A 112671-nucleotide genomic window follows, 5' to 3' on the forward strand; every position below is an offset into this window, starting at 1 on the left:
TTTATTCTGACCGGAAAGAAGAACTTCCTTGATGATGAGATCCTTGACATAGAAAACAGAAGAGTGAAATTAAAAAAAGACAGAATTTTCATGACAAAATTGTTGAACATAAAGTAATCTTTTTTTTTTTTTTTAATTTGTGGAACATGTAATCTATTGGATAAGGTAAATACTTGTTTTGGAGTATGCAAGATATTATGTGCGATATTAGATATAACAAGTCTCTTACCATCACAAACATGTAATTGATCATTACTAAGATAGGGATTTACGTGTGTTATACCAGTAATATCTAGAGTGACATAGTGATTCGCACCTGTGTCAGGAAACCAAGTGGCAAATTTTTATATTGACACATCTCTAAGTTGAAATTAGTGAGGGAGATAGGTCTGCTAGCTGAAGCTAATTCATCAAACAAACCTTTAGCACATTGCAAGTAAAGAGTGACAATATTATCACCTTGTCGAAAATCCTGAAGAGAGTCATGCAATTGCATGATCCTAGAGTTGGGTGGGGAGGCAAGAGCATTTTCAAGAGTGCTCCAAACACTAGTAGAAGTTGGACAATCGACCACGAGATAGAAAACATCAATTGAGAGAGGACAACAAAGTGCTAAAGATGAGCTAATATTGTTGTTTCCAAGTCAAATGTTAGGGAAGGGCTAGAATTGACGCTAGCAGAGGCAACAAAAACCATACTAGATAGATCTTGCAGAGAGGGGCCTGGAGTCGAGCTGTCAACAAACAATAAGACTCATTGAGCAGTTAAATACGATTTCATCTGCATACGCCAAAACAAATAATTATTGTTGGTAAGTTTGAGATTAAACAAAAAATATTTATGATATGATATCAATCCTTATGATGTATATTAAATATTTTATAAAATCCGAGAGAAAAGAAGTAATACAAATTTCTATAAGGTGAAAAAGGTCCCTAAAATTATTTGAATAAAACACATATAATAGTGTATTTGTTAAAATTACATAATAAATATAAATAAAATCATTTTTATAACCTCATATTTTAACAAGTCTTTCATTTTTTATTTCACACAAGAAAGAGTCTTAAATTCAAAATCTCTTGACATGATTGAGCTGATTTTCTAATCTTCAGAAAACATTTTATTTCATGAGAAATATTATCTTTCTTTCCAACAGTTGGATGTCTGTGTCTAATTTTCTCATCTTGAAAACCAACTCCAAGAGGATAAGAATACATCAACAAGCTTCCATGAAAGCTATAATTAAAGAGATGTGGGTGTGAATTGTCAGTATCAAACCCTAAAGAATTCTGGCTCTTCTACTACTTTTTCAAAGCTTTTTAGTTTTTTTACACGACATTTTGTCTCCTGAGCCTCGACCCTCCCTCCCCTCTATGTCTCCTTCTTCATGATGTTGTTTCCTTTTCTATTGTTGGTAGGTGGCACTGTGTTTCGAAGAGGAGGAGAAGAAGAAGAAGAAGAAGTCTTGATTGATATATACAGGCACTTTATAATGATTTAATTTCATTTTATCTTTCGAAGTATATAAATTTCTATCTTTTTTTCTCTACAAAACTATACTCTCTATCAATCACTTCCTGATGTTAGGAAAACTAACAAAAATACCTTTATATTCTATAAATTCTAGTTTTCTGCACAAATTAAATTGTAGTTTTAATTAATTTGTTCACATTATTCGTTTTAATATACATATAAAAATTGGATTCGAAAGGAAACTCGCTTAAAATAAAAAAGCACTAAAACATAATAAACGTGAAATTTGATAAAAAAGAAAAGAAAAATACAGAACAAAAATTCGTGAAAAATATTTTAATAATACTTAATCAACAAAATCATAAAAAAAAAAGTAAATACAAAGTCACTTTAAATTGAATTAATAAAAAAAATTGAATGAAATTAAATGAACATACTATCTAACCTTTTGGCTACGAATAAGGCAGGGATCATTTAGTTGGCACCGAACATTTAATTTTATATCGAATAACGTGAGATGACATTTAATTTTTAATATCAATCCTTAATATTTTTTTAATTTTTGTTCTTGATATTTTTATAAAAAATTTTATTTATTTTTAAATTCATTATCTAATCCCAATTTTCAGAGTCTTTTTATTGAATTGATTCTTGTTTTTAATTTCACCTTTCATTTAAAAATTTAAAGTTGATCCTTAATTTATTTATTTTTATTTCAATTTTGATCTTTATTTTTTAATTATTATTTTTAGTTTTGGATCCTTTTGTTAATAATTATTTTTTTTCATTTTATTCTTCAACATTTGATTAGTTAAGAATTAGATTTCATGATTTTTCCAGATAAAATATTTATGTTCTAATAATCTGGATCACAAGTTTGAAAATTTAACGTGGGTTGATATTGTTTTTTTTTTTTTTTTTACATATTGTTTTAAGCCTTTATCATTTAACATTGTATTTTTTTATAAAAAAAGATAAGCTTTATTATTATTATTATTATTTTATTAAATTATTCTAATCTCATAATATAAATTATAAGGTTAGCTCATTATTTATTGCATAAATTACATATTTGCATGTTAAATTAAGTTAACATGGATAGAGATTATTTATTTTTTAAAAAATAAAATTATTTTATTTGATCTAGTCAGATCATATCATCGGAATTTTTTTTCAAACATGTTTTTTTTCTTAAAAAATAAAAATGACCTCACGGTGTAGACCTTATCCACAGCTAGGCTCGATGTTTCAGCTAATTTATTTTGAAAATAGCTAAGTATTTCCAACAAACATTAGTGGGCATCCCATTTTCAATAAAAAGAGATTTTGGGTCCCACTCCTTCACCTCGGGCCCTATGACAATGTCCATGTGTTACAGATCACAAGAACGGTATCGAGCACAAAATAAACAAGCCCATCTAACAGTTGCTCCTTTCATACAATATTTATTATTTTTTTAACGTAAAAACATATTTAAACTTTTATAATATGTTTTCTAATAAAAAAAATTTAATCATTAATTTAAATTATAATAAATATTAAACATCTTTTTTAAATATCAATACATCAATATATTAAATAATTTTTGTTTCTCAAATATTAAAACGACATTAAAAGCTATTAGGGTTAACATATCAATTTTATAACCCACTAACTATAATAGCCATATAAAAAATAAATCAAGATAAATTATGATGTTTAATTTCTAAGATTAAATTGAAAAAAAAATTAAATTAAAAAAAGGATATAAAAAAAACTATCCTAGTTAGCATTGGTTAACTTGCCAAACTCGAAATCCGGTCATGAGATTAGAATAACCCTATAGAAAATACATCAGGAAAAAAAAAATTATAAAGCCTCCAACCAACTGAAGGATGATATAAAAAAAAAAAAAAAACATAATTAACCTGAACTAATCTGTTAAACTTGACCTGAATTTCATGAGAATAAAATAACTTCATAAAAAAAAAAAAAAGAGAGAGAAAGAAAAGGAACAAAGCTCCATTATAAATTAGATGTAATATTGAAGGTTGAAATGGAAAGAAAAAAAAAAATACTAAATCCATGAGACCATGATAACTCCACGTGAAGGAAATTGAATATATATATATATATATATATATATATATATATATATATATATATATATATATATATATATATATATATGAAACTCAACTCTCAAACAACATAATGTTAAAGGATGTGATTGGAAAAAAAAAAATAAACTAAATAAAAAAAAGATTTGAGTTGTTGGAGGATAAAATTATATAAAAAATCAATTAAAAAGGAATCCAAAAAAAATAAACAGAGTCAACTTGTCAAACTCACGACCCGGGTCATAAGATCAATATAAAAAATGAAGCTCAATTTCTAACAAACTTAATGCTGAAAAATGAATTCAAAAAAGAAATCAATTAGATAAAGCAACAAAAAAAAAAATCTTAATTAATTCGGGTTAATTTATTAAACTCGTGATCTAGGTCATAAGATTGAAATAATTTCATGAAAAGCAAATAAAAAATTTTATTGAATCCCACTTCCAACAAATCTAATATTAAATATTGAAATAATAAAAAATTATTAAATCCATTAAACTTTGAGTTAAAAAAGAAGAATACATTTCAATTTTATAGGGACAAACAGTGACAAGCATGAACATGTATGCAAGTGGGGTGCAAAAAGGAGGCAAAACGATGTCCAAACAACTCTAGTTTTATCTGTATCTGGATGTTGCAGAATCTCACACACATCAATTTGTTCTTTCTTGGGAAAAGGGCCTAAAGTAAGTAAATAGAACTTGACAAACATAACAGCATCTTGCCCCCACCACCATGAAAGCAAAAGAGAAAAAACTTGAAAACGAATGATTTTGGAATGTTAATTTCCATGAAATAGTGCGCAACTTCAGAAGCTAGCCTCTAGAGCATGAATTTTAACAAAAAAAAAAAAAAACAGGGAGAGAAACAAAAGAAAATCGAAATGCATATTTTTCACAGTAATACACTATTTTCCCTTTTTGTGGCTTCATCAAATGGAGCTAGCAAGGAGAAAGAAATTAGCAGCTGGCGTCTTGTATTCTAGAACAGCATTATGATGAATCAAGACAAAGTAGATGACAGAGAAAGATGCTATCTCTGTAACAAATGGATTTATATATTTTCATTGAGCATTTATCTGACAACGCAGCGAGTGCATCCGAGTTTAATGCGTTCTATCTTTAATGACTTGTATGAAAATAAGCAGAGTCCTACAAGGGCAAACAATTCAGTCATGATATATGGCAATTTGTAATTTGGCAAGAGATGCAGAGAATATATTACCAGGGCTGATAATGATCGATGAAACAAGCATGCAAGAAGGTCGATCGATAGATGTCTGTCTACTTGAGGTTTACAATTTTCTCCCCTAAACTCCAGCATTAACGAGGCTTCTGGTCTGACGACCACATTGTTCTTCTGGTTAGAACTACTCAAACAGCAGTATTTTGGGAAGTCACTTCACCTAAGTCTTTTGTTTAAGAACACTGCGCAACTGAGCTTTCTGGCTTTCCATCCTGGCTTCCAAAAGCTTGGCCTTCAAACTATTCTTTTGGATGCCTCGGGACCATTTAAATCGCTTTTTTATTCCTTGAGTAACGTGTGAATCTGGCGAGCTCCACTGCTCCATGGAATCTTGGTGCCGAAGACCTTCCCACGACTTTCTTCTGGGAGAAGTCTCCTTGTTAGAAAATTTTCCATTCAAGGCCACTCCATCACTGTCATCTGCTGTTATCTCATAGCATTTGTTGTTGTATTGGGCAGATCTTGAAAGCTTGGATATGGAAGATTCCTTGTGCATCGATTCTCCTGATACCGAGTTAACACCACCACTTTGTGTGTTTGGAGAATTCTGAGCTTCATTCTCATCACATTCTCTTGCAATCTGCCAAGCATTTTTGCTTTGGCTAAGCCTGCTAACAGAGAGTTGATTCCCTTCATGGGAATAACTCGAACCTTGACCCTCAGCATGACTCACTGCATCATAGCCTCTTGCATCTTCTTCTAAATGACGGTCATCATCATTAATAATAGTCGACCCTTGCTGCAAAGAATGGTAGTTATAGGCATTCAAATCAGAACTGGCAAGATGGAGTTCGGAAGCATTGCTTGCAGGGCTGCTCTTCTTGCATTCTTCAATCTCCCTTTCACTGTCTTCAATTTGCTTGAGTTCTTCATAAATAGAGTATATATCACTTAATTTTGGTGGGGCATAAGAAAATTCCTTGATGTCTTTAACATTTACCAATTTTGCTGCTTGTCTGATCAACTCGGCTTTCCTTAACTCATTCACATCCAAGGTGCCACTTCTTGACCTTAGAAAAGTTTCAAGGTCTGTTATTAATCTATTCATTTGGCAATCCTTGTCTTCAAGGGCCAGTTTTGCATCAATCAACTTCATTTGGACACGTTCTTCACGCCATACCTCAGCCATCTGCAACATCTTCCTCTCTTCTTCCATTTCTTCCTGAATCCTGATGGACTCAGTCTTGAATGTTTCAACTTCAGCTTTATCTTCCGCAACTTTATAGGCAAGTTCATTGCAAACTTCCTCCATTATTTCTCTGGCCTTTTGTTCCTCTTCATAATCTTCCCTGAACTGCTTTGCAGAGGATTTGACATTTGATAACTCATTGACCAATTTATAATTGAGAAGTTCCAGCTTTTGACGTTTTTTTCTTTCCCTGCTTATTTTATTTTCACAATCATCTATAACTGCATGAATTTTCTGACGTTCGCTGCTCTGCCATGAGGTTCTTTCTTCTCCCAGCTTCTTCTGTAAGTTTTTGACTTTCTTCTTATAAGACTGGCACTCAGCTTCAAGCTCATGAATGCGCAATCGAGCTTGCACTAGTTCTTCTTGCATGGCAGAAGCAGACACCATAGCAACTTGATTTTCAAGAAGTTTTGTGTGGCTATAAAAGCTGCAGATGTCACTGAATTTTCTTGAGCATCTCGGTTCCCACTTCATTGCACCCTCCATGATATGCTTAGAATACAGTAATGGGGATTCAATCTAACCAAAAAAATCAAAACAAAAGAGGAAAGATAAAGCACACATACAAAACTGACTTCACCAGACTGAAAGTAAATGATAAAACCAGAAACCACATGGTAGATTCTGGTTACCAAGCAAGTCATTAATTGAAAGTACAATAAATAAATAAATAAAAACGACCTCTCTGTCTATTCTTTGGTCCAGATGTCATGAATACTATTAACAACACGAAGATGAGACGAGAAGATGGTAAGGGCATGCTAGACAAAGTTCAGTCTAATCAAACCATGGATAGATAACCTCCTATTTATCATATTAGCTAAAGTTGGACTGCATATCTGTATTCAGACATTTTTAATGGGTCCAGGCTACCCTATTGAGAAAGCTTAAGGTTGAGCAAGGAAACTGTTAAAACAGTGATGTTATTGGTAAAGAATGCACGCCTCACATAGGATCCCATGCTTTGAATTGGACACGAATTCAGGGGTCCGTAAAAGATCCATTTTTTCTGCACCATATTCACTGCTAATGTGATGGGAGGGAAACATGGTATTCACCTGCCCAACACCAGGCTGCAAGTAAAATACGGCATCATTCCAGAGTCTCAAAACTGTTATGGCAACAAAATGTGGATGGACATTCAAATAGAACATGAACCAATTCGCGCGGAACCAATAAGACCTTTACATTATTAAGCTCAATTAAACATTAAGTACTCCTGTAAGCCTGTTGATCTTTACTTTGACGGAGCAAGCCAAACATCCAAGAACAGGGCAATGAGAATGCACAACCGCAAACTATTACTAAACAAAAAGAGATTCACGAGCTCAGTCGTTGCTAGATGAGTTTTAATCAGCCCAGATGCACTTGAGAAATAATCAGACAAGTTCATCATTTTTTTTCACACTTTATCAAGGTAATAAATATGTAGAATCAGGTAGATCAAGGCCAACTCATTGTACCGGCCCCAGAATGAAAAAGAAAATCCATTTCGACATTTCTTTTGAGTACTAGGTGACTGCACAAGGATAAAAAAAAAAATTTGCAATCTTCCTCTTGCTATCATGGTAAATTTTCGTTGATGAGTAAAAAAAAACTATGATAGAAGAAATTATGGCCTCCCTTTTCTTCTGCACTCTCTTAGGAATCTAGAGACTAGACAAATCAATAACAATCCATTAAGAAAAATAAAAGTGAACAGGCAATTATAAGAAAACAAGCAAACATATGGCCCATTGCATTCGATTGGTCACCTGAATCCTCAATACAACAAAGTGCTATCTGTCAAGTCTCTATCATGAAGAGAAAGAAAATATGCCAGCCAAAAAATAAATAAATAAAAGAGAAATGCTTGGACTAATTTCCCAGAAAATAACTAAACTTTCTCAGCAACCAAACATACATTCAAGTAAAAAAATACACAATTTAATTCATTCAAAAAATGGGTCAAATTTTAAATCAAAACATTAATATAATACATACCTCTAACCCCAATTCATCAGTTTTCCTATATTTCAAGTTCAAAGCTTTATCACCTCCACCACCACCCGCCAAGCATAGGTTCCACAGCCCAGCCGCCAGCTTCCTAGCCGACACTGCAGACCTACTACCACTAACACCAACACCTCCCTGTCCGGCCGCCTTCACTCCGCTGGCAACACTGCCGGAGGCGGCGGGGTGTCTGCTCTTGTTATCATCTTGAAGAAACTTCCAATGCAAAAAAGGGGTTGGCGGGATTTTGAGCTTCCGTCGAACGGAGCCGGTGGTGTTCCTCCTGCGGCGGCGGGGAGTGGCAGTGCTGTGGGTCCCACGTGTGGAGTTCATATCTTGGTCTTAGAAAATTGTGTACTTGATTCCATTTGAAACACCAAGAAGGGGGGGGGGGGAGATTTAGTTCTAAGATTGGAAGAGATGGTGAAGATGATCAGTTGTCAGAAGGAACCGAAAACATAACAGGCTCGAGTTTCCAAGCTTCTGTTCTTGATTAGGGGGACTGCTGTTTCCTTTATATAACGTGTGCATGTGTTTTGTTTTCTGTTTTTTTGGCTACTCTTAGCATGTATTCTGCCCCGATAAAAGTATGCTGCTCCCCTAATTTTTTCCATTGTTTGCAAATCTGCTCTTGTCATATGTACTATTTTGAAAAAAGACCCACATATATGTGTGTGTTGATATGACAATTATTATATACAAAATTCTAAAGGTTGTTAGGAAAACACTATGCACATAAACGTTGTTCATAATCTCATATTTCAAAGTGGACTTATTATTTATTTATTTATAATTTTAATCTTTAAACTTTATTTTTGCATGATTGTATTTTTTTAGATTAAACAAGGAAAGAGAGAAGTGTTCAAAAAAATGGGTGAAGTAGTCTTTCTGATTTTAGCGTCCAAATAAGCTCAAGTACTTCTGAGGCATGGACCCTCGAGCTTCAGTTGCATCTTTTCACACCCTCCTGCGCACCTAATACTTCTCCATGCCATTATGGTGCGCGTTGCTCTAACTCATCTTAAAAGAATCTTTTAAACTATGAATTCTTGTTGCTCGGCCTTTCACTGTGGATTGCTAAAGTGAAAGGCTGAGCAATTTTAATATATTTCTAATTAAATGACAATTAAATCAAATTTTTCATCTAAAAAAATAAAAAACAAAGGATCAAAGTAAAAAAAATCACAAATAGACAATGATTTCACAAATCTCACAAAAAAAATTAATTTAGTCCTTAATATATTCAAGTTCTCAATATTTGGTATATAAAGTTTTTTATTTTATTTTTTAGTTATTGGTTTGAGAAAAGAGAGAGGAAGAGATTATTAAGTTCCAATAATAATAAAAAAAAAAATCAATGTTAACACCAATTCTATCTACCTAAATGGTTAATTTTGTTGTCACTAAGTTTTATTTGATGAGGAGAGTTTTACTTAGATTTTTTTTCATTTTAAAAGTATATAAAAAAACAAGATCTGAGAAGATTTTTAATTTTAAATTCAGTGATTTTTTAGGTTTTTAAAAGCAATTTTGGGTTCCATTTATGTGATTGTTTTCATTTATTTACATAGATATTTTTCAATTTATTTAATTATATATGTATGGCCATTTTAGCTTGCATTTAAAAAAAAATTTATATAAAAAAACATATCTAAAAAGTCAGTGTATTTTTTTTATTAAAAAAAAAATTCAACGCATAATAAACTGCAAGTCAATAGCCTGTGTTAATCTAGAATTGATGCGGACATGTTATGTATCTATCTCATACAATATAAAAGCAGCACTAAACGTGTAGGGATGATCATTTAGGGGCACGTAAAACAACTGATTAGTTGAAAAATTAATTAGAAATTTTTAGGAAAAAAATTGGGATTGATTAGGTTTAATTTAGTTTCAGATTTGAAAAATCTAAATAACCAAAACAAACTGATTTTAAAAAAAAAAAATTCTTGCATCCAAATTTAATTTTCACCATTTCAAAAATAGAATTCACGGAGGTATGAGACAAAATCAGCAAAATGAACACGTATTCTCTTCCGTGAATACCCCAGTGTTCCGGCCACCGTCTGCAAAGCAGTGGGATTTAAGATCTCACAGATAACTGGAGCAAAAGGGTTCATCATTAGGATCTGCAGATGCATGTCTCAGGCTATCGAATTCATGGTAGTGCTCAGATTTGTGACAGTTTGCAGCAGACAATTTTGCAACAAGCGGTCTATGAACAGATGCTGCCAACTCCAACGGGCATACCCTACAGATGTTAAGCAGGAAAACTTGATAAAATGTAGATCTAGGACCTAGTGTTTGCGGGTTCTTAATCGAATTCTTCAACTTATATCCATTGGATTTTGTTTGTGGATCGTGTCCCAGGTGAGGAAGTTGTTTTGGGAATTGGGTTTTGTGAGAAGAATTTCACCAGACAAAATCCAATGAAGAGGATAAATCAGCTTCCATGGATTTTGTTACTGATCGTGTTCCCGTGAGAAAATTGTGCAGATTTACATTTATTATATACAAGAGTAAAAATATTGTTTTTTGTCTAATTTCATTTGTCCCATTGACTATATGGAATGTTATAATTTAATTTTTGACTCCCCTGTTTTTGTATATATTTTGAAAAAAGAAAAAGAAAAATCTAAAATAATGTTTTCAGTAAATTTAGTCATTTCACTACTTTTGTATTTTTATTTAATTTTTGTGTGTTAAAAACTATGAAAATCATTAAAAAAAAACATATAAAAATACAGCTAGAGTTGAAATTGAATCAATAATTGAACGTCACAAGCAAAAACAAAGTTTGAGAACTTTCAAGTCATAAATGAGAATTTCATTGAAGAAAAATACTTGAATTTGACTTTGATCTGGCTAAGATTAGAAAAATCAAAGAGGTTGATCAAATTAAAAGGTAAGACTTATTTGAAAAGAAAAATAAAATTTTAAAATTAGATCAATAATAGAATATCGCTGGCAAAAACAAAGTTCGAGAACTTTCGAGTCATAAATGAGAATTTCATTGAAGAAAAAATAACTGAACTTGATTTTGATTTGGCTGAGATTAGAAAAATCAAAGAGCTTGACCAAATTAAAAGGTAAGACTAATTTGAAAGGAAAAATAAAATTTAGAAGTTAAATTAGCCAAAATTACATCCAGTTCCCACAACACCATCAACAACCGGCAGCAACCATCTCCGTCACACAAATCCAGCCGAGCCCCGACCAATGCCCATTTTAAGAGCTACAACCTTTCCACCCATCTGACCCATCACTATACTCAATCTCTCCATTTTTCCCCCACCACCAGTGGATCTTTTCTTCCCAGAAGATCCATAACCCGTCCTTGCTCCGACCACCCACACCAGGTTCAACCCAAAACCTCATCTTTGACCTTCCTTTCATAAACACACCAGATTAGATTCAAGATCACCCAGTAACCTCCAAACCGAAGCCACCTTCCCAAACACCAGCTGTTTTCTTTGTCACAGCCACCCCTCCCTGATCCAATCAACCGCACTTGGTTTGCTAGCCCGGTTCAAGCACAACCTTTCAACACGCCATGGACACCAAATCGGTTAGATCCAAGCACCCAAGAAATATATCTTATCCATACTGCCCAAACCATTGAAACACCACAAAGTTCATCTCCAAGCCCAGCCTTCTCTCGTACAAACTTGAAGACGATAGCCATAACTCCCAACCCCTATCTCCAGCCAAAACCCAGATTGAAACACCACTAACACCACCAAATCCATCTCCAAGGCCACCCTTCTCTCATATAAACTTGAAGACGATAGCCATTATTCCCAACACCTGTCTCCAGACAAAACCCAGACATCCTTCTCCTCCTCTGGCGAAAGCCCCACTAGAACAATCACCCACTAGACCCATATTCCCTCCTTCCACGCCAGTATCCGTGACCCATCTCCTCTTCATTTCCCAAATCATCCATGGCTAGCGACCTCCCTCTCATCAATGTCAACCCAGCGACACTACGCCACCGACGACGGCAACAGCTTCCCAGTAGCAGCTTCTCCACATCTCACCCGAAGCCCCACTCAAACGGCGGCGCCTCCCATGTCTCCCTCTCACAACAGTTCCCCAAAACAAGAAGCCCTAAACTACCACAAAGAAAAATCCCAGATCAATTTCTTCACAATCGTTTTTTTATAAAGCAATTAGAAATGAAATAAAAAAAATAAGCTAAAAATAATTAAAGGCAATAAAAAATACAGAATTAGAAAAAAAACACATAATAAACATAATCTTTTGTTAAAAAACAAAATGTGGTAAGGATAAGATTGTTCTTCTCTTGGATATAATTTACCCCTTACATAAATCTTTAAAATTATTGTATATTTTAGAATTCTTAATTTTCTTTAATTATTAGGTAATACCTTCAATTTTTCTTGATATATATCTTCCCCCTCGACTTCAAGGAGCCCAAACCAATATTACGGTATGACAGAGGAAAGCTAGAATTTCTCAAACCTAAAATTAAAAATAAAAAATGAACGAAAGTATATGAAGTTTTTTTTTTTATATAGTTATCTCTTATATGTATAAAAAAACAAATTAAGTGGTGGGGTGATTTCACTATGCATGGTTTTTATTGTGCGCCCTCTTAGAATTCAATGTGGATTCAAGAAGTGAATTTTTTTTTTCGGTCATCAAACTTTTTTCTCGTTGATAGAATTCTTTTGTGACCAAATTGATGACCAATTAATTACTTCTTATTTGTTAAGAAATGGAAAAATCTAATACAAAAGATAAAAGTTGCCATTAACTACTTTTTTATCTCCAAATTTGTTTTATAAAAAATAAATATTTTTATTCAAAAATCCAAAAAAAAATAAAAAATGCTAAAATATTTTGGGACACAAGAGGATAAAATCGCGAGCTGAAACAAATGGAAAAAATATGTTCAGGAAGGATTTATCTTAAAAAAGTTTAATGTTGAAATTAAACTTGACAAGAATTTTTTAAAAAATTAAGTTTAAAGCCTTAATGTCTAATAGGAGAGAGAGAGAAGACAAAAACTCTCCCTTGATTGATTTTCACAATATCTTACAATTCAAATGTAAAAAAATATATAACTAGTGAATGAATTTATGGCTGTCCCTTTCTTTTTTATTCCAATCATAGTTTGGATAATTTATTTTAGAATAATTTTAAAACATTAAAATTTAAAATAATATCATTTTAAATTATTTTTAAAATTAAATTATATTTATACTAAATAATAATTGAATTAATCATTTACAAGCTGACCATCAAATTAACTCTCATTCTATATAATCCAACTCTCGAATTAATGAGTCACTAACTACTTGTTCGGCTACGCATTAGAGTTTGCATTTCTTTAAAAACATACTAAGTAAACATTTGGTTAAAAAAAAAAAGTGCTTACTGTGCATGGATCCCACAATAAATTAAGTGTGAAATGCATGAAGATGGAAAGCAACAAACTGCAGCTTTCTTACGCGGCTAGAAATATAACCATGCTACATTGTTCACTGAACAATGTAACATGCCTCCACTATTCAGTGAATAGTAGAGGCAGCGTTTCATGTTTAATAAACAGTGGAGCAGTGAATAATGGAGGCAAGTGTCCACTATTTAGTGAACAGTTGAGCAGTGAGCAGTGGAGCTATGCTGCACTGTTTCAGTCGGACCGGGTCCAGTCCAACGCATAAAATGCATTGAATCGGGTCCAACCCAGTAAAATAAAAAAAAAAATATTTTTTAATTATGTTTTATTCGCTTGATGACGTAGTATTTGCAGAAGTTGATCACAATTTTAATTTGTTCCTGATTATATTTTACAAGTTATGTTGTTGCTGTTAAAGAAACTAAAAAAAATTGTCAGATGTATTTTAGACGTGATGAAATTGTAGATAGTTCAATAAATAATAAAAAAATATTTTATATAAAGTATAATTTATTTTATGATGTAATAACAATAGTTAAATTCACAATATTTAAATTAAAAATCATCAATATTAATATATATTTTTTAAAATTATTTTATAATCTTAATTTTAAAAGCATTCTTAACCAAACATATTAAACTATTTTTTCTTCAACCTCAATTTCAACCACAGTTTTAACCAAACACCTATTTTTTTAAAACCATTCTTAACTAAAAATATTTTTTATAAAATAATTTTTTTTTTCAAATCACAACCACAACAACTACCACAATACTAAAAACACTCTTAGCTTCTTAAACTAGTCCACCAAGATCTCTCCTTCTCTTCTCGCTTAACTAATGCGTTGAAATCTAAATAATGATTTGAAACACTTGATTTCATGTTCATGTTCTTCGACAGGATTGAACAAGCTTTATTTTATTTTAGAGGACGCTCAGATGAACCAGATCATACTTCTCAATAGCAAGAGAAATGAGAACAGGATGACTGCTTGATTTATTTGTAACTAATGACATGTACGTGGCAAATTAACTTCTAGCTGTCTGTTTGATATCTTTTGAGCTTCTTTGACTAAAAAAAGCTTAATACTAAATGCAGATAATTCAAATTGTAAATTAAGATGCGTAGATAATTATTATATTTTAAATTAAGATATGCACAGATAATTCTTCGACTACCAAGAGGAGGGTCAATCTCCAGATAAAAACAGTTCTTATGATTCTCAATTATGGATGCTGGCAGGCTAGTTAGCTGACTATCAAATCAATTTAATTTTTTTTTACCAGCTTGCGTATAAAAAATCTTCTTCTAGCAAGCATTCTGCTGAATGGCAATAATTTTTCATTTCTCTATATTTTCTCTACTTATAAAAGGCAGCCGCAGATACAATTAATATATATTGCCATGACATCATGTATTATAAGTTTAAAATATTTTCTTTACGTAAGTAATTAAAGAAAGCACGCCTTCAACTACCAGCTTGACGCATGGCCATATCTTGTTTAAACCATATATCTTCATAGACGTTTTTCTCTTCTTCAGCTTAATCATTTTTACCATTACAATGGGCTTGAATATTATAGATAACTTCTTGAGGTCTAGTTGAAGGAAAATATCTGCAGGTTTGACAAAAATATCACAATTCTTACAAGAAAAATGTGTTATTCTTGTATGAGGAAAGCACATACTGCGTATTGAGAATCCAAGTGGAGAAGGAATCGAAGCTAGGTCCAAGATACCATTTGCAAAAACAAGTTCACACTTGTTTTCTAACACAAAGATGCCATCTAGAATTCAATTCACACCCTCCAACTTAATCATTTAGTTTATTTTATTCATAAAATCATAATCAATTGAGTGATTTGGATCTGTAAAGGAGGATGAAACAAGTCAATACAGCGTAAAATATCAACAAGAAATAAAAGTTAGGTGATGAGGCCATGTATGATTGAGCTAAGCTGGCCTATGCCTACCCGATAATTGTCAAACATGTCACCGACATGGCTAGCTTGCTTAAGCCGTGGAAGCCGATTTGCTGATTTCATTACACGACACAGTTATTGGCACGGGTTGCTTACAATCTACATTGCTCTTTCTGGTCAACAAACAGACTCTTGCTTTGCCACCTATGACCATATCTCACCATGCCCTACATGGCCCGTGTAGCTTCTTGGAAACGAGGCTAGCTGGCTGGCTAGCTCATTTCTACTTCCCTTCTCCTATCTATAAATACCACGACCTTTCCTCGCCCAAAATCTCTCCTTTCATTCATTCATTCAAGATCTTTTACTATTCTGCAAACTTGATCAATAAACACCATGGGAAATTGTTGCAAGAGTGCGTCGTCGTCGGTCGTATGGGCCGATGACGATTGGGCGTCAGTGGCACATGATCACAAGCATCATCATGCTGCAATGTTTGATGGAGCTGACGACCATGAAGAACATGGTGCTGACATGGAAAGGCAGAGGCTACTGGACACAGGTTCTTTGTCTTCGGGTTCTACGAGGGAGGTGAAGATTAGGATTACAAAGAGGGAGCTAGAAGAGATAATGGCAAGGGTTAGTATTCAGGGACTGTCCATGGAGCAAGTCCTGGGTATGCTGGTAAACTCTACTGATCTTAAATTCGAAATGGATCTTAATCATAAGCACTGGAAGCCTGCCTTGCAAAGCATTCCTGAGGTCAATTAATGGATTGTTCATGTAGAAACCAAGTTCCTTTACCCTCCTCTATGTTTTTGTTAGGGGAAGTTCCCAAATCCTTGAGGTATATTTGTAAATTTAGGAAGGCTCGATATATGATAGTGTTCGTGTACATCTACTCCTTATTTAATTATAATTTTTTTTTTCCCTTTTTCATGGCTAAGCCAAGTAAGATATTCTAGAATTAGTGGCCGATTCTTTTTTTTTTTTTTTTTTTTTTGGGGGGGGGGGGGATGAAAAATGGTGGAAAACTTCACCATGCATGACTTTATCAACATAATTATATATACTTATTATTACAATATCTCCGGACATTATTTAAGGCTATCTCTTTTAATTTAATTAAATTGGTGATTTGTACGTATTTTCTGATTTAAAAGAGAAATGAATTTAAGACATAATAAACTCATTAACTCAAGGGTGTCTTTAAGAGCTTAAAAAGCAATAGCAAATATTCAGTCGATTTCAATTTGCAAAGGTTTGAACATAGATGTGAGCAATCAATAGATTGTTTTTTTTTTTTTAAAAAAATTTTTTTTCCTTGACTTGTTATTTGGATTTTCAAGTTTGAAAGATGAAGTTGCGTGGAAGAGAAAACCATTGCAAGAAGTACTAAACTAGCTATCGATGCGTAATCTGAAAGCATGGAAAAATGGAAGTGTATATATGATTTAATTAGCCCAATAATCTGTGTGTGGGATTTCTTGAGAAAGTATGGTCCAATACTTGAAACAAACATAAATGTTGATGCATGAGTAGGGATAGTAACATGTATACGTCGATTGAGTTTTTATTATATTATTATATTTAACTCATTATCTTGATATTTCTATTAATCAATTAAAATAATTTTGTTAAAATTGTTAACAAAATTCATTTAGGGTTTGAACTTTCTAGAGCGTTTTGGTGTCATTGAGTGTGTTTGGTAGCAGTTGGAATTAGATATCGTTTGGTTATTGCGTTCCAAAAGTGTTTTGTCCAAATTCATATTTTTTTTTTTTTTGTTAAAATTGAGTTCGGTTTGTATTTTTTGGATGAATTTAATTCGTTTTGATATTGTGAGTGAATTTAATTCAAAACTATAAAAAAAAAAAAAAATTAACACCCTACACATGTATTTCAGAAGTAAACTGCCTAATTCACATAAAAAGCAGTTCCCATGTTGCAAACATGCTCTCAAACACAGTTAGTGATGCAATAGCGGTTGCACTGTCACGCGTGTTTCCATGCATCAATGACGTGTGACGTGTGGTGGCACACGGAAGGCTTGGTTGGATGCGCGGCTCCTTCCTCTTCATTCCTATGTTAGTGGTGAGCTTCATTGCCACTTATAGGAGGAGATCGGTTGCCCAAAGTTTCGGTTTTCTCTTCTCTCTCTCTCTCTCTAGACAGAGATGTTACTGTTGTTTGCTGCTACTTTGGGATTATCGGTGATGGTTGTTGCTTCCATAAATTTGAGTGTAGTAAATTTTAAGTTTTTAGAAATTTTTGTGGTTATTAATTTTAAAATCTTAAAAAATTATTTAAATACATAAATTAATATATATATATATCTATAATTAACAAATATATATAGACACACACATGAGCATTCGAAACCAAATGAATTTAATCTTATGAAATATTACTTTAATAAAAATATTGAGTAATTTTGTTTTTGGGTCTAAACTAGTCCCTAACAATTAACAGATTTGTCCTTGTTAACCGGACTTCCTCTAACAAATAAATAAAAAAAGAATATTTTTAGAGAGTATTTGAATCAATCCATATTTTTTTCAAAAAAATTAATTTTTTATTTGTTAAAAATTAATTTTTTATATGTTTTGGATCGTAATTGATTTTAAAAATAATTTTTTTTAAAAAAATATCATTTTAATATATTTCAATAAAAAAACATTTAAAAAAACTGCCCAATCACACATCAAACAAGCCAGAATTACGTACTGGAATTTAACACAGAATACATAGACATGGAAGGCAAAGTCTAGTCTTATATTGGGCTTCTGTTGGGCTTGATTGGGCCACCTTATGTTCAGCCCATTAAAATTGAAAACCCTATATTTCAATCAATAAACACTTAGGCCTCGTAACTTTGCCTGACTTTCCTACCCCAGTCTGTAATTACAAAAATACAAACTCTATGTATATCATTTTTTATTAGGTTTTTGACATGTGAGGATGTGTATTATTCAGTTCTTAAATAATATTGTTTTTTTTATAATATTTAATATATTGTTTTTAATTATTCATAAGTAAATAGATTTAGCATTTATTAAATTAAAAATATTTGAATTTTAAAACTTGAGTAGTTTTTTTTGTAAATATCATAGTTTTATGGATAGTTTTCTTCAAAAGAGTAAAAATTAATATAAATAAAATAAAATAAAATATTTTCATAAAAAATAAGGATCAATTTAATAATTTGATGAACTTTGATGCATTTTATTATTTTTGAATTTTAATAATATTGGTTTTTAGAAGTAGGTTCATGAACACATCCTGAGTTAATCATCGAGTTAAACTGGGTTTATAATTATAATTTCACCAAGACATACGTAGTGCCTATTTTATTTTTGCAGTAGAAATCATGATTTTAAAAATTTTGATTTTTTAACTTAAATAAAAAAAACAAATTATAAAAGATGGACTATTCAGAAAAGGAGCTTCTAGTCTTGTCATAAACACCTAGAAAACAATCATCAGAAAAAACCCCACCCCACCCCACCCCCAACTAGACAACCAGAGCTACACCAACCACCTAAGTTTCACATCTATCAACAAAATTATTTACAAATAAATTTTTGAATTTAATTAAAAAATCTAACTTGTAAAAATTTCACATCAGCATAAGGTTATTTGATGAGGACTCCGTGTCATTATCAATCCTTTCATGTATTTTATGTAAGACCTACCACTTTATGGTCCAGAATATTAATGATTTAATATTTAATGATTTGTTTTGCATTTTTAAGAGGGTGCATTTCTCTCACTATTGGCTTTAAAATATTTAGGGTGTTTAGAAGTATAGTAATAAATATTTTTTAAAGTGTTTTTTATTTAAAAATATATATGAAATAATTAAAAGTAAAATTATTAATGGCATTTCCCTCACTATTAGCTTTCAAATATCATATGAGATCATTGATAGTAAAATTATTAGCTATTCATAAAAATTGACGTAAAGGTATTGTTTTGATATTATAAGGTAAGATTTTACTTTACAATTAATAACAACAATAGTGAAAATCTCAAAACATTTTATGGAATTTATGGTTGTTTGAAATTGCTTGTTTAAATCGTCTTTCAATTATTGAAAAATATTTAAAATTATAATATAAAATATATGATATAATTTATAGTTAAAAAACACTTTGAAAAAGTTTTTTTTTCCCAATAGATGATAATATTTTCAAATTAATTTATATGTCAGTCAAAATTAGATATTTTTATTTAATTTATTTTAAATGTATATATTTTTATATTGATATGAATCAGAATACTATTTTTTAAATATTAACTCAAAAAAATAAACTAATATATATATATATATATATATATATATATATGCGCACGCAAATAACAAATATACTAAAATGAATGAGTGATTCATTGTAGCCCCTCATATTTTTTTTATTCGCTGCTACAGTGTGGTAACTTTTTGTCATTCATGTGAAAATTTGTTTGCCTTTAAACCATGAATATTTTTGCCTTTTCATACTATGCCCTAGACATTATGAATTTGTTCGAGGACATCTGGGTCGATTCAATATATTTATAAATAGTAAAATAATAAAAATAACCGAAGTATAAAAAAATAAAGGGTATCGGAAGGTGTATTTTAGTACTTGTGTTTTTTATATACAATAAAATTACACATGTATTAAATCCAAGAAATTTAATTCATTTGGGTTAGGGGTATTATGGTATTTTAACCTTGGGGTTTTTTCATTGTTAGGTCAAGGGTAGTTACATAATTGACCATTAAAATAATATTTTTAATTTAAAAAAGCTTCTAGTACGTGTAGTGCATGCGCTAATTAATGCCTTGAAGCCGCTGCACATTTTGCGCGACACGTGCAGCAACTTTGGGCGTTTAAAAAATGAGTTTTTATCATCTTGTGTTATTCATCGTTGTTTCCTTTTCCATTTGGAGTGGCGTGTGGCATTCAGATGTTGCTGGTTTATCATCGATAACACTTTTTTTTTCTTTCCCTTTTATTTCTTTCTCCTTACCCGATAAATACAAATGATCCTCATTGTTTTTGATACTTCAAATTTGGTCCTTTTAGTTTTAATTTTTGTATTTTTTTTTTTAATTTTCCCTTTTGTTAACGTTTTTTTTTTTTCAATTTAACTTTGCCTTTTAATTTCTTTAGATAATGTTTTTTGATTTAGTCCTTTTACTTTTAATTTTTAATTTTTGTCCTTTGTTCTTTTGTCAAAGTTTTTATGAATTTTAATTTTATTCTTTATAGTTTTTATTTTTTCAATGATAATAATGATTCCAATTTAGGCCCTCTTCTATTATTTGTTTTTTTTTTTCTTGGTCTTTTTGTCAAAGTTTTTATAGCTTTTAATTCTATCCTTCAGATCAAGTTCATGACTTTTATTTTTTTCAACAACAAGTGATGGTGGTGGTGGTGATCGTAATAATAGTAGTAACAATAGTTTATTATGATGATAATAATAATGATAATTGTAATGATAATGATAATAATAATAATAATAATGATAGTTATGATATTAGTAGTAATAATAATAGTATTAATAATGATGATGTAAAAAATGATAATAATGATAATAGTAGTAGTAATGTTAACTAAAGTAGTATTAGTAATTATTATAATGCGAGGGAGAATAATAATAATAATAATAATAATAATAATAATAGTGGTGATAACAATGATAATAATAATAGTAACAACAACAATAATAATAAAGTGGTGATGATATTGATAATTGTTTTTTAAAAATAGTAAAATACTAATACAATTATTACTCACAATGATAATATAATAATAGTAATAATAATAGTAATAATAATAATTTTAATAATGATAGGAATAATAATAGTAGTGATAATGATGATATTTCCTATTAATATTATTAATAATAGTAATTTTGATCTCAATTATTTGAATTGTTATTTTTAAAATTTTTTTATATGATTATTATTTTTATTATTTAATATTTAATTTATTATGAATTTAACTTTATGATTTTTTTTAAATTGGATATTTAAGGTGTGATGACTTCAATCACAACTTTAAAAAATTAATATATATTTTTTAAAAAAGTTTAATAATTCTTTTGTAATTTTTATTATATTATTTTTAAAATCACGAGTTTAATAAATGTTTTATCACATTTATTGTGATAGATTTTTAATATTTGTTTTGTATTCAATTTCAATACTTGAACATCACCCCACAACAAAGGGTATATAAATTAAGAGCGTGTTTGACACTGTGGTAGTGGTTACTTTTCAAATAACTTTTCGTGTTGAAATGCATGTTAATGATGTTTTTTTTATTTTTTTAAAATTATTTTTGACATCAGCACATTAAAACAATCTAAAAAATACAAATCATATTAAATTTTAATAAAAAAAAATTTCAAATTTAATGGGAACGTGTTTATACCACATTCCCAAACACTTCCTAAACCTAATATTAAACATAAAATATATAATTTATCTTTCGTTTCACAGAAGTCATCCATGCCAGTATCTAAACTATAATGCTGGCACGCAAAGAAGTGGAGAAAGGATAAGAAAAGACAATTGATGGCATGCTAATGCCACTGCACACTAGAGTTTTAAATCTCACTTTTGTAGTTATCTCTAATGTTATGCGGGGCTTATGCGGGGCCCTATGTATTTGCTAAATAGTAAAGACCCTCTCCTTGTCTTTAGTGTAAAGTTATTGTGAAACTGCACCTGTCCCCACACACTTATGAGTTATGACATTAACAAGCTTGCATTCATGGCTTCTTCTCTCTTCAGTAGACACCCACTATTACCCTTCTCTGAGTTCCAAGTCACTTACTTATTATCACTAACACTTGCTTTTCACTTCATTTTTAGTCTCTTTTGGGCTTCTTGCTGTCCTTTTTTATTTTATTTCAGTGGAGGAATGAGTGAAGGGGTGTCTCTCAAGGTGAAGCTGAGTCTGAGTATGGTTTTTGTTGAGGTGTTTCTTTTGATTTTGAGTGAGTATTTTGACTCTTATTTTCTGTTTTATGGGTTTTGGTTATTTTTGCGTGATCCGTGAGTTTTCTCAGATGGGTTGTTTCAAGCTGATGTTTTTTGTGGAGTGAATGTAATTGGGTTTTGGTAACTTTATGGTTTCCCATGAAGGGTTTGTGCAAATGGGGTTTCTGGAATTTGTTAATTTAGTTGGTTTGTAGCCTAAAGTTTTAGACTTTGTGTAGGGTTATTGATTTGATGTTAGCTGATATGCAATATTGACTCTTTAACTTATTGCCCTTTGTTGTGTTGCTTTATCTCCTGTTGATAATATTAAAGCTATGATCGTTGTTCGAGCGTAGTGTGTCTTTTGCTTTGTTTTTGGTAATGTTTAATGTGATGCGGTTCTAGGTTCGGTGCTCATTTAGGTTTCCTTTCATATGCACATGAAAAATAAAGAAAGAAGATTTTTGTCAGGTTTGGAGTGATTTCAATTAATGTGATTTTTTGGAAAAATTTGCTTTAGTAACTTTCTGCCTGTAATATTGGGTGTAATTGTAATGTGTTTCTTTTATTTTTGATGTGATCAACTATACCTGCCATTTTGGTGAGGAGTTGGCTTTCAAGTTGTTAACATGATTTAGGTTCTGTTAAAGCATCTTTTGCTGACATGATTCTGAGAAAAGCAATGTTTTTGTTACGTATACCCAACTGATTGTGTAGTTTTATATCCTACTTCAGGAGAATCATTCGTTAACAAACGTTATGATCAGGGGAGAGGTCAGGTTTTTTTACATATCTTTGGGTATTTGTACTTAGTATGGTGATTAATGTTAAGAAAATTGGACAGGGATCTATGTGGCTGGTGCATGGCTGATCGGCCATGTAGTGCTTCATTTGTTTATAAGCTATGCTTATCTTGCTGCATTACATTTGCTCTCGGAAATATCCTTTCTAGCCTGTTTTTTCTGTATACAAAACAATAAGTATTATGCTTATCTTGCTGTATTGCATTTGCTTCAGGTATTCGGATTTTTCACTGGTTGTCTGATTGTAAATTAAGATTCAAATGATCCCTTTAAATTGCATTTGATTTTCAAGAGCGGTTGACAATGTAGTGGTGCATGGATGCTTTTATTTTTACATATGCTTCACAATGAGCCCATCCTTCTGCTACAGGTCTGAATGAATGTCACTGCAGCCCATTCAATAATCATGGAGGCTCATTGTCAACTGACAGAAGAGTGGATGGTTTTCTGCCTGAGATCTCTCCAAATTCAGCTCCTCAGCCCCTTCTTCCTCTTCTTGCACCTTCTCCTTTCGCACCTTTCACAAACATTACTATCCCAAAGTTATCAGGTTAGTCTGGTCAATTTTTATTGTTTGTGGCATTTGAGTTGAAAGGCCCAATTTTGTTCTAAATATGGTGATGTCATCTTTTTGTAGGACAATGCACGTTGAATTTCACCGCTGCTCAAAGTTTGATGAGAACGACATCAACTGATTGTTGGTCTATTTTTGCGCCATTGCTGGCTAATGTTATATGCTGTCCCCAGTTAGAAGCCACCCTTGCAATTCTTATGGGCCAATCCAGTAAAGATACCAGAACTCTTGCTTTAAATGAGACTGATTCAAAGCATTGCCTTTCAGATATCGAGCAAATTTTGGCCGGTCAGGGTGCAGAAAGTAATGTGAATAAGATATGCTCAATTCGTCTATCAAATCTCACTGGAGGGTCTTGCCCTGTTAAGGATGTCAATGAATTTGAGGGCACTGTGGATTCTTCTAAGCTTCTTGCTGCCTGTGAGAATATTGATCCCGTTAAAGAATGTTGTGATCAAGTTTGTCAAAATTCCATATTAGAAACTGCTACAAAACTTGCACTAAAAGCTTCTGAAGTATTGATCATAGCTGGATCCCATGGTTTAACTGAGCACTCAACAAAGGTTGATGATTGTAAACATATTGTACTTCGATGGCTGGCTGGTAAACTTGAGCCTTCCCGTGCAAAGGAGGTTCTCAGAGGACTATCTAATTGCAAAGTTAATAAAGGTGAGTTTTAAAATGTGGATGTTACAAACTTACTTTTCTCTTATGGCTAGAAAGGGCATTTGTTCAGTTGCGGAGAATCTTGTGATGATTGCATGTGGCACATATGTGGGTTTTCAAATAATTAGTCAAGTATTCTTCTAATAGATATCTTTTGATGCCAAAAGTGATTATGTATCTATTAGTGTGCATGCAAGCATGTAATATGCTTCAGCAAGCTGCATCTTAAATGTCTTTTGGTGTCTCTTTGGTGCTTTGTGCATTGGCAGTCTTGCCACCACAACGCACACAAAGCAGATTTTCATTGAAGGTGCTCGTAGATCCCACTTGTCCTTTTGTTGAAAGTAATAATGACATGTTTGATTCCTTACAAAAAATGCTAACTTTCCATATGAGATGTGCTACTTTATGTTTGCTCATTGTTAGTATTTTTATGGGGGTTGGCACATTGTTCTTGATTCTTGACTTTACCTAGACCACGATCCCTTCAGCAGGCCTCACCAGTAACTGTTCTTTTCTCATTTGTTTTTGTGCTTTCTGCTTCAGTTTGCCCTCTGGTTTTCCCTGACATGAGACATGTTGCAAAGGGCTGTGGGAATGAGATTAGTAACGAGACAGAATGCTGTAGTGCCATGGAGAGCTACGTGTCTCACTTGCAGAAGCAGAGTCTTATAACTAACTTGCAAGCTCTGGATTGTGCTACAACTCTAGGAATGAAGTTACAGAAGTCTAATATTACAAAAGATGTTTATAGCCTTTGTCACATAACCCTTAAGGATTTCTCCCTTCAAGGTTGATATTTTCACTGTTTTTAATAATTCATTTTTTCTTTTGTGCCCTGTCTCAAATCTCAATTTCCCTCTCTCGATACACTGTTGAGCTTTTTCTGCCAGATAAATTTAAATCAGATACTAATCTTTTCTTATTTTGCTATTTTGATACGATTCTGGTGATTGACAATGGCACACCTCAGTTGCAAAACAAGGTAATACATGTACTTTATGGAACAATTCTATGAAATTTTCTTTATGTTTGCAAACTTAGAACCCACATAAGCATGCCCAAATTATCAGTGCCCATTGAGCACCTGACAGAAAATCTGATTTCAGCCTTGGGTATCGGGCAGTTGATTCTAACCAATTCTCATGTGTTTGTTACCATGATTAGCGTTGGCAAGTGGATTATAATTGCACAGAGTATCTGTAGCCTGTGTTATTTGTATAGAATTGAATTTAATGTCTTTGCTTTATCCACTTCTTTTCCCTTTAGAGTCTGGATGCCTTCTACCAAGCTTGCCATCGGATGCAACATTTGACCATTCCTCAGGGATCAGCTTCATCTGTGATTTGAATGACAATATTCCTGCTCCATGGCCATCAAAGTCTCAGTTATCAGCACCGTGCAATAAAAGTATGTCCTAGTCATGATTGTTAGTTTGTTGGATGGTTCTTCATTTTATAGTTGAAGTTATTTTGGCTATTTAAGTTCTTATTTCATCTCTTCCATATTCTTTGATGTTTACCTGAACTTATTTGATTTACAGCCATCAAAATCCCAGCACTTCCTGCTGCTGCCAATGCTCAAAGTGGTAAGAATATACTTATGCTCATGCTTCCACTAGAATACCACTATCCAGAAAACGAAACTAATGTGTTTAACCATCAGAATTCGTAAAGCTGGCTTTGGGATGTTAAAAAAACCATCCTATCATAATGTTTGCATTATTTGACTCGAATCAATCTGTTAAAATCAGATAATATGGATATTACAGATGATAGTGGGTAAAAAAACCTAAGAAATGGCTATCATGGGTTAGGTGGTGGGTTGGGATTTTTGAAGCCTGGTCTACCCAACCCAACCCTTATACCCTATACTCTTTTGTCTTTATATTTGATAGTTTGTAGATTGAGTATTTATTTTTATTTTATTTAGAAATGTTTCGACTTCATAGTTTTTGGTAGTGGACTTTCTATTATATTTCTTTAATGAACAAAAAAAGTTTGTCTCTTTATTAAAGAGGAGAAGTGAGGTAACTAGAATTTAATGGCAGTGCTAAATATAAAAATTAGACCTAACATTGTGGGTGCAATGACACCTGCAATTCATATTGTAGGTTTGTCTCTAAATATGGACTCATAAAAATTAACAATATAAGCTCAACCCGTGGATATCTGTAATATCCATAAAAAAATCTAGCCCATCCCAATATATCCAACCAACTTGGGTCCAAATAAAATTGAATGGGTCGGGTTTACAATTTATAAAATATTAGAAGTTCGGCTGGATACAACTATGAGTCTAAACCCGACCCAACTATATCTATGAACACTTAGTATGTATGATCTTGAGTCCTGCAACTCTTTCCTTAAAGCAGTCATGAGATTGAAAAGTAGGAAGGTTGTAGTTATAAAAATAAACTGATTTAGAGTTACGTGCGCAGAGACCTCATTGATTTTTCATGTTATTTACAAGTATCTTTGATCTTCTACTTCTGGCATAGCATGTGAATTGGATGGCACATGTATTTTTGTAATTTCTTAGAAGAGTTGGAAGCTTTACGAGCTTTCATTGATATGGAAACATCCTCTTTCATTCCAAAAGGTCCACTGAAAACACTTTTCCGGGAGACCTTAACCCCTGTTATCAATACCACAAACTTCAGTGAAACAGGAAAGAGCACCCCATCTACTTGTGTGCTATTCCTCAAATGTATATTTATTTATTTTACGAGTGTTCCTCAATTGTTCAAGTTGGTTTTGCAACCTAGATACTGGATTAGAAGGAAGGCCTTTCATTTTCCTCACCAAGAACGATTTTAACTTCACAATGGCCTCTTCCCGACTAAACATCTGTTGCTTCACAGGTCTTTACAATGAAGATGTGATCTTTTATGTGCTGTTTGCTGCCTCAGCTGTTACCATGATGCTCTTGTAGTCTTTTTGTTTGAGCCATTCCTGCTTCCTCTTGGCATCGAGAATGCTAGCTTGTATGATACAAATTTTTTATTTGTTACTTTTAAAATGAGGGTAATCATATAGAAGTTAGATAGAAAGAGGTCGCGCATGCCTGACTCTCGTCCAAACCAAGTGTACCTGGAAGAGTCTCAATCTGGTATGAATCAATCAAGCTTGCTTTTCTGATTGTACTAATTCGTGATTCTTGCATGCATCTTGTAATAATATTTTTTTGTAAAGAAATGCTAGGAAAAAGTGAGAGAGATAATATTGTATGTAGCAAAATCAATATAAGATGTTGTATGGACCCCTATTTGATTGTACTTTACCATGTAAAAGAATTGGATTGCTGGTCAGCTTGAGCTTACCTTGAACCATTTATTACATTCTTAAATAGCAGAACCATATGTAGATGCTAAATTATCTCTGCACTGACAGCATTGCTTAGAATATAAATCTCATTTCAGCAAAAAACGATGTTGTATTCTGGTTGGTTTACATCTTGTAACGCTACTTATAGAGATATATTGACAGCATTGAAAACAAGCTTTTATTCCTCATGGTTTACTATCAAGTTTTGGGCCTTCGAATTTGCCTTTTGAACTGGTAAGATCATCTTGTTCTTTAAAGATGATTTCTTAAATTTTCTGCATCTCAATTTGGTCTTTGTACTCGTTCACTAGAGGTACCATGTCACAATGCTTACGCGCATGGAAACAGGCAAGGTGAGGATGCATTTTGGTTAGCAAAAGGGACTATATGCGACGAGATTATGTACTGTTTTGAGAAATGCGGTGTAAATCAAGTTTCATGTTTGGAAATGAAAATTCAAAATTTTTTTAGTTTAAATTTAAATTTTTTTTTTTTTTATAATTTCAGATAATAAAAAAAATATTATCATAATATATTAAAAAAAAAATTTTAAAATGCCACACGTATTAATATACCAAAAACAAGTCAAATGTACCTAGGGTTATGCGTGTTACCCATAAGCCTCGTCCATTAAAAAAAAAAAAAAAGAAGATGTATGATGTAAGGGATTGATATTAATCATTTTTTTATCTTTATTAGTTTTTAAATTTGTTTTTTAGAAGTTATTGATTTGAATCTTATAAAGTAATCATATAAATTTCAGGATTATTGAAAATTTACATGATTATTAAATTTAAAGTTTGTGAGATTAGTTGAGATACGTGTAAGCTAATTTAGAAATTAATATTAAAATAAAAAAGAAAAGACCACGTGTCTTCGTTTTTGAAATGCATTTCCCTCATGAGGAAATGTATGAAAGGATGGGTGGCATGCACATGGCAGTACAGGCCCTCGTCCCCTAGACCATTTGGAAATGTATAATTCTCCAAGATGATGAAGAGCAGGTGAAAAAGGACGATAAATGCGAAAGATTACCATCGATAAAGATGATGGATGTGGGGTCCCTTCTCCTAGAGAGTGATAGCCATATTCGGCCCCTTTCTCAAGGCCTCTAGAAAGAAACAATTTGTGGCAGTAGTTTTTGAATATTTCTTCAAGTAGATGGAAGCATAAATTCCAGCACATATCGCATCTAGCAAGGTCATGTTTTGGCCTCCCTAAAGTATTGATCACTAACAATGGTCCATAGTCTCCAAGGCCTTACATCGGCCGTTGGTTCTCCTTGCCTCACACTCCCAGACAAATGCTCAAATTAAAAAGGTATTTTTTTAAAAATTAATTTTTAACAAATCTCTATTTGAATCACAATGGGCTAAATTCATAAATAAAAACCTCTTGAATGGGTTTAAGAAGAAAATTGAAGGGGCAAAGGAAGAATGAGTTGACGTTCTAGATAAGATCTTACAAGCATGCAAAATGATCTTGAGAGGTGTAGCTCAATTGGCTGGATCATGTTTTTGCTTTTCAAAGATCACCAGTTCGAGCACCACAAGCTTCAGGGCCACTGAAGATTTACATGGTCGTTAACTTTAGAGTTTTGAGGAATTAATTGAGGTACGAGTAAATTGGCTCAGACACTCAATGTGGTTGCCCCAGCTCAATAGGCCTCCAATCTCTCTTCTGAGATAAGTTCCAATACCAAGCTTTATTAGAGTAATTACCCATATATGAAATAATTGCTTGCGAAGATGTAGATAAGGCAAACAACTGTGGATATTGAAGCTTTAAAGGTCCATGTTCCAGCCATGAATATGTTTAGAACTGCATCCTCATTTTGTTTCTGACTGAAAAGTGACAACAATTCTTCAATCCTGTTGAAAACATCACCTTCATCATGTATGATGGAATATATACTAGCTAGACCATGTATCTAAAAGAGAGTGCTAGAAATAAGAGAGACCATCTTCAAAACAATTCTGATACTTCTTGCAGTCCACCATTGTGTTCGTCACCCAGACGTCTACGTACAAGAAAATCCCTTGTACTGATCCGATGTTGGATTAAAAGTCATAAGATTTCAATTTTTGAGGGAGAGAATATTACTAACTCAACCTAAAAATTTAAATTTTTAGATAAGATTCTAAGATATAATTTATATTATTCTCTAACATATCATTTCTAGTAAAAATTATTGAGGCTTGAAATCTGCACAGATCCACGTTACTATGTATTTAATTTTTATCAAATAAATTGAGATAGTGAGATTTAAACTCGTGACCACTTGATTATTAAGATTTTAATACCATATCAAAAAACTAACTCAACCCAAAAACTTAAATTTTTAAATGAGATTCGAGATATAATTTACATTATTTTTTAACAACAAATCCTTTCCATAATAATTTAGTGAATGTGAATTTACTTGGGTACGCTACTTTATCAAGTAGTTTACTGTAAGAGTTGATAGTACGCTGCCCATTGCCTCAAATTTTCTTTATGTGTACTCAAGCTAACCCCATTTAATAAGACAACAAGCTGCTGAAGCTGTGATGTATCTGAAGATCTTAATCGCCGATTCCATCTAAAGTTCCAGTGTCAAGATTCTGTTCTAATATTCTCTATTTCCACCAGTGTCTCTGTTTTGGAGGTTGATATTTCATGAAGTCATGGGAAACAAGATTGAAAAGTCCCTGCTTCTAGCCGTTTATCTATCCAGAAACCTTGAAATAACACTTATTCTTTAAGATATTTGAAGCTGCCGAATCAGAGTTAATAATGGAGTATATTCCTTTCCAAGCATGAGATAATGCAACACTGAAAACTGGAAGGCCACCTTCCATCGGCAAAAGAAGGCTTATACTCCTTTTTATTTGACATGGAATTTAATCAACTCTTTAAGAAAATGCAAAAAAATAACACACACGCGCGCGCGCGCACATATATATAAATATATATCCTACACATAAAGGAACAAAATCATGTGCTAAAAACTTGGAATAAAATAATTCTTTTTGTGGTGCTTTCCATGCATAAAAGAAAACATAATTGGTGACTTTTTCTTTTTTGGTAAGCAAAGTTGTCAATGAAATCCTCTATTCTTTAGAGCTCTTACTTCATCAACATGGGTTAAACTTACCCAGCTCAAATTCAATGGCCCTTTTTTATCTCCTACTATTAATGTTGTTTTGGTTCTATCCTTCTGCAACACAATCACTTCCACAAATTACAAATAGCGTGTTAGGCACGATCATTTTCTTGTTCCAAACAAGACCTGCTAGCTGGGTGTCACAGAGGAGCCATTCCATGATCAAGAAACTGGGAAAGATTGCAAAGCAATCCCTGGCTATTCATCGATCGTCCATTTTCAGATCTATATCCAGATATCGCAAGACATATCATGCATGGTTTTCCACACATGTCCTAGAATCGAACCTTATATATGCAAAAGCGTCAATGACCCTTCAATATGGAATTTCGAAGTGATCCCTTTCTCACTAGTTGCAAGCTTTTTTTTATGTCACATTCATGGATTTCTTGCAATAGCTGAGAATATTGTGGCTTTGGAACTCTACGTCATATCAAGAAAGAAGAAGAAAACCATTTCGATAGTGGGGGATAATCTATAACTAGAATAATGGAATGGGTAGAGGAGCAAGTGCTTTCTCCTTTCACTAAAAGAAGTGTTTGTCTGCACCCTTTTTCTTTCATGACAGCAATTAGAAGCACGGGAACCCTCCATTTTCATCCCAGGGCATTTAATTTTATTCATTTTTAGTCTTTAATATATTAGACTTCAATCAATATGATTTAGAAACAGAGTGTAAACTTTTCCTCTGAATGTTATAATTCTCTTAATAAACCGAACAAAACAATGGAAAATATTTAAGGATATGATGGAAGGACTCGCTTGAAAATATTTTATACTTTATAGATCTATTGGAGATGTTTTTAAGTTTATGGATCCAATTCAAAATTAGTGAATATATAGATTGGGGACTAATCTGAGGGTTTCAAATGATTTCATTACAAATTAGGAGAATATTATGATGTTCCCAACAAATAGTAACTTGAATCTTACATGTTCGTTTCTAATGAGATACGCACTTAATGCATGGATGGAGAGATTCCTTTCTTTGATGATAGGATATAAAAGTGTGTGTGTGTGTGTGTGTATATATATATTATATTTTTTTTTTATGGCAAGGCTAAGTTTTGTTCCCCGGAAAGCATTTTTTTAGATTTTTTTAAAATATGATTATTTTTCAGTTTCGTTGAATAATGAAAAATGAGTTAAAAACTATATTTTTTAATATTGATTGTTTTGTAAAAAAATAATCTAAGAAATAATACATTTTAAATTGTTACTTTTTTTAAAATAATAGAATTTTTATTACTATCATATCTAAATTATTTTATTATTTTATTAATATTTATATATAAGAATAAAGAAGTGTCATACTATTTTAAAATTTAAAATCTTCAATGAATTTTTTTCCACTCAATCAGAAAAAAATTTACTTTATTTAATTTTAATTTTTCTGTTACCTATAAATTAAATTCCATTGACCAGTTTTTTAAAATTCAATTAAATATATATATAAAAAAAAAAACTTTCGAGGAAAATCCTTTCTAACAAACAATGAAAGACATTTTTTATTTTTACATTACAATAACAACTTGAGTATTTGATTTAATTTGTAATTGGAAATATAATATCTCAATCAAGTAATCCTCAAAAATTTATAAATTAATTTCAGTATAAAGTAAAATATAGAGGGCTAGCTAGTACCTACTCCTTTAATCACCATACTGTTAGAGCATCTCATTTCCAGTTTTGACACCAAATCACATCAAATAACCATCAAACGAATTCATTTCACACTCCCAGATAATATTACAATTTTAAAAAGTATTCAAACTCAAATCAAATAATTTTTTGTTCTGTTTTAAGATATGAAATCTAAAACGCTTTAAACACATAATTTTTATGATAATGGTTGGACACAACTATGGAATCAATGAACTTCTAGAATATACCTTTTATTCCATTACTAAAAATTAATAAATAACAACATATACATTGTTAAAAAAAAATATTTTATTGGTAATTTCTGACACAAATAAATATAGAAAACTTCCATCGATAATTGTCAATGTGAATAGCAACAGAAAATATTCCATTAGTAATTACTAATAAAATTTCAACTTGATTAGAGAAAATAAAACATAAAAAAAATATTATATCCATGATTCTGTTGAACATTTGACCCATTAGAGTTTTTTAACAGAATTACCGATGAATATTTTGTTAGAAAAATTAAATGAATTAATACATGACAGTTCTCTCTTCCCTCCATTTTCTTATTCTTCTTTCTATCAAAAGAATCAACATCCCCTCCTATTTTCTCACAAATCCAACCATCATCCTCACAAGTCTGGCCACCCCAAACCGTCAACATCGATCTACATCTATCAATAGTGTCAGTATCTCTTTTTTGGATCAATTTCTTATGAAGTTTCACTACACCTAGTGAGTAGACCCATCCGTTTTTTTGCAACCCATTAAATTATGTTCTAGATTTAAAATTTCTTTGTAGTATTTGTAGTTTGCTTATATATTCAAGTGTTTTACAGGTTTTTCTTAGAGAATTTTATTGTATTACTGTATGATTTGTATATTAGAGTTTTTTTGAGAATTGACAAAAAATTGATTTTATTTTTCATTTGATAAGATTGAGTTTGATTTTTTAACTTGTGTGTGTTATAACTGAAAAAAAAAAATAATGAGTTGTTTAATAGGTACCAATTAGATTTTGTCAATTTTATTCTCAAGTTGGAAATCTGGAGAATTTTTTGTGGAATTGATGATAATTAAGATATATTAATTTAGCTTGAATAAATTTGAAATGAAAAAATAATGGATAATTAGTTAGTTACCAAATATTTGTTGTTAATTTTATTGTTTAGTTCACATTTTTATGTAAAATTGAATTTGTGTAAAAAAGATAATTAATTATTGGATAGTGAATTTATTTTTAATAAAAAGTTGATTTTTGAATTGATAGTTACGTTAATAATAAATTTTGTCATCGATATTCTATATAGGTTTCATTGCTAATGAATTATCGTTCTTGGATATATCAAAATTCTTGTAAAAGGTTGTACAAGCTACATTATCTTAAAAGGGTTGAGGGTTTTATTAATTTCATACTTTCTAATTAAAAGAATATTAGTGAAGGTAAAATTAAATGTTCATGTATGAAGTGTGAGAATAAAAAGTTTCATCGTAGAGATATTGTGATGATACATCTACTTAAAAAGAGTTTATTGGCTCTCTAAGATTTATCCCTTTAGAACAAGGCCTATTAGATACAAGCAACACTATTCACATTGTTAAAATACTTAATCATTGTTTGACATTCATCTACTTTAAGTTTTCCATACATATATAATACATATTCTCTTTGGATCCAACTAAACTTTGACTCAAGTTGCTTGATTACCATGAAGATAAGTATCATGATTAATATATATTAAATTGATTTAGATGTGATGCTTCATTATGTAATAAAATTTAATTTGTTTTGGATAATTATTGGTGCTTTATAATGCATTATATTTACTTTTGTATAATTTTAGAGATATGTATATATTTTTAATAATTGCATAAGTAGTTTCATTTTGTTATGGTTGTGAATTTAACGTGAGAAATTGTTGCATTGAATATGCTTGGTGGTATTATTGTTGTATGTTTAGGTTGGAAATGGGATTATAAAAACTGACAAAAATTCTTTACTTTCATTTTTGTTAGAAAGTTACAAAAGGCTTTAGGTTTACCAATAAAATCAGCGAGAGACTAGTTTGTCAAATATTAAGATTTGTATATTTGAAAGAATTGATGATGAACTTGTAATTTTTATTGGAAAATTACAGAAGGTTTTGGTATTTTGCTAGAATTAGTGACAGACTAGCCCATAAAAATTAAGGCTCTTATTTCTGACAGAATCAGTGACACCATAAAAAATATTGAATGGAGAAAAAGCTTAAAGTCTAATAAAAATGTAGCTACTTCATCGAGTAGTAATGTCGGTGATCGTGAACATACCATTAATTTAGGTGTCGAATATGTAGAGATACTTGAAGAGACACCTTCTGCACACATTACCATCCAAGGCTCATTCAATATGGGTTGAAGAGCAAGAATCCCTTTTTCATAAGACTTTTATATAAGAAAACTTATTGTAGAATGGAAGACTGAACACATTTTTTTCTCACTATTAAAGTTATTTTTTGAATTATGTTATTTTAAGTTTTACATTAAATGAAAATGATTTTGATGAATTAATTTTCAGGTTTACCAATACCAAAACAGTTTGTTTGATTACAATGCAATTTTCAGCCTTGACGTCATTCAATTTTGTTATTTTCCTTTTATTTATTAGATTTCTAGTTTAATTTTGAATTTTATATTGTTTTCTATTTGATTTAGGGTTATGATTTTTCTAATTTTATAAAGATAAGTTATTTTCCATTTAAAAAGTTGTAAATCTTTTCAGATTCAAACTATATTAGAGAGATGTATTAATTAATAAAACACTAATAAGAACTCTAGTTATTGAGACCCTTTTTAGCAAAATTCTATCTTGTTCTTGATTCTTTTATCAAGTTCAGCTATGTTGTTTTCTTTGAACACACTGCATGTGTTGGTTTTCTCAAAGTTTAAATTAATGGTTTGAACTACACATTTGGGATTAAGAAAACACCAACAAATGTTTATATACCACAACAATCAACGAAAATGAAGGAACTCAACTAATGGTTTTCAAACATGAGGGACCAAGATATAACAAAGTTCAAATCCAAGGACTATAGAACAATTTATCAACATTTATTCGATATATAAGCTCAAATTAGTAGAGCAAAAGAGGAGGAGAATGGACTCTGATACTTCAAGATTAAGCTCCAAAGTCTCTCACCATGACGAGACTGTAAGCAATGAGCTTGAAGAAATACTAACAAATAATCAATCACCATACTCACCATACTCTAAGAGACTCCGTTTAGCTTCCTGGGTTGAACTGAAATTGCTTTTCCAGCTTGCAGCTCCGGCTGTGATAGTTTACTTGCTCAATAATATGATTTCCATGTCTACTCAGATCTTTTGTGGGCATCTTGGAAACCTTGAGCTTGCTGCTGTCTCTCTTGGAAACACTGGCATCCAAGTTTTTGCTTTTGGCCTTCTGGTACGTAACACCTTCTCTCGCTCTTATATGTCTCTTTTCCCTTCTAAATTTGTGTGTACTAGAGGAAGGATTTGGAAGTATCAGCTTATATGAAGTTGAAAATTATCCTCTAGTTTTGTTAAAGCTGGTTTTGTTTTGTCTTGCAGCTTGGAATGGGAAGTGCAGTGGAAACCCTATGTGGCCAAGCATATGGAGCGAATAGATATGAAATTCTAGGCATATACCTCCAAAGATCAACTATTCTCCTCATGGTAACAGCTCTCCCTCTAATGGTGATCTACATATTTTCCAAACCTATCTTGATCTTACTAGGTGAACCAGTCAACATAGCATCAGCAGCTGCGGTTTTCGTCCATGGACTCATCCCTCAAATTTTTGCTTATGCTGCAAACTTCCCCATTCAAAAGTTCTTGCAATCCCAAAGCATAATTGCACCTAGTGCATACATATCAGTAGGTGCACTTGTGGTGCATCTTTTTCTAACCTGGCTTGCAGTCTTCAAATGGGACTGGGGCTTGTTAGGTGCAGGCCTTGTGTTGAGTCTGTCTTGGTGGATCATAGTGGTGGCTCAATTTGCATACATTGCAATGAGTAAGACGTGTAGAAACACATGGAAAGGTTTTAGTTTGCAGGCCTTTGATGGTCTTTGGAGGTTCTTTAAATTGTCTGCTGCCTCAGCAGTAATGTTGTGTTTAGAGACTTGGTACTTTCAGATTTTAGTCTTGATTGCTGGATTGCTTAAAAATGCTGAGGTTGCGTTGGATTCTCTCTCAGTTTGGTAAGCCATGAGATAGACTTGATGCTTTCAGATTTTCTTTGTCTCTTGCTATGTCCTTCAAGAAAAGAAAGAAAAAGCTTAATTTGTGACATTATTTATTCATCTCTATATGCAGCACGACAATATCAGGATGGGTGTTCATGATTTCAGTTGGATTTAACACTGCTGCAAGGCCAGTTGAAATTTTCTATCTTGGCTTTTGTTATATCAAAATTGTTAAGGGTTTAGAGTTCTGGAGTATAGATTAAAACTAGATTTAATAACTATGATTGCTTTTAAATAATTTGTAGTCTCAAATCAATTCCTGCCCCATATTATAATTAAATTTTGAGCAGGTTGCAAATCATATCAATTATCATTATAATAAATCTTTATCTGAATTTTCAAAATATGAGAGGTCCTAATTTTATTATTTTTTTAAATATGATTCATGATACATATTATTTTTTAAATTAAGTACCCTTCTCATCATATTATTGATATTGTGTTTATGTATCTGATTTAATCCATAATATTTTCATCAAAAACATCAACATGGATAGTTGCATAATAAAAGATGATCATAAACACCTAACATAATTCTAAATGAATCACATTAGTTTTAAATCCTAATAAGAAGAATTATATATATATATATATATATATATATATATATATATATATATTATTGCATAGAACACAAAAATTGACAACGTTTAATTGATGTCAAACAGTGTGAGAGTGAGCAATGAGCTAGGAGCAGGACATCCAAAATCAGCATCATTTTCAGTCGTTGTGGTGACTTCATGTTCATTTATAATTTCAGTAATTGCAGCCATTGTTGTGATGATATTTCGAGACTCCATTAGCTATATCTTCACTGAAGGTGAAGTTGTTGCTAAAGCTGCCTCCGATCTCTCTCCATTCCTCGCTGCCACTCTCATACTAAACGGCGTTCAGCCTGTTCTGTCCGGTAACAATCTTTAACAAAACAAAATGCTCTTTTCCTTGACAATCTTCGCTGAAGGTGAAGTTGGTATTTCCGTTTGCCTTTCTCTGTAATTTAGTAAGCATTCAAGTGTTGATATATAGTTTTAATCAAGCAAACGATGAGAGTGAAGCAAGAAACGTTTGTATTCATAAAATATTAGCATGCAAAGCTAGCTTAAAGGCACAGGGCCAAGAACAATAGCTGAGAAAAGCTGCCAGCTTGAAGCATAGAGTTATTACATACATAAAATTCAGACAATTGAGCTGATGTCAAAACATGGTGAAGCTCAAGGTCAAAAAACCCAGCCCTATAGAAGGCAACGTTCCATAATTGAGCTAGCAAAACTTTGAGCAGCTTCACTCTCTAATCAACTCTCAAGAATCAATGCAATGGGACGTATTAATTTCCATTAGTATATACAAATTAAAGCAAGGCAGATCATATACGCATGATGGTTGCCATAAAAATGTTCTTCTGTTCAGAGATGGAACTTCATATCATCTGCATTACAGTGCTGATCACTCCTTATCCTGTGCACTGTAATGGTAGCCATAACTGTAAATAAATTTGTTTGTGTTGAAGGGGTGGCTGTTGGATGTGGATGGCAAGCATTTGTTGCATATGTGAATGTAGGGTGCTACTACCTTCTTGGTATTCCACTGGGGGTGCTTCTTGGTTTTAAATTTGACCTTGGTGCCAAGGTAATGTTATTGTCTTACTTACTTTTAATTACCTTTATTTTATTTTATGATTAATTAAACATTATTTTTGGATTATTTTTCCATTTTTTTTCCGGTCTGGTAAAATATTCAAAAGCTTCACATAAGATATTCTTTATTTTTACATATAGCTAGCCCTTTTTATTTTTCCTTTTTTGATAATATGAGTATCCTCAAATGGACTCTTTTTCATTTTCATACAAATATCCAAAGGCTTTACATGGTATATTCTTTCATTTTAATTTTACATATACCTTGTTACTTTCTTTCATTTTTTTTATATATTGTTAAACAATATCCTTTACACACACACACACACACGATAATAAAATTAAGGTATCTATAATATAACAATTTACTTTTTTTTTCTGTAGGGAATATGGTCAGGCATGCTGGGAGGCACACTTTTGCAAACTATTATTTTGTTATGGGTTACTTTGAGAACAGATTGGAATAAAGAGGTAAAAATTTTAATATTTTGTTATGATTTTGTTGATTTTATATATTTTAATCTTCCAAATATATACCCTATAATTCTTTTTATTTATTATTTTAAGCTAGTAAATTAGTTCCCTTTCAAAGGATTTGGCCATTCATCTCCACTTTCTCCTAGCAGTAGCGGAGGGTAACTAAAATTATTGGTGGCAAGAATAGGACTTGAAAGAAAAAAAAACAATATATTGTGAAGGGGCCAAATTAGAAATTAAATTATATAGGCCAATTTGAAACATATACTAAACTGTAGGGACTATAGTGATTTTCTTAAAATTTTGAGGTGCCGAATGGGAAACACCATACATAGCACAGTGATAGGCTCGTTTGGATGATTTTTATAGCTGGAACTGTTGAGCTTTATGCTTTTATTTAGGATTCTTTTTTTTTTTTTTTAGGATTCTAATAAGACATGTCGGGATTCATTAAATTGACTTGTTAATTATTAATTTTTTTTTTAATTTTCAAAGTTGTCAAAGTCGATCAAAAACTTGGTATTGATCGAAGTCTTAACTAATCCTATAATATATTTATTATGAAAAAAACATTAATTATAAAATTAATCCCACAAAATGCCAAGTAATCGGAGAAAGCCAAGTAATCGGAGAAAATCTAATTAAAACTTGATTAAAATATCATCATTTTTATTTTTAAAATAATAAAAAAATAAGTTTACTCCGTCGATTTTAAATCAGATTTAATGTACTCACATGATGCGATTAATTATATTTTTATCTTAATCTTTTCATTTCATCCTTATTTTTTCAGAAAAAGAAATAAAATTGCAGATAAAGCATTAAAAATTCCTAGTGTCAAAATTTTCAGGTGGAGAATGCAAAGAACCGGTTGAATACATGGGATGACAAAAGGCAGCCACCTCTGCAGGAGTAAAGTGTTTGGCTGGAATGTTTGGAATCAGTAAATAAGGATCTGCCCTCTATATCCAATTTTAGATTTTACTTTTTCTATACTTATTATGTTTATAAAAATCTTCCAAGAGTACACATATATTTCTTTTGATATTAATATTATATAAGAAATAGTATCTAAAAGTTTTTTAAGAGTCCATCATATTTCCATCCACACACATATATATATCAAGGGTATTTTCCTTCATTAATATATATGTCAAGAATATTCGTCATCAACATTAATACATATGTAACATCCTAATTTTTAACACATGTTGTGTCCAAATAATATACTTATATGAAACATTAGGGTCAATCTTTTTTGTATTTATAATTCATCTATATAAGTGGTTAAACAAAATCTTACAGTATTAAAGATCCTGTCAAAATTCCTTTAAGCAAGAAAGATTGAAAAATATTAAATTAATTAGAAAAAGGTCCTAATTAATTCCTTAACGTCAATCAAATTCAAGATTGAAAAGCAATTTTTATATTTGATGATGAAAGCTATGAGAGTGAAAAATGATCAAGTGTTCCATGCTATCATTAAAAAACTCAAAGATTTTTTACTTTTCTTATTATTTTAACTTGAAAGTTAAATCAACCAAATTCATTTATTTTTCTTCCTTCTTGAACCAAATCAACAATTACAGATTGAAAAATTCACAAAAAAAAAAAGTGTGTTTACCGCAAAAACCATTCAAAAAGCTTGAATTAAAACAATATATCACATACCAAATTGAGGTGAAACAAGTACTTGAATGTCTAAAAATAAAGTTGGAAATATCTCCTCATAATCTAAAAAAATAATGGAACAAAACTCCTCTAAATTAAAAGTCAAAGTTTAGTTCATAGCTACCTGAAAATTGAAAAATAGAGAAGAAAAGAATGCTCTTTGACCCCCTTGTTTCTGTCTTGATTTGCTTCCTTTATTCTCTCCTTTAGCTGCTATATTTTGTTAGGACACTTTTGCTGATTATGAGTCCTTGATGTTATTGAATTCCTTCCTCTTTATCGGGTCATTAAAGTTGGTTAAATCCCTTCAAATTTGTGTGGAAAATGAACTCTGTTATTGTCATTCAAACTATACTACAACTTAGACGTTGTTTCTAACCTGGTTTCTTGTAATACCCAACTATTCTAGCTTTATTTTTTCAATCATGACATGTTAAAGGCTTGATCTGCATTTATTTTTAATCCTAAGGCCCACCGTTACTATATCAGACTCTTAGCCTCAGTGAGATGCTTGACATGTGTGTGTGTGTGTCAATAACAAATATTTTACGAAGTTCTTAAACTTTGTCAATTGTTGAATTTAGAGATTAAAATATGGACAAAATTGAAAAATGATTGTAGGTCATGATATTTAATCTCATAAAAATAATATATATATATATATATATATATATATATTTAAAAATTTTATTTATTAAAATCAATAACAAATAATAAAAAAAAAAATATGTATAAAACTGAAAGAACAAAATTAATATATATATATATATATAATGCAAGTCCGGATAAGTTAGAATTGAAAAGGAAAAAGTGGCTGCAGTTTATAAATGTTTAAAACTGTGACTGTAGGTGAACAACATTTTTTGTTTTGTTTTTTATGCTTAAATCCTCGTGTAAACTAACTAAAATTTGTCCTTGTGTTTTTCTTTGAGAATGCTTTAAAATTGGTTTTTAAAAAATGTTAATAATTTTTAATTTTTTTTACTTTAAAATAACTTTTTATATTTTAAAATAATTTTAATATGAGAATATCAAATGACAGTAAGGTTAACATGAGTCAGAGGAGACTTAACATTATTACCCTTCAAAGAGATAGGGCCCAACATGATGCGAGGTCTGGTGGGCATGTGAGAGGCCGTAAGATTGACACCCTGGAAGACACTTATCGGGTTGGTTTACACCTGTCAAGCAACCATTCATCAAAGACTAGGCTAAAAAGTGTGGGGAAAATACTATTGCTGTGGATTACCATAATTTTTTTTTCATTTTAACTTTTTTTTTGGTTATTGATTTTTTTTCTAATTTAGTATATATTTATAAGATTTAGAGTTGATAGTTTATTTTAATTTATTTCTTATATTGTAATTGCAATATTAAAAAAAATATCTTAACATTGGGTTGATATTAGAAAAATATCTTGAGATATGGTCTATTTAAAAAAAAAAATTAGTTAAATAAAAATAATTTAAAAAAACTAGGTTGATAAATTTTATGGAGTCAATGATCCAGTTTGTGAGTTTGATGAGGTAACTCTGGTTGCCACGGTTTGTGGGTTTGGTATGGTATTTTTTTTTTTCTAATTGAAATTCATTAAGTGATTGTCTATTTTTTTTTATCATATAGTTAAAAAAAATTCATAAAAAATATGTTATTAAATTTTAGAAAGTTCATGGGCCTGTTAACGAGTATGGCAACTTTGACTTTTTTTTTATATAAATTTATTTTTTTTTCGATTTCATCTTTTAATATTGAATTGATTGAGAATCGAGTTTAATAATTTATTTCATTTTACTTTCTATGAAGTTATCATAGTTTTTTTAAAAAAGTTTCAGTATTGGTTTGATACTTAATTTTACGATCATTTATTTTTATTATCATTTAATTAAATAAATAATATTTTAAAAAACAAAACAAGTTATTAATCTTAATTTGCAGGTTTGACGTGTTAATCCGGGTTACTCAATTCACAGGTTTATTGGATTTATCCGTCAAACCTGATATGTTTTTTTTTTTTTTTTAGTTTCTGGTCCTTTAATCTTTCTAATTATTTTTTTTTATTTTACATATTCAATATTTGATTAGTTGAGAAATTAAATTCATGGTTTATTTTTTTTCACTTTCCATAAAGTTATTACAATCTTAAATAAATATTTTTTTTAGGGTTGACGCTTGATTTTGAAAAGCATCTAATGTTATTATAAAATTAAATAAAAATAATTTACAAAAACAACAAAGTTATTAAACCTATTGAAATTCACAATTCAGGTCACAGGATGACCAATATCGATCCAATCTAACATTGTCTTAATATATATAAAAAATTGTTATCTTAGATTATTATTTTAAATTTTTTTAAAAAATTATGTCATGTTTTTACTGGTCATTCAAATTATTTTTTGGACCCATTAAATTGAATAATTCATCTTAGATAAGCTCTCACGTGGTTTAATTAAAAATTCCAGTTAGATAAATAGTTAGGTTGGCAGGTTTCAAGATCAAATTGCTGGATTGAATTTAATAATACTATTAAAAAAAACCTCTATCTTTTTAATATATATTTTTTTAAAAAAATTAAAATAATTCCACACACAACTAGACTCGGGGGACAATGCTAGTACATGCTATAGGATGTTGGATTACAGAGATAGCAACTTCCAATGCCGAATTAGGTGCGGAATTGCTTGCTGATAAAACGATATGCTCCACAATTTTTTACTTTCTGGAAAAATAAATCCCACATGTTCCCAATGGGACGGTTTCACATAGCATAGGTTGTTTTTTAAGGAAAAAAGCTTATATTCCTTTTTAAGCTGCAATGGTTCCTGTAGGCACACCAGTAATAATTTGATTTGACAGGCTGACAGACAAGGATTGTCATCAGTGGTCCACCTGTAATTTGCTTACACGTTTAGTTGGATAAGAATGTGCGTTCATACTTGTGAGCTTCGAAAAACAGAATTGAAAAATGTGTATACTTTTTTTCAATTTCGGTGCTCTCGATTGTGCCGGTTGTTTTTTATATAAAAATATTTTTTTTTTAACATTTATTTCTTGAAATTAATATATAAAAACAATATACAAATATATTAAGAAAAATATGACTGAATTTAACAGCCGACGAGTTTGAATTTGGGACACCAAGCCGAGTCTTAAAAAATAGTGTTTTTTTTTTTTTTTTCCATGTACTATGATGAATCTATTATGCAACTCCCCTTCCTGTAGTCACACCAAGCCAAATCTTTTAAAAAATAAAATAACCTCAAAACCATTTTTTTTATTAAAAAACTTAGAATGATAAAATAATAATAATAAAAATAAAAACAAAATCTATAACCATATTAACTTTTTAAAAACTCGTGATTATGATTATTAGATTAGAAACATGACAAATAAAAAAAAATTAAAGCTCAATTCATAACAAATTAGATGCCAAATAAAGAAATAAGAGAAAAATCACTCACAAAACAAATTGCTTAATAATTCTGTTTATCGAAAAAAACAAAAAAATCTAAATAAGTATCCATTGACATGTTAGAGTTTAAATTGAAATGAGAAATAAATGTGTGTTGAATTTATTCATGTATTCTAAATGTGTATTTTAATCATTTTTATATATAGTTGGCTTTGATTTGTTTTGCTACATTTATAATCGTTGTGATAGAAGTTGGAGTTGTTCTTTCTCTATACCGTCACCATGTGATCAATTAGGCCATCGAAAGTGAAATTGTTGCCAATGCAGTCTTTGAACTCTGCTCGGTTAATTGTCACCCTGATTTTTAATGGAGTTTAACCAGTCTTTTCTGGTAAGTGTTTTGAACGAGTCAAATTTCATCTGAATATTTGAAACTTAACCCGAACAAGATATTGGGTTGACCCATCAAAACAAATCGAGTTATTGGTGTTAGTTAATAATAGTAGTATTAATGATGAACATTAGACAAGAGGGAATTAAATCACAAAATATTGTAAATAATTTATCACCTATTAAAAAAAGGAAAGAGTGGCTGCAGTTCATAGATGTTTTACTAACTAGGAAAGAAGGTGAACTGCATTTGTTTTTTTTTTTTTTTTTTAGCTGTTTAAATCCTTGTGTAACTAACTACAATTTGTCCTCACATTGTTCTTCAAGGAATACATCCTTAATGATCACATGAATCGGTGTCACGTGACAATGAAAAGGACAGAACTTTCCTAGCCTAAACAAGTGTTTTATATATATATATATATATATATATATATATATATATATATAGCACGAATCCCAACTAATCAAATTATCCTAAAATTATGTGATAGTAAAGTTATGCTTCTTGCATAGTTTATTCTATTATGCGATGAATGTATTTTAGTTAATTCAAAGCGTTTTTTTATGAGAAAAGAGAGATTAGTGAGTTTCAAGTTATTACTCAACAATTCCATTTGTTATGCCAAGAATATGGTTGTTTAAGGGGTGTACCGTGCAACGCGTCTCTTAAAAAAACATATATTATATGTTATGAAAAAATATATATTACATGTTTTTTTGTGAGGTCACGCAGCATTCCTTACAAATAAATACTCTATAAGATAAAGAAGTAATTGAGAATTCATTGATACGAAAGGGATTTAATTAAAATGAAAAATAAATCGGGTATCTAATCGATATTGTCCTTGTGAATTGGAGATTTTTGTTTTTACGTGGTTGGCCGAGAAAGTATAGAAGAATATTAGGTGTCATTTGACAATCACATGTGAACGTAAGGTGCAAAAGAGATGATAATGGCCTTGGATATGTGGCGCCCAATTTTTTAATGAGTGAGCGCTGATGGGTAGGTGGTTATATTTTTTTTTTTTTAAAAAAAAATTATTTAAAAATATATTAAAATAATATTTTTTTTAAAAAAAAATTATTTTTCGTATCATTGTATTAAAATAATTTAAAAATATTAAAAAATATATTAATTTAAAATAAAAAAATAAAAATTTTAAAAATATTTTTAAAACAAAAAAACAAACAAAACTGGCAAACATTACACAGGTATTTTGTAGGTTCCAGAGATCCAAAAAGATGGTCTCATATGTGTGTTTGTATATTTGATTGGAGTAATCTTTTATTTAAAATATATTAAAATAATTATTTTTTTAATATTTTTTAAAGTACAAATATTTTTATAAAGTTCTAAAAGTAAAAATTATTATATTTACAAACAAAATCCTAAAAGAATGTTTGAAAATATGATATTAATTGTTTTTTAAAGTAATTTTTTTTATCTAGAAATACATTAAATAATATTTTTTTATTTTAAAAAAATTATTTTTGATATCAGCATATTAAAATAATTTAAAAATATAAAAAAATAAATTGAAGCCAAAACAAAAATAAAATTTTATGAAACGCGATTTACATCGTGTTTCCAAATATATCTAACAAGAGTAAGCGGAGATAATTTCAAGATACAAATTTATTAATAATTTTCTCTATTTTTCTTTCCTTTTTTTTTTGTATAATTAATCAACTAACCATAGAATTGGATTTTGAGAACTCAAAAGCAATTCATAAAATTTGTATAATATTTTTTTTTAATATTTTTTTCTCTCTTAATATTCAAATTCATTAGTATTATAATCAAGCACACCCACCAAACGGCCAGACATTTCGAAAAACAGAATATGTGCAGGTGTCTCTCTCATTTACCTATAAAAATCAAAGAAAATCAACTTCTAAGCTTATGGGTTTGTACTTTCATCATAACATAATCGTACTTAGTATGACTTTCTTCTTTTAGAAACACCCTTTTCAAACCCCAAATTATTGGCCTTATACCTGCACTGATTATCTCCAAGGTCATGGGTACCTCTAATGGTTGCAGAATAGAGTATGCTGATCTGGATGAGTCGTATCAGCTAATATTACATGACAGACGTTCATTCTCCGGGGAGACGGTGAGTTCTGAACTTGAAGAAATATTATCCAACATGGAATTATCCGGCAGTCGGCGAATCCTGAGAGCCACCTTTCTTGAACTGAAAATCCTCTTTCGTCTAGCAGCACCAGCAATTGTGGTTTACTTGCTCAACTTTCTTATTTCCATATCCACCCAAATTTTCTGTGGTCATCTTGGCAATCTTCAACTTGCTGCTGCCTCTCTTGGCACTACTGGCATCCAAGTTTTTATCTTTGGCGTTATGGTATGATCTCCAAGCATAAGTTCCAGATTTAATTAAAAGAAATGGTAGCCAAATAGAACATTATATTATTGTTATATATTTATTTATTTATTTATCAATGTATGCGTGCAGTTGGGAATGGGAAGTGCAGTGGAGACACTATGTGGACAAGCCTATGGAGCACACAAATATGAAATGCTAGGCATATATATGCAAAGATCCACAGTTCTTCTCACTTTATCTGGGCTTGTGCTCATGTTCATCTACATCTTCTGCAAGCCTATCTTACTGGGACTCCACGAATCTCCTTCCATTGCTTCTGCAGCTGCACTTTTTGTCTATGGTTTAATTCCACAAATCTTTGCTTACGCCTGCAACTTCCCCATACAAAAGTTCTTACAAGCTCAAAGTGTAATTTTCCCTAGCGCGTGCATATCAGCTGGTGCTCTTGTACTGCATCTACTACTAAGTTGGGTTGTAATTTTCAAGCTCGGAGGAGGGTTGTTGGGTGCAGCATTGGTTGCAAGTCTCTCATGGTGGATCATAGTGGTGGCCCAGTTTGTGTACATTCTAGCAAGCAAGAAGTTCAAGCACACCTGGAGGGGTTTTAGCACCCAGGCCTTCTCTGGGTTATGGGATTTCTTCAAGTTGTCCCTTGCATCAGCTGTTATGCTATGCCTTGAGACTTGGTACTATCAGATACTAACGTTGATCGCAGGGCTGCTTAAAAATGCTGAAGTTTCCTTGGACGCTCTGTCCATCTGGTAAGGAGAGCTCTACAGTTTGGATTCATTTTTGGTTATCCAGATTTAGATGGAGTTGATGTGTTTTAATCAAATCAATTTCGTGATTTCTTGAACAACTTCATGTACATGATTGCAACACTTGTTTGAATGCAGCATGGCGATAAACGGGTGGTGTTTTATGATCTCTGTTGGTTTTCAAGCAGCAGCAAGGTTCGTTCTCTAATGCTTCACATTAGATGCTTCACGTTCAATCTAAAAAATAAAAAATTGGATGCGAGGTTTAAAGTAACAAGAAATTGGAAGTAACGGATTCAATATGATCAAATTATTTGTAGAGGGTTGAATTGGACTAAATTTTAATAATACAGGGATAATTTGTGATTTTTAAATCTAAGTTAATAGAAGAAACCCTACAAAAAAAAATCTAATAATAGAATGACCCCACTCTTAAAAATGAAAAATCGACCCTCGTGACTTAAAATCCAAGAGATGTTTGACCTATTTAGTCGTAATTACATTATTCATAAAAAAAAAAAAATAAGGACCTATTTGTCTGTTTTGTCATCAATTTTAATAGTGAGGTTAATTGGGAAAGGTTTGTCTGATCTGATTTGGAATTTTCTTAGTTTGGGGACTCGATTGAGAATCATCTTGTACAGACAACTCGATAATAATAATAATAATAATAATAATAATAATAATAATAATAACTATGTTTTTTTTTAATTGTTAATTACAGTGTGAGAGTGGGCAATGAGCTAGGAGCTGGACATCCCAAAGCAGCTTCTTTTGCTGTTATAATAGTAAATTTAAGCTCACTGATCATATCTGTGATCTTGGCCATTGCTGTGCTCTTGTTGAGGCATGTCATAAGCTATGCCTTCACTAGTGGTACGGTGGTTGCCGGTGCTGTTGCGGAGCTTTCTCCCTTTTTGGCAGCCTCCATCGTACTAGGTGGAGTCCAACCTGTCTTATCTGGTAAGTTACCTGGTAATAATAATGTTTCACACGTTGTAGCTCCATGCTTAAAGTTGATACAGTGCTATGGTTGTTGTGGAGGTTCCTGTGCTTGTCTTGTGAACCTCTCTATCATCATCAAAGAATAGTTAGCGGATCAGTTCATATGCTTTTTTTCAAATATATCATAGTTTAAAAAAGATATTTCGCAAAATAATACAAGTTAAATTGTTTTTGGTAAAATAACATAGTTTGATACATGTTAAAATCGAAAATAACTAACATTTTTTAAAGAAATTATTAAAATAGATAAGCATAAATCTAAAAAGAAATAAAAATAAATAAAATGAAAAAATAAATAAAACTTTAAAAGAATATTAAAACTCTATAATAACAATTATAATATTATAAAAAAATCATTAATGTTAAAAAGATTATCAGCAATAATCAAAGTAAATCACACATGTTACCGGAAAAAAAAAAAAAAAAAACAAGTAAAAAAGGATGTTATTATTGGAACTTTGACATTTCTTCAAGGTATTATTTTTTTTTCTCTCCCATCTTTTTCAAAATAATTTAAGAAAATTTATTATTCCCAACCACACTTCTTACAAAGTCAATAATATTGTCTCAAATTTGGCCCCATACCCTTATCCCAAAAGGCACCGAGAGACAGCAAAGAAAGATGAGCAATTAGAAAACAAGTTTTTTTTTTTTTCTCAATTTATAATTTCTTTGAATTAATTTTTGAAGGAGTGGCTGTTGGATGCGGATGGCAGGCATTTGTGGCATATGTTAATGTTGCATGTTACTACTTAATTGGCATTCCGCTGGGTTGCGTTCTTGGCTTTACATGCGACATGGGTGCAAAGGTAAATTAATACTTATTTATGAAGCATAAATATCCTTGATTTCTATTTTATATATATATATATATTATTATTATTATTAATGTGACCAATACTAAATATGTCTTTGTCTTTGTTACAGGGAATATGGAGTGGGATGTTAGGAGGCACAATTATGCAGACTATAGTCTTATTATGGGCAACATTTAGGACAAATTGGGAAAAAGAGGTAATTTCAATATGTAATTTACAATTAAATCATTTGACTTATCTAACTTTCCAATCAGTCTTATGTCTAAATAATAATAATAGTAGTAATAATAATAATAATAATAATTATTATTATTATTATTATTATTATTATACAGTTGATAGACAAATTTAAAATTTTATATACTTTTGAAAATCATAAGCTGTGAATTTTGGATTTTTCAGGTGGAGAAAGCTCACAGTCGATTGGATTCTTGGAATGACAATAAAGAACCACTCTTGAAGGAGTAAAATGGACATTGGTTTAGGTTCAGTGGATATTTTGTCTGCCTTTGAGACAATTTTACTAAATAAATCTCAAGAACCAAGAGGTTTCCTTTTTCATTTCTTATAGTTTCTCATATCCTCTTCCCCTTTGAATATTCAAGAGCATTGAATTTGGTACTACTTTTTAAAAACTATTTTAGTTTTATGAAAGGTTTTGCTATTATTTTAAAATTAATCTATGATTCGATTGACCTAGGGCTTTAACCGATATGAATTAAAATAAAATAAAAAAGTTAAAAAAATAAACTTAGATGACCCAATTAACATGGCCTAATCTAGTTATCAACTCATTAAAATGATAGTATTTTAATTTTCTTAAAAAGGGTTAATCCCTTTAATATATGAATCAGGTTTTATTCTGAATTAATCTCGGATTGTGTAACGTTTTCTTACTATCCTTAAACCGTCACTTCTGCACTTCCAATTTTAATTGTCAAGCCTTGTAATTTAAATTCTATCCATTTTGTATTTCAGCCACAATACCAAAAGAAAGCTTAAAATCCCAAAGCATTGTTTCTAGCCCTCCCCCATTGTATCCATAAACTCGGAATATCATCACTAGGACCATATAAGCAACTTGATAAGGTTTATTTTCGACAACATTCTGGGCCAACTCCTAGCATATTTTGTCAATTTTTTTTTTTTATTATTATTATTATATTAGATGTTCAGGTAAGCATGTATACACTTTAAATAATTTTTATAAACCCTAAAATTAATAATTAAATAAAAGGCTCAAACCTGAAATAATAAAAAAAAAACAAAACCTTTAATTCTAAATTTTTATCACTAAACCATCTATGGTGGTCAACGTCTAATTTCTTCCATGGAGATCGTGTAATTAATAGCGGTATGACTGTATGGCGCTAAGAGAATCTGTTTCATTTGTGACATTGATCGTTTTATCCAATATCTTGCCTTCCCCTTTTCTTCTCACAAGGACACACAACCTCAAATCCATTAAAAAATTGAAGGCGTATGCCCAGCATTTTTTTACAAAAGTACAGCCTATAAAAAGAAGTTTCATGCTTCCATTGTTATATAAAGCGTGCAAGAAGGCAAGGGATATTAGCTACTATTCAAGGGCAAATGCAGGATGGTGACAGGCTGCAAGACCCACGAAAATTAAGCACTTGCCATAAATTAATTTCTGTAGTCGGTTTAGAAATAAGGTAATTAATGACTAAATTAAAATCAATATCATGATCCAGGGAAAATAAAATCAATACCGGCACTCATGATCAATCCTATAAAGTAGAAAAAGGAGAGAAGCTGTCTCCGCTTCTGTAAGATAGGCAATAGGGGGCCAAGAGTGCCCCTCGAAATAATTAAGACATGAAGGAAATTTTAGTGGCGAGGGGAATTTATGCAGTGCAGGGAAATCTTGGAAACGAAAACAGCTTTTCAAAGTACCAATTGGCTTGCTGCAAAGCGAGAATTATGAAGTTTTGAATTCAGATCCCGCCATTGTGAAGCAACTGCTAATAATATCAAGAAAAGAAAATGCACTTGAGGTCGTGGCAGGGAAAGAGGCTTGTTTCCTTTTTTTTTTTTTATATCTGGGTTTGAATTTTTTTGTGTATGTTTGTTATTTTTGTAGTGCTTTAACTGCCAACTGAGCTTGTAGGGTATTCAACAGGCTTGGGAATTAGTTGTGGTACGCGTAAACTAACTCGGACACTCTAAGTTATATATATAAAAAAAAAAGTTAAGAAAAGAATATAAATAAATTAAATAGTATCGTTGGAACTTAACTGATGAAAAGCATATCGGTTTCTGTACGTGGCTCCTCTGGGAAACGTAGCTCCCCTTCTTGTATGATGACGAGTTTTGCGACCGAATTGCTTTGTAAATAGCTGCTCTTGCTATAGCTAAGCCTTCTTCAATTCTCTCAAAATCTGCCTTAATTTTCTTCCCAGAAAAACACACACACACACACACAAATCAAGAAAACAAGAAACCATATATTCGATATATGCAGTGAAAGTTAATTAACCAGGCTCACATTTTAAATGTTAAAAAAATATAAATAGTATTAAAATTGTTTCAATAGTGTAATTAAACATAACAAAGTGGGTTAATTTTTAAATCTCCGCTTAACTTTGTACCACACCCAAGCACGTTGAAACCGAAACCAATACTAAACTCAAGCATGTTAAGTCTGACAATCAAGCCAAACCCAATTGTCCACAATGCATATAACAACATCTCAAATTTTAAAAAGCATGAACCCTTTAAAAAATTATTCAATACTTGGATGGAAACATAAAATTAATATTTTCATCCACAAATACATACAAAAAAGAAAAGTTTATCTTTTGAAAACTTGAAAATAAATTACTTAGAACTCAATATTTTTTTTAAATCTTTCCTCTTCGAATATAACAAATTTATACAATAAGTTGGACAAATAAAAAAGAGTTTGCAGTTAAGTTTTACTTTATATAAATAAAAAATGCTACTTGAATGAAACAGTTTTTGTTTTTGCAGTCCAATCAAGCTTTTAAAAAATCTTAATTTTTTTTTACCTAGGCGCTTGTGTTTGGTATGGTTGTCACACTCAGACATGGGTTTGATATGATTATCAAGTCCAAGCGCTTGGGTCTAGCAATCATGTTAGACCCAAGATGCTTTAGATTGACAACCATTCCTAATTTAACAAACAAACAAAAAAAAGAGGATAATTGTGCACTGTAGTTGTTATTAGAGAGACTAGAAAAAAAAAAAAACACAAATAATCGATTACTATTGACAATCCAACCATTATTTACCTATACGCGCTACAGCATATTGAAGAAAACACGATTATGCATCTAAAGAGATGGATAACCAGATTTGACTACCATGAAACGTCATTCATGCCTCCTTAATGGCGCGGCGCTACTTATTCACTAGGAAAGAAAAAAAAAAGATAAAGAAATGTCTTGTGAAAAGATAAAAAACTAAAAATAAAACTATTATTATAATTCATAGTAAAATATCTCTTGCTATACAATAATTTTTCTACACTATTTAATTTTCGTTATAAATAATTTATCCCCTCGGAATTGGGACGTATTCAGTTTTCCTCCTTAAAGCTTCGATTATATTAATTTGTCTTCTAAGATTTCAATCACGTATCAATGTTCTTCTTTAGGTTATCTATGCTAACAAAATTGTTTTTTTTTTTTTTTTTTCCAGTTTCTAAGCTTTTAAAACTTGATAAAATAGAAACCATTGAAAAATAATTGAATAAGATCAAATCTTGTACTCTTATTAAAATATATATATATATATATATATATGATATCATGTACATCATTTATATTTAAAAATATAAGATACAAAATAAGAATTTATCTTTCTAGTGAAAACAAATAAAAAACATACAATATTTTGAAAATTAGAAAACTCAGAAAAAGATTAAAATTTTTAAAATAAAAAGCTTGATGAACAAAAGAAAATAACTCTTCATCTTTTTTATTAATACAATGGTATAATCGTAAGCTAACAAAGCAATACTATATTTAATAATATCAATAAATTATGACACTAAGATGTTTAAGACTGTAATGTTAGGTAATTTTTAAAATAGTTTTATCATTTAAAAATATATTAAAATAATTTTTTTAAGTTTTATATTTATTTTTGATATTATCAGCATATAAATAAAAAATAAATTTCAATTAAAAAACACTTTTCATACAAAAACAAACCTCCGATTACTTGTTTATCTTAATATATTCTTCAATATTTGGATGAATAAATTCCCTCGACAAAGGGCCTCCGTACAACAACCAAAGAAATTAAAATAAGGAAAGTTGGTTGATTCGCACGCTGTCTCTCTCCCAACTACCCAGAAAAACCATGGCATGTTTGCTTGTGGATTCGCACACTGTCTCTCTCTCAACTACCCGAAAAACCATGGCATGTTTGCCTTCATTTGCTTTTATTTCCATCCTTTTCCCTCAACACTTTCACACTCTTAGGAAAATAGCTTATCTTTGTGCTTCCTCGTAGGAGCAATATCCCTTTATAAGAACAACCTTTGGCCTTACATATCTGCTTTGTTTAGCTCAGGTAGAGGGAGAAGATCAAAGATCATGGCCAACTACAGTGAAGACAGCAGAATAGAGTATGCTGAAGATGAGTCTTACGAGCCTATATTGCATGACAAAAGATCATTCTCCGGGGAGCCAGTGAGTACTTCTGAACTTGAAGAAATACTATCTGTCATGGGATTACCCCGCTCTCAACGAATCCTACGAGCCACTTGGCTTGAACTGGAAATCCTGTCTCGTCTAGCAGCACCAGCAATTGTGGTTTACTTGCTCAATTTTTTAATTTCCATATCCACACATGTTTTTTGTGGTCATCTTGGCGATCTTCAACTTGCTGCTGCCTCTCTTGGGAATACTGGCGTCCAAGGCTTTGTCTATGGCATTGTGGTATAGTCTCAATAATTTGACCGTTCGTGGATTACATGCTCAGAATAAACGCCATATATGTATATGTATTTGACGAAAGAAATTTTCATGTGCAGTTTGGAATGGGAAGTGCAGTGGAGACATCATGTGGACAAGCCTATGGAGCACACGGTTTTATTACAAAAACAAGCTTATAAATTACAAAACTCACAATCTTAATACACATCCTCTCTTTTCTCTCTTGTGTTTCTTTCTACTCTTTCCCACACTTAATAATATAAACTTACTAGCTTATTTATACACAAATTGAGAGGCAGCAGGCGGTGGTGGTTAATAATAAATGCCAGCAAGTGATGATAGGTGGTTGATTGAGTTTACCACAACACTAGCAAGCAAGAAGTTCGAGCACACCTGGAGGGGTTTTAGTATCCAGGCCTTCTCTGGGTTATGGGATTTCTTCAAGTTGTCCCTTGCATCAGCTGTTATGCTATGCCTTGAGACTTGGTACTATCAGATACTAACGTTGATCGCAGGGCTGCTTAAAAATGCTGAAGTTTCCTTGGACGCTCTGTCCATCTGGTAAGCAAAGGATCTGCTACTAGTTGCTTATACCTAACTAGCCACTTGTGATCTGTTTGTGGTTCAGATTGGGTCAATCAAAAATGGTTAATTTCTGATTTTTTGTTATGCCATTTGGAGGAATTGGCCTTAAAATTCTGGTTTCAGAATAAGATAGCAAAATGCCTGAAATGATTTAAAAATTTTTATAATTACATGCCACGTGTGTAATTTGGTATTGGCCTGAGAACTATATTGAAGCCCTGAAGAACAGCTTTCTTTGGTGGTTAACCGCATTTGTCTCTTCCATTTCTAGTCTTTGCTTGAATCCGTTTGCTTACTAATTTAACAAAAACTTACCTCATACTAGTTGTCCAAAAAACTATTTTTGAAAAATCAGCCTGTTCTTTTCTTGATATAAACCCACAAACAACCAACCCCTTTTAGCAGATTACAGAAAAGATGAAGCCCGTTACAAGTTTCTTCCTGCTTTCTGCAACTCTAAGCCTCACCTTCTTCTTCCACCCATCAGTGGCCAAAGGAAGCACCAACCTAATCCAAGAAGTATGTACAAAAACTCATAACAAGGTCAATTGTGTTGCCAGCCTTGAATCTAACCCTGATAGCAAACAAGCCAATCTACAGCAACTTGGCATAATTGCATTAAACCTTGCATCAACGAACGCAACAAACACATCCTCGTACATCAAGACAACATTGCTTAGTAACAAAACTCTGGGCCCTGTCAATGAGCAAGCCCTAGAAGATTGTTCAGATCAATACTTGGATGCCATCCAGCAACTTGATGACTCATTGGCTGCTTTGTTAGCCAATGCTACTAATGATGTGCGTACCTGGGTGAGAGCAGCAGTTGCTGATGTTGAATCATGCGAGAATGGGTTCAAGAAAAAGGTTCCTGGCCAACACATGTTGCTGTCTTCGAGAAACGCAGTTTTTCGCCAACTGTGCAACAATGTCTTGGTCATCAACAAGCTCTTAAGCCGAACAAGTGCTGGAAGGAACTAAGAGCAGTCGTAAATTTTTCCCAGCCAATCCACAAGGAATTTTCTTTTTCTCATTAAAAGGCCTTCCTTGGTAATAAATAATTTTAAACGTTATTTGGCAAAACTATGGTGTGCTTTCTCTCGATTACCATTGAAGTTATGCAGAAAACTATTGTGAAGGTGAATTTTTTTTATCATATATGAGAGGTGTATTTTTTATTTTTTACATATGAATAGAAGAAAAATTACTTTATTTTTACAATAGGAAAATTCAGTAATTCACCAAGAATACCTGTCATAAAAAAAAAAAAAAAAAAAAAAGTAAACCATTTTTTTAAAATTTGTATAGGAGATGGTATTTATTTATATATGAATCTCTTTAAATGACTCCAACTAGTGCTTCATAACTTAGATTCAAGATAATAGTTATTAAACCTATTCTAATGGATTAACTCGATGGCTTAAAGATCTGGAGCTCGATATAAATCAAATTTCATTTAGAATTATTCTTTTTAAATTGAATTAATCAAATTCAAATAAACTTGAAAAGGTAACTTCTAACTCATTTCACCATACTAAACTTGACTTAAATTCGATCAAATTAAAATCAAGAAATATTTTAAAATTAAAACAACATTATTTTAGATAAAATAAAATTATACATTTAGATTGACCAAGTAACCAGATCAACAACTCAAAGATAATGGCTGTAAACCAAATCAAATTTGGACTGAATCTAACCATTATAATCTCAATTACATGATTTATTAAATTGACAAGAACCGCTTATCCTATTTTTTTCAGAAAAAGGTACCAAGGATAACAAGCTATTCGGAGATAGAACTTGAACTTAATTATTATGATCTCTTCGTATCTTAAAGCAATATTTTATTACCAATTGTGGTGAATTTTATTTTGTTTTTTGTTTTTTTTATGAATCACTTGTGGTGATTCTATGGAATAATTCATTGACAAACGATGAGGAGTATTCCTCAAGTCTCTCACCATGATTATATATCCTCCCAGCCCATTCTCAAATCATATTCTCCATTTTTCAACTCAAGTAACCAAATCAACATCACGATCTCCACAAAAATGGACAAAATGGAGTCTCGAGGTGAAGTCCATGAACCCCTTTTACGCTCAATCCCAGAACCTGAACCAATTTCTCACTATCATGAATTGGACTTCCAGGCTTGAAAATGTCGACACCAACTTGGGCTACTTCAAGCGCCTCGGTTGGCATCCTGGATTGAACTCAAGATCCTTCTCCGCTTAGCTGCACCTGCTGTTTTGGTTTGCTTGATCAACAACCCATGTCCTTGTCCACCAGAATCTTCGCTGGCCACCTCGGCGATCTTGAGCTTGCTGCTGCCTCTCTTGGCAATGTGGTGTCCAATTCTTAGCCTATGGCCTCATGGTAATATATACAACAAAATGACTTAAAATGTGATTTAACTTTTTAGGGTTTTAATCTTATTGGTTTTGTGCCTTGATCTTGCAGTTAGGGAAGGGAAGTGCTGTGGAAACTCTGTGGTCAATCTTATGGAGCTCGCCGATATGAGATGTTCGGCAAATATCTTCAAAGACCAATTTTACGTCTTCGCAAAGCCAATTTGATCTTACTTGATGAACCAACAACCGTAGCGTCAGCAGCGCAGCTGTCTTTGTTAACTGGGCTTGCAGTGTACAATTCAAGGTGGGATTGATAGGAGCATCACTGCCTGTCATGGTGGATTATAGAGGCTTCTCAATTTGTGTTTACAGTGATGAGTAGGCGGTGCAAGAGCACATGGATTGGCTTTACCTGCCAAGCTTTTACTGGGCTGTGGATTTTCTGAAATTATCTTCTGCATCAATCCATCTCAATTTGTGTTTATAGATGTTCCAATTTCAGGTGGAGAAGGCTGAGAAATCCGGATAAATGGGAAGATAATTGATTTTCTGAAACTGAACATCGATGCTGTTCAGTTTCATCTATCCCATCTGCTCGCCAAACACAGATGCAACTCTAGCTATACATGCCTAGCATCATCATCCTAGTTCAAAAAAAAAAAAAACTAAATTCATTAGTTCTACTAGAGGGAACATTATTGCAGACCTAGTGCAGGAAAAATCAGCCTATCAAGATTGTTATGAATAAAGATTTTAATATTTTTTTTTCTCCTATTTCTCTCACCGCCTCCTTATAGTTTATCGGTGATTATAGCTTGAGCACCATAGAATTTTTCAACAAGCATTACCGTCTTTACACAAAGCAAAAGCATCTATCAAAATCAAATATGTAAATTCTCATTTCATCATGCAAAAAAGGTAACACAATTGAGTTGGGTAAGACACGTAAGAATATATGCATGATGACCAAAGCATATCCTTCCTGGATATTACATTTTTGTCGAAGAAATTTTCCTCTTTTTTTTTTTTTTTTTTGTATGGATAAGTACTGAACCTACAGCCCACCTCAGTCTCAAAGCATCTTTCAACCCTACCAGAGAACCAATGTTGCATGACGGCAAAAGAATCTTAGCAAGCAACTGGATATGCAAATACAAAACTCACTTTCAAGCAAAATTAATGAACCATTCTTGTGAAATATGTCACTAGCTGATCAGCCGATAAAATGGACCTAGTTCAGAATAAATATTCTGGTTGTTTTTCTGCAGTTGCTGATTGATGACATAAAACAACAGCATATAACAGCATCAATCTAACTCCCCATCATCTGGTTTGTCTATGTGATCCGAATCATCTGTTCTTGGGAGAGATTTTGTTATATATTTGCAGGTCCTGAAACAAAAAAACCCATCAGCTTCTGTGAAGAAATTAAAAGGAGTAATAACATCTAAAAGATAAGAAGCAACAGTCAAGAAACTAAGAAAACACTACTACGATGAAGGTGAAATCCTTGGAGAATAGAATCTTATCAAATCTACATGCACTTATATTAGTGAATAAATAAAATTTTCAAATCCATCCATCAATGTGTATCGGTGTCATAAACCTATGTGTTGATATCGATCCCTTTGACAATGAGAGAGACCCAAAAACATTGTCTCCGTACAGATCCAACCTTTTTTTTTTTCATAGTATACCCAAAATCTGTTTTGCTTGAGTACTCGAAACTCAGACCATGAATTTGAGTGAAATATTGCACAGCGATTTAGCTAGAAGCTTTCAATCATCACTTGAAGCACAACATGCTGTCATATTTTTGTCCTTGTGATGATTTGACAAGATCAATCTTCAAAGCAGTGTCCACAAGAGATCAAATCAACAAGCAAAAATGTTCAGCACACTATGCTATTTAGATATTGAATATAAACTACTCTATAGCAAAGGACACTGAAAGTAAAGTAAACTAGATAATTTGGTTCTACTGCAGAGATAAATATTGCCAGTCTAAGGATGTGAGAACAGTACGCATCAAAACCCTCTGCTTTTCTCTTGATTTCGCATGACCACAGCACTGGATCAACATTTTTTGGTAATGAGTCCTGCTCTTGAGTTTTCTCTTGCAGCCATTTTTCAGCCTTGTTGCACTCATCTATAACCTGAAAAATGGGGGAAATGTCAAAAGAGTAGATTCGGTGACTGATCACCAAAATCTCTACTGCCACCCTATTACAGGACAAGGATCATACCGCATCCCTCTCAACAGCTGTAAGTGACCCAGCATTCATTCGATAATCCGCGATGCAACTTAGGAGATCCTTTCTTGCTTTTTCTCTGGCCTCGTCTTCTTTATATCGAATTTCAATAGGATCAACAAGCTATTAAATATTTAAAATTTATCAGTTGTTTCCATCAAGCAATAAATTATGGTGAATCCAAAAGATAATACTAGTCAAAGTACCTTTCTAAGATCCTCTAACTTTTGATTATAAATATTTTCTGATTCATCATCAGGTTCATCTTCGTAAAGCCACTCCTCTGTCTTTTGAAGATTTATAGAGATCTCATTCCTTTCTGACTCGGTGGCAAAGCTCTGGTACTTACTGAAAATCTATTCATATGACCGAGTTATTCCATCATGCAACTCATGAGGGGAAAAAGGGTGAAGCATGATCTAAAGGCTCACTGTTAATGAACTTAACTACAGCCTAATAAAGAACATATAAGAATATAGAATCAAGGAAAGATGGGCCTAATTTAAAATAAAAATTCTTAACAGTCCTCACAGCAAAATTTTCTGCAATGTCCTATTAAATAGAGTTTTAGAGACAAAACACAAGCAAGCTAGCAATTTCTGCATGCACATTCACTTCTACAAGAAAAAATATAACAGAAAAGAGAACACAACTTTTTTGTGTGTGCACGCACGAGTGTGTGTGTGTGTGAGAGAGAGAGAGAGGGAGGGAGGGAGGGAGGGAGAGAGGGAGAGAGTACTAGCCCTAGTAAGTGATTGCAGCTATTACCATAACTATGACATCTTACATGTGAAATAAAAAATTAAAAATGAAAGTGTATATAATAGAAAATCCGTTACATGGAAACGGAAAGCAGTGAATGCTCTTAAAGTAAAATTATCAAGGTGCCCTGTGCATGCTCCAATAAAGCCAAGCCTAAACATGTGAAACTCAAGAGGGAAAGCCCAAGCAATCTTTTGCCAAGCCTTCCATCATCACAGCAAGCCAAAGAGCATGCACCAAATTAACCTTTTAGTTCACATTCTGTATAAAGAATGAAAGAATAAAATAAGAACATCTACTAACTTTATAGTGCATTCCACAAAGACATTGGACAGCCAAGATGGCATGGATTCTGCATGCCAATTTAGAAGCTGATGACAAAAGGTTAGCTCTGGGAAGAGGGAACTTGACATGAAGCTATATACCTTATCTCGCATCTCATAGACATAGGACTCCAATGCATTTTTCTTGTCTTTTATCCGCTCCATCTTCAAGTCCTGTTGTGCCAACTGAAGCTCTATCTTCTCAGCCTCTGAGAGCTCAGCCTTTGTCATTCCTCCATAGACTTCCTCACTGACTGGAATTTCAAGCCTTTTGAAAATTTTTCCTTTCCTAATTTCATCCTTCACAGAGAAAGTGGATCCAACATCAATATTTTCCAGCCTAAAGCACTTTTTTGAATTCATGACACCCTCAATTTGTAGTATTGCAAAATCTAAATGATATGGCTGCCAAGAATATATGACAACAGCAGTCCAGAAAAGGATAGCAAAAATCAGGCATCATTTGTCAGTTTTTAGTACAAAGCCAGGAAATATAAATCTGATATAAAACTAATATTTGAATTGAATATCTTTTTCTTCTTTTTTCATTATTGCAATCTTTTCAGATACATTAAGCCTAAAGAATAGCAGCGAAAAATTAGAGTATAAAATCATGCATATGATTGGCAATTGAACCAACACATACCTCAGGTATGGTTGAAGGTGCTGACTGTGCGACATTAGTAACTTCAGCACCATTTTGTTCAACAGAAGGTGAATGGTCGGATTTGGCCACCATATTTTCTGAAGTAACATTTGTAACTTCAGCACCATCCTCAATTTGCTAATGCATTAAAGGAGGACACTCATTTAGTAGGGGTGTAACTAAAAAATCAAATAAGTCAAAATGCTTGCAGCATTTGTCAAGATACACTTACCATGAATGCCTCTATGTTTACTATTCCATGGAGGTTTAACTGAACTCTAACCTTAACTTTCACCATTTCCAATTGATAAACTGGAAAAGGCCCAATCTACAGAAGCATTTAACAGAAAAATTAAGCACAAAATGAACAAAATGTCAATCAGAACAGTAAGAACAGTCAAGTCTAGAAGATTAGCATATATCTGTGAAGAGAAGCATATCTATTCTTGATTGTTGCTCGCTATCCTTACCATAAAACTGCTGATTTGTGATGCTATGCCAAAAGGCAATTCATTCGGATCAGCATAGAAGGCTTCCATCTGAAACATATTATTTCTGTGAAGAGCAAGTATCTTCAGACTTGGGAAAGCCTGGCCTTTTGGGAAAAGCGTGCTATTTGGCAATGTGCAAATTGGAACATTATCTGATGAGAGTCCAATGGAGAAAGGAAATGAATCTTGAACCTGATAGTGGCAACATTGAACAAATTACAATCATGATAGTACATAGCACCATGCATGTGAAAATGGGCATGCCAGCGCATGCAGTTGCACATAATATATGATGTTAATTTATTGATGGTCAAAACAAAGTAAACCGAAGGAAGAAATTGAACTTATAATGTTCATGTGACCTGAGAGAGAGAGAGAGAGAGAGAGAGAGAGAGAATGATGGATGCTAATAAATGACAACCCCACACACAGCCAGGAGAGAGAAGGAATTAATGTGCATTTGTCCATGGTAAAGCACAAACCTGGTATTCTCTAACTCGCAATATTGGGCTCAGCATTGCACACTGAAGAGCACAACCTCGAGCCACACACTCGCTTGCATTTATTCTCCGGCTTGGCTCTCTCTTGAATAGAGAAGCTAGCATTCTAGTAATTGCTGGTATCCTAGACCCAGAACCAACAAGTTCAACCGAATGAATCTTTTCTACAGTCAGGCCAGAGTTAGCCAGGACCTTTTGACAGGGAACACTAATGCTTTCCACCAAATCTGATGACAGCCTTTCAAACTCCTCCCTCTTAATAAAACCTCTAACATCTTTTTCATCCATCAAGCACTCTATATTAAGTGGCGCCTCTGCATTTGCACTCAAGACCTTCTTCAATTTCTCACATGAAGCCCTCAACCTAATAGATGCCTTCATATTAGTACAAACATCAATGTCATCATTCTCCTTGAACTGTGCTGCAAAATAACTGAAAAGAACCTCATCAAAGTCTCTCCCTCCCAGGTTCCTGTCAAATGCATGTGATAATATCTTCATTTGTCCACTCTCGAAAGATGCCAGACATACCTGGGTGTCACAGTGACCAATATCAACAAATACAACATAAGTTGGGCCTGCATTGGAGATATCATTTTTGTAAATGCCATATCCCAGTGCAGTTGCAGTACAGTCATGCAACAACCGCAAAGGTCGCAGTCCAGCAATTGCAGCTGCATTCAAATAAGCACGTCTTTGCAAATCCGTGAAGTAACATGGAATGCCAATAACACAATAAGATATAGGCATCTCAAGACTCTTCTCTGCTATTTGCTTCAAATGAGAAAATAACATCCCCAAAATCTGAACTGGACTAAACTCATGAATCTCACCCAAGTACTGCACCTTAATCAAAATACCACCATCATGGCCCTCTACAATCTCAAAAGGAAACAATTTAAGATCATCTTGAACCTCAACTTCTTTAAACTTCCTCCCAATCAATCGCTTAACCTGAGAAACTGTCGATTTAGGATTCATAGTCAAAGAAGCAGCTCCCTCTGAGCCCATAAATCTCTGCTTCTCGAAAAAAGACACCACAGCTGGTGTCTCACGATTTGATTCATCATTCAACAAAACATCAATCCCACGTTCCTTTGCTACTGCAATCACACAATTCTCGTTCCCAAAATCAAATCCCACCACACTCATTTTCACTAAACCTCACAGACTTCACACCAAAATAATTAAAACACTAAACCCACATTTCCTCAACTTTCTTAGTTTTAATAAATCAAAAATCCCTCAAATCCCATCTGAAAACAAGAATCAAAATCACAACTTTTGCCACTCTGAAGCTTAATTTCTCTGCATTGAAGCATAAAACAATCATAAGAATCACAACTTTGCCCCTTTGAAGCTTAAATTCTCTGCACTAGAGTATAAAACAAGCTTAAAGATTACAGATTTTCCACCTTGAAGCTTAAATTCTCTGCATTTAAGCATAACCCACATAAAACAATCAATTCAGTTTAAAAAAAAAAAAATCATTAAATTGACCATTAAGCTCTCGATTAAGAATTTAAAAAATCGACAAAAACAATAAAAACTGTTATTTTCTACACTAAGCAACTAAAAATCACTGTTACATTATAGCATGCAAGTCATTTAAAAGAGAGTTTAAGGAAAAAAATAAAAAAAATTCTTTCATCTTCCTACATTTTCTCAGTAACCAGTCAGAAGATTCAAGAGATTGTACCTGGAATCGAAGGGATGAAACTGTAGAGAAATTGTAGAAGGGACTGTTTGTTTGTTTGGGTTATTAAAATAGCTCCGAAGATCGCTTCTTATGAAGTTAACAGGGAAAATCAGGAGCGACGTGTCATTTGTCGAGTAACAATTGACATTTCTTCCCCGCTTTTCTTTCTTGCCTAATTTGGTACAATCCAGTAAGCAAGAGGTTAGCCCTGAATTATAAAATATCTGATCTTGATCTTTATACTTTTTTCTTTTTTTCTCTTTTTCTCTTTTATTTGCAAGGTCACACTCCTCAAAGTTATAAAAACCGGCGCAGCTAAAGACAGGGTCATGAATTGAGCGACTCAATTTAAATTAATATAAATCAATCCAAAATAACTTATTTCAAGATTTAAAATAAAATAAAATTAAATTAAAATAATTTAAAAAAACAAAAAAAAAAAAAATAAATTAGTTGGCCGGTAAACTTGTCGGTTTGACCTAATCAACTCTAAACCAAATTGAAGAAAATCCAATCTAAATTAAATTTTAAATCTATAAATCACCAGATTAATCCATTTTATCTAAATTTAATAATATAAATACTCTCATCTACTAAAGTTTCATGTATTATCAGCTTAAAACTTATATTTGGTGAGATATTTTAAATTTCCATGTGAGTTTATTCTGCAAGTTATCCATATAAAAGTATAATAGAAATGAGGCATATGAATAAAATTTATGTCATCCCATCTAATAATAATTCATGTATATAGTATTATGGTATAGAGTTGTTTTCAATGATTAAAAATATATTAAAATAATTTTTTTTTTTTTTGATATTGAACACTTTAAAATCATTTAAAAACATATAAAATATTATTAATTTGATTTTTTTTCAAACAAAAAATAATTTAAAATACACTTTAAAAAATGAAAAACTACTGCAAAAACAAACACTCAAGAAATGTGTGTTCTATACATAGATAATTAATACCCTTAGAAATATGGAAAAAAAAATATTAACTAATTGAGATATTATTTGAATATTAAATTTAAATTGAGGAAAATATTTAGTTGATGTTATTAATTTATCAAGGTTATACTGTAATTTGTTTGACCATGTTTAAATGAGATGTGTAATTTTATGGATAAAAAGTACAAGGATAAATTTAATTTCACTCCTGAGATTTATGGGATCTTTCAATCAATTTCCTTAGTTTTTCAAACCCCCCATTGTCCATATTTATCCATTTCTATCTACAATGGTAATGGAAATATTTATAAATACCAATTTCATTCTTAAAGTTTATATAAAAAAATCTTAATATTACCTAAAAAATATATAAAAAATAAGCTAAATTAAAAACTTGAAATTAACAAAAATGAAACAGAATATCAATAAACAATTTTTTTTCCAGTAAAACAACAAATCTGAAGAAAAATAGTTCTTTTATGTAGACAATACTGAACTGGATTGAGCTTTATTAAGTGTAGGCCCAACCCAATTCTTAAAGCTCATAAGCCCATGAAAATGAAGTGTCCCATGTCTAATGCCCACCAATGGAAAAGAAGGGCATATGATGTTGGCCCAAATTTGGTAATGTGCAAGCTTGAGATAAGTCAATAGGCGTTTGTAATTATGTTTGAGTGAATTTTAAATGTATGTTTGATTTAAAAACAAATATTAAATTGATATTTTTTTAATATTTTTAAATTTTTTTAATAACGTGCATTAACCTTGAGGCTGAATTATAACTCAAAACCTTCTACTCCTGCTAAAATGAGAAAAACGAAAGCATAACATGACGAGTGCGAGCAGGCGACAATCACAACACAATCAATGGCAAGAAAAATGCGTAAAGCATACGTTGACTATATTAGCTGGTAAGTCTGATCTGACCATTAGGGCCCAACGTGACCCCAACCTGCTAATAGAGAGAAGCCAGCCGTGCGCCATTTGTGCCATGACTTCGAAGCTTTCGAGGGTGTCGACAGATAATGAATCGATTTTTGGCGAGTCAATATGTTTAACTAGAAAATGAACCAGGGCGCCAAGCTTCGAATTTTAAGTTTCTCGGATCAAATTTATCGTAAGAGACTCGGTATAGCAACTTTCCATGAATCAGAAGGAAAAAAAATACACCCACATTGTGATTAAGGAAAGTTCACAATTATAAATGGGGGAGTAAGAGGACAGTAGGGCATGAATGGGAAAGTTCCAAGAGTATCTGGGTTGCCACTACTTTGGAGACGTGAGGGATGGTTTCTGTGTGCTTTTGCCCTTTTCCAAGATGAAAAAGGCGTTGTGCTTTGCATACACTGCTTGTAGATTGACCATCTTGGCTTGTCTAGGACAATAGAAATTAATGCTCAATTTCTTGCCCTACCAAGGCATTTTAATCATTCAATTACCTTGGATTTAACAATATAGTATGGAATATATATAGTGGTGGGGGAACACAGACTAGGAAAGATGCACCGACAAGTAGTGATTCTTACTCTCATTCCTTGCAAGGAACTACCTAGACATGTATATATGATCTTCGATTTAAGGTTTCCTTCGAAAAAAGCAGCTCTCCATGAAAATAAAAGGAGCAGAATAACTATAATAATGTTGCACACAAGTGTTGATGTTCGGCAAGGCCAAAAACACTCGATATATGAAACCTTGTTTCAAGCATTCAAGGCCAGCATAGGAGGAAGACTAGCAATGGCCTCTCCATTGCCAAACAAGCGCTTCCACTGACCTGTAACTTGCTCATAGACTCTAACTCTTGCAGCAGATATAGATAACAACATGCCCTTCCTCAGCTTCTTTAGTTTCTTGCCAATCTTGATCTTTAACCTACACAGTCTGAGTCTCAAAAGAGATGGCCTTCTTCTAGGGGAATCTGCTTGTTGCAGTGCCTTGTAGATCAAGAATTGTGCTCTTCTATGCTTGACCTCTTCTGGGTCTTCTTTATCCAACTTTGAGTAGCCATATGATGATCTCCTCGCTAGAGCACCCATCTCCTCTCTAGAAGAAGAAGAAGAAGAAGAAGAGTAACACAGTGAGGAAATCTTGGAAGCTTAAAGAGAGTAAAGAAAGAAGCAATGCTCAATGTTTTTGGACAAGTTGAGGTGATCAGACATGTTATATTTATAGCGAGTTGAAAAGAAGTGCTGGTAATTGGAGTAGTGTGTGATGGGGCAAGTTGGAGGAGGTCATATGATGATGAAGCAGTGCATGTGCGCTAGTGTTTGGTAGGAAAATAATGGGAAAAGCTGGCCTCTTGAGCTGGCCATACATCAAGGTTTGAAAACTGCTGCTGCTGCTGCTGCTCCTAACATTAGTTTATTAATTTTGTAATCCATGACAGGTCTTATTCAATGCTGCAGGCTTATGCCAAGATTAAAATTGACTCACGCAAAATAAAATATATATATATATATATATATATTGACTCACGCCAGCATGAACAATTTAGCTAGCAGAAGCAAGTGGCGAGTAGCTAGCCTGATTGAGGATTAATAATGCTTTGCTTTTTTTGTGGATGGAAAACTAGGGGAGTGTCGTTTTGGGATTTTGTTGGGGAAAAGATGCTGGCTAATTAAGCAAGGAGGATCACAAAATCATGTGCACCTCTTGGCTTATTTAATATGCTAAATGATATCATTAAATAGTAATTAAGGAACTACGTACTTGCTTACCCTTAATACCCTACTGTCTTTTTCATCTCAAGATAGTAATAAAATTCTATTTAAATATTAGAAATAATTATAAGAGGTGCTTAGTTGATAAAACTTGAGATCATACTTGTATAAGATGTCGAGTAGCACGATATATATATATATATAGAGTAAAGTTTATGATTCAAGATGTGCCCTTGAAATATGACTAGTTATTCAGTTATCATGGGAAAAAAAGAGAGTAAAAGTGAGAAATTCAAATATTAAAATATGCAGACAGAAATTTAATAAGATTCTGGATATTAATAATGTTTTTTAGGACTGCAGTATTCATATACGAGGTGGGATTCAAGGTGCACTGCACATTCACAAATCATGGTGTAATCCATAAATTTGAATCCGTCATACTTTTCTTTTAATAACAATAAATTATTATATATTATTGAAGAAAGCAAGAATTATTGGCATTAAATATTCAGATTAACAGAGCAGCCTGCATGATTCACGCCCTAGCTGAGTATAAAACTGTGCTCGATATCACTCATTTTTTTCTTATTAAAATCCTTGAGCTCTAGAGTCAACAGGGGAAGCATGCCTTACATAAAATACACCAAATTTCCACCGGCATGAAGCATCTTTGACACAAAAAAACCTAGAATATATATTTATTTATTTTGTGTCAACCATGATTGAGTGTCTGTGGGGGGACAATCCCATGGCCAAAACGTTGGCCTTTGAATTTCTTGCCTGTGAACTCCTTTTTGATGTTAGGTCACGTTGCACGCTAGCTGCAGCTGCGGCCTCTCTTCATCCCTTTAGTTTTATTCATATATATCACCTTACATTTTGCATCGAAAATAACATATCTAATAGTTAAGAAGAAGATAAACAATACGGGAAAAAAGTTCTAATTGATGCATAAACTGATATGAAAATGAAATTTTAAAAAAAAAATCTTGTACGGATATGTATCTTGTATTAAAGCAACATTGACCGCGGGTTGGCCGCAATAACAATGAGAGCTAATAACTTAATAAGTACATTTGGCATGATTCCTTGTTAGCGAATTTGATCTAAGTTTGTATATATGTATACTAGTAGGGTTTCAAGAAAAGAAAAAAGAAAAAATAGTTAAATAATTACGAAATAACATCATGTCCTTTAAGGAGTGCCAAAAGAGCATAATTTTAAGAAAGATACTTGTAAGACTAAAGTATCTGTTCTCGATGTTAGAGGGACAATGCCTAAAAAATATCGTATAGAGTATATATATGGTAGTTTTGAAGCCTGCAAAGTGCAGTCTTGAGTGTGATTTGCCGGCCACAAATTTTGAAGCCTGCAAAGTGCAGTCTTGAGTGCGATTTGCCGGCCACAAATTTAGTTCAAGAGACTCTGGATTTGCATATCCTTAAATGGCCAACTCCAGACGCAACCTTTGTTCACTTGAGAAGGCTTTTCTTTCCTTTCAGAAACAGCCTTTTGGATAGGAAGAAAGAGTTTCATGCATTAACGAATCATTCAGGCTCAAAAACGTGAGCGTGAGGGATGGTTTTGTTCACGTTAAATCCGACTCCAGCTAGCTTGAAAAAGAGCTTAGATTGTTGGCTCATGAGATTGAATCAACAAATCAACTCAATCAACAATCATTTAGGTTTAATCAAGTTAAGCAAATCATGAAAAATCCATTTTAAACAAATAAATTCAAACAGATTAACATCTTATCTAGTTCAACTAAAACCCTCGACCTGTAACCAGGCATAGCATCAGGTGATGTCAGGTTACAAGAAATAAAACCCTCGACCTGGCCGTACAAAATATATATCGTTGCCCAGAAGAGCTTCCTCTTTTACTATCCACTTGTAAGTTTGGAACTGGCCAAACCAACAGGATAGGAAGAAGAAAGAAAAAACTGAGCCAGAAACCTATGTTTCTCCCATGTCAACCAAATGTGAAGAGGCTTACTTCTCCAGCTACAAGCTTCAGCATGGTTAGGCTAAAGCACGGCTATGAATCAGTCAGGTAAACATGATTCTTTGCCAAAAAATAGCTTATACATTAACACTGTTCACGTTTCATGCCATGAGAGGCAAGCCAGTGCATAGACAGATGGCCTCTTGAAGAACAAAAAACAAGAAAGCACTCATCCTTGCATCCTTTTTTTACAGTCTATGATACAATAGGTGTAGAGTATGATTACATCATTCATAATTTATGAGTTATTCTGGAACTGCAACTCAACTTTTTCTGTGGTGGATTTACAAAGCGAACCTTACAGAGTTCTACAGCAGCAAACTTGATGACAAAAAGATGAGAATATCGTTACTTAGCCAAACCGTAGTTTTTGCTTTTAACCCACTGATCCCTCAAGCTTTAAGCTCATCAGCTGGTTCACCTCAGAACCAAATTCATCAGGAAGTTCATTGAAGACGTCTCTGCAAAACCCAGAAATCATGGCTGCCATTGCTTTTTCATAGTCAATTCCCCTTTGCTGAAAGTAAAACAGCTGATCTTCACCAATCTTGGAGGTGCTGGCTTCATGTTCAACACGTGCAGTGGGATTCTTTACCTGTTAAACAATAGAGATCAAACTATTTTTAAGTAGCAATATAGAATGGCATGAAAAGTAACAATTTCTAGAAATAGCATGTCGAGGGGGGGGACTACGTGGAAGATGTAACAGTACTGTTCAAGGGAAAAAAAACATATAACATGTTTGAAAGTATGCTGATTCCTGTTAGAATATAACTGTAACCGTCTCAAGCAATTGAAGCCAATCTAAAATCAAGTGAGCTCTTATTCTTTTTTACTATTATTAAGAATCAAAGCTAAGGTAACAGATTTTAGAAGGAGCTCCACACATGCAGGAGAATGGAAACCTCCAACATTTACATGTCGAATATTTGGGAACAAATGGGCTGTCCTGCTCCATTTCCCAAAGGAATGTTTCCACTTTCACAGCCTTGTGGATGGACTATTAACAAAATGAGCAGCAGGCTTCCATCTCAGTTGCCATGGCTTTGAGATGTATTATATAAAATGACAGGAGCAACAACAGTATATTAACAAAGCACTAGGCTGCCCCTTTCTCTAATGATAAAGTCATGAAGCTGGCTGCTCCATATGAGACCAGCCCCAGGATCATCCCCTTCAGTCTATGGTGAACTCGGCCCCAATGGCAGATTTTTCAAGCAGCCCATCCCACTGTGCTTAAGGCTTATCTGGGTTGTCAGCAGGATAGAAGATAATTAAATGATCTTTTTCAAATAGGAAGGGCAAAATCCCCATCATGCAATAGTTACAAACATATTCTACCTGAATCAAATGAATCAAAGAGAAACAAGTGATGGCATCACTGCATGCAAATTCATGAAAAACTTACTGAGTAAATAAATATCTAGACGCCAAGTTAATAGTACTGGTTTGTATTAGAAAAGTATATTTACACAACCTCAGCTCTGTTACAAAAGATGATGGTTAAGAGCAACAAAAGAAATACATGATCTCTTAGCAGAACAATGAACATTCACTGCATTGTTGTTTGGAAGACTCCAATAGAATAGTCAATAGAAAATGATATACCACATATGATCTAATTTCCCATCAAACTTGTTGAAACTTATTTTTTTAAAAAAAAAAAAATGATATTTCCACCGCATGATATGGATTATCCATAGAAAACAGCTTTCTTGGTTTTATGGATGTTTCATGTTTGGGAACATTTCATCCATTTGCCATGCATCCAATTAATGCAACTCCAATTTTCTGAACCAAGTATGATAATTATCCACAAAGAATCACAGTTAGCATGCACCACAAAGGATGGCACAAGAAAAGGAGTAAGAGAATCCAAAGACGGTGAGAATATGAATGCATAGTGGCAAAAGAAGATGAGAAATTGGAGCAAGCTCCTAATAATGTTCACTGGGGGTATCTGACCGCCAATCCAGACTGACTGAACTGGTTACCTGCTATGCTAACAGAAATCTCAGTGACTAATTTACCATCCATGATGTTTCCCTTAATTTTGTCCTACGTACCCCACAAGCTCACCTTAGTTGTGGGGTAACTTGAAACTGCAAATGATATCATGTTGTAATTTGCGCTACATTTCATGTCATCAACAAGGAGCTACCCTTTCTATGTGAGCAGCTTATGACAGGAATAATCAGAAGACAGGATTCAACTTACAAAAAGCAATGCATGTTAGTCAAGACATCACGAATCTCTTGCTTTTTAACCACCAAGTTGGTATTTGTACTATGTTTCTTGTTATCAACGAGGACTAGCCCTTGATGTATGAGCAGCTTATTACAATAACAGAATCAGACAACAGGATTCAGCTATGCCATACCAACAGAAAGTAGCTCAGCCATAGCCATCACAATATGGCTGTCTTTGCATCAACTGATATTTAATGCCATTTAGAACATAACCCTTGAGAAATATTCAGGGAGGGGGCAAAACAAAAGAGCCAGCTCATACATGAATAGTCAACAAAAAAGTTGTAACATGCCTGGAAAAAAAAAACACTAGCAGATTAAAGAAAGTTACCTGGATATAAGGATAGGTATTGGCAGCTGCAGTGTCACCAATAAGCATTGAGTCACATTGTGAGGAGTTCCGAGCATTGTCTGCCTTGGATTGAACCTGAACCAGCCCTCTATAACAGTTTCTAGAATGTCCAACTGAAATACCCTTTGAAATAATTCGACTTCTAGTATTTTTACCTTTATGGATCATCTTCGTACCTGTATCTGCCTGCTGATAATTATTTGTCAACGCAACAGAATAGAACTCTCCCACAGTATCATCCCCCTCCAAAACAACACTCGGGTACTTCCAGGTAATGGCAGACCCTGTCTCCACTTGAGTCCAAGATATCTTAGACCTATCCCCAGCACAAAGTCCTCTCTTTGTAACAAAATTATAAATCCCCCCTTTTCCTTGCTCATCACCAGCATACCAATTCTGCACCGTGGAGTATTTAATCTCCGCACCCTCAGCACAATACAGCTCGACAACAGCAGCATGAAGTTGATTCTTATCATAAGAAGGTGCAGTACACCCCTCCAAATACTCCACAAAACTCCTATCTTCAGCAACAATCAAAGTTCTCTCAAACTGTCCAGTCTCCATCGCGTTAATCCTAAAATAAGTCGATATCTGCATGGGACACTTGGTATCTTTCGGTACATAGCAGAATGATCCATCACTAAACACAGCAGAATTCAAAGCAGCATAATAATTATCCTCGCTAGGCACAACTCTACCCAAATACTTCCTAACCAAATCAGGATACTTCTGTATTGCCTCTGAAATGGAACAAAATATAACACCAGCCTTCTCTAGAGTCTTCCTATGAGTAGTAGCTATAGAAACACTATCAAGAACAGCATCAACAGCAACATTCGCCAATCTATTCCTTTCAGTTAAAGGAATCCCCAATCTATCAAAATATTTAATAAGTTCCGGGTCAGCTTCCTCTAAACTATTCACAGTAGGTTTCTTCTTAGGAGCAGAATAATAACAAATATCTTGAAAATCAATAATAGGGTATTCATTATCAGACCATTTAGGTTCTTTCAATTTCAAGAATCTCTCAAAAGCATTCAACCTAAAATCAAGCATCCAATCAGGTTCTTCTTTAAGTGAAGAAATTAGCCTTATTGTTTCTTTCGAAAGACCTTTAGGGATTGTAAAGGAATCAATATCCATATTGAATCCAAACTTCTCGTTGTAATCACGATTCCTTAAAATCTCTCTAATCTTATCATCAGAGCTAGTAGAAGAAGTACCGGTTGCTGCTGAATTACCTGGAACGGTCTTGACTGTCTTAGATTCAAACCCAACATCAGCACGGATCTTGAAAAGATTCAGTTTTGAAGGCTTAAAAAAGATGGGTTTTATCTGAAAGGAAAAGGGTTTGTTCAATTTTGGTGAATCTTTAATGGGTTTTGGAGAGAAGTGAGGGATAGTGTTTGATAACAAAGAAGCCATGGTTATGGTTTGTGGTTCAGACAAGAGGAGGAGAGCAAAGAAAGGTTAGTGCTTGAAAAGAGAAGAAGTTTGTGGTAGATTCCTTTGTTCTGTTAGCCATAAGTTTTAACGATTGGCTCGTGTCTCACACACGTACCCTTTGAACTGGCTAAAGGCCAAGGCTGTTCTGTTTTTGACAATTTTGTTATAAACTTTTATGGGCAGTTTTTGAGTAATACATCTCAGGTATTTAATCCGGTGTAATTTGATGGATTGATAAAAATGATTTGTTGATTTAAAACCTGTTTTATATCAAGTTATTTTAATTCAAGGCGGGTGTTCAGCTGATTAAACTTAGGTAACTTGATAGGTTTACTTAACAAAAACTTAGTTAATTCAATTAAATCTAAATGATATTGAATTTATTTAATTTTAATAAAATTTTTTATTTTTATTCAAATATTATTTCAATTAAAATAATTGAAATAATATTATTTTAAAATTAATTTGACTTAATTTACTACTCAAATTTTAGATAGGATCATAACTATGAATATAACTCGTAATTTTTGAAGTCTAAAATATATGATTTGATATTATTGTAGAATTATTATGTAATAATCATGAGAAAAAATATCATTTAATATAGTTTTTTTATAAATAGACCTTAACTATTTTTTTCTTTTTAATTTCTAAACTTTTTTCTTTTTTAATTAGGCCTTTCTACAACCTAATTTTATAAAATTAAGCTTTTCCTTTTCTTTTTCTTTTCGATTCATCCTTTTTTTTTATTTTTAATTTCATTGTTGTTTATCAATCTCATCTTTAAATTACTATTTTATACAATTGTTAGAGTTATCTTTCAAAATAGTCAAATCAATCGAATTATAACAAGATAACTTTCAAATAATTTAATTTTAAACTTAAGGTTAGACAAAAGTTAGATCGGAAGGTTTTCTCTTTTTAATTTCATATTTTTTTTTTAAAATTCATCCTCAAACTTCTTTTAATTAGTTGATTAGGTTGTCTTTGGACTGATCAAGTCGACTATGTTATATTAGAAAAACTCTCATATGATTTAATTTTAAATTTAGGTTAAGCAAGAAGTTGAGTCAATATGTTTTCTTTTGTTGTTGATTTTATTATTATTTTTTCTCAATTTTATTTTCAAGACTTTTTTTTTACCAATTGGTCAAGACTTTTGAATTAGCCAAGTCATTTGGATTATATCAGAAACTCTCAAATATTTTAATTTTAAAACCTGAGTTAAGCAAAGAGGCAAATTAAGAGAGATTTCAAGGTTAATTCACTCTGTTGAGATTGATAATAATAATGTAAATAGTTCTCTAGCAACCTAGATATTTGTTTTTATGTTAAAAAATATTTTGATGAAAGTTAAAAGAACTTCGCATACAAAATATGGGCTTTCCATGGCTACTTCATGGTTGGTGGAGTGAGGACTTAAATATAGATTTTTATCTAGCTAATTGTTTTTAAAAAAACCAATCCCTCATGAAAACATGGAACATTTTAATATTTAAGTCAATAAATATAAATAGAATAAAATAATGTATGAAAGAGAAAAATAAAATGAAGTTATAAAGGAATGTATCTAGATATAGTGACTAGAAATTATATAGCTTTGGATGATTGCTCTAGCTTCTTTGGCCATTGTGTAGCATGTATTTTGACTGGCTTATGGTTGGTTTTCTATGAATATCTATGTGGCAAGGAATGTGATATATATTTTGTTAGTGATGCAGTGTATTTATACACTCAAATGAATTTTATTCATAGAGAAAAAGAGACATATCGTTAATAAAAAAATTAATTTATTATTATAAATAAAGTCATAATAGCTTTATGTTATTATTGTGTCATCCAATGATTATTATGTCATATATATCATCATAAAAATATTACATGTGCATAAAAAAAAATTATGCGCATAAATCTAAGAACTTGAAAAAAAAAAAAAAAAAAACTAAAAGGATGTGTCTAGGTATATTGAACAAATCAAGACATTTGTTAAAGTCAGGCTAAAATTTCCAGCAATTTGGGCTGAAATTTCAAAATAGCCCAAACTGCCAAATGAGTATTCACAACGCTTTCTTGACTATTAATTATCATATCAACTGCATTGTTCACCTTTCACTAATCTTATTTTTTAAGGGAAAAAAGTAAGGATTCTAGCAAGATTTAGCTACCAAACAATTTATATAACTGCAAATGCTAAACTTAGCAACCTATTTATAACATGAGCAAGGATATGCACCACGAATTAGCAACCCTATCTGCCATAAATTAATATTATTAAACTTGATTTAGTAATTTATTATTTTTATTTTAAATTAAATCAGGTAAAAAATAATTTAAATAAAACTTGATTTAATTTTTTAATTTTTTTATAAAACAACATTATTTTAATTTTTTTAAAAATATTTTTAAATTGATCAACTCAACCTGGCTAATCTATGATTCTATAAACCATGATTGGGGTTGGGTTTAATGATTTTGCCCAGAAAAATATAATTAATTTTTTGATTATTTGTTTTTTCTTAAGATATTTATCTAAATGGGCCAATGTCCACAAAATCTACTATCGGTCTAATATAAGGCAACCTATTTAGAAGCCCACTAAAGAATCCAAAACTAACAACACAGCACAATCTCCACACTCGACCTCCTGCACTATTTGCTCTGTGGTTATGTATATTTTCTCTGAAACCAAACAAGAAAATAAGAACACCCCATTAACAGATTCTTCTAGCTTGCTTGATTGGTCTTTCAGAAACCCTTTCTTTCTCTAGTGTTGATACGTAAGTTTCTCTATCGTTTGCATTGTGTTTTGGTTCCTGATTTTCTGTCATTGTGAGTGCAAGAAAGTGATCAATAATGTTAATGAGCCGTTAGATTTTTTTTAAGTGTTTTTATCTGAGATTTTGAATGAGAACTTTTTGCATTTTATCAGGTAATAGCTTCGTGATGGTTGAGTTCTGATTTTTTTTTCTTGATTTGATTATGATGGTTAATGCAAATCAAAGTGTGGGTTAGATTTTGGAAAAAAATTTGTATAAGAGAAAATATATGACAAGGGTTTGCCTTATTTTTTTTGTGATTATGTTTTAATGCCATCAAGTTTGTTTCTTGTTGGCTGTGTGGGCGATTTCAGCGATATATTTAAGTGAATTAGAGCTAAAATGTGACATCCTGTTGTTGAAGGTGGGCCCCAGATGATGCGCTATGCATGTATTTGATTACTATTGTTGGATTCTGGCCACTTTTTATGAATATGATTTCTGCCTTCACAAGCTATTTAGGAAGTATTTAATAAATTACTGTTCCTGATTTTGATTTATTTAATGTTTTTTTTGTGATAAGAACACATCTATGTCTAGGTTTATAGATCACGAGATATAAGCTTAGATCATAAAAACCTTTACTGATTTGAAAATGGATATCAAAATAGCAATGACAAAGACTAAATGAGGAAGTTTTATCAATTCTTGTTAAGGTCATAACAAAACCTCCAGTGTTTTTTGTTTCTAGAACTTGTGACGTGTGAATTTTTCAATAGTAAAATCTTATGTTTATGAAAGCCCATAAATGTGAATGCATGTGTGTGTTTACATGGATTTGAATACTTAACCCTGCCAAGTATAGATCTTAGTGTGAAGTTGGCAAAGTTAGTTATGGGGAATGAAAATGTCAAAGTTTTCTTTTTTTCATTTTTATGGACTCAAGTAATATTAGATCTGGAAGAGATTTTTGCTTCTACTTTGCTTCTATGCCTTTTGTGTCTTTCAAAGAGTAATTTATATAGGAAAAACATGGACTTGACTGTATTCTGTTCAGCATGGCTTCCATTAAAGAAAAAAGACAGAATCTTTTCAAACACAAGAGAAGAAAGTGGCTTAAGATCCATAAGCTGAAGCCTAGTCCAAGGAGAAGGCTTAATGCAATATATGCACTTGTAGGCTTCTGATATGTATTGTCTTGTACCATGCAGACCAGAGAATGTTATAATGCTCTGGTGGATTGGTAGAACTTAATTGTTCCAGGTTATTGTTATGATGTTAACCCAACAGAACTATACCAGGAATAGTGTATCATCGATCAGTTTCTGTTTCTAATTGTCTTCTTGTTATTTTTACTCTTTAATTGATGGTTTAATGTGGAAAAGAATGGATACAAAGTTTATGATCTTGTTTGCAGGAGAAAAATTTTGAAGACCTGTGTAAAATCAATTGACTTATCAACTGCGCAAGATGAACCCTCTAAGTCAGGGGACCAGCTCTTCTCCGGTGGATCCTCCTATGAAACGCAAGCGTGGCCGTCCACGCAAGGATGAGAGTGCTGTGCTAGGCGAGAAAGCACCAGTAATGCCTGAATCTGACAATATGAAGAAAAACAAACAGACTGTAGGACCAACTGATGCTGCTGGTGTTAACATGGTGGGTCAGGTGATTACTGGTGTTATTGATGGTTTATTTGACGCTGGATACCTTGTTAAAGTTAAGGTAGAAGACTCTGACATTCCTCTGAGGGGTCTTGTATTTCAAACTGGCCGTTTCACTCCCATCACTGCTGAAAATGATGTGGCTCCACAAGCAAAAATGTACAGAAGAGCAGATATTCCCATCCCAGATGTTCATCCTCCAACTCAGTTGCCTAGTTTTGTTACTTCACCAAAGCACAGTGATAAGCAACTGGTTGAGCTAAAAAAGCTCGCACCGACAGTTCAGGACAAAGGGCTCCAATCTGGGTTTCAACCAACTGCTCCAATTGCAAAGGGGAGCCTATCTGCTTCTCAGATGCTGCCTCGGACTGAATACTTGCAGGGTAGCACAGGATCTTTGTTTGGAGTAAACATAATGCCGCCTCAAGTTTTGGGTTCAGGACATGAGAATCAATCTGCCTCTGCTACGGCAGAGATGGAGCACAATAAGATTGCCGGACAGCATGATTTGCTGCAGGAATTTGAAGCCTCACTAAGAAAAGGACCTAATTTAAATGTAAAGGATAATGAAAAATTCAAATCGGTCTCTCTACCTTCACCCCCTGCTGATATTTTGCCAGTGAGTGAAACTCGAAAGCAGCCTTCTGGTGATGACCTTAAGCTGAATCAACTGGTCCATGATGGAGTGAAAGGCCCTTGTTCTTTAATGGAAAAACAGGCTTCTCCAAAAATTGCTGGTCCTTCAGAGCCTGCCATGAAGATTATTAGTGGAGATGATACATCCCATCTTAATCGTAGTCCTATTCCTACAGGTCATGCTGCTAACACTACTGAGGCAAACACATTATGCTCACCAATTGCAAGCTTTCCATCACTGCTGTTCGGGAGAGAAGCTATTCCTCCATCACAGAAGCTTGCAGCTGAAGGATTCTCTCTTCAGAGAGTCACTGAACCCCAGTCAGATATTCCTTCTGGTGCTACAAATATTATGAAGGCGGGGGTAGACATTTCAGCAGCGACCAGCCTACCTGCAACTCTATTTGGGAGAGAAGCTATACTACCAGAATCCAAGGCTGCTGCTGATGAACCTGTTCTTCCTAGGATGACTGAACCCCAGCTCTGCAATTCTCCTGATGTTGCTAATAATGTGGACAGTAATATCAAGGATGCCATCCCACCTGCCGAATCTTAGATTTATCTGGTGGTATCAAAACAACTCAGTGGTGTAGGGCATTTTCTTATGAAACAATAGGGCATAGGCAGGATAAAGCTGTGATAGATGCAACACATGATGTCAATGGTCGAGGAATAAATAGGCATAGTCAATAATGCTCGACATTGCTATCGTTTAGAGTCCCAAGTAGATCCTTAAATACCAGTTCATAGGTCGGACATGTATTTTCTCTTCTAAATGGTTTACCTTTTGATTTGGGATCTCATTTTATATCTGTAGTAGAAATGGATGCAGACTTTGGAAATAATTTCTTTGCAGCCTTTTGGACTAATTCAGTTGAAAGTAGTTTATCTTAGTTATTAATTTTTTGTCTTAAATTTGCTAGACGTTTTGCTTTTCAAGTCAGATGACCTTAATGATGTTCCATAACTCAAAAAAGTTTCTAAATGCCCTATTTCTCTCCACATAAATTTATTTTATAATTATAATAACAATAATTTTATTTTATATTTTTATCTTTATTATTTAAATACTAATAAAGCTAGAAATGTTTTTGGATCCCTGTAAGCTTCACCTTTATTTTAACCAAATATATTTTTATTTTTTTTTATGCAAATAAATTCTCATTTTATTTCTCTAAAAAGTTTGAATCATATAGGAGTTTATATCATTAATATATTTTTTTTAATAATTTGGATATTAGAAACATTATTATTATATTGAGGACAGATTCTGTTTCAATTATCGTATAATAATTCATAATTTTCTTCTTTCTTTTCTCTTCTTATAAAATCAAAACATATTAGAATAAAAAATAAAAAAAAGCAGATGGCTTGAAGTAAAAACCAATTAATTAAATTATTTATATATTAAAAAAACCAATGAATATTTAGATTTGAAGCTAGGGATTACAATTTATTCCGAACTTGATAGATATTAACCTAAATAGAAAAATATTTTTTAAACATGATAGATAATAAATAAAATAAACTAAAAAATATATTTATATTATATAAATATATTTGTAAAATATTTAAATTTTTCTTAATACAATATATATACCTTAATATTGATAAAGCACATACACATAATATTTATTATTTAATATACAGATATATATTTCAAATACATATATTAATTATTTTTATTTTTTATTGATTGAAGAATAATATTATATAATAAATACTTATTGAATACCAAAAAAAATTGATAAATAATTGATAAATTTTTTAATTTTTTAATTAATAAATAAAATATAAATATAAAAAAATCGAAAGCACATCAAGTTAATAGGCTAGTTTGTTGAATCATCCCAAAAGGGCCAATACTATTCTAGCTTCGGCTACCGTAAAAACCTCAAAATCTGCAAAGTTCCGTTTGTTTCTCGAGAAAGAGGGGAAAAAAACCTCTATACTCTATTCATTTGATATCAAAATTTCTAGTACTACTGCTACTGCTGCAAATACAACGTTGCAATAAACATGGACATAATATCGCAGTTACAGGAGCAAGTGAATCAAATAGCAGGGCTTACTTTCAACACTTTTGGTACTCTTCAAAGAGATGCACCATCAGCCAGACTCTCTCAAAACTACCCAGAACCTCCTCCAAATCCTACAGAAGATGCTGCCAGTTTCCCTGAGCAACCAAAACAGATGAGTGCTGCCCTTGTCAAAGCTGCTAAACAGGTAATTACTTCAAACAATCTAGCTCAAGAATTTAAACTTTATAGAGAAATCCAGAAAAAAAGATTGACTCTTTATGATTTTCTTATCATTTTAGCATCTGGGTTTTGCTTACTTAGGGTTAATTTAGTGTTTTAAGCAGTGAATCTTTATTTTCTTTTCTGGGCTGGTGTAGCTTGAATAATCAGTGAGGCGGTTTTTACGGTGCCAGATGCTTGGAGTTTTCTTTTCTTTCTTTTTAATTTTTTTATGCTTGTAGTTTAGTGTGTGTAAGGACAACCTTTGATGCTGAATTATAGTCTTGATACTTGAACTTAGATTTTCTGTTTTAGGTTTTGTTTTGAATTTGGATAGGAGTTGATGTTTCTCTCGTCTTCAGTGCTTTATTAAGTCCTGTAATCAGAACTGGGAAGTGGCTAAGATCTTATCTGTATTATTAGATTTTGCTTGATTCATCAGTAGAAGTTTGTTTAGAATGAACTTTGAAGCTTTTTGTGAAGTCTGGATTTTAGGACCGTTTGAAATTCTTTCCATTGTTTGTTAGTGGAGATTTGTAGTAATAGGCCCTGTTCTTTTACTAAATTTAATGAAGATTCTTTTGTTTGTGGAGTGAACAACTGAAGTGCTAAAGCTAAAGCTGCCTTGTCTGTGAATGCAAGAATCTAACAAAAATGTTGTGAGTGAAGTAAATATATGATGCTTTGTTGTGTGTAGGGATTAAAGAGTTGAAAATTCCGTCATATGTTAGAGAAATGTGGGCCTTCTTGAATAATCTACAAGTTTCTTTAAAATGAGCGTTTGACCCTTGCTTTGTCATGTTAAAAAAATTCATTTTTCAGTAGCATACTGAAAAACTGGTATGTTGGCATGATTTGTGTCAAAATGGCTGGAAGTTTTGTGGAAATCAGTATAGAAATCAGCACAAATGTTAGGGTTTTTTTTGGCGATGCAAGGGAATTGGCTAGGTAATGAGAACAAGAATGTGTGAATCCAAAACAGTTTGCTTTTTTGCTCCATGAGATTTTGATTTCAAGTGTCCAGCTGTTGGTTTTCTGTCCATCTCCTGTGGACACTTCAATAACTGAGTTGCACAGGATGGTGCAACTAATTCCTGGTTGTTCTTTGTACAGTTTGATGCATTGGTTGCAGCACTCCCTTTGTCTGAGGGAGGTGAGGAAGCCCAACTGAAAAGGATTGCAGAACTCCAGGTTTATTCCACAGAAACTTCACTGATTTACACCTCCTACATCTAGTATTTTAGAATTGATGAATGGTCTGTTAACTTGTCTGTGAATGCACAGGCTGAAAATGATGCTGTAGGCCAGGAACTTCAAAGGCAACTGGAGGCAGCGGGTAAATTCTTCAACTTTTCAGCTTGTTGTTTAATGTGCTGTATGTGCTCGGACACTAGTTACAATACTTGTCCTGCTTCAAAATGAATATTATAATTAGTGGGCAGTTTGAGCAATGGCACCTCCCCTGCAAAGCAACAGCAGCGCATAGAATTCTGAATCCTTCCCCTTGCTTCCCTAAGACCCATAAAGGGAGGATATAACATTCTTAATGCCATTCCAGTAGAAAAAATGAATTTAGCAGCTTGGAAGTGATTTAAAGTATAGTAATATGAAAGGAAAAGGATATAGCAAGTTTTGGAATCATGGTCACCATCTCAATGTGATTTTTTTTAACAGTTCTTAGATTTAAAATGGGTTATTTTGGATGATTTACATGCCCCCGGCATATGTTTTCATCTTTTCTTTACTCGGTGGTTTCGATGGTTGCAGAGAGGGAGCTAAAACTGGTGCAAGAGTTGTTCGGTCAAACTACAGATAATTGCTTGAACTTGAAGAAACCAGATTGAAGATAATTGTCCCCCCCACCCCCTCTTTCTTGTTCCTTAAACCTTTTCCTCATAAATTTTTTAAGGATATTGCTAGATTTACTCAAGGTATTTGGTTGAATGCTTATGCATATACTCAAAAGGCAGAATGCTATATTAGTTATCTATTAGATCCTCGAGGTCATTTTCTAGGAATTCCTTCTTGTAGAACCAACACTCACACTTAGAGAAGGGAATACCTAGCCTATGCTAAATTAAGAGGGATGCAATAAGCATTAGTCCTACAATGGATTGCTGACATGTTGTGTCAAACCTTGTAATGGATTCAAGTGGATTCTTTAAGTCGGGGGGAACCAGCAGCTCCAACAACCCACGGCAGCGACCAGCACATGTTTTCAGTCAAATACTTGACCATGCGGGCTTTGAAAGCCTCTGCATTTTTTTTTTAAAAAATATCTAACAAAATGGACACCATTTACCACAGCAGGAGAAATGTTCCCATCATGCAGTTGATTATCAAGAGCACGCTAGGCCCTCGGGTACCCTTTACCACCAACAAGCAGTATTCGTCCAAGTCCGGCTCTTCATCCCCAAGTTGAACTAGCCACCCACCCATAAAATGTTCAAAATATTCACATCCAAAAAATGAAACACAGAATAATAATAGCATAGCTCTCTGAACAAATCTTAAACAATATGTAATAGTTTTACAATTTTTTTAAAAATGGAGGTTTGTACTTGCAGCAAGAGAAGAGCACAGCCTGAAATGGTTTTCTTCCAAAAGCATACAAGATGAGAAGGGCAAAGCACCATCTTTCTACTAATAAACTACAGGGATAGGCGATGACATGCCAATACTTCTCAGCTATATCCTACTTGCTGCTGCTGGCCCTGCTGATAGTTCCCATAGCCAGGATAACCTCCGTAGTACATGTTGGGGTCCTGAGTAGCTGGAGCATACCCATAATTTTCATATCCTTGTTGTCCATATCCATAGTATCCACCACCATACTGGTTTGCATCTGGCTGAGCCTGCAAATGAGGAGACACACCAGACACATGTATCAGGTTCATGAGCACATGCGAATATCTCTAGAGAAATTTAAGTAGGCGTCAGCTAATGTAAAAAAACCTGTTTATTTGAAGGATTACGGCCCCATGACAATCGAATATTCTGTCCGCTCAACTGAGCTCCATTTAACATTTTCAGTGCTTCTTCTGCGGAGCTCCTGATACAATGCCCAAATGCAGGTTAAAAAGTTAATTTTCCTCAAAGCTGTCAGCAGCAGCAGATGCTCAAGCAAATTTCCTTACCTGTCAGCAAACTGAACAAACCCACATCTCTTGCCTGCAGGTATCTTCACATGTAATAATTGTCCATATTGGCCAAAGAGTTCTTTCAAATGATCATCCATAACATTAGAATCCAAATTACCAACAAATATCTGTTTAAATTTGTCCAAGTCAGAATCATGTTGGGAAAAGTAATTTCTACAATAAAAAAGAACAAAGTACCCACAGTTGTATTATTAGGGTCGCTGTCGTTCTGAGGCTGAGGATTCTGATATGAAGCTGCACATGAAAATAAAGATGAAATAAACAAGAAATACAAAATGACAGGCAAGACAGCCTCCAGAGATAATGGTCCCCCATAGTTAAAAAGCTGTTCAAGAAACACAGATGGACATCTCAATTCATAAAACAATATATCATGAAGAAGAGCACATCATTAGTTCAAATACACACAAGTGTGAATAAATTCAACTCAAAACTAATATCCAAATAATTCTTAGGAAGTACTAAATCAATTCCCATCATTTAGCTTGCAAGTAGCACAAGTTCCTTCTTGATCTCTTGTTTCTTGTATGGAGTGTTTTGCTCTCAAATAAAGGGAAACAATTAAATGAAAGTGGAGCTTAACATTCAAATTTTTATTTGCCCAATCAATACATGGCAAAAAAATGTAGTATTTGCACCCAATCTCCAATGTGGCAAAATTCAGGATACCAACTTTTTCACATTGGAAGTTACACCAAAATGTTTAATTTGAAAGTCAAGCCCAAGTAAATCATCAATTTGAAATAATGCAACATGAAGGAGCATGGCATGCCAATCTGACAAACAGTCAAACCAGAAAGCAACAAAACCACACAAGTGCAAGACAATGAGCAATTCAGCATCTGCTCCAGTGAAAGTAACAAACTACACTAATTCGAACAAACTGTTCACCTGATTTATTTGGCTTCTGGAACTAGTGATCATTTAATACTTTAAGAATGATAATGGTGGGACAAAAATAAACTCCCCAGAATTTATTGCAAAAGGTGTGAAAGACTTTGGTTTTGTCAAAGAACATATTATCAATGTTGGTGGTTTTATTAGGAACTATATGTCATATCAATGTTCTTTTTAAAAGAAAGATCTTTAAATGTCAAACAAAACTCATCATCCACTCCCATGGAGAAACAGGCAAATTAGCACCCAGAGCAACTAATGGCACAAAAAAATCCTAAAGGAGCAAAGATTAACAAAATCAAGCAAGGACAAGAAGAGACAGCAGTCCCAATAAAACCTAGACACAAAATGATGGTGGTGTACGTGACAAAACTAGTTTCAAGCAATAGAGTCACCACAGGCTACACAAAGTAAACTGGTAGTGGCTTGGTAATCTAAACTCACAAAAAATGCAAAGAAATTTAGAATTATTAATTAGAGTAATTCATTAAGGAACAATGAAGGGATATCTAATGAATGTATAATTAAGCAAGGACAAGAAGAGAGCAGTCCCAGTAAAACCTAGACACAAAATGATGGTGGTGTATCTGGCAACACTAGTTTCAAGCAATAGAGTCACCGCAGGCTACACAAAGTAAACTGGTAGTGGCTAGGAAATCTAAACTAAAAAAAAAATGCAAAGAAATTTAGAATTATTAATCAGAGTAATTCATTAAGGAACAATGAAGGCATATCTAATGAATGTATAATTAACTGGGAAACAGACAGGCATTTTTTTCCCTAATGACCAAAAAAATGAAGAAGAAACACTAGACCCTCCCTATCTAGTGGTAAAAATGACACGATACTGAGCTGATAAATCTTTAGGTAACCAGAGGAGTAAGAAATATAACTTGACAGAAAGCTCAACTAATTGAACGAACTGAAAAGAAGCTTGTAATGTAGCATTGCAGATGCTACATAGAAGCTCAAATAACAGGCAGGACAAAAACTTAAAACTGACCTACTTGAGGCCACGCACTAAAGGGTAACCAATTCAGCTGAAATCAGTTCCAGGCCCTTAGATGATAGAGCCTCTTGACGTCCTGCTCTGAGACAACAGGAATTTTATAAGTTTTTGCATGTTTCAAGATTTTTAATAGAATTTACTGTGCCCATGTGTTATAGGAAACAATGGAAGAAATGACTTTGGAAACTGCTGCCTATCTTCAAAGAATAGCTGGAAGAAAGCAAACTAACCAAAAATGTTAAGCATACTCAGAGCATAACAACAACTGGAAATTCAGATATCACCCTACCAATGTAAATGGGGCACATCCATGATTACAAACACATATTGAAAAGAAAAGAAAAAACGATGCCATGTTTAAAGAATTGGCATTCAGCTAGAGCAATGACAATGACAACTAAGAAACATACCTTTTGGATATTGCTGACCAACCACAGCCTTCTTGTTTGAAGCAAGCCCTACTCGCATAGGCCTTGTCGAACAAAATGCCCCATTCATCTCGGTCATAGCACGTAGCTGTTCACTTTCATCTCCAAAACGAACAAATCCATAACCCTTTGTGCGTCCAGTGAGCCTATCAATCACCACCTTTGCACCCTTCACTGAGGGAAAGTGGGCCCTGAATGTCTCTTGGAGCATGAAATCTGTAACATCAGCAGCCAAGTCTCCCACAAATATAGTGAAGTCAGGAGAATCATCACGCTTATCACCCCCACTAAAAGAAGCCCAGTTCAGCCTAAAGTTCTGCTCGCCATTTGGCATTGGGGTACCATTATAAGTCTGCAATATCCTTTCTGCAGCCCCATGACTGGTCATCTCAATAAATCCATAACCTTCAATTTGAGAAGTTTGCTTATTACGAATGATTTTCACAGAAGCAACCTGCAACAAAAATATATTCTCAGTAAAGTAAACCCAAGATTAGGATCCTCCCCTCTCTAATTCACATGTTCACAGCATGCGTGTAAACATGTCTGTAATGTTTAAAGTATGAAAAAAGTCTGAAATATATTGTTAGATTTGACACGTAATCACAAACTTTTTGTTGCTTCTGTAAACAGACAAAAAATCAATTTTACAAGAACTCAAATGATGAAGATATTTGATCCATGTGATTATGCATTAAATACTAAACTTTTCATGATTTTACACTTCCCCTTCAAACAGCAAAAACTAAATGCAACATTACTACTATTCTGTTTCTCTCAAAATATAACAAGGAAAAATAAAAATCATAGATTGGTAAGCAAACTAGCCAGGTTCAATCAACACACAAACCTCTTTGATACAAAAAGAATCTCCAATTCATCTCTCCTTTATACAAACAAACCATAAGCACCCCCAGTAAACAAAACACTCATTCAAAAATTTCAAGAAAGAACAGAACAGAATCAGCACAGACTGCAAAATCTTACAAACCAGAAACCTTATAGTCAACATCTCCAAACCCATCCTCCTTCATTGAATACTGCTATTAAGCCTCACACTAAATTATCCCACCTAAATTTACCACCCACCCACCAGATAAATCTTCATATACCATACAAATTATAGTCATAACTTCAAAAAAGAAAAGTAATCCAAGAAAAAACAAAAGCAAACCCTCTATAACATAAACATACAAGAAACCCATTACAGAATAAAAAAGATCAAATCTTTACGCATAAAACAAAAACTTTACACAAAATAAAAACTGGATTTTTCTTTTTTACCTCTCCAGTATGAGCAAAACAGCTAGCAATATAGTTCTCATCCATCCAGTACTGTAAGTCACCAATCCAAAGAGTCCTGACCTCATCAGCAGTAGCAGGAGGTTGTCCCTGTCCCTGTCCCTGTTGTTGCTGTGGTGGTGGAATAGAAGCCTGATGGGCCTGATGTTGAGCCCACATGTGTGGTGGTGGAGGTTGGGTTTGAGCCATTGGTGGCGGCGGCATCATCATCATGTAAGGAGGTTGCTGGTATTGCTGTGGTGGTGGTTGTTGTTGTGGTAGCATGGCTCCTCCTGGTCCTGGTTGCTGCATCATTGTGCGTGTGGCTGTAGGTTTCCTTGATGGGAGAGAGAGAGAGAGAGGGAAACCCTAGCAAGTGGGTTTCAGGCTCGAGGGGGAGAGAGACAAAAGATGAGGGCAGAGGGTGTCTTTTAAGGACACCTAGCGTGGAGCGTGGCAAATTCCTCCTAGGTTTTCCTTTTATAGTAAGGAAAAAAAAAAAGGAAAACTATGGTTTTTTTTTTTTTTCTCCCGTATAACTCTGATTTAAAAATATTTTCTCATAAATATATATAAAAAATATCTATGTGTTTTTATTTTAAAATATAAAAAACTCATTCTAATATCATATTAAAAATAAAATTTTTTTATTTTTTTTAACTAAGACAAGTTTCTTTTTTTTTTCAAGTGAGATCTATTTTTTTTTAATTGTTTAATTTAAAATATATATATATATATATATTTGAAGAATTAATGTATATAAAGATCGGATTTTTATGCACACTAAAAGTCAATTTCGTATAATTATCAAAATTTTTATTTATTATGGAACATACTTGTTTTATTAAATGTAAAATAATTGTTATTTTCAAATCTCAATAACTATAAAAATTATAATTTACTAATTAAGAAAAATCAAACAAAACAATCTTTAATTTTTATGGACTAACACGAGTCTTTTTGTAATTGATAGTCACTTAGTTCAATATTTACTTGCAGTCTAAATAAGAGGATTCGAACTCCTTTTTCACACGAAAAATTGGAAAACAAAAATAATTTATTCAGATTAATGATAATTTTCCTGGATCGAGTGGATATTTTCCAGAACTTGTTGCGGTCACTGTCTCCCATCCTCCTGGTCAGGCATATGATGAAAAGGCTAGCTCGACACCCACCAAGCACGCTGAACCACCCAGGGAGGAGATCTTTGGTGATGTAAGAGTAAATTCAGATGGCATCTTGAGGAGAGGTATTGTGCATTGTGCGAGAAAGAAGTTCATCGAGACCAGTCTCCAATGTTGTGCGCAGTACTGTTGCTCTGTGTTCTACTGCAGTTCTCTTTGCCAGAAGCAGGGAAATTGTTTGTGGACATGGTAGGTTTCACCAGAGCATTCCAAGAATCTCTCTTAATTGGTGCAAGACACAGCTCTATTTTGCTGTTCTTGTAAAAAGAAATACCTGTAACAACTTGTCAAGAAATGTCCAGTTCTGTTCATGTTCATCGAGGGTAAAGTACCAGGTAGCTGCAAAAACTATCATTAGTGGATAGTTTTGTCTGATAACATTAGTCTATGAAACTAGCACCGTAAATTTTGACCATCCACCTCTTCTTTTATACAAGGAAAACAAACCCTACTGCAAAGTTCAGAGAGCCAATCAACTTGCAAAACCTAACCTCACAATCACAGCTAGCACGGCAGCAACTTGACCACTTTCTCTATAAAAAGGCTAAAGACCTGATCCTTTCTCTTATAAAGACGCGCAACTATCAATATCAAGCCCCCAAAGAGGTCTGATGGAGTTGTTCATGTATCATCAACCTTCACCATGGTACTATCTCCTTAAAAACCCTGCCCCAGAAAACCATGTTAGTTGGTCTGAAACCCCCGAGTCTCACATTTACTCTGCTGACCTCCCTGGTACTTGACAACTTTCTTGAGTTTCCAATGAAGGAAGCTCATCAAGTTCTAATGAAGAATCAGACTGATCAGAATCTTCTCCAAGAGACATCAACCATTAACTGATATTTACAATTCTTGTCATGTTATTTTCTTTTCAGATGAACCTCATAATTTTGAAGAGACAGTAAGGAAGAAAGAATGGAGGAACGATATGAATGAGAAAATGATAAGTATTGAAAAAAAAATCAAATATGAGAGTTAGTTGATCTCAAAAAAATAATGATTAAGAAAGTAGGCTTAAAATGAGTGTTCAAGATCAAATATAATGAAGATAGCAGTATACAGAAACATAAGGCTAGAATTGTTGAAAAAATCTATTCACAGCAGCCTATAGTTGATTTTTTTGAGACTTTCGCACCTGAAATCAAAATTGTCCTTACTTTGGTTGCACTATTACATTTGCAGGTTTTACAACTTGATGTTAAGTCAGCATTCTTTAATAGAGAATTGCAGGAAGAAGTTTCTGTTGAGTAGCCTTCAAGATATGAATTAAAAGAAGAAAAAAGATAAAATTTATAGACTTTATAAAGCTTTTTATGGATTAAAACAGGCAGTAAGGACATGGAACATCAAAACTAATTTTTTATTTCCATCAGAATAGATTTGAAAAAAATCAATATGAACCATCACTTTATATAAAGAAAAAAAGATGAGATTTTCTAATGGCTTGTTTCTATGTTGATGATCTAATATATGCAGGAACAAACAAAGATATGGTTGCAAAATTCAAGAATATTAGGATGAATGAATATGAAATGTTAGATCTTGGATTGATGAGATATTTTTTTGGCATTGAAGTGAAGCAATCTCCAGGAGAAATTTTCATTTCTCAAGAAAAGTATGTTGCAGATTTTCTCAAGAAATTCAACATGTCAGAATGTAAACCAGCAAGTACTTCTATGACAGTAAATGAGAAGTTGCAGTAGAATGATAGTGCTGCTAAGATGGATTTGAAGATGTTTTGAAGTCTTGTTGGTTCTTTGACTTATCTTACAAATACAAGACCTAATATAGTGCTTCCACTTCCAGTAAGTATAATTTCTAGATTTATAGAAGAACCAAGCACACTTCATCTTGCAGCAGCGAAAAAGATGCTGTGATATCTTCAGGGGACAAAGGATCATGTACAAGAAACAAAAAGATAATAGGCTAATCGGGTTTACAGGAGCTATGATGATAAAAAAAGTATATCTAGTTATATATTATGTTTGAGAACAAATATAATTTATTGGTGTTATAGGAAGTAAAGTTCTTTAGCTTTGTCATATGCTGAGGCAAATGAAGCAATTTGTTGAACACTATGGTTGAGAGGAATCCTTTCTGATATGTAGCAAAATGTCCATAATCCTACTATTATGTTTATGTGATAACATGTCAACAATTATAATGACTAAGAATCCAGTTTTTCATGCTAGATCAAAACATATAGAGTTAAGGTATCATCTTATTTGAAACATGGTCAGCAAGGAAGAGATAAGACTAAAATTTATCAATATAAATTTCTCTTTTTTCTTGTCCCTTTGAAGATTACATAATTTCATTGGTTTTGCTCAAATTGGCAAGTGAATCGAAATTAAGTATCCAGCAAGCTAACTCATGACCCCATTAATCTAGAGTCTGGGTCAAACCAGGTTTTAATAAAAATACAAGAAAAATTCACTTGGTATAATTTAATAAAAAATCCAACTTGATCTACAACCAATAAGCCTAGGAAAACTCCTTTTTTTTTTTTTTCAAAATTTTGTCGTTTTAACTTTCTTATAAATAAAAAAAAAATTAAATTGAATTAATTTAGATAACTCAGTTCAATCTATTTTATCCAGAGACTTGTCCATATCAGCGTTTCATGCCTGGTTTAAAAACCATGTTGATTTTTTGCCAGACCCTTATGCGCTTAGCTTCATGATAAATTCTGATTAATTATAAAGAAACGTAGATAAGAAAGCATCTTATGAGATTTCTCCTAATATATGTCCCTGGCATAAATAAATCAAGATAATTAACATAGTTTTGCAATTTGTCTCGTGGTTTTTGATCCGTCGCAGCGTTTTTATGGCATCTACGAGGCACTTGCAGGAGTAGAACAGTGCTGTGTTCTAGTTCCAAATTCATGTCCTCTGCCCTAGAAGTAGGGAGGGAGGAAAAAACAAAGACAATTAGTGATCAAATATTCACTACAGTTTATCAGTAAAGAAAATCAACTTCATCTCAAATCTGCACACCTCTCAACACACTCTTTACTTTACTAAGAACCTTTGAAATTGAGACACAATGAGATCAGAAGATCTCCAAGCTCAAGCATGCACAGATAAATTACAAGGCAATAGAAGAACGCCTAAAAACATGGCCCTGGAACAGCTCCAGAATGTTGCATTTTCCATACCTTGAAGGGCAACTACAAGTGCCACTATAAAAATTTACTAGAAATACAACAGGCTTAAATTGTATCCGAGTTTGACTACCAAAGTTTTCTATTTATCAGTTTCAAAAGTTCGACGGCCTCCCGTAATCTTCTTTCCATGTTGTCCCTCACTGCCATGCCGCGAGGTTTCCTGCACAAAGATAGGTTGTATTGAACTTAGCTATCTTTTGCTTATTGTGATAACATGTTTTTTCTATAAAATTAACCAAAAACTAGGTTTTTTTCCCTATAAAAATCATTGCAGTTTCAGTTACACTCATCTCAAGTATAATTGTAAGGGAATAGAGTTCTGAATGCCAGCAACTTACTTCTTCTCGAAGTTTGCCTTCCTTGTTAATTCTTCCACAAGACTGTGTAGCCTCTTTATAATGGGTGGTTTCCTCAGCACCATTTCAACGCCTTTTTGATGTGAACAGATCTTCTTCATAACCTCAGAAGCAATGAAATATCCTTCCTCCTTGTTCCTGGACAACATTAGTTAAAAGACACTTTGTTCATACATAGCAATAAAAACATACCATTGACTTCTAATCAGAACATAACAAAATAACCTGAGCAACTGCCAAAGAATTATTTCTACCACTCCTTGACTGTCAATAAGCACTTCAATCAAATGTGGATAACGGGCAAGATTCCGGAGAACTGAGAGTGCATGCTTTAAAACCTCCTGGTCAGGCATGCTTTGACTGACTGAGCGAATCAGCTTCAGTAAGTTGTCAATTGCCCCAGCAGCCACAAGTTTCTCACAACATTTTTGAGAGTGTTCTGTAGTCATATCTGGCAAAAAAAAAAAAAAAACTTGGAATAAATATACAAAATGAAACCTTCTTTCAAGAAGTTTATGGTTGACTCATTATTTCAACTAAAAAGACAAATGGATATGTATGCTCACTCAATAAATTGAAGATTCAATAACAGATCATGAACTGCGTAAGATGGCATGGAGATGCATTAGTTTTCATGCCAACACAAGCTAGTGAAAGCAAGTGTCTTTGCATCTTGTCCAATCATGTCATGATAATGTCGAACCAACAAGTACTTGCTTCAGGAAAGATGAGTGTTTTTTATGCAGGCTACAATAATTCCACAACCACCATTTGATTCCCATGCTACTTCCCAGTAAAGCATGGATAACACTATCTAAACATTCACACTTCTAAAAGATCTGAGACATAAGAAAAATCTTACCCAAAGTTGCACAAGTGTGAAGAATTCCACTAACACTTTTCATGCTTGATAATTCTGAAAGAGCCACTATGAGCCTGTTAATAATACGCATGCTGTCATCCACATTTTTAGCAGAATTTTGCATTCTCAGGCGCAAATCCAGGAGCTGCCCTCTAGCATTTTTACGTGCAAGGAAACCTTTCCAGTGCGACTGTTGAATTTACAAATGCCAGTTAGCCTAGAAATTATGTACCTTTCCAGTGCAACTGTTGAATGTCAGTTAGCCTAGAAATATGTTCCAAGGAAAATATTGAATCATATATGGGGCAGATAATATAAATGCCAACTCAGGAATATAATTGGGCTGACTAGAGGAGACCGATGCATAGAGAAAGGTGCCAAAGCTAAAACAATTCCAACTTCCAAGGCTTCAGGGAAGCAACTAATTCACCTTTGATCCGGGAAAATATAAACCCATGACAGAGAAAGTGGAGAGAAAGCAGTGTGTCAAATTTAAGTAAACGCCATGTGACCAAGACATGGATTCATATAGAAAATTGTATTTATCCAAGTCATACATGAACGACTACTAAATTCAGGGGCGAAAAAGTTTTCAATTTTGTAATCACTTGGAAATATTTTAATCAGATATCCAGTTATAACGAACCAGCTTTATTACCATGGAAATGCAACATAGAAAAATAATAGCAGAGATCTATTAGTCTTACTTGAACCACTACAACGCGCTGCCTCTCTCTAGAGGCCTTTTTCCTGCCAATCCAACCTCGAACATGAGACTGTACGAGGATTGCTGATTTTGCTCTATGCTTCAGCAATAAAACACCTCTCCACCACCTTTGCAGCTTCAGAATAGAAGACATCACTATTTTCAATTCCAAACTCTGCAAGCAGACTCTTGAGGTTTGCATTTTGCAATAACTGGCAGTAGCTCTATGAAAGTGAGAAGCCCCTGCATCAGTCCGATGCCAGATATTCTTAAGATAACTAAACTCGAACCATATTTCAATAATGCAGTGAGCTTGTATGAAATAAAATGTGCTAGCAACTAAAGTTCAGAAGAAATTTTCACAAACCTAATAGCCTATTTCGAGTAATCTCCCCTCTGACAAACCCCTGAATCTCTATAGCAGCTTGTTTACAGCAATGAAACACCTTCCAGCAGTTCGAACATCGAACAGCACTTTGGATTTTTAACACTGCTTCTCTCTGAAACAAAAAGATACTGTTTATTAGCCAAAAACAGCTGTGTCAAACGTAATCTAGAAGCAGGCCAATTTCAGCTAAATTTACAGGCTCACTGACTTCACGAGTAGCCAAGATTACATAACAGCCAACTGTATAAAGTGATTGGTCTGAGACAAAGGTCTACTGACACAATTACCAGAGAATACCAAGACTTCAAAGAAAGAACTAAAAAAAAAAACACAAACAGAATAAAGGACAAAAGAGAAACATAAGCATTTTGCAGTTAAGTTGGGAGTACACCACGTCTAGTTAGATAGGACCATGCAGAGGAAGTTTGTTTTCTATATGCATAGTTAAGGCAACCATGTAGAGGAAATTTTGTTTTAATCACACCAATATGTAACCAACCAACAATTCAAGGGCAAGCAAATGGTTTGAACTTACACTCAATCAGATATTCTGGTAAATGTGCAAGCCATTTCCTGTAAAAAGTAAAAGCAGAACTCAAAAGAAGTCACAGTCTTACTTGGAGAGCAACACATTGCCTCTCTCTAGAGGCCATTTGCCTGCCAATCCAACCTCGAATATGAGCTTGTATAACAATTGCAGACTTTGTTCTGAGTTTAAGAAATAGAATGCCTCTCCACCACCTTTGTAGCTTCAAAGCTGAAGACATCATTACTTTCAGTTTCAAGCTCTGAAAGCAGACTCCTGAGGTTAGAAAATTTCCGTAACTAGCAATGCCTCCAGAAAAGTGAGAAGACCCTGTAACAATCAGATGCAAAATCTATTGAAAGCCAAGCAAGCTAAACTTGATAAGCAATTCAGAAATGAACAAGCAGTTAATCAAAGAAAAGATGCAGGCATTTAAACTTTGGGAGAAGACTTTCACAAAATACCTAACAGCCTATTCCGAGTAGTATGTCCCCTGACAAACCGTTGAATTTCAATCGTAGCATCTTTGCAAGACTTAAATGCTGTCCTGCAGTTTAAACATCGAATAGCACTTTGAATCTGTGTTGCTGCTTGTTTTTGGAACAAAAAGTCCCTCCTTATTAGCCAAGCCCGGCAGCATCTCTGGATTCATTCAAACATAATGGAACTTAAAATATATAAATGAAATTTTTTTTTTACTTCAGGTAAAGTTTGTCTAGAGGATAAAGCAGTGATATTTCATGGAAAATGCTTTAAGGTTGGAGCTGTAGTGAAATCATCCCCAAAACACCCAGCTTTTCCAACACCACAGTAAGTAAAGCAAATTCTACCCAGTAGAAAAACTTCACCATCTTGCTGAATTCAGATAGCACATAGAAGCAAGAAATGCACATGTAGTGCCTTACAAGTTGCTATATACAAGTGAATTTCATTCAGACAAATCAACAAAATAAACAAGTATTTATCTAGATGCAAGTAGGTGTTACAGGAATTCAACAATTATGAAAACCTTTGCCACTTCTGATAGGCAGCAGAATTAGTACTTAACCTAAGAGTTATCACCCACATACAGATCATTTACTCGTGATAAAAAGAACAAAGAAACTGAGTATAGGTATATTTATGCAAAATAAATACAACACTAAAACTAAATACCAAGAAACTCATTTTCGCAATCTCCCCCTTCAACCCTCAAGTGGCATTTAAATTAGTTATTTTGTCAGTAAAGTAAATGGACCAACACAAAAGCTAAATCCTATAAGTTTAAGGATTCTACATGCATTATTTATCAATTCATAAATGCATGTAACTCATATTTTGATGCAAAAAAATGTGCATACAGGAATACAATAGGCAGAGATAGCTTACTTGAAGCACACCAACGAGATACCGATGTCTTCCCACTTTTCTCCTTACAATCCATCCTAGAACACAAGACTGAATAACAATGGCTGACTTTTTAGCAATACTAAATTGTTGAAAAGCCCTCCGACATCTTAAGCATCTATAATTACTTTGAATTTTCATTATAGCTTGCTTCTGGATTAAAAATGTCCTTCTCAACAGCCAACCTTGGAAATGACTTTGAATTTTAGTAGCAGCAAGCTGCTGTTCGCGGATGGACCTGGAAATTATAGTCTTTGAAGAAAGCTGAACTGTTAGACCATCAAATTGGCACGTCGATGAAGCCTTTTCTAATTGAACATCCTTATACCTAGACCTTGCTGCCCAACCACGAATGAATTTCTGAACAGAAATGGCAGCATTGACTATATCAAGAGTGGATACATCAAGATTACTAACACAATCACTTTTATGTCTTTGTCTGATCCAAATCCTCGTGGCTTTCTGAATAAGCATAACATCTCTTCGTAGCTTGACAAATCTATGCCGGTCAACAATGAACTTAACATATCTCCCTAGGTTTTCGTCCTGGCTCCACCTTTCTGCATGATTAACCAAACAAAAAAGCACGTGAGTAACTAAACAGAATTTGCAGGGATTCATACAAATGAACTGGTGAATAGAAGTAGGTACCACATCTATAATCCTGAACCGTGACACTACTGAATTTTAAAAGGAATGGTCTCTTCATCACCATTAACCAAGCCCGAATAGCAGTTTGCAAAAAGGAAGCCGCTCTTCTCATCTTCAAAAAGTTATGGCGTTCAACCGATCTCCTAAAATACGATTGTATTACTTTTGCAGCATTTTCTGAAACAGTGTTGATTGTTAGTCAAAAAGAAGAAATTAGTGATCAAAGATTATGGTACAAGGCAAAGAAGTGATGCGCTACTTCTAATACACTTAGATAATCAATCCACGAAAAGATGATTTCCATAAAAGGAAAAATTTACACCTATTTAAATTGTTGCCTCTAAAAACGGAAATTAATTGAACAACATGGCAGTTCATAACAAATTTGCAAACAAGAAGAAACTACAAACTTTAATAAAGATCATATCAAACAACTTAAACAGAACAACTATTGCAACTTGAAATACAGGTGCGCTTTTCAATTGAAAAGAAAACTCAATGAGAATACCTCTTTGAATGATGATTCCCAGATTGCTAGTTGAGTTGCACTCCAAAACAGAAGTACCAGGTTGTGTGATGAATTTGTTGTTTCGTTCCGCCATATCTTGCCACCAAGCCTTAATAGCCCTAAACTTTCTAGCAGCATCTGCATAAACAAGTTCAAATAATAGATAAAAAAAAAAAAAGCTTTAAAACCAATATTCTCGTTTCCATTCCTACAACTGCATGTGAATGGTGCAAGCATTTTATCATTTTAGGTTTAAATCCTTTCTTTTAGTCTCATTCCAGGTAAATATATCTCGTTCATCATAAGCCATACATATTGTTCTCATATATGAAACAAATTTAATGAAAGGTAATGCTCATCCCTTTCTTTCCCATTCGAAATGGGACCCAAGAGGTAAAAGTTGTATAAACCCTTTGAAAACTTCGGTGCTTTTGAATTAAGTACACATTTGAAAACATTTAGTAATAAGAGGAAAAGGAAAGAGAATATTTACATAATGACAAGAAACACCAAAAAGAGATTTACTACTAAATTAAAGGTGGGAACCTTCTGTACTGGAGCCATCTATTATGTCTTGATCCAGCTCTGCTTCTAAACTTAAAGAACACCTACCAACGCTTGAAGTTCTCCTCTCTTGACAATCACAACAAAATAGTTTATGGAAATTCAGTTGATCCTATCAAACAGAAAAGAATTATTAAAATATATCCCAAGAGTGTTGCCTCAGTCATTATCCAGCAAAAGAATTCTAGCTTTACCATGATTTTCTTTACGGTTAGTTGTGATGAGAGGAACACCAATAAAATTACCACACTTCGATAATTAATTGCGCCACTATGTTCAAGAATGTCACTGATATGAAGAACCTGTAAATACAATACATAAAGTCATACAGATAACTTCTGACAAAAGTTCAAACATGTATATCTCTAATCAAGAAACAAGGTCACATGTTGACACTATAAAAGGCCAATTTCTCAGCCACCGACAAGCTGATCTAATCAAATTTACAGGTCATTTAAAAAGTACAAAACTTTTTTCTCAAGATGTCCTTTAAATATGCCATGCCTTAAAAACCAACAACTTCAACACGTCCAAATGTTTTACTTATTGTTTCTCAAGTTGACATGCCTTAAAACATATAAATGGATTGCCAGCTGTTGGTTAAACGTTATGCATGTAGACAGATAGTTTATGATCTTTACCTCAGGAAAATTCCACAGTAATGTAGTCAGCTTCTGTGACAATAAGAAATTGTGGACTGAATCTGTATAATCAATAGCTGACATAAGTGATTCTTCTCTTCTACTTTCATGAGGATCCTGTGAAAAAAGATGAAGTGAAAATAAAACATGAGAAAGAAGAATTTGTGTAGCTTGAAAACCAATAAAACTGCAAGACATGCCGTACCTTCGGAGAATGAGAACAAGTAAGTTCTTTACGGAAATAATAGTCAAGCAAACACCATATGGCTTTACCGTCAACCAACGAAGCAAAATTATCAATTTTATAATCATATTTTCCACAAACTGCCTGCAGAAACAATTTCAATGGCCATGAAGCAAGTAAAACTACCAAATGAGCATTAGCAAGTCAGAAAAAAATTGATAAAATCTACATGTTTCTGCTGGCAAAACAAAAAAGGAAAAGACCTGACATGAATAAGTGATCTCAAGAAGTGAGAGGAGGAGGGTGGGGGGGGGGGGGGGTCCATGCATAGACGTAGTGGCATATATTCTATATAGCAGCCATACCTGAATCCAACTCAAAAGCAACTCCAAAGGAGAGGAACCAGGACTGATGTTAGCGGAGTCCTATGCAATAGAAAACAATGAGAGCAACATAAATATACAGCGGCTATGAAAATGACTTGAGAAAAAGATGAAAAGAAATACAGAAAGCACAAGTGAAAGAAATCTCAGCTACCTCTTTAAAGTTCAAAGCTAGAAAGAGAGCGACTTTATGTAACATTTAATAAGCAAGAGGAAACTGATCTGATTGAAGCATACCATGTTAACTCCATGAATTTTCAAAATTTCATTTGCTAAGGTTGTTTTGTTGAGCAGAAGAGGCAACTGTGGAATTTGATTACAAGTTATAACCAGTCAACAACCTTAATCACTCCTAATATATTGAAAATTACAATTCCAAAATCAAAGACTTTGTGAAATAGGAAAAACCCAACAAACCTGCAAGTGAACAAACATGTTCCAGAGCAAAGAAACAGTTAGTTCCATATCTCCATTAGCAACATCGTCTTCCAAGATTGTCATTCCATCTTCATCTTGCAATGTTACACCAGCACGCTTTAGATATTGCAGGGCAAGGCCACAATTTGCTAAATTTCTCTTGCGGGTATCTGATGGAACTACCATTTTCTGCCACATAACAAGCCCTACTAAGTAAGACAAATAATGTTCAATAATTACAAAGAGTCGTCTTCCTAATGAACAAGAAAGGGGAAAAAAGGGCCAACCATTAGAATAGAGGAATCATTTTGTAAGAGCTGGATGGCTCTACAAAGCCTCACTCCATCTTGAAGCTCCGCAAATAAATCTGTCACTCTGAAGTCATACTCAACGAGGGAACACTGCCAAAAGAAATTTTTGTTGGTAAATTAACCTATTAAAGACATAACATTGTTCATAAAATTGAACTTTGAGATGTTATTATCAATGCAGAGTGTCTAGCCCCTTTTTTAACTTTGAACAGAGATTTAAAATGATGATGATACAACACTAGCCTTTTTATCCTGAAAAAACACACATGCAAGTGCTAATAAACCAGTTATTACGAGGACTGAACTACATACCTGTTGATAAGATACTTTGTAACCTATGATCACTAGATGTGCAAGAAGATTCCCTTCTCCATGCATTACCTCCGATGATAAGAAATCTAGGGATAAAAGTCATTCTATAATGAATAGGATGTAGTTATAACTCAATCTGTAAACAACCAAAATAAAGAACTTCAAAAATTACCATTAATCATTTGACGGCTAGACTTTATACTAGACTGCACAACGAACAGAAGAGGTGAACCCCCATCTACTCCATCAATTCCATACTTTAAAGAAAGACCACTCTGCAATTTAGCTCTATCTAGAATAAGAACAAGCAGCAAAAACCTCTTCAATATAACATTTCCCAAGGACTCATAGTAACCTGGTCTATATAACCCTTCAACCTTCCTGTTATAAGCATAAGTTTTTGCTAGTCCAGTATGTGAAAGAAATTGTTTCTCTATCACCATCTTCAAGAATGATATTTCTTGATCAGAATCAATATCTCCACTGGGCAACAAGGAATCGCCACCAAGAATAATTTGTAATCCAATTCGAAGCCAAACTGGATTATAGCACATGAGAATTCGCATGGCTTTCTCCTTCATGCCAAAATCTGTTACAATAGGACAATGTGGCTTCATTTTCAACCTCCCTTCATCTATAGTCTGTAAAATGAATAAAAATATTCAATTCTCTGCATCGAAAACAACAGTTCCTTGACTAAAATCACAATAAAACACATCAGTTTGCCCAGGCAAGTCCAACAAAACAAAATATCTCCTTTCACTACCCCTACATTTTAAGTAAAATGGCACTAAATACATTAATTTGTACTAATCAAATTGAACAAAAGAAACCGATGCAACTACTTTCTTAAACCAAATCACAATAAAGCAAATAAATTTCCCAAAGCAAAACCACCAAAACAGATTGTTCTAAGCTATAGCAACTTTAATTTTCCACTACCATGTTCAGTAACAACACAAAATTCCTTCATATTAAATACTAACTTAAAATACATGATTTTTCTTAATCAAGTTTTTTTAAAAATACAATTCCATTACGTTACCAATTATTTTTCCTAACAAAACTTTCATTAAAACACATAATTTAACCAATATTTTCCCTTGTCAAATACAACAAAACCCACAATTATCAAGCAACTAGTTATAACAATTCAACAACTAAAACGAGATTTAAACAAAACGCATAATCTTCACCTAATCAACCAATAAAACCCACAATTATTCCGCAATCGAAATCCCAATTAAAAAAACATAACTCCCTGAAATCAATCAAACAAACAAAACTCGCAAAAAATTAAGAGAACCCCACAATTTTACAAACCTTAACAACAAGAACCATAGCATCAAAAACTTCCTTACAACATCCCAAACTCAAATAAACCCTCATTCTCTCCATCAAATCCTCCACACTACACACTTCCTTCAATCCCTCCTTCAATTTTCCATACCTCTTAAAATTCAACACGTCACCATCCCCACCACCACCCCCTCCTCCTTGCCACGTCACATCCCTACACCTCTTCGGACTCCTCCACGTATCACCCACCCCGGCTGCCCCGCCTTCCCTCTTCCCCAACCCCACCACAACACTGGGCCCAACCACCGCATTCTGGGTGAAATTACAAGAGCACCCACAAGCACTAGGGTTTTCGAACAGGAAATTAAGCCAAGTAGTGAGAGATTTCGACAGTGTTTTCAGCGCCTGTTCTTTCCTAATCTGTGCCTTTCTTGATGACTGTGACTGCTCGATCTCGAACGCCTTCAGCCTTCTCCGGGCCGTGGTTGAAGCGGGCTTGGGCCTGGACTGGCCTGATAAGGAAGGACGGAAGGAGGAGGAGGACATTGGGGTTCGTTTTGAAGCAGTGAAGAATTGAGAGCTCGGAGAAGTAAATTTGGAGAGATTTGGAGGGCGTTTTGGGGTTTTGAAATTCGATACGTCTTTGAACGGCTGGGGATACGGTGACGGACATGGATATTGCTCGTTGCCTTCCATTGGCTGTGATTTCTAGACAGAGAAAGAGAGTTTTTTTCTCGTAGTTAGAGAGAGAGAGATTTTGAGAGAGAAGTGAGAGGGGGAGAGAGGTCTGGTTATGTTGGTTTTTGAATTTTGAAATGGGAGAGGAGGGAGGGGAGTTTACGAAAATGGGCTTGGAGAGCGGGAGCGGAGGTTTGAGATTTGAATTTGAGTAGGGGTATTAAGGGAAGACAAGATGCGAATCCAATGCAGACGTTAAGGGAAAAAGGGAAACCTAAATTTAGTGCTTAATGTTTACTCAATTTATCAATTGAGTACTAAACGTTTTTTATTTTTTCAATTTTGCTCCAATTGTAATCCATAGATGACAATGCTATTTCCTTATTCTTATAAATTTAACGGTAGTTAAAGATTAAAAAACTTTAAATTAGCCTCTCAAGTTTTTTTTTTTTTTTTTAATTTCATCTTTCAACACTAGGTTGGTTGATAATTAAGCTTCATAATTTGTTACCGTTTGTTTTGTATTGAGTTATTTCAATCTCATGATTGGGTTGAGATTTTAACAAGTTAACCCGTGTTAACTCAAATTGTTTTTTGAATATTTTTTTAATTGATTTTTTTCAGTTTCTTCCTTCAGCATTAGGTTTATTAGGAATTAAGTTTCATAATTTATTTTGATTTGTTTTTTATATTAGATTTATTATGATCTCATGACTTAGTATGCAAATTAACAAGTTAGCATAGGTTGATCCAAATTATTCAAATATGTTATTATCTCAATGTTTATTTAAAAAAATCTCATCTTAAATGTTTATTTTAAATCAAATTATATTTTTAAAGGTTATTTTGGTTGCTTTTGAGCCCGCAAGGTAATCAAGTCACATAAAATCAATTTCCATGTGATTTTAATTTTTTTTCTACTAGAAAAAACATTAGTAATGCCAAGATATTTTTTTACTTTAATTTTTTTATCTCACCCGCAGTATAGCAAGATCCAATTATTCAATAATTAACTAAACATCTAAAAGAACTAATTCCCTTAGCTAGCATCATTATTCATATGAATTGTAAAATTGCTCCTCAATAATTTATTTATTTTCATTTTCATCTTTTTTTATATAAAAAAAAATTATCCTTAGATTTTGTTTTATTTAATTCTTTCCTGATATAATTTCATGAGATAAAGTTTTAAATTGTAGTAGAAAATAAAATTAAAAGATAGAATAATACATTGTAAATCATGTAGAAAATACATGGCCAATGTTTTTAGAATTTTTATTTTGGTCTAAAAGTTTATTTTATTTATTTTTATAGTCTTTGAGTTTGAGAAAAGAGAAAAAAACTTGTTGAAAAGTGGTAAAAAAAATAGAAAAAATTATCTATTAACCACATTTTAGCAAAATATATATATATATATATATATATATTTGTCAATAGATTTATTTTTTCGAGAAGAATTTAATGAAGTTAATTTTTTAAAAATATAACAAAAAAAATAGATTAAGTTTTATTTGGTTTATTTTAATTCAATTAATTTTTATATTTTAAAGTGATTTTAGAATACGTGGGGGTTATCAAGAGCTTTTTTAAGATGTGCATTAAAGTGAACTGAGTTAAAATTGAGTTTTTGGAATATGAAAATATGTACCTTTTGTGATAATTATTGGAGGCGGCTGGAAAAATACCAATCGCCTTCCCTTGTAGACAACTTGTGCTCGCATTGAAAAGAGGAAAATACAAAAGGGGACAGAGACATTATGGTTCACATAATTAATATTGGGATGAGATTATTACATCTTACATCGTTAGATGCTTTTGGGAGTGTTTTTTAAAAGTATTTTAAAAAAATTTTGAAAATTTTTTATTTTTTATTTTACTTTAAATTAATATATTTTTTGATGTTTTCGAACCATTTTGATATACTGATCTCAAAAATAATTTTTAAAAATAAAAAATATATTATTAGCATGTTTTTCTAAGTGAAAAGCACTTTGAAAAAGTAACAACAACCATGCTTCCGAACATCATGTTAATACTCTCTGTTCTCAAAGGGCTCACTATGTTGTTTTGTTGATTATTGTAAAATCTCTACGCACTTTCAGTGATTCCTGTGTCCACCTGTATAATACATAGACTATGTATCGTTTCTGATTTCTAAAGTTTCTCAATGAGTAATAATTTGAAAATAGTTGACTGTCTTGCAACATTATGTACATGAGAGCTACACCAGAAAGGAAAGAAGATCCATGCACCTGTAGCAGTTTCCACCTCTGCCTTCGCTGCAGCCAGTTCACTATCGGTTGCCACTTGAGGTGGTCTCTAACCCCGTCTGATGCAAGGACAATGAACTGGTCCTTGGAAATTACTCGGTGATAAGAGATGTTTGCTAATGCGATTATGCCACCTTTTTTAGTACAGAATCTCCAAAAGCTCGAGACATTGCTAAGCCTAGAGAATCTTCATGAGGTGTAGCCAGACTCGATGGATGTACTAAGGGTGGGTTGATAACCCACAGCAGAGGGCATTCTACCCAATAAGACAGATACTTCGGATCCTGCTTGGACGAAACGAAAGATATTGTCGATAAATAAAAGTACGTCTTGTTCATTAACATCTCGGAAATATTCCGCCATAGTTAGGGCAGTCAAACCAACTCTCATACGAGCTCCCGGTGGTTCGTTCATCTGACCATAAACTAGAGCCACTTTTGATTCTGCAATATTTTCTTCATTAATTACTCCGGATTCTTTCATTTTCATGTAAAGATCGTTTCCTTCACGAGTACGTTCACCTACTCCGCCAAATACGGATACACCCCCATGAGCTTTCGCAATGTTGTTGATTAACCCCATGAGCTCTTCCTCTAGTTCAAGTACTCTGCCATTACATTTTCTTATTCTTTCTGCTTCGCCTGGATTATAAGAGGATCCAATTTAAAAAATGAGTTGCATATGATCATGAAAAATTGTTGTAATTCTGCCTTTGACTTGAGAAGAAAGGATTTCTTACTTGGTATTCCAGGCTTCAAATCTGTAGTTAATTGAATAGGCACGATTCCATTCTTATCATTGATTCTGCCCAACGCTAGCTAGCTGCTCTCAAGTCTCAATCCAAGACTTGCTATAATAAGATCGTCACCTGTTTTCATGAGCCCAGCTCGTGGGTTTGATGATTTAAGGATTAGGGTGGCTAGAGCGGCAGCTTCTGGTGGTTGTTGAGGTGGTGGAGCGAGGTTGGTTGTGGTGATCGTAAAGGGATAGGGTTTTAGCGGCTGTGATTTTTCGAGAGTTGCAAGAAGTAAAGAACAAGCATGTACCATAAAATTCAATCACTCATACTGATGACATAACTTCCATAAACACAATCTTAATTCGTACAAATTGCGCAAACGAATAAAAAAAAAAAGAGTACAAGGTCCGTCCTGAAACACAGCAGGACAAGATCGATGAGACTGGTAACCAATAAGTGGCTATTTTCTTCTATATAGAAAGTAGAACAGAGATATCATGGTGAAGACAACTCCTTCCAGCAATATAAACTGACCAGATGATCAGGATCGATCGTGTGCTCGTTTAGTGAAGCCATCTACTCTTGTGAGGAAGGCAAGGCCAAGATGTCCGGATCTTGTTGGAAGTGAAGCATATCAATTTCCTTTAAGGTCATCCATGCCTCAATTCCATCTCCAAATTTGTCGTCCTTCAGAATACTAACATCTATAGGAAAATTCATTGCACTCATCCATGCAGGCTTTCCCCAGCCAAAGTTTGCTTCCTCCATACCCAGCCTACACCAGCTTGAGAACTTGAATGTATCTACTTCCCCCTTGTTCAATTCTTCAAACAACTCTTTATGGTACTTGGTTACCATTGAAAACACATCGTCGCTGTTTACTGCATTTGCGCAATCTGAAATGGCTTTCCTCTTAGCATCCCTCAGCAGACTCGCAATGTCACTCAACTCTAACCTATTGCTCTCACCATTTGCATTGAATCTAGAAATGAAAGGCATATACATGTTCCCACAAGCATTTTCAGGTAAAGGCATATTCACCTTTCCTCTCAGCGTCATTATCTGGCGCACTGATGATGCTCTCAGGTGTCCGTGCTGTGCTTTAACTGAACCAATGAGAGCCTTCCATATAAGTGCTGTGACCACCTCCAAGCGCGAATGATGGCACTTGACTCCTGAATCGGTGCCACCACCAATTTTAGATTTCAGCTTGTCTATGGCTTCCTTGTTAAACACAAATACTTTTGTGACAATCTTAGGTTGAACTTTTGGTAATGCTGGTGGAAAATTGAGACGTAAATCTCTTTGTGGGAAGAGAAATGGGCAATCAAATCTTGGACGACGAACCTGATCACTTATCCCGCGTTCTCGGAATGTTGTAGCCCATGCATTGATGAACGTGGAGATTGTTGGTATATCAGCTAACCTGTGCGAAGTGAGCAAGCCGATCGCTAAACCTCCACACTTAAACTTGTTGATTTGGATGGCTAATAAACGACCAGTGTCTGATGCAGTTACACAAGGAACAAAATGATCCAGCAGATCAAGATTGCTATTGGGGTCTTGTTGGATAATTTGTGTGAGGTCTACCCCATCAACTTTGGCTTCCAGGAACTCCACCCCTTCATCATTACAATCAACTGAGAGATTATCTTCGATGTATCTTCCTGCTAGAGGGTAAAAGAGGGTTAATATTTCGGACAAAGATTTCTCTAGATCTTCGATGTTATTGACATGGTGGTTGTTAGGATAGTAGAAGATATTGGGTACATTCAGTGAAGGAGCAAGCTGATCGAGAAATGATATGTTCAGATTCTGAAGGTGAGGAGGAGTTTGAACCGATGGTTTTATTAGCTTTCTAGATATGAGCTGAACCTCCATTGCCAGCTTGCTGTATTTCGCCTCGATCGTTGCCTTTCCCCCTTTTAATAGCTACGTACTGAGATGGTAGGTGGGTTTTGAATCATGGAAGCTGAGTAGGAACTTCAAAGTTTGATGAAGTGATCAAACTAATCTCTTAGATTATTTGTTTATTGTTTCCATGTATTTCCTTTGACTTGATTTGGTATAGAACTTATGTATGCTTGTGTAAGAAGAAAATCTAACAGATTCATTTATGAACCAGTGAAATACAATAAGTTAAGTCTAAGATTTTGTGCTAACAGATTCATTTATTTTCAGCTTTATTGTTGTTTTAAGGCCACGATATCCTCAGATTCATTTATTTTCAGCTTAATTTTAGATTTTGTGCCTAATTTTCTTTTTCTTTTTCTTTTTTTAATCTAGGATTCTAATTTTTCTACTTTGTAAAGTTCAGTTTTTTTCACCTATTTAAGAAGTTATAAAATTTATCAGAGAGGCATAATATACGTCCGAGATAATTATTCAGAAATAAAATACAAATCCATCTACCCCATTTGAACTTCGCTGTTGCAATTCCCAGTCAATCATAAAGAAAGTTCAACAATGCGTCAATTTTGAAAACCCAAATTGGAAACGGAAACGAGAGATGAAGACAAGTTCGACGCGTCAATTTTGCAAGAACCCTGTTTCCGGTATTTTCTTTATTCTTCTGAAAACAGCAAGAGTGACTGACTTTATCCTGAAAGTGTAATGATGATGTGGCGTCATCAAGAGGTGTGGTGTGGTGGCAAAGAGCTTGAGATCTGCACAGCAAGTCTCGAATTCGAGTCAGGACATGCATCTCTTGTACAAGTCTGGAACAGTCGAGGTTTTACTTGCTTACCTAGACCCATAAAATATGTTTTCTGGAAGATGAGGTTTCTTCAAATAAAAAAAAAATAATAATAATGCGGCATTTGCAGAAGGGTTTGGACACTGATATGGCTATCTTTATTTTCCTTGCATGCCAACACAGTGTCTTCGTCTTCATCTGTGGACACTGATATGGCTATCTTTATTTTCCTTGCATGCCAACACATGCAGTGTCTTCGTCTTCATCTGTGGACACTGATATGGCTATCTTTATTTTCCTTGCATGCCAACACAGTGTCTTCGTCTTCATCTGTGGACACTTTAATTGTTCTGTTCATCATAAAGGAAGATGCTGGGAGGTTGGCTCCAGCCTCCACTTTTGACCTCTGTATATCAAACAAATTATATGGGACTGTGACCGGAAATGAGAGGGCCTATATGGCAAAGAATTGGCTACCTCCATTCTCAATTATTGGCAATACTTAATTAACATTACTGTAACTTTGATGTTAATTGCTGCCCAGAGGCAAGCATATCTTTTGTTTCACCTCAGCAAGTTCTTTTTTTAGTTACAGTAATGTTAATTAAGTATTGTCAATAGATAGGTAGGCATGCGATTTTCGAGATTTTTTTAGGGATTATTTCAACTTACATCATTGGATGATTTAATACTCTTATAATGACACTATGTAATTTTCATATTTCTTATAATCCGTATACATAGAAATGGGTTTTTTTTATTTTATTTTATTTTATTAAAGGCAAGTAAATATATCTGATAAAAAATATATAAAGCTGGAGAACCATCAAGTTTAGGGTCTTTTATTTTTAAAATTTTTGATTTCATAATTTAAAGGATTCAATCTATGTATTAGTTTGTTAGTTGGACTCAAACAAACTCGATTAATATCTAAATTATAGGTTTGTAGAAAAACAAAAAGTCCATTTTTCTAGGCTTTGTGGATTGGAGACTGGCAGGTTAGAATTTTGAGAAATTCTAACCAATCGGTCAATCGGTTGGTTTAAACCAGCTGACTGATTGGTTTGTGTAATGGTCAACTAGTTGACCCTGCAATAGTAGTTAATCGGGTCTATTAGGTTCACTTGGTTTAGGTTATGTTCGGAATCAATCAAGTGAATCAGTTCAGCTTTATTATTATGATTTGGTCTCTAAGTCTAAGGTTTTTATATTTTATATTATGTTGCTATGAGTTATTTTTTAGTGTTTTCTATATCTGTTACAGGTTTTATTTACGTTACTCCTATTAAGTCTTAGAAATCTTTAATCGTTTTTATTTTATTTTATTTTTTGAGTGAGTGGAATCATTTCTATTATGTATTACACTCTATTATATATATATATATATATATATATATATATATATATAGGAGGCCAATACATGCACTACTGATACCATAATTACCAGCTAGAAAATAAATATCATGTACACACAAGCTAATAACTCAAAGAAATTATCATCTATTTTAGTTGAAGTTTATACTCAAAGAAATTTATCAAAGCTTGCTGTACAAGCTACCGAACCTCGAACAAAGGGAGCTTGTTCATGGGAACCGTGAATCCCATACCCAACTGTTGTTTCCTGGTTTCTATGCTCGATCATGTGTGTCTTTCCCTTTTGTTTATTTTTCTTTTTCAATTTTTTCTTTATTTTTAATTTAACCCTTGATCTTTTAATTCTGCCATATTCAGTCAATTTTGGATTGATTTTTCAAAAATTCTTTCAAGTAAGCCCTGGATCACATTCATAATCATCCTTCAATGTTGAGACCTTTTACACTTTAGCTCTTGTATGTTTAATTTGTGTAATTTTTTTCTTCAATTAGGCTCCTAATGGAATTAATATGGTCATGTTCCTGCGCATGTTTCATTTTGATCCTTGATCTTTGGATTATCTTAATTTTGATCAAATATTTTGACTCTAAATCTCAATCTTCCTTTTCAATTGAGCTCTTAATCGAACCAATTAGATCCTCAAATTTCAACAGCCCTTCCATTTTGTTCTTTGGTCCTTTAGGTTTTTTAATTTTGGTCAAATTGACTCTAAATTTTAAATTTATCTTCAATTAAGCCTCTAATTGAGTTAATTGAAATTCCAAACTTTTCCATCTCTTTTATTGTGGTCATTGACTTCTAAATTTAGCCAATTTTTCCTTTAATTCAAAATTTTCTCCTCAGTTAGGCTCTCAACTAAAATAATAGGACTTCAAATTTTAATTTTCTATCTTTTTCATTTTGATCTTTGATCTTTTATTTCTTTAAATTATGATTAATTTCAACACTTTCTTCAATTAAACCCCAAATTGCATACCCACATAACTTTTTGATCAACTACAAAATAAATTCTTATCCAGTTTCAACTTGGAGTTATATTTTATTTTTAAAATTCCACATCATCGCAATGTTTTTTTCTTCAAAATTCTATATATTTTGTCTGAAATTCTGTTAGTATATACCAATAAAATAATTCTGTTGGTATATACCGACGGTTTTACCGATCGATTTACATCCATTAATAAATATCACCGTAAATTATCAACAAAAAAATTTCATTGGTAATTATGTTGGTTTTAATCAAATTTCTAGTAGTGTGTTTAAGATGTTTAATAAGCTAGATTTATTGGCTAATTAAGCAAGCATTGAGAAGAGTTGTTTTGTGCAATTTGCTTCCTTGTCCACGAGAAGTTTATTGAATGTTTCTAAATAATTAGAGTTTTTGGTTTAGATAATCTCATTGTTGATATTTTAAATTGTTTGATGTATATTCATAGTCAGATTTTAATAATAAATATTTTAAAAGTATTTTTTATTAAAAATAAATCAAAATAATTTTCTTCATATTTTTTTTTTTTTTTAACAGCACCATAATAAAATCATCGAATAACTTGTTTAGAATCAAATTATGAGTGGAATTTAATTCAATTTCATATAAGAATTGAATTGAATTAATAATATATTATAATTCTTAAATCCCGTAATTGAATTTAATTTAAACACACATGGAGATGATGAATTGAATTAGCTATTTTGCTTTTAATTTAAAAATAAATTTGATACAAAATCAACAAAATAGATAAAACGTGGATATGCATATCATTGGATTCACCGAATCAAGTCATTTTATTTTTTTTAGTTTTTCCTGAATTTGAAGTCCACTACGGCTCTGATATTTTCAAGAACTGAAGACATTAACGAGAAATGAAGACAAGTTCAATGCATCAATCTTGCAAGAACCCTACTTTGTAGTATTTCTGATATTTTCATTATTATTCTGAAGACAGCGAGAGTGACTGATTTTGCCTGATGGGATCGTAACAGGGAATGGCAGGACCAGTGGGCCAGGACAAAGAATTTCCAAAAAGAAGATAAAATACTTAATTAACATTACTGTAACTTTGATGTTGATGCCCGGCCAATCCTAAGCCAAGCAATTTTGTCTTATTGATATGGATAAAGGAAGCGTTTGGGAACAGTATCCAATTTTGTCTTATTGATATAGATAAAAGAAGCATTTTGGGAATACACGTTGAAACCGTGCTCCCACAAAATTTAAAATTTTTTTTATTAAAATTTAATATAGTTTATATATTTTAGATCATTTTGATATGTTGAAAAAATAATTTTTAAAAAATTAAAAAAATATCATTAACATGTATTTTAGCATGAAAAGTTATTTAAAAAGCAACTATTACCACATTGCCAAACATACTTAAAATAGCATGGAAAAATCATAGTCACACACAAAAAAGATAAAATTAGTTAAATTATGCATTTATTATTGATTTTTTTGTAATGTAATTTATTTTTATAAGAGATTTACAGCTCTTTAAATAGATAAAAAAAAATAAATTTTATAAATAATAAAAATGAAAATTTTAAGCCAAATAAAAAAGTCAATATAAAATTCAAAATTAAGTTACAAATAGGAAAGAAAAAGAAAAACAACAAAATTGATTAAAACATCATCTTTCAAACCTAATTTAAGAGGCTTTGACATGAACGAAAATAACACAAGAAATACTTCAATAACAAGCAACATAAAATTTCGCTAATAAAATCATCATCCAAAAATTCTAATTTTTTTACTAAATATTTATTTTTATATAATATATTGAAATACAAATTAAATAACTTAGTAGGGAATATTAATACACCTTTATCTTGTCATAAACGGTATCATTGAATTCTCAATGATATTTACTTTAATGAAGAAGATAGCTCCTTTACTCATGTCTTTAAAATGGATTCTGAATTTTGGCTATGAATTCATCATCATTTTCTTCACAATTCTCCAATCTTTTCTTTTTTTATCTTTATTAATTAATTGGATAATTCTTCAACTTGCCTTTATAATTTTATTATTACTAGTTGAATGATTAATTCTGTCTCTGTAAAACAAGAGATGACTCTCTTCTTTTCTCGTGATGGGTACATCAATGACTTTAGGATACATTTGTGAGATGGCTCTCTCCTTTTCACTTCTTGGTACACTAAAGTATTTGGGATACAACCTAATTTCTTCGTTCTTTGTTTCAGTGTTAGTGAATGAATTGATGGCTGATTTGACATGTTTGTTTTTATGTTTTTAAAAGTATTTTTAAAAAATTAATTTTTTTAATATTTTATTAATTTCAAATTAATATGTTTTTAGTGTTTTCAAATCATTTTGATGTGTTGATTTTAAAAATAATTTTTTTTAAAAAAAATATTAATATTTATTTTAACATAAAAAATTATTTAAAAAATAACCACAATCACACTTCACTGTAATACTCTAAAACAAGTTGAGAAAGTACTATTACTTCCCATATTTTTTTATCCTTTATTGATTAGGAATATTTTAAAAATAA

At 33.0% G+C, this 112671-nt stretch overlaps 14 protein-coding genes and 1 long non-coding RNA gene across 22 annotated transcripts; 7 read left to right on the forward strand and 8 right to left on the reverse strand.

The window, feature by feature from the left end:
• Positions 1-4450: 4450 nt before the first annotated feature.
• On the reverse strand, positions 4451-8608 carry LOC118059133 (uncharacterized). Of its 2 annotated transcripts, XR_004689267.2 has the most exons (3): positions 7996-8608; positions 4800-6531; positions 4451-4726 (listed from the first exon to the last, which is right to left on the reverse strand). XR_004689267.2 is itself a non-coding variant. In XM_035071973.2 (2 exons), exons 1-2 carry the CDS (start codon positions 8335-8337, stop codon positions 4981-4983), a joined length of 1893 nt encoding a protein of 630 aa, XP_034927864.1. In that variant the 5' UTR covers positions 8338-8608; the 3' UTR covers positions 4451-4980. The 2 variants fall into 2 exon arrangements, 1 of the variants encoding a protein (XP_034927864.1); XM_035071973.2 differs by having other exon boundaries at positions 4451-6531.
• Positions 8609-11077: 2469 nt separating this feature from the next.
• On the reverse strand, positions 11078-12595 carry LOC118059145 (uncharacterized). The gene is made up of 2 exons (XR_004689269.2): positions 12396-12595; positions 11078-12119 (listed from the first exon to the last, which is right to left on the reverse strand). It is a non-coding gene; the product is annotated as an uncharacterized lncRNA (long non-coding RNA).
• A 9466-nt stretch (positions 12596-22061) lies between these two features.
• LOC118059158 (uncharacterized GPI-anchored protein At1g61900) lies at positions 22062-27745 on the forward strand. The gene is made up of 8 exons (XM_035072009.2): positions 22062-22345; positions 23502-23681; positions 23769-24374; positions 24918-25163; positions 25345-25356; positions 25641-25781; positions 25915-25959; positions 27235-27745. Exons 1-8 carry the CDS (start codon positions 22090-22092, stop codon positions 27303-27305), a joined length of 1557 nt encoding a protein of 518 aa, XP_034927900.1. The 5' UTR covers positions 22062-22089; the 3' UTR covers positions 27306-27745.
• Positions 27746-35637: 7892 nt separating this feature from the next.
• On the forward strand, positions 35638-39860 carry LOC118059167 (protein DETOXIFICATION 40). Its single transcript, XM_035072021.2, has 7 exons — positions 35638-35940; positions 36087-36718; positions 36834-36890; positions 37432-37670; positions 38271-38389; positions 38782-38868; positions 39725-39860. Exons 1-7 carry the CDS (start codon positions 35833-35835, stop codon positions 39788-39790), a joined length of 1308 nt encoding a protein of 435 aa, XP_034927912.1. The 5' UTR covers positions 35638-35832; the 3' UTR covers positions 39791-39860.
• Positions 39861-46224: 6364 nt separating this feature from the next.
• Positions 46225-49873, forward strand: LOC118059176 (protein DETOXIFICATION 40). 2 transcript variants are annotated; one of them, XM_035072032.2, is made up of 7 exons: positions 46228-46713; positions 46825-47456; positions 47592-47648; positions 48178-48416; positions 49149-49267; positions 49386-49472; positions 49679-49873. In XM_035072032.2, exons 1-7 carry the CDS (start codon positions 46372-46374, stop codon positions 49742-49744), a joined length of 1542 nt encoding a protein of 513 aa, XP_034927923.1. In that variant the 5' UTR covers positions 46228-46371; the 3' UTR covers positions 49745-49873. The 2 variants fall into 2 exon arrangements, with proteins under 2 accessions (XP_034927931.1, XP_034927923.1); XM_035072040.2 differs by lacking the exon at positions 49149-49267 and having other exon boundaries at positions 46225-46713.
• Positions 49874-53862: 3989 nt separating this feature from the next.
• On the forward strand, positions 53863-54769 carry LOC118058401 (protein DETOXIFICATION 40-like). The gene is made up of 3 exons (XM_035071111.1): positions 53863-54207; positions 54303-54357; positions 54576-54769. The coding sequence occupies exons 1-3, from the start codon at positions 53863-53865 to the stop codon at positions 54767-54769; spliced, it is 594 nt and encodes a 197-aa protein (XP_034927002.1).
• A 200-nt stretch (positions 54770-54969) lies between these two features.
• Positions 54970-55904, forward strand: LOC118059190 (pectinesterase inhibitor-like). The gene has a single exon (XM_035072050.2). The coding sequence runs from the start codon at positions 55207-55209 to the stop codon at positions 55768-55770; it is 564 nt and encodes a 187-aa protein (XP_034927941.1). The 5' UTR covers positions 54970-55206; the 3' UTR covers positions 55771-55904.
• Positions 55905-58016: 2112 nt separating this feature from the next.
• On the reverse strand, positions 58017-64101 carry LOC118059200 (heat shock 70 kDa protein 16). Of its 2 annotated transcripts, XM_073408791.1 has the most exons (11): positions 63817-64101; positions 63533-63549; positions 62100-63425; positions 61597-61809; positions 61359-61454; positions 61127-61264; positions 60583-60780; positions 59602-59751; positions 59390-59518; positions 59169-59299; positions 58017-58535 (listed from the first exon to the last, which is right to left on the reverse strand). In XM_073408791.1, the coding sequence occupies exons 3-11, from the start codon at positions 63267-63269 to the stop codon at positions 58451-58453; spliced, it is 2310 nt and encodes a 769-aa protein (XP_073264892.1). In that variant the 5' UTR covers positions 63270-63425; positions 63533-63549; positions 63817-64101; the 3' UTR covers positions 58017-58450. The 2 variants fall into 2 exon arrangements, with proteins under 2 accessions (XP_073264892.1, XP_034927953.1); XM_035072062.2 differs by lacking the exon at positions 63533-63549.
• Positions 64102-66470: 2369 nt separating this feature from the next.
• Positions 66471-66806, reverse strand: LOC118059218 (uncharacterized). The gene has a single exon (XM_035072087.2). It carries the CDS (start codon positions 66804-66806, stop codon positions 66471-66473), a length of 336 nt encoding a protein of 111 aa, XP_034927978.1.
• Positions 66807-69580: 2774 nt separating this feature from the next.
• Positions 69581-73577, reverse strand: LOC118059228 (iron-sulfur cluster assembly SufBD family protein ABCI8, chloroplastic). The gene is made up of 2 exons (XM_035072096.2): positions 72018-73577; positions 69581-70032 (listed from the first exon to the last, which is right to left on the reverse strand). Exons 1-2 carry the CDS (start codon positions 73461-73463, stop codon positions 69814-69816), a joined length of 1665 nt encoding a protein of 554 aa, XP_034927987.1. The 5' UTR covers positions 73464-73577; the 3' UTR covers positions 69581-69813.
• A 2520-nt stretch (positions 73578-76097) lies between these two features.
• On the forward strand, positions 76098-79430 carry LOC118059243 (uncharacterized). 2 transcript variants are annotated; one of them, XM_073408544.1, is made up of 3 exons: positions 76098-76261; positions 76414-76664; positions 77658-79430. In XM_073408544.1, exon 3 carries the CDS (start codon positions 77711-77713, stop codon positions 79091-79093), a length of 1383 nt encoding a protein of 460 aa, XP_073264645.1. In that variant the 5' UTR covers positions 76098-76261; positions 76414-76664; positions 77658-77710; the 3' UTR covers positions 79094-79430. The 2 variants fall into 2 exon arrangements, with proteins under 2 accessions (XP_073264645.1, XP_034927988.1); XM_035072097.1 differs by lacking the exon at positions 76414-76664.
• Positions 79431-80374: 944 nt separating this feature from the next.
• Positions 80375-82795, forward strand: LOC118059280 (mediator of RNA polymerase II transcription subunit 21). The gene is made up of 4 exons (XM_035072121.1): positions 80375-80763; positions 81891-81968; positions 82062-82113; positions 82545-82795. Exons 1-4 carry the CDS (start codon positions 80557-80559, stop codon positions 82619-82621), a joined length of 414 nt encoding a protein of 137 aa, XP_034928012.1. The 5' UTR covers positions 80375-80556; the 3' UTR covers positions 82622-82795.
• A 451-nt stretch (positions 82796-83246) lies between these two features.
• LOC118059259 (polyadenylate-binding protein RBP45A) lies at positions 83247-88005 on the reverse strand. 4 transcript variants are annotated; one of them, XM_035072103.2, is made up of 6 exons: positions 87557-88000; positions 86255-86726; positions 84120-84172; positions 83915-84045; positions 83733-83829; positions 83247-83632 (listed from the first exon to the last, which is right to left on the reverse strand). In XM_035072103.2, the coding sequence occupies exons 1-6, from the start codon at positions 87866-87868 to the stop codon at positions 83462-83464; spliced, it is 1236 nt and encodes a 411-aa protein (XP_034927994.1). In that variant the 5' UTR covers positions 87869-88000; the 3' UTR covers positions 83247-83461. The 4 variants fall into 4 exon arrangements, with proteins under 4 accessions (XP_034927994.1, XP_073264709.1, XP_073264710.1 ...); XM_073408608.1 differs by lacking the exons at positions 83247-83632; positions 83733-83829 and having other exon boundaries at positions 83911-84045; positions 87557-88004; XM_073408609.1 differs by lacking the exons at positions 83247-83632; positions 83733-83829; positions 83915-84045 and adding an exon at positions 85839-85925 and having other exon boundaries at positions 84155-84172; positions 87557-88004.
• Positions 88006-91750: 3745 nt separating this feature from the next.
• Positions 91751-102191, reverse strand: LOC118059291 (uncharacterized). Its single transcript, XM_035072131.2, has 22 exons — positions 101425-102191; positions 100274-100742; positions 100102-100187; positions 99766-99879; positions 99479-99667; positions 99299-99364; positions 99044-99103; positions 98700-98822; positions 98495-98611; positions 98048-98155; positions 97836-97965; positions 97290-97427; positions 96782-96958; positions 96113-96690; positions 95209-95386; positions 94836-95074; positions 94198-94330; positions 93832-94073; positions 93125-93314; positions 92488-92713; positions 92245-92400; positions 91751-92066 (listed from the first exon to the last, which is right to left on the reverse strand). The coding sequence occupies exons 1-22, from the start codon at positions 102094-102096 to the stop codon at positions 91973-91975; spliced, it is 4485 nt and encodes a 1494-aa protein (XP_034928022.1). The 5' UTR covers positions 102097-102191; the 3' UTR covers positions 91751-91972.
• Positions 102192-105663: 3472 nt separating this feature from the next.
• On the reverse strand, positions 105664-106968 carry LOC140955505 (acetyl-CoA-benzylalcohol acetyltransferase-like). The gene has a single exon (XM_073408680.1). It carries the CDS (start codon positions 106966-106968, stop codon positions 105664-105666), a length of 1305 nt encoding a protein of 434 aa, XP_073264781.1.
• Positions 106969-112671: the final 5703 nt, after the last annotated feature.

Source organism: Populus alba, chromosome 4, assembly GCF_005239225.2.
Source record: "Populus alba chromosome 4, ASM523922v2, whole genome shotgun sequence".
Taxonomy (NCBI): domain Eukaryota; kingdom Viridiplantae; phylum Streptophyta; class Magnoliopsida; order Malpighiales; family Salicaceae; genus Populus; species Populus alba.

What these genes read in the sequence shown, in the direction of transcription:
- LOC118059133 (XM_035071973.2), bottom strand. Translation starts at nt 8,337, where the DNA reads ATGAACTCCACACGTGGGACCCACAGCACTGCCACTCCCCGCCGCCGC. An exon ending in CTGATGAATTGGGGTTAGAG is followed by an intron (nt 6,532 to 7,995) that starts GTATGTATTATA and finishes TTTTTTGGTTAG; the next exon opens with ATTGAATCCCCATTACTGTA.
- LOC118059158 (XM_035072009.2), top strand. Translation starts at nt 22,090, where the DNA reads ATGAGTTATGACATTAACAAGCTTGCATTCATGGCTTCTTCTCTCTTC. An exon ending in GGTGTTTCTTTTGATTTTGA is followed by an intron (nt 22,346 to 23,501) that starts GTGAGTATTTTG and finishes CTTCTGCTACAG; the next exon opens with GTCTGAATGAATGTCACTGC. An exon ending in TGCTGCCAATGCTCAAAGTG is followed by an intron (nt 25,960 to 27,234) that starts GTAAGAATATAC and finishes GTTGCTTCACAG; the next exon opens with GTCTTTACAATGAAGATGTG.
- LOC118059167 (XM_035072021.2), top strand. Translation starts at nt 35,833, where the DNA reads ATGATTTCCATGTCTACTCAGATCTTTTGTGGGCATCTTGGAAACCTT. An exon ending in GGATTTAACACTGCTGCAAG is followed by an intron (nt 36,891 to 37,431) that starts GCCAGTTGAAAT and finishes GATGTCAAACAG; the next exon opens with TGTGAGAGTGAGCAATGAGC. An exon ending in AATTTGACCTTGGTGCCAAG is followed by an intron (nt 38,390 to 38,781) that starts GTAATGTTATTG and finishes TTTTTTCTGTAG; the next exon opens with GGAATATGGTCAGGCATGCT.
- LOC118059176 (XM_035072032.2), top strand. Translation starts at nt 46,372, where the DNA reads ATGGGTACCTCTAATGGTTGCAGAATAGAGTATGCTGATCTGGATGAG. An exon ending in TTGGACGCTCTGTCCATCTG is followed by an intron (nt 47,457 to 47,591) that starts GTAAGGAGAGCT and finishes GTTTGAATGCAG; the next exon opens with CATGGCGATAAACGGGTGGT. An exon ending in CATGCGACATGGGTGCAAAG is followed by an intron (nt 49,268 to 49,385) that starts GTAAATTAATAC and finishes TCTTTGTTACAG; the next exon opens with GGAATATGGAGTGGGATGTT.
- LOC118058401 (XM_035071111.1), top strand. Translation starts at nt 53,863, where the DNA reads ATGGCCAACTACAGTGAAGACAGCAGAATAGAGTATGCTGAAGATGAG. An exon ending in GCTTTGTCTATGGCATTGTG is followed by an intron (nt 54,208 to 54,302) that starts GTATAGTCTCAA and finishes TTTCATGTGCAG; the next exon opens with TTTGGAATGGGAAGTGCAGT. An exon ending in ACAAGCCTATGGAGCACACG is followed by an intron (nt 54,358 to 54,575) that starts GTTTTATTACAA and finishes CCACAACACTAG; the next exon opens with CAAGCAAGAAGTTCGAGCAC.
- LOC118059190 (XM_035072050.2), top strand. Translation starts at nt 55,207, where the DNA reads ATGAAGCCCGTTACAAGTTTCTTCCTGCTTTCTGCAACTCTAAGCCTC.
- LOC118059200 (XM_035072062.2), bottom strand. Translation starts at nt 63,269, where the DNA reads ATGAGTGTGGTGGGATTTGATTTTGGGAACGAGAATTGTGTGATTGCA. An exon ending in TGCGAGTTAGAGAATACCAG is followed by an intron (nt 61,810 to 62,099) that starts GTTTGTGCTTTA and finishes TGCCACTATCAG; the next exon opens with GTTCAAGATTCATTTCCTTT. An exon ending in CAGCTGTTGAGAGGGATGCG is followed by an intron (nt 59,300 to 59,389) that starts GTATGATCCTTG and finishes CCCATTTTTCAG; the next exon opens with GTTATAGATGAGTGCAACAA.
- LOC118059218 (XM_035072087.2), bottom strand. Translation starts at nt 66,806, where the DNA reads ATGGGTGCTCTAGCGAGGAGATCATCATATGGCTACTCAAAGTTGGAT.
- LOC118059228 (XM_035072096.2), bottom strand. Translation starts at nt 73,463, where the DNA reads ATGGCTTCTTTGTTATCAAACACTATCCCTCACTTCTCTCCAAAACCC. An exon ending in ATACCTATCCTTATATCCAG is followed by an intron (nt 70,033 to 72,017) that starts GTAACTTTCTTT and finishes ATTGTTTAACAG; the next exon opens with GTAAAGAATCCCACTGCACG.
- LOC118059243 (XM_073408544.1), top strand. Translation starts at nt 77,711, where the DNA reads ATGAACCCTCTAAGTCAGGGGACCAGCTCTTCTCCGGTGGATCCTCCT.
- LOC118059280 (XM_035072121.1), top strand. Translation starts at nt 80,557, where the DNA reads ATGGACATAATATCGCAGTTACAGGAGCAAGTGAATCAAATAGCAGGG. An exon ending in TTGTCAAAGCTGCTAAACAG is followed by an intron (nt 80,764 to 81,890) that starts GTAATTACTTCA and finishes TTCTTTGTACAG; the next exon opens with TTTGATGCATTGGTTGCAGC. An exon ending in AAAGGATTGCAGAACTCCAG is followed by an intron (nt 81,969 to 82,061) that starts GTTTATTCCACA and finishes GTGAATGCACAG; the next exon opens with GCTGAAAATGATGCTGTAGG.
- LOC118059259 (XM_035072103.2), bottom strand. Translation starts at nt 87,868, where the DNA reads ATGATGCAGCAACCAGGACCAGGAGGAGCCATGCTACCACAACAACAA. An exon ending in GTTTTGCTCATACTGGAGAG is followed by an intron (nt 86,727 to 87,556) that starts GTAAAAAAGAAA and finishes TTTTTGTTGCAG; the next exon opens with GTTGCTTCTGTGAAAATCAT. An exon ending in GTAATCCTTCAAATAAACAG is followed by an intron (nt 83,633 to 83,732) that starts GTTTTTTTACAT and finishes CCTCATTTGCAG; the next exon opens with GCTCAGCCAGATGCAAACCA.
- LOC118059291 (XM_035072131.2), bottom strand. Translation starts at nt 102,096, where the DNA reads ATGGAAGGCAACGAGCAATATCCATGTCCGTCACCGTATCCCCAGCCG. An exon ending in TACTGTGGAATTTTCCTGAG is followed by an intron (nt 98,156 to 98,494) that starts GTAAAGATCATA and finishes TTGTATTTACAG; the next exon opens with GTTCTTCATATCAGTGACAT. An exon ending in TACTCGAAATAGGCTATTAG is followed by an intron (nt 94,074 to 94,197) that starts GTTTGTGAAAAT and finishes GGACTGATGCAG; the next exon opens with GGGCTTCTCACTTTCATAGA.
- LOC140955505 (XM_073408680.1), bottom strand. Translation starts at nt 106,968, where the DNA reads ATGGAGGTTCAGCTCATATCTAGAAAGCTAATAAAACCATCGGTTCAA.